A 144,179-nucleotide genomic window follows, 5' to 3' on the forward strand; every position below is an offset into this window, starting at 1 on the left:
GATATAAAATGTATACTGACAATGGCAAGGAAAGCGTTTCTGAAGAAGAGAAATTTGTTAACCTCAAGTATAAATTTAAGTGTCAGGAAGTCGTTTCTGAAAGTATTTGTATGGAGTGTAGCCATGTATGGAAGTGAAAAATGGATGATAAATAGTTTGGACAAGAAGAGAATAGAAGCTTTCGGAATGTGGTGCTACAGAAGAATGCTGAAAATTAGATGGGTAGATCACATAACTAATGTGGAGGTATTGAATAGAATTGGGGAGAAGAGGAGTTTGTGGCACAGTTTGACTAGAACAAGGGATCGGTTGGTAGGACACGTTCTGAGGCATCAAGGGATCACCAATTTAGCACTGGAGGGCAGAGTGGAGGGTAAAAATCGTAGAGGGAGGCAAAGAGATGAATACACTAAGCAGATTCAGAAGGATGTAGGCTGCAGTAGGTACTCGGAGATGAAGAAGCTTGCACAGGATAGAGTAGCATGGAGAGCTGCATCAAACCAGTCTCAGGACTGAAGACCACAACAACAACAACAACAGTTTCCAGAGTTAAGAGTTGTTTGCATGTCTGCAAAGTGTTATTTAGGAGTAGTTTACAGGTGTGTGGGCTGTGTGGCGTGACCCCAAGCATATGTTTTGTATCAGTATGATAAATATACTCCATCCCTAAGTAAATTGTTCCAAAATAAATGAAGTACACTCCTTCCTTACTCTCTCCAGCAACCCGGCACAGGCTGAGTCATTTTCACGCCATTTTTCCACTCCAGACCACACTCTTGGATTATGTCACAGGAGGGATAACAGCACCCTCTGGTGGCTGTACTGTGTACTAGGTGAGTTGGAGTCTAGATCTCGTGGTGGAGACACTGTCTGCAAAATAAAGACTTATGTCCAGCACAGACAGAGTCGTTTTCCCACCATTTTCTCCCACCCCAGACCGCCATCTTGGATTATGTCACAGAATGGATGACAGCACCCTCTGGTGGCAGTACTGTGTACTGTCTTAGTTGTACTCTGGCCCCTATGGCAACCACATTGTTATGCACCATTTCCCCCCACCATTTTGGATTGCATCACAGAACAGACGCCAGTGCTCTCTGGTGGCAGTACTGTGTACTGGGTCCAGACCTTGTGGTGAACACACTGTTTGCCGCCATCTTGGATAATGGTACTTGCATCGTCATCTGACATTATGGCCACCATCCTGGATTATATAATGGAATGGACGACAGTGCACTCTGGTCATGGTGCTGTGTACTTGTCCTGGACAAACACAGTGCAATCATCTTGAATAATGGTACTTGCATCATCAGCTGACGTCATGGACGTCACCTTGGATTACATCACAGATAAGAGCGCTCTCTGCTGGTGGTACTGTGTACTAGGCTAGTTGGAGTCCGGATCTCTTGGTGAATACACTGGACGGCTGTACTGCACAAAATTGTTTAAATAAATAGCGCATGCAAAATAATAAAGCCTTGTGCCTAGCACAGGACAAGTCCTTTTCCCACCATTTCCTATGATGAAGTGGTGGTCGGATGACCTAGGTTAGTGGAGGTAGCCCAAGTGACCTACTTTACTGTCTCTAATTGTTTAAATAAATAGTGCATGTAAAATAATAAAGACTTATGTTCAGCACAGGCCGAGACCTTTTCCCATCGATCCCTAGGAAGAGGTGGTGGTCGGGTGACTTAGGTCAGTGGAGGTAGCCCAAGTGACCTATTTTCCCACCATTTTCTTAGGTGTGTTGCATTGTCCTGATGGAATTTGAACTTCCCACCATTTTCTGTGGGAGGGGGGAGTTTAGATTAGTGGAGGTAGCCCAACTGACCTATCTTCCCGCCAAACTCCGCCATCTTGGACGACGTCATGGTGGCCATCTGGGATAATGACATGCAATGCTGCCAAGTCTACACGCCTCCATCTTGGATGACGTCATCACCGCCATCTTGTATACATCTGGCAACAATGGAGAGTGGGGCAATGCCTTCCTTGTCCTTCTGCTGACATAACTCTTTATATAAAGCGATGCTCATCACATTTGTTATTGTTCCTGTGTCTAAAATCACAGTAGTCGGAGTACTGACTATCTTAGAATGGACCGCAGCTTGCATCACGGATTTACCCACCTGCCTAGACTTTCAGCTCAGCACACAATTCATTGCTTATATCCTGGCTTATATCCCCACAACAAGTTTATATAATCCATAGAGGGGCCTTCACTTACTCCCTGACCACTGCCGGAAAGCACAGGGTACTTGACTTCAGTTTAAAGGTGTAGATGGGCCAGGTTGATTATTGTCTACCATTTTCACCATTCTTACTATTTGATCTTGATGCTATTGCAGCATGTGACCGACTTATCCTTGCATGTTACTGTGCTCAGAATTATTACTGTATTGACTGGCTCTAGCAGCTGGCCCCCAACTCCAATTACGTTGACTTACCTGTTGGTCTGGCCACCTATCGGAATTGTATCTACATATTTTTGACTGCTGGAAGTTGGGATTATTGTTCCCTATGACGTCTCCGCGTCCCTTCCTGTTACCACCTTGTTGGTTGTTGTCATATCCGTTCACATTTGGATTGTGATATGCAACAATATTTTTGGTTGCCTATAACCACCACTGCCATTTTTACTATTGTTGTTACGGTAATCGTTCCTCTTTTAATTCCCATTACAATCACTATTTCTTTTATTATTTCCCACGTGTGGCGGAGAATTGTGTTATTCTTCTTTCAATCTTCCTGTTTAAGATCGAGAGAATCTACAGTGGCTAGAAATGTTTCTAAATCGTCTTCAGAGACGTTTACCAGCTGTTCCCTCGCTGGGATAAGTAGTTTCCGTTTAAGGATACGTAATACTTCTTTTGTGGCCATGGGTTCATCCCAATAACGAGTTTTGCTGATGTAGTTTTCAATGGGTTTATAAATGCTACAGTTTTGAGTTATACAATGTGGGATTGTACACCTCCTGGCTCAATCGTTCTTGGATGTGCGGGCTTCAACATTTGGCTATGAATACATTCTCAAACTGTTCTAGGGTTGGACAGCTATCTGCCGTCTCTATAGCCCACAGTGCCACTTCATAGACATTGTGCAAAGTTACAAACTGTACCTTCTGACGTTCTGTCCAGACTTTGGGCAGGATATGTCTAAAACTCTTGAAAAAAGTAACGGGATGTGTAGTCTTTTTCTCACTGAGAAGGTCTGAAGTTGCCTATGTTTGATAATGCTTTCATGTAATTTGATCTCTGTGTAGTTGGTTTTTGTTCCTCAGCGACAACTACTTTCCTCTCGGGAGCCGGACTGTAGTTCTTCCGATCCAGGAAAGCTATCGGTTTATAACAGCTTCAGTTCCCTTATCTTTTACGATCTTGCATCATATTTTGATCACTATCCTGCACACTATATTCCTTTCGTTCTAGACGTGCATTACGTCCTTTAATTTCATTTTTCCACTATGGAAGTTCCTCATCTAACGTTTGGTTTAATTCGGTTCTTAATCCGGTTGTAGATTCAGCACTACTGAACGTAGCTTCAATTGTGACTCTTTGTATTACCGCTTGTACTTCAGTGGTCACGTGTTCTCTAATCTTAATCAACGTCTTTCTTTGCTAACCACTGACTTATTTCAGTTCCTATTTTCTCAAAATGGTTCAAATGGCTCTGAGCACTATGGGACTTAACTGCTGTGGTCATCAGTCCCCTAGAACTTAGAACTAATTAAACCTAACTAACCTAAGGACATCACACACATCCATGCCCGAGGCAGGATTCGAACCTGCGACCGTAGCAGCAGCGCGGCTCCGGACTGGAGCGCCTAGAACCGCACGACCACCGCGGCCGGCCTATTTTCTCAGTTTGAGCTTTCATGTGCTCTCCTACCTGCTCTGTTTGCTGCAGAGGAAACTAGTTTAATCTGCCTGTGATCTCCTCTGCTTCAGTATCCAGGACATTTAGTGCTTCCTGACACTTTTGTACCTCATTCATCACCTTGATTACTGCATTACATAGCCCACGATAGGTTCCTTCATAGCAGTCACCTCAGTTGATATGGTTCCTGGCTGTTCATCCAGCTTTCGTAATAAAGCTTCATTTAATTGACAGGTGATGTTTTCATTTTGTAATTTTTCTCTAGCCCCCCTAACTTCGCATCACATTCTTTTTCATTCAGAGCTAATCTCTCTTCTCATTCCCTCTCCTCAAGGGCTAACGTTTCATTCATTTGCTTATCGCAATGCTCTATGTGTTGACTTAACTTTGCTAAAAGAGCTTCTTCACGTTCCTTTTCTCTGAGTTCTAATTTCCGAAAAAATAGTGTGTAGAAATCATCACCCTGCATTCGTGCCAGTGGTAGTTTAACTATTATTGGATTTAACGTTGCTTTTCTCAGAAGTTGATGCTACTGATTTAGTATCATCCGCTAACGTATTGGTTTCGGACTCGCTGCTCCGATTGCATTCCTATCATGTTTTCTTGGAAAAAGGGTTCGGATAATTCACTGCTCTTACTGTGTAATCCTCGTAAATTACCTAAAGATTCGGAATCAGACATTTCTATATCCTTTCTCGATTGCTGACGTGATCTAACACGCTTCAAAATGCTAAGATATACAAAATGTGTCATGTAGCGTGTAAATCCATAGTCAGTTGTCGAGTCATCTATCATTTGACTGCGAGCGAGAATAGGTACTTTCACAGGGGAAATGTAACTCAGGCTTACACAGTTATAGTCTATTGCTGTTATACCCTCAAGGTACATACACTACTGGCCATTAAAATGGCTACACAAAGAAGAAATGCAGATGAAAAACGGGTACTCATTGGACAAATATATTATACTAGAACTGATGTGTGATTACATTTTCACACAATTTGGGAGGATAGATCCCGAGAAATCAGTACCCGGAACAACCACCTCTGGCCGTAATAACGGCCTTGATACGCCTGTGCATTAAGTCAACCACAGCTTGGATGGCATGTACAGGTACAGCTGCCCATGCAGCTTCAACACGATACCACAGTTCATCAAGAGCAGTGACTGGCGTATTGTGACGAGCCAGTTGCTTCGGCCACCGTTGACCAGACGTTTTCAATTGGTGAGAGATCTGGAGAATGTGCTAGCCAGGGCAGCAGTCGAACATTTTCTGTATCCCGAAAGGCCCGTACAGGACCTGCAACATGCGGTCGTGCATTATCCTGCTGCAATGTAGGGTTTCGCAGTGATTGAATGGAGGGTAGAGCCACGTGTCGTAACACAGCTGAAATGTAACGGCCACTGTTCAAAGTGCCGTCAATGTGAACAAGAGGTGACTGAGGCGTGTAACCAAAGGCACCCCATACCATCACACCAGGTGATACGCCAGTATGGCGATGACGAATACATGCTTCCAATGTGCGTTCACTGTGATGTCGCCAAACACGGATGCGACCATCATGATGCTGTAAACAGAACCTGGATTAATCCGAAAAAATGACTTTTTGCGATTCATGCACCCAGGTTCGTCGTTGAGTACACCATCGCAGGCGCTCCTGTCTGTGATGCAGCGTCAAGGGTAACCGCAGCCATGGTCTCTGAGCTAATAATCCATGCTGCTGCGAACGTCGTCGAACTGTTCATGCAGATGGTTGTTGTCTTGCAAACGTCCCCATCTGTTGACTTAGGGATCGAGACGTGGCTGAACGATCCGTTACAGCCATGCGCCGGCCGCGGTGGTCTCGCGGTTCTAGGCGCGCAGTCCGGAACCGTGCGACTGCTACGGTCGCAGGTTCGAATCCTGCCTCGGGCATGGATGTGTGTGATGTCCTTAGGTTAGTTAGGTTTAAGTAGTTCTAAGTTCTAGGGGACTGATGACCACAGCAGTTGAGTCCCATAATGCTCAGAGCCACAGAGCCACAGCCATGCGGATAAGATGCCTGTCATCTCGACTGCTAGTGATATGAGGCCGTTGGGATCCAGCACGGCGTTCCGTGTTACCCTCCTGAACCCACCGATTCCATATTCTGCTAACAGTCATTGGATCTCGACCAACGTGAACAGCAATGTCGCGATACGATAAACCGCAATCGCGATAGGCTACAATGCGACCTTTATCAAAGTCGGAAACGTGATGGTACACATTTTTCCTCCTTACACGAAGCATCACAACAATGTTTCACCAGGTAACGCCGGTCAAAAAAATGGCTCTGAGGACTATGGGACTTAACTGCTGTGGTCATCAGTCCCCTAGAACATAGAACTACTTAAACCTAACTAACTAAGGACATCACACACAGCCATTCCCGAGGCAGGATTCGAACCTGCGACCATAGCGGTCGCACGGTTCCAGACTGTAGCGCCTAGAACCGCTCGGCCACGCCGGCCAGCCAACGCCGGTCAACTGCTGCTTGTGTATGCGAAATCGTTTGGAAACTTTCCCCATGTCAGCACGTTGTAGGTGTCACCACTGGCGCCAAGCTTGTGTGAATGCTCTGAAAAGCTAACCATTTGCATATCACAGCATCTTCTTCCTGTCAGTTAAATTTCGCGTCTGTAGCACGTCATCTTCGTGGTGTAGCAATTTTAATAGCCAGTAGTGTACATACAATAAATGAAAATATACCATGGGCTATCACAGTAACTTTCTGCAATATCACCACAATAACCATAAAAACATCCCCTGGTGCCTTACCTCCTTTAAATGCAGTAATAGGTCCTGGTTGTTTGTAATTTAGTCTTGTCCAGTAACATTTAGTTCCTTGTGGTACAACTTCTCTCATCAGTGCAAGGAAGGGTTCTCATTAGTTTTCCATCCAAGCATAAGTCCATGAGCATATGTAAAAAATATGCACAAATTAATTTCAACTACAATACAATACAATAAATCAATGTATTTTCTTTTCTGTTCTTTCTATTGGGCCATGCATTGGGCGCCAATTATCATGAATTATACTTCTATTTTTTGTTTAAAATATTTATACGAAATAGAAAGTATGATATGTTGTTCTTTTATTAAAAATTAATTTATTACTATTTATTAAAAATAAATAGACTTAGCTAAGAAAGATTTTAAAACTCCACTGTTTTACATGCTTGTGCAGCTGCGAAGCAACTTTTCCTTTGTTCTCTTCCAACAAATCAAACAACAAAGATGTGTTATTACTACTTTGTCCAGTGAGGAAAAACCATCTGATTGTTGTAACTTTAGTAGTGGGCAATATATTGTTGTTGTTGTTTTTGTTGTTGTTGAAAAATAAAATTCCTTTCAAGTGAGATGAGACAGAAGAATATACTGAAAGCTCTGTCTCCTGTGCAAAATGTGCTGGTTGGGTAGCAAGTAAGAGCAGTAACACTATAATACTCCACGAAGAAGGTTACACTCAGTGCTGTGTTTCTGAGGGTATTCTCAGGGATGCATCTCCTTTAACTTCTTGAATACTCAGAGGAAGAAAGAGCTACATATTATCATATTAAAGGTTACAAAAATCATACGCAAATTACATTATTAGCAAAAGCAGGCAATGATATTAGATTTCATCTATGTTTGGGTCATTCATAAATTGTACGTTGGTATTCCTTTTAGATGTCCCCACAATTAATCTTACAGCTTTTTCGTAATGTGAGTGGAATGTCGACCTGTACGATATTACTGAATTCGTTTCACATGTGAATGTTAAGAGCCACAGAAATAAATAATAATCAAAAATTCGTCAGATTTTAAAATACCTTTTGTGGACTGCTTTTGTTGTTATGCAGTGATGTTTAATGTCGTTTGTTCACTTCTGTATTTGGTGTTGTAAATGTTAAGGGAAAGTGTGAAATTCTATTAGAGTTTCAGTGTCCAAACTAATCGTACACTTACAAAAATATTAAGTTATTTGAGGGTGATGATGAAAATGACAGAAGTAAAGCAGGTAAGGAAAAGAGTGGAAACGAAAGTGCATGTGCTGAACACATGACATTCACATGGAGCCCTACTTATGTAAATAGTGTTGATTGTGATCATCCTGACTGTTGGACTACAGAACAAAAAGAGGATTTCTGTAAGAAAATGAGTTGTTGATAGTAAAAAACAATAAACTGTGGTACAAAAATTGTAAGAAAGTTGAGAGACTAGGGGCAGAAAGCAGTAAATAAGAAATGAATACTTCACACCAGTGGTCGGCAATGTCGGTGTCATGATTTGGAGAAAGTAAAATAGACCAGATGGCATCTCTCTGAAAGAAAATCTTTTAACACAAAGGATATTCATCGCATAAAGTTGCTTTTAAAATATTATTTAAAGTGAGTGAAAAATCTCTGGAATTTTCCTGTGTTAAAACACTAGTTAATGACAAGTCAGTAACAGCTAATGTTTTCAGAATGGTCTACAGAGTTGCCAAAAGGAGTGAATCATTAAACGATTCTGAGTCAGAAAGTGACGTTCAGAAATCAAATGGAGTGGGCATGGGTCATATTTTTCATTCCAGAAAGGAAGGAAGATTAGGGTTGATATCAAAGTAATTAGAGACTATCTTTATTCCAAGTTTGCTTATGCCAACATATTAAGTCATACTGCAGCAGAAGCGAAAGCCATATTCATCAATAATATAACTGAGTCACATAGCAAAATTCCCTTGGTACTTTTTGGAAGTTCAATAACCAGCCAATTATCTTCATTGATTACTTATGTTCTAAGAATGATACCTGGTACAATGGTTCAAGCTAATATTTACCTTGATTTCCTTAAAATAGAATACATGGCAGCTGAAGGTATGGATGATTTAAACACAAAAGGTTTCCACCAAGAGTTTTTGAATGAAAATTTAATTTATGTTGCTGATGGAGCATCAGTTATATTGGGGTAAAAGGAAGGCACAGCTGCATTGCAGAAACATGCTTTCTAACAAATTTTAAGTTGGCACAGTACCAATCATAAGCTAGAGCTATCTGTTGGTGATAGCAAAAGGAAAGGATTTCCTTAAGAAATCAATCATTCTAGCTCTTTCCTTGATAAGTTGTACACCCTCCATCATCATTTGCCCAAAAATGCCAGAGAACTAAGAAGACATACAGGACAATTTGAAATTCAAATTCTTAAATCTGGCTTAGTCTTGGATCCTCTGTGTGTTGCCTGCAGCGTTAGAAGTGTACAACAATTTGGAGAAATTATGAGACCTATTTCAATTGTTTTATTAATGCTAAGAGTGATATGATCAGAGACGACACTGACAGAAAACTTCATGAAGGACCTCTAAACAAAATAACAAGTATTGACTTCATTTCGAATCTGGGTGTAATGTGTCATGCACTACAGGAGTTGTCTGATGTCAGTTTAGAGCTCCAGGGTCTTGATATCACTCTTTGTATTCTACCAAAAATAAAATAAAATAATAAATAAAAACACAGCTCAGAGTGTTTGAAGAGAGAAAGGTAAACAGAGGTCCATATTATTATAAAGCTCTCAAATCAAAGGAACATTCACAGTTCAAGGAGCTTTGTCTTCAGAAAGGAAATAAAAACAGGTGTAATGCTCTAGCCCTAGTTCCATTGACCCAACTTCATTTTATGAAAGGTTATGCAAACAAAAAGAAGATATTTTTAAGTGATGAAGATGATATTTCTCCATGTGCTAGAGTACTGGGTACTTCTTACTGGTCTGACAATCTTGCAGTAACTATTAGTAAGGAAGAAATAAAACAATAAAAATAATATCAAAGGTTCAGATTAACTAGAAGAAAACAAATGCCCAGCTTCTCTACTGCCTCTGATAAACACAGCTAGCTACATATCAACATCCTTAAGTAAATGTGAGAGGAAATCTTCTCAAATGAACCTAGTTTTAACCCCATGAAGAGCATCACCATATCTCAATATTGTTGGCAAATTGATGTTCATCAAATTAGTAGGACCTCCATTATAGCTGTTCAACCCAACTCTTTATGCAGAAGTCTGTTTCCTGAAAGGAAGACACCAGGCTACAGATAGCAAAAGTAAGGAGTGAAAACAGGAGAAATATGATAGTTACATTCTGATGCCAATCCGAAACCTGTTTCAAACCTCCAAGTTCATCTGTTAGGTACCCCTTTCAACCTTGCTTTTAGATATTATGTGTAAATCTGAAACATTTGCTTACTTTGAGGTAATATTAAAAGTATGTTATAATTTTTACAGCAGTGCTCTGAAAACGTTAGGTATCCACAATGAATCACTCAGAGAACAACCTAACTTTTTTCTAGAAAACAGAAATAGCAAAAAGGCGTAACAAAGTCAGGTGTGAGGGAAGTATGCAAGCATTATGAAGAAACTGGCCCAACCAAAACCGATGAGTGGTCAGTGAATTGGAAAGTAAAATTTTGTCAACTGATCTGACTGAAAGCCCTAAGAGGTTTTGGTCTTACACAAAATCAGCAAGCAAATCGAATCCATATATTCAGTCACAAAGTGACCATACAGGCACCAAAACGGAAGATAACTGATACAGGGCCGAAAACTGAATTCGTTCTTCTGAAAGTTTTCATTGTGGAACATCATGATGCAGTCCTTCCTTTCAACCTTCGTATGGACGTAGAAATGGCAGATATGGGATAACAGTAAAGCAACTACAATCCGTATGGACCAGACAAGATACCTGTAAGATTCTACAAAGACTATGACTATGCGAAAGAACTTGCTCCCGCTCTAGCAGCAGTTTGTCGTAGTTCGCTGGAGCAACGAAGGCTACCTAGTGGCCATTTTCAAGGATTGTACCACAGATGCATATAATTATAAGCCTGTATCGCTGATTTCAATCTGTTGTAGAGTTGTGGAACATGTTTTATGCTCAAGAATTATGACGTTTTTAGAGAATGAAAATCTCCTCTATAACAGAGATCTTGCAAAACTCAGCCCGCTCTGTTCCTCCACAAGATCCATAGCACTAAAGACAGCAGCGCTCATGTTTATGCCGTGTTCCTTGACTTCAGGAAGGCATATGACACCATTCTGCCCTGCTGTCTAGTGAAAAAAATACGAACTTTGCAAGTATCGGACCAGTCTTGTGACTGGATTCAGGGCTTCCTTGCAGATGGAACTCAACACATCGCTCTTAGCAGAACAAAATCTACAAATGCTAAGGTAATTTCCAGAGTACCCTAAGGAAGTGTGATAGGACCATTACTGTTCACAATATATATATAAATGATCTACCAGAAAGCTCTTTAAGAATGTTCACAGATGATGTGGTTGTCCATAAGAAAGTAGCAGTGCTAGAAGACAGAGTCTATTTGAAAATGACCTACAGAATATTGATGAATGGTACAGTCTCTTGAATGTAAATAAATGTAACATATTGCACCTACATAGGAAAATGGGGGGGAGGGGGGTTGGGGTTGTTTGGGTGGACGAGACCATCCAGGGAAGTCATCAATCTCATCGGATAAGGGAAGGATGGGGAAGGAAGTCGGCCGTGCCCTTTCAAAGGAACCATCCTGGCATTTGCCTGGAGTGATTTAGGGAAATCACGGAAAACCTAAATCAGGATGGCCAGACGTGGGATTGAACAGTCGTCCTCCCGAATGCGAGTCCAGTGTGCTAACCACTGCGCCACCTCAGGAAGATAAAGCCACTTTTGTACAACTACAGTATTGGTGAGTAACTGCTGGAAACATATATATAATAAAATATCTACGCATAACCATGCAGAGCGATCTTAAGTGGAATGACAACACAAAACAAATAGTAGGAAGAGCAGACGCCAGACTGAGATTCTTAGGAGCGATCTCAAGGAAGTGGTACTGATCTGCGAAAGAAGTGGGTTACAAGGCGCTTGTTCACCCTATTCTTGAGTACTATTCATCAATATGGGACCCTTAGCAGGTACAACTGATAGAAGAGATAGAAAGATAGAAAAGATCTAGCGAAGAGCGGCGCGTTTCGTCACAGGGTCGTTTAATGGGCGAGCGAGCGTTACAGAGATGTTCAACGATGTACAGTGGCGGTCGCTACAAGAGACACATTGTGCTTTATGGAGAGTTTTAGTTTTGTAATTTCGAGAGTGTACTTTCCAGATAGAGTCGGACAACATATTACTTCCTCCCACATACATCTCGCGAAATGACCACGATGAAAAAATTCGAGAAATGAGAGCTAATACAGAGGCTTACAGAAAATCATTCTGTCCACGCGCCATTCAAGGAAGGAGACATCAGTTAGTGGTAACAGAAGTATTCTCCGCCACATACCGTCTGTTGGCTTGCAGAATTTGATGTAGATAAAGATTCCAAGAGCCAGTAGAAAAACAGTATTGACTGACCAAGAGAGTTGTAGAAACTGCAGCTGCCTTTATCTGTAAGATCGTGGTGTGCCACAAAAGGTGTAAATGGCATCTTCAAAAATTCAGGTGACGAAGTTTCTGATCGAAGGATTAGGTAAGAACTTTCTGAAACTGGCTTCTTAGCGAAGACTCCGAGAAGGAATAAGATGCAGAGGCAGAAATGCATGTAACAGGCATTTGCACTCTACTAGACTGAGCTAGAATAATTTGGCGTGGCAACTATGAACTTTACGGTCGCGCTTGAGAAATCATGGTTTCACGACAGAATCTGAGTAACAAGAGGCAACTTCAAGAGGCCGCCTTCAATTCATGGTTCAGAGTGATCAAATCAGAAGAGGTCTGGCTTCTGGTAGACTTAATGCTACACAGAATCGAGGCAGTGATTAAATCGAATAGATAGCCCATGAAGTACTTAGAAACATCCCGGTATCTTTTGTACCATATAATTTTTAACTTTCTAAAACTGTAGGATGGTAGGTATTTTCTTTGGTTTTTAGTCATATTTAAGTAAATTTTTATATTTTAACTCAAATTTTCAAACAATAGACATTAGGATACACTCCCTGAAAATTTGTAATAAATTGTAATATATAATTCAACTAAAAGAAAGTCCTTAATGAAACAATCAGTGAATCTATGCAAAGTCCTCGATATTAAATGCCATTGCTATGTAGTTTATTTTATTTATTTGTTTATTCATCCACAGACAGATTTCTTTGTATCAATATCATCACCACACATGCACATTATATATATAATGTGCATATGTGTGTGTGTGTGTACATACATGTATAACTTATCGCTGAATTAAATAATACAGCAAGAGCCTGCTTCAAACAAGAGAAATGTATCATAAGACTCCTCTGTTAATACACCTTGGACTGTGTGGAATAAATTACAAACTACAGTGTGTTGTGTTGCTTAAAGCATACTCCATCCTCTTTGTCTACTTTATAATTGGTCAGCCTCGTTATTTATTTGTAATTATTTTATGTTTTGTGAGACCTTTAATGGAGGAAAGACTATTTTTAGTAAATATTCTTTAAGCCATGTTTTCAATTTAAGGAGTGTTTTATGTTTTCCATCTCTTTTGGTAGTTTATATATATCTTGACTCGTTACTAAAACATAGTGATCTCATTCTTTACACTATTCATTCATCTAGGTACAATTGATTGCTGCATCTGGTTTCATGATCAAGTATGGGTCTGTTTTCTGCATATTGCTCAATGTTTTTTCGGTATTAAAACTGAAGTCTGAAATATGTATTCACTTAAAACTGTCAGAATACCTCATTTTATGAATAGCACAATGCAATGGGCACTTTTGTGACTGTTGTTTATTATTCCGATGACTCGTTTTTGAAATTTGAACACATTTTCCCCATTCTGAGCGTTTGCACCCCAGAATACTAAGCCATAAATGATGATAGAATGTATGTGTGCATAGTATGTTGCTTTCAGGCATGAGATAGTACACATTGTGATTGATATTCGTAAGGCAGAGTTTTTTGTACTAATTCTTTTTTTAAGTACTTTGAAACATACATTACATTTTAATTGCTGATGAACACACATACCTAAAAATTTTGTGCCAGCAACACACTCTATGGTTTGTATTGTATTGTATTGGATTTTTTATTTATGCAGAAGTTCATGTTATTAATCTTTTCCACATTACGAATTATTTTGTTATTATTTGACCATTTGCTGCTCACCACAAGTGCTTTTCCAGCTATTACTTTCAACAATTTTGTGTCCTATCTCTAATCATTATATTGTTGTCATTGGCAAACAACACATTTCATCCTTGCTTGACCTACATTGGGAAGTCATCAATGTAATTGAGAAACAGTATTGGGAATAACATATTCCCTTGAGAGACTCCAATGTTCAAATATTCTTGTTCTGAAAAATGTCTCACTGATTGAGGTGGCGGAATGGTTAGCACAGTGGACTAGCATTCGGGAGGACGATGGTTCAAACCTGCCTCCAGTGACCCTGATTTTGGTTTTCTGTGATTTCCCTAAATCGATTAATGCAAGTGCCTGTATGGTTCGTTTGAAAGGGAACAGTCAACTTCCTTCCCCATCCTTCCATAATCTGAAGAGATCAATGTCCTTGCTGTTCCGTCCCCTCCCCCACCCCAATCAACCAACCAAAAATGTTTCATCATATAATTTGACTCACTGAAATTTGGGATATATCTACCTCTGCACTCCATCTTCTAGGTAAGACCTAGACCATTGACTTACCACCCCCCTATTCCCAGTGCTTCAAGTTTATCTAGAAGTATTTCGTGATCAACTGTGTGAAATGCTTTATTGAGTTCTAGGAAAATGCCTGTTACTTATTCTAGTTTATATAGAGGTCCTAAAATTACTTTTGTAAATTTTACTGTAGTAGTTTCTTTTCCTTTTCGGACCCAAAACCATACTGTTCTTTGTACTGAAGTTGGTACTCATCTAAATAATCCAAGTCTGCTCTTCGTAAGAGTTCCTGTTATATTTGAAAAGGAAGGCAATAATACCACTAGTCTGCAATCCTCTGTGCTTTCTATATCACCTTTTCTATGTATGGAAAGAACTTTTGTACAATTTAGGTAACCAAGGAAGCAACCTGATGAGAATGACTCATTTATAGTGTCAGTTAGGGGTGCTCTTATGCTGCTAATGCAGTCATTTAGTAGTCACATTTAAATTCAACTAGACCTATTGACTGTTTACTCTTTAATTCATGTACACTCCTACTATTTGATTAGATGTAGCGTCCTTTTCCTTCCAATAGATATAGATACTGACGAGATCCTTCACGATGTACGACAAGTCGGAAAAACAATAATGAACAATAAATATTTACAATAAAAACAAATATCCTCATTTATCTTCCACAGATCCCAAGTAAAATGGCCTTGTGGATGTGCTGCAACTCAAGAAACAGGTCTTAACACATATTTTCATTTAAAAGGTAAGAAATAACTCGTCTCAAAACATGTAAATGTTAAACAAATTCAGGTTCATGTCATGATTCATGCATTATCAAATGAAAAAAAAATCAATTTACAACACCATTTCGAAAACGAAGCCCTGTACAAGCACTGTTGCCACTACTGTAGAGGTCACTGATGACAGATTGTTCAGCAATAATTAATGTTGACCAAAGAGATACTATTGACAGTCGAGTCAGAGAGGTATAAACTGGTAAACAAAAGTTTCAAATACAAAACAAAAAAGTGCTCCAGAAAGCGCGAATAGTGATGACGAAAGTTTCAAATACAAAACAATGCTCCAGAAGGCGCGAATAGTGACTGATAATTTAAGTCTGGATGAAATGTGGTTTTTTGCAATGTGAGTGCATGTCAGAACTGTGTAATTTCACGTCTATAGCATTAAAATTTCCATAAATGTATGATATCTTCCTGTGTACATTTTATAACCCAAGCTGATTTCCAATTGTATTTGTCAGATCTCTGGTGGTGTGTTTAACCTTGTTATGTTCAAATTGCTCTGGTCTACGTATTCTCTATGTTTAACTGGATATAGATTAAAAACTGGAGAATGTATGTGACAATTGACGTTTGTTTGGTAAAGCGTTTTTACGTACCGCACAATTGATATACGTCTTCAGTATAAGATATTGCAGTGGTGGTAAGTTATTTTTGCGCGGACAGTTTTCCATGTTATCATAGTAATGTAAGAGTTTTTACCGTTTTGCGCATTATTTGAAGGTGAAACATACCTATTCACAGACGTACTCGATACTGGAGTTGTTATGTTGATAAGGATGCATTCGAAATGTGAACTCTTGTCAAAAAAACTTTGTTTCAGAGCTAACTCTTTTTTTTTTTCTCCCAGGACTGACTATGCTGACGTTGGTGTAGTATCTTGAATCATGCTAAGATCCTCATTATGATACCACTTGGATCAAATCCTAACAGTGCCCAAAATGGGTCGGGCAATCAGTCTACGCCAGCACCAGTCAGCAAATCTGGTAGTGCCACCACGAAGACGGCGTCATCTCTAAGGCCAAATTACGCCCTCAAATTTACATTGGCAGGACACACAAAAGCTGTTTCGTCAGTGAAATTTAGTCCGAATGGTGAATGGCTTGCCAGCTCATCTGCTGACAAATTAATAAAAGTTTGGGGAGCGTATGATGGGAAGTTTGAAAAAACTGTTTCCGGTCACAAGCTTGGAATTTCAGATGTTTCATGGTCAAGTGACAGTCGTTTGCTAGTAAGTGCCTCTGATGATAAAACTTTAAAAATTTGGGAATTAAGTTCTGGAAAATGTTTGAAGACTCTTAAGGGACATAGCAATTATGTGTTTTGCTGCAATTTCAATCCACAGTCTAATTTGATAGTTTCTGGCTCATTTGATGAAAGTGTTCGTATTTGGGATGTAAGGACTGGGAAATGTCTGAAAACACTGCCTGCCCATTCTGACCCTGTTAGTGCTGTACATTTCAACAGGGATGGTTCTCTAATTGTATCAAGTAGCTATGATGGCCTCTGTCGCATCTGGGATACAGCCTCAGGACAGTGCTTAAAGACACTAATTGATGATGATAACCCTCCTGTTTCATTTGTCAAATTTTCACCGAATGGTAAATATATTCTTGCTGCAACATTGGACAGTACGCTTAAGCTTTGGGACTATAGCAAAGGAAAATGTCTTAAGACATATGCAGGACATAAAAATGAGAAGTACTGTATATTTGCAAATTTTTCTGTTACTGGTGGTAAATGGATTGTGTCTGGCTCTGAAGATAATATGGTCTACATCTGGAATCTCCAGACAAAAGAAATTGTCCAGAAGCTCCAGGGTCATACAGACATAGTTTTGTGCACAGGTTGCCATCCTACAGAGAACATTATAGCTTCTGCTGCTTTGGAGAATGATAAAACAATAAAACTGTGGAAAAGTGATTCATAGTGTAAAGTCTTCCCATGCTTTATCATCACTTTTGGACATTAAAATGTACTTGTATTATTTTTACAACTAGACAATTAAAAGTTATTGAGAAGATAGCTTGTAGAATTAATGTGTTATTTGTATACCCTTTACTGTGCTGCTCTCCCCCTTTTTCTCTCCTAAACCATTCTTTAAAGTGTACAGCTTATTTACTCTTCATATTGATTCATTAGTTTGTGGATGTAAGCAAATTTGTGTATTGTCACTGTCTTCATTTCCTCATAACTTTTTCTCATACAGAAGTACTCTTCGTTATTTGGTTGTAGAAGATATTATTGACTGTGCAAGTTGCGACACTGAATTATTTCTTCCAATAGGAAAGTTATAGGCTGTGACACTTTCTGTAAGGTTTTGAGTGATTGATTGATTTCGTTATTAATCCATGTAACAATTTACATTGTGTGGATTTCGTCAGCAAAATCATATACAATACAATATACCTACAATTATACACATAAAATTAGTATTTACACACATTTTTTAGGTATCTTAAATTAGTTTTATATCCTTGTGTAATTTCTAATTTTCTTATAGTACTGTACAATTTTTGATTACATATCATAATTATTTCCTCATGTATTACAATGCAGGCTACTTTAATTACACTACATGTTTTAATTCAGATAGTCCGTTACTGCGTAATAACTTTTATTTACTAAAAAAAATTTAGTTTTGTTTTGAACTGTCTGATTGTGTCAATATCTTTTATTTTTTTGGGGTAATTTATTATATAATTTAACAGCATTGTACAACAAGCTCTGCTGAGTTTTAACTTTATTTTTCCTCTCTAGATGCAGATTGAATTGGTTTCTAGTTTCATAGCTGTGTACTACTGAATTTTTCATATAGCAGTCAATATTTTTTTTTACATACATAACACTTTGAAAAATGTATTCACAAGGGACAGTTAGGATTTCCAGCTTTTGGAAATGTTCAAGGCAGTGAGCCCTACTGCCACTCTTGGTTATTATACAAATTGCTCTTTTTTGTAATTTGAAAACTATGTGAATATTTTTACTGTTGACTCCCCGAAATATTATTCCATAGGTAATAACAGAGTGGACATAAGAAAAATATACAGATCTGACACATGTAGTATCACAAACTGCAGTCAGAATTCTCAGAGCATAGCATGCTGTAGCGATTCTGTTACTAAGTGTTTTAATATGTTCTTCCCACTTTAACTGACTGTCAACATGCATACCAAGAAATTTTGTGTAGTCTACACATTCTATAGTTTCATTGTTTAACAAAGTTGTTAAAGTGTGGTTTTTTGCAGACATAGAAGTTAACAGCATTTGTTTTTTTAAGATTTAGTGTTAGTTTATTATTGGATGCCCACTCACGTACACTGTTTAGTGTTTGTTCGGCTTTTTCTTTTAGTGCATCTGGTGATTTGTCACTGATTAGAACATTTGAGTCATCTGCAAACAATATTGTTTGTCCATGCTTGATGCTCTGTGGGAAGTCGTTTATGTAAATGAGGAATAGTACTGGGCCAAGGACACTACCCTGTGGGACACCTATATTTACATAATTTGGGTCTGAAGTATACTTTACAATATAGTTTGAGCAACTTGAAATATGTGAGATTTCAGTTATCTGTCTTCTATTTTTTAGATATGACTGGAACCACTTTTTCACAAGTCCCCTAATTCCAAGTTCATCTAACTTATTTAACAATATGTTGTGGTCTACTGTATCAAACGCTTTAGTTAGATCAAGAAATATACCTGTTGTGTAGTTCCCTTTATCTAATGCTTCTAGAATGTGTTTTGTGAGGTGTGCTGTTGCTGATTCTGCGCTTTTCCCTGATCGAAATCCAAACTGGTCAACAGACAGTAAGTTGTATTTATTTAAATAATTGATTAGCCTATCTTTCATAATAGTTTCTAATATTTTTGCAAAGCATGATAGTAGAAAAATTGGCCTATAATTTTCAATTATTCCTGCATCACCTTTTTTCAAGAGAGGTAGTAATTTCGCATATTTTAAATAGTCTGGAAAGTAGCCCTGCTTGAAAGATTGATTTATAATATCAACTAAAGGTGGAAGTAGTTGCTAATCAATGTGGTTCAAAGGGGTAAGAGGCTTAACATTCTATTATTTATTTTTTGAAAACTTCATGGATAGTAATATTTTGTATTAGATTTTAAGTTATATATTTAAATCATTTTTGTGATCAGCTGTAATGTTACAACACTTATGTTGTACGACACTGGTACATTGAATAAAAGGTACATTTCTAATTAGAACCCTAGTCAGACCTTACGTTTTCAGTCAGTTGCAACATGTAGATTAAGTATGTTGGAAAGAAAAATTGGCATATTGAAAATAACCAATTAATGTTGTATGTACAGGGATTTAGCCTGTGATTTTAGAGAAATTATTTTGCTACCTTCATGGTTCTTCTTTTATCTTGTTGACAGATTTTAGTTTTCAAATTGAAGAGATTTTTGTTGTTGCTTTATGTTTTTATTTCCTTTCTTTCTCCATTTTATGTATTTAAATAACATGTGTTGTTTCTTTTTCATCGTTACACACTTGTTACTGTCAGTATTACTGTTTCTATCCTGTTTATGCTCTATCTACATTCAATTTCCATTGGGATATTTTATGTTTGCGACTATGTTTGTCTTTGTAATTAGCTGTTCATTCTGTAGCCGCTGTCACTTTTAGTGCATGTTTGTTTGCTGCAGAATAAATTGTTCTGCAGTTATGTTCAGTATTTCAGTCTCCTGAAGACAAATACATTACAATTGCAAAGAGTCAAAATGAAAGCTTCAAACACAAGGAGAGAATTTTATTTTTGCTGTAGGTTTGTTGCACGTCTTTATGTTTGTGCGCTTGCTAAGAGCCATGTTCTAGGGGGTTCTGTCTTGTGGAACAATTGTCAGTGAAGAGTTCCTCTTGTATCCCAAGGCGTTGGCCTTCTGCATCATTCTTTGTTCTCTCCTCCTCCAATTCTGCCAGATCTTGTGGACACTGATTTAAAATGTAGGCTGCTACGTACCACTGTAACCTCTTTCTGTTCTTGATCATTTCCCCTGATTGTCAGTTCTGATAAGTACTTATCCATTATCCACAGAGGATATACACGTCCCTCTCTCTCTTTCTCTGGACGCCAATAGCAATCCAGTGTGATTACAACTGGTATCTGGTGGGGTCAGATTTCAGTGTTCGAGAAACCTGAACTCATAGAATCTAAATATGTCTTTAGGAGTTGCTAGATGAGTATCAGTGTAAATTATCCTCTGAAAATCATCAGATATTCAAAATGCTCAGAGTTCAACATTTCTGAAATTGCCCTCTGTAAATTTCCAAAACTTCTTGAGGATGAGGCTAAGCAGAATAAGGTGAGAGCATCTAATTTCTGAATTACTGCAAGTAATGACGTCTGCAAATAAAGGATCTGGCAAAATGACCTCCCATATTTCAAATGGTACTAACAAACAAAAAAGATGCAGGCAAAAAAACTTTTTTGTGAACAACAAATAGATCAATTTTACATTAATTAGTTTTAGAAATTATATCCATAAGTGGTGTCCTCCATTGTTGAGACACTGAAAAAGCCTTTCCCAGAAGTTATCCATAGTTAGTTATGTCATTTCCAATAGAATGGTAGCCACTTCCTGGGTGATACCTCCTTAACTGCTTGCAGGTTTGCGGGGTGATATTTGTACACTTGGACCTGTAAGTGTCCCCTAAGAAAAAAGTCAACAGGTGATCAATCATGTAACCTTGGTGGCCAGGCACCATCTTGTCACGAAGAGAGAACACATCCAAGAAACAAATGCCTCTAAATTTATAGAGAATGTGAAGAAGTGTGAATTGTCACTATGTCTTGTTGGAACCAGACTCGTCCCTCTTCGTGGCCCCCAACGAACTGGTTTAACTTAGGTCAGAGGAAGATCTCTATCCTGTGACAGTAGCGATTTGAATTACCTGTCACCATTACACCATCATCTTCAAAAAAATAGACCTCTCATACCAGATTCACCAGTGACACACCAAGCCATCACATGGTGACTGTGAACGGGTCTTTGTTGAAGTACCTGATGGATTCCTGCTACCAAATAGGGGTAATTTTGTAAGTTTACAGTACATGACAAGTGGAATTGGGCCTCATCAGAAGAAACTGAAACAGCACCAGGGAGAATGTTCTGAAGAATTTCCTCATACACAGCTCTGCGAGTTTCAAAATATCTCTCACTTAATTATTGGGTAACCATCATTTGGTATGGGTGCACGTGAAGATCTTTGTGCAGGATTCTTCTTACACTCCTCTCAAATAATCCCCAGGGCAGCCGCATGTTTAAATGCTGAATGCTTTGGAGATTGCTTACTGGTTGCTCTTAACATGGCCCGCACTTTCTGACGTTGTTACAGTTCGAGGTCGGCCATTAGATTTTCTTTGGTGCAGAACCTGGTGCTCGTGATACCCAAATTCAAATAGTTTTTCTTTTTTTTTGTATCAGAAACAGAATCATGTCAGTCACGTTCAGACCGAATATAAAATGCTTGCTGAGTAGCAATTCTCAGAACCACCATTATGAAAATACTCCTCTACAAAAACACACGATCCTCACCTAGCCAAGTGATTGCACCTACTGAAAATGGCATGTACATTGCTATCGATCAATACACCCCTCTACCTGAGTACCTCCACTACAACTCAAACAGCACCCTCTCCAAATATGGAAGGGATTTTTGCTGGACCCTGCATTTGGAGAACAATGGTATATTGTGTTGACAATCTATCATAGAATTCTTAGCTACAAGAAAAGCCAAGCTAGAGAATATAGTTAGAGACACCCCTAACCAACATAATGTCCAGTCTGAAGCTCATGATACATATCTCATCTGTTCAAAATTAAAAGACAAGGCAAAGAGGGAGAGAGAATATGAAACTCAGAACTGAAGAGTCAGATAATAAATGTACTTAGCATTGGAAGCAAGTTGGGAGGAATTATAGTCAAGTGCCTGGCATTTGTTGCTAATATTGCAGTATTATCAGAAAACCGTGTAAAAAAAGTACCAGTCACCCTCTTAGAAAAGATTGGATTCCAAACAGTATGCAAGACCTCAGTTGAAAATAACCAAATTTATCTCATACAAGTACTAAAGTTACTTGAAACAGAGATAAGACAGTGAAACGTTCAAGAGGTTTAAGAACCTTTGGGAGACTATACAAGGGACTGGATTTGATGAGGTAGCTGTTGAGGATCAAATTGTAGAAGTTGAAAGGGCATACAGATTGATCAAAAATCTACTATACATAGGTAATCTTCAGAAGCGTCAAAATTAAGCACTACAGCACCATCGTCAAAACAATCTCTGTTTGCCAATAAATGCCTCTTGATGAACTATGGCCTGTAGGAGATATAGGTTTCTAAGAAAGAAAGTAGGTGCAAACTGGGGTGAAGTTGGTTAGAAATTGCGAAAAAAAAAAAAAAAAAACCATCGGAATGTGGAAAATATTGGAGATGATGCAGAGATTGCAGACACCTGTACAGAATGAATGAAAATGGATATACAAGTATTTCTGGAAGGAAGAGACATGCTATATGGAAGTTGGTAAAATTTACAAAAGTGTGGTTGGCTAGGGTGAATTTTATTGTGTCTCTTTGTAGAGCCAGTTCACTATTACGTAAATTGCTACAGTTCCTGACAACTATGAGTTAATCTCACTTGTTCGTACATAGTTTGTAGTGCATGCGCACACACACACAAAAAATGTGTCTGTGTTTAACCCTGCTGCTTTCCTAGGTCTTCTTCCTCTCTGCAGTCATATTGCCACTGTAGTCAATTGCTTCTGAAAGTATTACTTTCTACTACTATGCTTGTATCGCATAATATTCTGTAATTAAAGGACCAAACATGTGCAAAAGAGGGTCAGTGATGTTGGTGTAAGGAATGTGGTGATAAATGAAGCAGCCAATTTTGAAAACATCACCATGTACAGTTTGCTGCATCTAGTTATTGTCTTTGCTTTTAGAGATTAGTGTGTGAATAGGAACCCAGTATATAGACAGCCATAAGGAGAGAACCGTTACAGTAGGAATAAGTTGCATCACATTTTCTACTTACAGCTTACAAAAATAGTCCTTGCTATGTATAGTGAGCTTCTATTTTCAAAGGAGTGGGATGTAATGCCTGCACTCGAACAGGAGCTGCTTCCTCACTCACTCAACCAATAAGAAACTGAAAAAGTGCATCATCATGAGAAATCAGTATTCAGACTTAGGAAACAGAGATCTGAAGAAATGGTTCTCATGCTGTAGAAGATAATATAGAACCGATGAAAGGAATTTGGAATGATCTACCTGTTTGTTGAGGTGAAATGAAATAATCACATAGGTTTAGATGTACGTAAAGCAGAGAGAAGACTTACACTCATTGTTAGTATGCTGGGGAAATGCAGTATGACTATAACCCATTCTAAAATATTATTCACATATATGGGACTAACACCAAATACTATTAACTGGGGACACTGAACATATTGAAAGAAGGGCAGCACAAGTAGTGATGTGTTTGTTTAACCCACGGACATGATGAAAATACTGAACTGGCAGATGCTTGAATATAAATGTTAATTATCCTGCGAAAGGCTGCTTACAACGTTACTATGGGTCAGGAATCTACAACTGCTCTACAACCCTTTACATACTGCAGCAGCAGGGACTGTAAAGACAATATTAAGAGTAATTATGACATGTACAAATGTATTCAAGCAGTCATTCTTCCTGTGCTCCATACACAAATGGAATTAGAAGCAGCTCTAATAAGTGGCACAATAGGAAATGGGCTCCGCTCTGCACCCCACAAGTTATTTGTGGCATATTCTTAAGTTATTGATTAACTTAACATAACCTATTATCTTCTCCATAGGGTTTCATTTCATTCCCATTTAGCTTCAGTTCCTTCTGTACCTTATTTTTATTTTGACAAAACATTCAGTGGTGCTTTTTTTTTTTTTTTTTTGGGGGGGGGGCTGTTTGTGGAATATTTTGGAAGATGAATGATGACTTGTAAGTAGCCATAACAAAGTTCCAGTTCCAACTCTGTTAAAAGCCTGCGCAATACTGCCTTTTAAAGCATTTTCTTGAAAGAAAAACACCTGTCTACACTTTTTTTTTTTCCTTTCCCTGAGAGCCATATCCTTGCCGACAGGTATGGGCACCCTTGAAAACTCTGGCAAGTATTAAAGTGGTATTATTTTCAGATGTATCAGGATTAATATTAACCATAAGTATGGCATATGGTAACTTTAAAATATGGTCACACTGATATGGTTATAGTTTTCTATTTTATATTTTAAAAGATTCCAGCTTCTAATAATCTAGTTTTTGCTTAATATTAATTGTATTATTATTATATTGAGTTGTTACTGTTTTTAACCCTGGGGTGATTTTATTAGTAAACTAGTGGAGAAACTTGACGTTGCCAAGGTTTTACTTTATGGGTACAGTTGTGTGTCCACACCTGTACTCGACACCTTCTGGCCTTGTGCTTAATGTTTATGACATCTTATCTTGTGAACTAAGTGTTGTGCAATATTACGTTGTAGGTACATTCAGCGGTGTATGCGGCTAATACTGTCTGCAAAATGGAGTTAGTAGCAACATAGTAATAAATTTAATGTCTGCTTGATTCACGAGTTTTTTACCCATCACGTTCCTTATGAAATATCTCCAACTATGTGACACACAATGATGTAATTTTGCACTTACATTCAGTGGTATATGCACACACAGTCTATAAAAGTGTTGTAATGCAGATAGTAATAAAAAAGTAAAAATTACGTCATGCCACATACAGTGCTTTCGCTGCATGAATGCGGGAAAAGTAGTAAGCAATAAACATGTTTCCTTTCATCATGTTGTAGGGGCTGTCGGTGAGATTTTTCCTTGTCTTTTCTTAAGGTTTGAAATCATGTGCATGTTGCTAAGTGCTCTCATTCCTAGATACTGGATAAATAAAGTCTGAGAACCTACACGTCATGGACTACACTTCTTTTTCACCCATATCCCACCCCTTTGATAAGTAGGTGGTTTTTATACCTATGTTGCCTGACAGTAAGGTATATTTATACCAAGTTTGGTTGAAATGGGTCCAGGGGTTTAGGTGGTGGTGTGAAACACACACACATCCATTTCTATAAGATGTATGGTTGTTGGATAAAAGAAGCTGTAATGTCACCGTAAAAGACCATTTTTGATTTTACAACATTTCTGGTGTTTTGACGCATTTGGAAAAGTACTTTCATGAGACATCCAAATAACAGTAACTCCAAAGCAACATTTACTCTTGCAGAAGCCTTTTGAAACCGTGTTACATGGTGATGCACACATTTTAAGGATGTTTTTGACACACAAAGATTGTTCTACATTACTCTTAAAGTTCAGCATCTTGTGGGGAGGGGGGGTCCCATTTTGGTCAGTCATGGCTCATTTAACTCTGTGGACATGTCGATTAATGGATCAGTTAAAGGCACTTGTTAGCACACGAAACACTGGAACTGACATTCTCAAACACAGTATAGAATGATCAAAAAATAAATCAGTTACACTGTGCATTTAATATAGACATATATAATTTATTTATTTTAATCTGATATAGTTTACATTCAGGTAAATTCATGTGTTGCTACAATAAAATGTATACAAATATTTCAGGTTTAACTTTAACACGTATAAAATAATAGTTTCAATACAATAACTGCTACATTGTATTTCATAGATTCTTTGTATCTGAGTGACACTTTAATGAATATATATGTTCTTCAATGAAATATATATATGCATTCTTTATGATATGAACTTGTACAAAATAGTAAATTAATCAGACTCATTTTCACAATTTATACGTTCCTCTGCTGCCTCCTCCTGCTCCTCCTCCTCCTCTTCTTCCTCTTCCTCTTCTTCTTCTTCCTCCTCTTCATCATCACTTGTAAGATCAGGATCATTAGCTTGTGCCTCACATTTACTGCAATAGCAGATAAATAGATAATGTTCCCTGTATAAAAAGAGAAGTTATTGTTTATCTCAGATTCTGAACTAGCATGTAGATTGCTTAGTGATGGTATATCCTGCAACATTTAATATCTTGGGCTGTCAATTCAGGTATAAATAAAACCTTTTAGAGATTTTTTTGTTCAATCCCCTTAGCAGTGATCAATAATACATAAAATAGATATAGATAATTGGTTCTAAAATTTGCCCCAGTACATGACTAAAATGTTTGGTATGATACTTACTAAAAAAAGACATTTAGGGACCCACTATTTACCGTCTTTGAATCCTCAGTTTTTAGTATAATAATATTGTATTTTGGATAAGGCATAAAAGTTGAGGGACCGGAAAAGTAAGATTGAAGAAGCTGCCAATAACCATGATACACTTAAAGCACACATCCTAGCAATTATGTACTAGGGCATCACCATTTATGTGAAATTAATCTAGGATTTTAATGGGAATGTTACCAACAATACGATTTCATCACTCCTGGAAATTCATTACATTCTTTTCAATGTAGCTAACATGTACAATTATGCAGACTCACAAATATATCAAAAACTTACTGTAGATAATAAAACTACTAAAGAGGTACAATTGTCACAAGAGGCTCTTATAATTCAACCTACAAACTGTAACATTTTCATACTGTCAAGTATCATACAATATAGTCTCCTGGCATGTATTTTCTGTTTCATTTCACTTTAATAATCAAACTGTATTATTCTTATGACTTGTTACTCAATGCTTCCTCTACATGACGAGGGGTTGTTTCCCTTCATAATGTTGTTTTTATTGCACATATAAATGGCAGTCATAGATAAAACCCACAAAGACAGTACGCTTTTTTCAGAGTTAGCTGAATACCATATCTATGTCCCTATGTTCTGAATGGAAGCCTGTGAGCATTCTTTGGAGAGAAAAAATTCCACTTTCTAACAAATAAAATGTTTTGTCTCATGCACCTATGTATTATGCATCTTATCACATGCAATTTTGCTACTCAGTTACACTGATATGTCCACCGGTGCAAAATGGCTATTTTTTTTATTTTTCCACAGTGTTACTTCAAATACTGAACTCCAATTAAAATTGTATCCGTGAACGTCATCATAATATGCAGTAGGGCCTAGTTACAAAATTATAACACCTGTTGGTTTAGAAATGCATATTTTTCACAGAGGATACTTATATTCACCAAATACAGAATTGGCAAAAAGTAAATGCAGCACAATCATATGACAGTTGTTGCTACATAGGCCTGTTAACTGTTCAGGTGTGCAAGTGTAATTTATCTAAGTTTTGCCAGTTGATTTTCAGAAGTAGAACTTTAATTTTTTTTGTTCTTGTCTGTGTATATGAAGTATGGTTTTTTCTGTTTTTTCAGTTCCTTTAGTTGATGATGGTTGAAAACACCAAAACCAGTTGAATTAAAATAATTTATACAGTTGATTGGCAAATAAAAATGTTTTTCTATAAATATTTCATTGCTCTAGCCATAGCCTACATAAATTCTAAATATTTTAGTTTTCTTGAGAGTTTCCTCCTTTCATTATCTTTTATAATATTTTGAGTGTTCTAGTGCTGTAATTCTTTAGCTAAAGTTGCTGATTCTCAGTTTCAGTGTCACACTCTGTTCCTCTGATATGCAGCTCTTCCCTCTTATATTTAGATATTAATCACCATTTACAGAACAACAAATTTTGCAACACAATGGATGATTCTGTATCACTCATTAACTGCTATTAGTAGCAACATGCAGGAATTAATCTCTAGATATAAAAGGCAATGTCCTGACTGACTGACTGACTGACTGACTGCCACCCAGCCCAAATCGCTAGTGAGAGAAACTTGAAATTTGGAGAAGGTGTGGATCTTATACTGTGTCATTTAAGAAGGGATTTTTCAAAAATCCAACCCTAAGGGGTTAAATAGGAGATGAAAGGTTTTTTTGGAAAAATTTTGCTATGAGGCAGTTTTGAAGCTAGAACTATGAAAATTGGTGGTATTTATCTTCTTGGTCAGAAAAAAAATTGGGTGAAAGTTTATATATATATATATATATTGAACCCCTAAGGGGGTGAAATAGGGAATGAGATTTTTTACGAAAATATTTTATTATGAAAGCATTTTTAAAGTTAAATTTATGAAAATCTGAATTTGGCTTCTCAGTTAGAAATAAAAAATATGATTCACTGTTTTTGGAAATTCAACTCCTATGGTGGTGAAATGGGGAGGAAAGTTTTTATGGAAATATTTCATTGTCCAAACATTTTTAAGCAGAATCTATGAAAATTTGTATTTTTGCTCCCTGTTTGAAATAAAACATACACGTAACAGTTGTTAGAAATTCAACCCCTAAGGGGGGTGAAATGTTTTATGAAAATATTTCATTGCGGAGGCATTTTAAAACTCAATCTTTGAAAACAGTGTTTGGTTTCTCTGTTAGAGATGAAGAAATACGTGTCTCAATGTTTATGGAAATTCAACCTAGGGTCACCCAGCCCAAACTGCTAAGTATAGAAACTTGGAAGTTTGGAGAGTGTGTGGATCTTATACTGTAGGCATTGTTTAAGAAGGGCCTGTCTGAAAATTCCACTCTTAAGGGGGGTGAAATTGGGGTGAAAGGCTTTTTTAAAGTACATTGCTACTAAGAAAATTTTGAAGCTAGAACTACAAAAACTTGGATTTGGTCACCCACTTGGCGAAAGTGTTTCAGCATTTTTGGAAATTCAACCACTAGGGAGGTAAAATAGTGGGTGAAAGTTTCTTTGAAAATAAATAATTACTAAAGAACTACTGAAGGTTTTTAAGGTTACATCTATGGCAGTTGGCATTTGACTTCTTGATTAGAAATAAAAAAAAGAGTGTTTATTTCATTGTTTCTGGAATCAACCCATAAGGGAGTGCCATAGGAAAGGAAACCTATTAAGAAAATATTTTGTTACATTAAAAAGAATTTGAAGCTAAATTTATGAACATTGGTATTTCACTTCTCAGTTAGATACAAAGAAATATTTGTTAGGGAATGAAAGTTGCTATGGAAATATCTCCACAAGAATGCAAAAAGCATTACTAACAAAAACTTTGGACTTCAGCAGCCATAATCGCTTTTTGGTCAGAAATACATTCAGAAAAGTCCATGCTTATATGATCTTTATTACAATGAAAAGCTTAGAAGGTGTTGCAATTAGTGGAACAACATAAAAATTCGATTAAATAAAAACAAAAAAAACAAAAAATCTCTGCAGGCCATACAGTCATGTGAGCGAAGCAGTGGGTGCTGACTAGTTCTGATATAATAATTATGCCGCAGTGATGTTTTAAGTAAATAACTTAGTTTGTTGCTACTATATTTTATAATTACAGTTCTAATTATGTTATTCTTTGCCAATCTCATTGTGTTCCTCAGCCAGAAGTCTACCTTCCAATTGCTCTAGTTCATGAATTCTTTCCACCTTACTTACTTCATACTATAAACTAATTTAACTTCAGATGGTGCTTCTAAATTAAATCAAAAGACTGTACCAGAGGCTATTTTCTGGTCACTAAAAAACACACTATTTCCCTTCAGTTGCTAGTTTAATTACTTATGCTAGAAGTCTTACATTAATTCTGTTGCATGTGCTGAGAATGAAGCTGACTTAAGTTTTATCTTTTTTCAGACCCTAACTAGGTGCTATAATCTCATGATTCACCCAAAAAAAAAAAAAAAAAAAATCTTCCTTTGTTGTAGTATTTCTTAAACTTTTTCTTCAGCTGAGTAGGTAAGTCGTAAATGTAACACACAAAATTGAATGACTTACTGTTCATTTACTACATTTCAATTTCTGAAATAGTGTGATTTTCTTATGGGCATTAATACTTGCCGGTAGACAAGAATGAAATACAGCTGTTCACATAACATTGGTGAGGCAAAAATAATGGCAAGTGAAAATTTTCAAGCACATGACTGACAATTCTCATCCTATTGCAAACTTCATTGACTCAAACAAAACAGTAATTCTACACTGCCCAATATGCACAACTTTCCTGCTGTTGGGCATTTATTTTGTTTATGAGGAGTATGATAGCCTGATGTGAAACAATTTTATCATCTATCAGAATTCTGCCGCAGCTTATAAAGTAGTGGGTGTTAATAAAATCATCCAAACTTTTTGCCCTTGCTTTTTTTTCTGGACTGTATGTGCAAGGTTTCAGAAATTAACACTAGCACAGAACCATTATTTGATGTGAGACCACAGAATATCTTAAGAAGAGATTATATTTTAGTTGTTTCAACATATCAAGAGTGAGTTCATTTTTGATGAGGGTAGAGGAAGGAATCAGTTGGGCCTTGTCAAAGACATTCTACGTCTGCTTGCATACTCCGAAAGCAGCTGTATTGTGGGCGGTGGAGGGAATCTTGTGCCACTAATCAGTCATTTTCTTTCCTGTTCCACTTCCCAATAGACTGAGGGTGAAGAAAAGACTGTCTCTGTACAAGTTCCAGTTTTCTTATCTTTGTGGTCCTTATGTGAAATGTACATTGATGGCAGGAGAATCATTCTGCAGTCTGCTTCAAATGCCAGTTCTCTAAATTTTCTCAATAGTGTTCCATGAAACGAACGTTGTTTTCCCCTCCAGGAGTTCCCACTCGAGTTCACAAAGCACCTCTGTAACACTCGCATGTTGATCGAGTCTACTGGTGACAACAACAGCAATCACCAAGTCATTCATCGATATTATAATAAAATGTGTGTTAATCAGTCATGGCATTTCATTTAGCTACATATCCTCATTGGCACCACTGAACCATTTGGGTACAAAAAATTATACAAGTAAAACCAGATGTGGAATACTATGTCTTCATAGAAAAATACTACCCCAATCATCATTTATTGATTGTGCTTGGTCCTAAATGAGACAAAGTTAAGTTTTATCACACAAAGTCATACCATAAAAACAAACTATTAAGAGTATAGCAGTTGACTCTGGGATGAAGCTCTTTTTGTTATCACAATCTCTGTTACCACATAGAAAACATGTTAATTTACCTGAGAATACGATGTCTGGTGTGCCTGCTCCTGTCCAGCACACATTCTTCCAAATAACTAACACATATTTCTTCACCTGGAGCAATATCTTCCAGGGCACACATTGCCAATTCAAAATTGCTGTATGGGAATGTTGGTTGTGCATTAGGTGTGCAGCTATGATTACAAGCACTCTGGAGAGTATAAAGTGCAGATCCTTCATTGTTTAGAAAACCACCACATTCTGCAATTATACAGAATATTACAGCCACACTACACTAAAAGCAAGTAGATTTAAAATGATGTCATACTGTGGTACCAACATTTTCCTGCTTGCATAAGTTTATGCTAGACAATGTGTTGTTATTCTGCTGTTGTCCTCTATTAAAGAACAGAAATGGCAGAAGGAAAAATTGTTTATTACTATTTAATCTGCTCTTCTGTGTTAGTACATAACTTGTAGGAATCTGAGGAAAACATTAAGACAAAACATTACACTTAATCACTTTACATCCAGGGCTTCAGTCTCTTTTACTAAGTATTTAGTCTTAGTTTCATATGTTCAGAATGACAAGTTTTATCTGTTTCTAACACACAGCTCTGCTCTGCTGTTCCTTATATTAGATTTCATCGCATCCACAAGCATATGGCCTTTATGGTTATTAAAGAAACTCAGAACTCATGACATTAATGAACAATATGTTTGCAAGGGTAATTTACCCTGATGAACTGATTATTGTTCTCTAGTGGAAACAGTCATTTCCATCTGAACTAGATAATCCAGGAAATCACTGCACTACAGGGGTACAACATAATAGAGAATTGAAACCACACTTTATACTAGTTTATCCATTCATATGATCATCACATTTTGTAGATCCCATCTCGAAGGTGGTGTGGAATGAGTCAAGGTAGCTATGAAGACAGTAAAGTATCTTTTAAAAGCTTCATTAATGATGCCATGTAGGCCACCCTATTTCAGCCATCATCAGGCAGCAAAATAACTGATGATGGCCAAAGTAGAGAGAATATAAAACACAAACTGGAATTAGCAAGAAAAGCATTTCTCAAGAAGAGAAAATTGTTAATATCAAATATAAATTATATATCAGGAAGGTTTTTCTTAACATGTTGGTCTGGTGTGTAGCCTTGTACGGAAGTGAAACACAGATGATAGTCCAAGCAAGAAGAGAACAGAAGTTTTTGAGATGAGACATAGAAGAATGATGAAGATTAGATTTGTAGGCGCGCACACACACACACACACACACACACACACACACACACACACACACACACACACACCACCTCCCCATGCTGCACCTGTCAGTTTCATCAGGCTCATGACAGTTGGCCACCAGTCAGAGCTGCCGGCAGTAGCGGTCACGAGTGCCTGAGGTGTGCTTCCTTGTGTAAGTGCGTGTGTTTGTTTTCTTTACTGAAGAAGCCTTTTGCCTAAAGCTATAAAGCTTTTGTTGTGCCAGTCTGCAACTCAACTGGTCATCTTTATGATGAGCAGCAATTTATCGTTTCCCTAATACTGTTGATATTCCAACCTGGAGTTTCCATTGTTTGAGAGGAGAAAGGCTGACAGACACATCCTGAGGCATCAAGAAAGAATCCATTTGGTAAATAAAGTGTATGGGGAAAAACTTCAGTAGGACACCAAGAGTGGAAGCATGTTAAAATGGCAGTAGTTATGCAGACATGACAAGACTTGCACAGGATGTACCAGCATGGGAGAGCTGTATGAAACCGGTTTCTGGACTGAAAATTACTGCTGATACAGTAACTGCAACATCAGCATTTCTTTAACCTTTGGCAATGATTTTTGGACACGGAAAATGTCAAGTTGCACCGTGTTCAAAATCCATGTTAAAACTGTACTCTATAACTGGCTGGTTAAGTTAACTCATGGGTCAGTGGAAGATAAGTGCATAAATATTGCAGTAGGACTATGTCTAGGACACTGGTTGAAGGCAGTTTTACCATAAAGAAAGTTGTTCTATCATTCAGTTAAGAAAAATAAAAGGCTTATGTCAGTATTAATTAAATTCGCAGGTACATACTGGCATCATGGGACAAAAATTAAAGGCTGCCCAGAAAGTTCAAAACTTAATGCTTTGTCATCTATTCCTCTGATAAATTATCTGAACAATAGCAATGTGGCAATGACAGTAGCCATTCATTCATCCATCAGTCCATCTTTTATAGACATACTGTGAAGGAGAATCGTCAGGGAAGCAGAATGAATCAGTAATATATTAAAAGTGGCTGCTAGAAGTGGTAAGAATTCCAGAATCTTTGAAGAGATGTCTGCAAGATGAGCTATGATCTTTACGTAGTATCCTACTGCTGAATATTATGTAATGGGTACTCTTTCTTCACTAAACTTCCACAGAAAATAGTCCTTAATATGAAATGTAGGATCTTCATCAAATATCATAGAAACACCAAGTGAGATAAACAATAGCAAATCATTATTACTGGGAAAATAATTGCTTTTTCCATAATAGTATCTTTCAGGCTAACTGACCAGGATACCTGTAAAGATAATGTTAAGCATATGTATAAATATGCTCCTCAGAAGTGATATAAGCAGACTATTATTAATGACAACAGTTAATGCATTTTGCAAGAACAGTTGGTAAGTGATGATTCAGTTAGGTAAAAACCCACATTGACCTTTTTGTTAACAGCCTGACAACTTAAAATCGTATGATAAACAATACCAACTTTTCAAACAATGGAAAATCCAACAAAAAGACTGTCACAAATAGAGCTTTAGGCCTGTAATGCCTTTGTCAAAAATACACACACACACACACACACACATAACTGCAGTCTCAGGCGACTATAGTGTGGCTACAGTTGCTTGAGACTGCAGTCATTTGTGTGTGTGAGTACGGAAGGAAAACGTGTAATAGATAAGAATTGTTATGAACTAACACATGTTCTGATTAAAACTTTATTTAGCATGTTAAAGAACATTGCATTAAGGCGTGTCTTAAGATTTATCATTTGTTGTATTATTTGTAGCATTAATTCATTGGGTACAATGATGCATTAATTCAATGTGTACAATATTGTTCCCAATATGTATGTAATTGTACTGCTTGAAAAAAAAGAAGAAAGAAAGAAAGAAAAAAACTTATGACAAGCATTTGACAATATGTACATGTACTATGAGTTCTCAAACAAATCCCAGAAATACTGTTGTACATATACAGTGTAGTTATTTTTATTTTTTCTTAGAGGTCTTGAAAATGGAGCACTCTCATTTGTTGGCACACATAACAAGAGAAGAAAGAACTCAACAGTTGTATAGTTAAAAAAACCTCATTAGTTCAGACTTCATTAAACCACACTGGCTACTTTTTGGTCCCTTGAAATTTGGTTAAACGACATTCCACTGTACGCAAGATTATGTTCCATGGAATGAAAGTGACTGTGCTGAAGGTTGCAAATGGGAAATATGTCCAGTTGATAGAAAAATGTATTGCAACAATAACTATTAGTAGCAATACACAGCCCTTCAAATTTGTCATTTTACTAAAATGTAGCCAAAATGTTACTCTCAGTTGGAACTTCTTTTAAGGTATCATAAGTGGTCATAGACAGGAGAAAATCAGAGAGCTCCATATTGACGAAGCTATTCCAGTAAAGACACTCACAATGAAGAGTGCTCTGGACATTTGTCTGCCATTGAAGACACTGTTATCATACTGTCACCAATGAGATGAGTTCTAGTCGTCAATCTAGACAGTCACACTTAAACCTCTAGATGTCAGACACTCAGATCAGTACGGAACGTTTTATGTTGATAGTGTGTCAATCAAAACACCGATTTAGTTCATGCTATGTCCTGCCGTCTAGTAGAACATGCATAAACAGTAATTAAAAGTAACACCAGAACTATGGAGGACAGGAAAATCTTATCCGTGAGTGTTTGTATTGTAGATGTCAGTGTGAGTGAGTTGGTAGAGCATGTATGTTGTTGTACGTAAAAGGTCCAGTGTTTTAATCTTACTAATGAAATTTTTTTTAACTGTTGACATGTGAAACAGTTACCAACATTTTTCTGTCGTGTAAAATGACTTTTCAGAGTTAAAAGACCTGTTTGGAGTGTACATCACTGTTCTTTTGGCAATCTGCTTTCGCTTTGTTAGTTGAAAGTAGCAAACCCGTAGAGAATATTTGTATAGTTAGGTGAGGTGTTCTATCAGACATGTGAGACAGAACAGACACTACTCATGATGAAGCAGTTAGTGCATTTGTAGTTTCACAGAATAAACATAAAAAATCAGAACAGTAGAACAAAGAAACAATTGCAGCATACTTCCGCACACGTGATGCCATTGTTTCCTTATTTTTCTGTTCTGACTGCATATTCTATAAAACTACAAATGTAATCTACAGGTTTACTACTTTCAAAGAAAGCAAAAGCAGACAGCCAAGAGGAGATTCCTGTAAATTCCAAACAGCACTTTATGTCGTAAACATGATGTCCCATGTAACACTTTCATGCACAATGCGGTGAGAAAAAGTTGTCATTATGTGGGTTTGAACCCAGGACTTTTGGTACAGTGATCTAATGCTCAACCAACTTCCCCACAGACATTATATACAATACATCCTCACAGATACGGTTTCCACGTGCTCCGTAGTTATGGTGTTACTTTTAATTAACATTTACACACATTCTGTAGGATGACAGTACATAGTATGAACTAAATCAGAGCTTTGGTTCATACTGTATTGACATGCACCATTTGGTACTGACCTGAGTGTCTGAAATCTGGAGATTTGGATATCAGTTAAACTATGAAGCTTTTGTTGATTGCCAGAAGGATCTCTCCCAACCAAGGAACAATATTGTCAAGTGTTAGCCATTCTGCACTAATTTTTGGATACTTTCAAATCCAGATTGGAGAAGAGATAGTCTGACTGAACAGCACATAATTTTGGAAGAAGTGGAGAAAATGCTGCAGGTCATCACTGAATCTTCAGAGTGTGCTCTGTCCTCTCCTGTAGTCCTTGTGAAGGAGGAGGACAGCACGTGGCATTTCTGTATCAACTATTGATGACTAAATAAAATCACAAAAAAATGTGTCTAGATGTCTAATCATTATCACATATTGAGGACATCCCAGATTCTTAAAAGGAAAGAAGTATATACCAGCTGTGGACCTGCACAGACGCTGTTGGCAAATCCAGGGTGACCAGGAAGAGACTACTTCATAACACCTAACGGGCTCTATGATTTCCATGTTAGGCTGTTTGGACTATGTAATGCTCCAAACATCTTAGACAGTACGATGGAAAACTTGCTTTGACACCTTAAATAGATTACATATATTTGCTATTTGGATGACAGTGCCATTTTTTGAAGGTAACTAAAGAACATCTAAGCCATTTGACAACCATGTGAACTGTGATCAGACTACAGGCTTGCACCTGAACCCAAGAAGTACCTCTTTGTCAACAAAGAAATAAAAATTGCGGGGCATCTAGTAAATGATGATGGCGTCAGTTCCGATTCAGAGAAAGTAAGAGCAATCACTGATTTTCTGATTACTTGGCACATTTGTGATGTGAGAAGTTTTCTCATATGTGCTCATACTACTGGTGATTCAAAAAGGACTCTACACCAAGGCACAGCCCCTGCGAGAGCTGTTGCAGGAAGTCATGACATTTTCCTGGAGCAAGGTGCAACAAAGATCTTTCTTCATCCTTAAGGAGGTAGTAACATCTTCTCCAGTCCTAGCATTGTATGACAAGAATCCCAAGACAGAACTCCACACTGATGCTGGCAGTTATGGGATAGGTGCAGTTCTAGTGCAAATTCAGGAAGGTGCTGAAAAGATGATTGCTTATGCTTCCAGAGTACTCATGAAGTCCCAGATGACTTACTCCGCAAAATAAGAAAGAGTTCTTTGCAGTTGTTTGGGCCATCAACAAGTTCCGACTGTGCTTATTTGGCAAACCATTCATCACACTCTATGCTGGTTTGATTATCCTTAACGACCTATTGGACCGACTGGTGAGATGGGCACTGAGGATTCGGGAGTATGTCACAGTGGTATACAAAATTCGATGCAAACTCAAGAACACTGACTGCCTAACAAGGGATCTTTTGGCAGAACACAGCAGCATGGATGACGTTTTAGTCATTGCTGCAATAAAAAAATTCCAGCTGCGCAGCAGAAAGATGGGTTGTTGTGCACTGGACTGTTTAAAGTATTTGTATTATGAGTGTCTTTTCATAACTGACAGTATTGTTTTATTGATGGCAACAAGTAAGGAAATTAATGCAAAAGTGAGAAATATGTGACTTTCAAAGATGACATGAAACATTAACATCCAGCAAGGGTCAGTCCCATCTCCGATACCCATGAGATTGGGCTCTTCATCAAGGTCTAGTGGTAGCTCAAAGGCAGGACCGATTTAAAAAATAATCCAAGAAATTACAGCTGAAAAAATCATTAGTTGAAATAACCAGTATCAGTCAGCCAAAGCAAGAGAGTATCTCAGCGGTTTGTACCCAACAATGAGCAGTAAAACTAGCAATATAAATGAACCTCCACATAAATATGCTGTCCCAGAGCTGTACACAACTCTATGCTTGGCAAATTAAATCTGTAAAAGTCTCAGTTCTGTTTGTATGTTGGTACTTATAATACATGTACTTTCAGTGTTAACTGTTGTAAATCACTGATGACCCTTTCGGACATGGACTTGACTGTGTTTACTATGTCAAAATATGAACGTTTACTATGTCACAATATGAACAATATTTACGATAGAAGATGATCAGCTTACCAACCACTAAAGGAACAAATAATTAGAACACAGTGGCAACACAAACAAATTAATTATAAAATAAAGGTTGGACACGTAGGTTTCAGGTTTTTTTTAATGTCCTTTCAACGGGATAAAGGGGAGGATAGAGAACAAGAGAAGATAGGTTTGTGTGTGCAACACATATCTTGATCAATAATTTCAAAATCTTTTCTTTTTCTCATACAATAATACATTTTCTCAGCCCATTTCTTATCTTTCCCTTTGTCTTCAAAAATAAATTTTCATACTTTCCACTGCTGGTGATTCACCACATTTGTAATTGTGTATTTTCAATAGTTAGAAAATGATCACAATTTAAAAAAATGAAAGGCAAGTCATATATTCTCGTATAAAATCCCATAAAAACATGGGAAAAGGTGCAACCAATTATCGTTTTTCTCTTAAATATCTTTTTCTGACTATATTATCTGTTCTGTTACAAATTTATGTTGAAAACCTGCATTCTGCTGCTTCCTTTACAGTAAAGTTAATATAATGGTAACATTTACAACGATAGTCACAGGTCTAGTTATAAATTGTGAAATATTTATTCACAAACACATTAATTCACCATTTTGTGAAAGACCATATTCCTTTTATTGCTTTTCTATTTTACTATGTACAAGGGTTGAATGGAAAGTAATTTCCCCACCTTCATTAATTGTGTTTGGATGGGAATATTTTAATAAATCAAATGCAGAAATAATCCTTAGAATGTGATCTTCAATTACCAATATTTACTTTTCCACATAATCACCAGACAATTGGATATGTTTCTGCCAACGATGAACAAGTTTGCTGAAGCTATCACGGAAGAAGTTGACACACTGTTTCCGCAACCACAGTCTCACAGTTCTCTCAACATCTCCATCAGAAGCATAATGATGTCCCCGCAGATTGTCTTTCATTATCGGGAATGAATGGAAGTCGGATGGTACTAAATCTGGACTGTATGGAGGATGCCGTACAGTGGTGAGATTCAGTCTCTTAAGTTCTGCTGTGGTGGCACGTGAAGTGTATGGTTTGGCATTGTCATGCTGCAGGAAAACATTTCCCTTTTACTTTTGGACCCTTGTTAGCCATTGTTTCACAGTTCGCAGTGTTGTGATGTCACACTCTGAATTTATTGTCGTTCCATGATCAAGGAAATCAACATAGGTAACACCACCTGCGCCCAAGGACGCTGTGGCCATGATTTTTTGAGGGCTGCGTCTTGAATTTCTTTTTCTGGGTTGAGTGTTTGTGTCGATATTCCATAGACTGAGGTTTTGTCTCTGGGTCGTAATGGAATACCGACGTTTCATCTCCTGTTACAATTGAATGGAGACAGACGTCACCTTCATTCTCGTAATGCGAGAAAAGTTCCTGGCAAATTTCAAGTCTGTGCACTTTCATTTCAGGAGTCAGCATCTGGAGTACCCATTGTACATAGATCTTCCGATAGCCAAGCAAAGCAATAATGTGATCCACACATTCTTGTGAAATGCCAATTGTGCTTGAAATTTCTCTCTGAATGATATGACGATCATCCTGAATCAATCTGTCAACGTTTTGCTTGTGGAACTCAGTGGCTGCTGTCACAGGACGTCAAACTGTTTGTTTGTCATTCAGGTCTGATGTTCCCGCCTCAACATCTTTAAACTTACTTGCCCAATGACGCACAGTACTCACATCAACACAATCACCATTAACTGCTTTCATTTTCTGATGAGTCTCCTTTCGGGTGACACTTTCTGCTGTCAAGAATTCAATGACTGCATGTTGCTTAAATCGCATTGGCCGCCCGCCTGCGCAGGGTTCCATACTTTACACTGAAACAACACAACTGTTCAATGCTAGGGCTTCCCGCCAACTGGAGCTGTAGAGAAGAGACTACGGAACAAGCCAGTACCTGCCACATACCAATGCTGCCAACTTTGAAGAGTTATGAAGGTGGAGACATTACTTTTCAGTCAACCCTCATAATTAAAAACAGAGATAGAAAGAGTAAGTCTGGATTTCTCCTTTCTGTTTTGTTACATTAATAACAACAGAGAAAGCAATTAGTTTGAATCATGTCCTGGCACCAATTTTTTGATCACCTTTACAGCTGTAACATCCTCTCTTACTTTAAACAGTTGGTCTTCCAAGGCAGAGAACACTTCTGGCTGTACCACTGAACTGAAAACATCTGACAAATACAACGAATTTAGGCTTGCCTTTTCAAAACTGTTATTAGCACGATTACTGACTGAAAACTAAGGAGGAGTATTTACAACCGCAATTACGTGTTCTCACTCCTTCCTTATGCAGTAGAAACTACTTCATTGTAATGTTCTCACAGAATATCCGTATCTCTCAGGCCGCGCTTGTCTTTCCAGTCCGACCTTTTAGTATCATACCTCTTCCTTTCATATAAGAAGGCCAAAAGGTTACAACTGAGTTAAAATTTGTCCACCTTTCCCATATTTTACCAGATAAGCACCAGGTATTTCCTGAATACATTAATTATAACATTCTTCCACTGGAAAGAAACAAGGAAAGGCTCACACAAATTACACTGATGTGCAAAATGTAAGGACAAAACTAACTATAGCGCGATGTATCACTGCCAAGTAACACAGATCGATGAAACTTGGACCGTGCGTAGACTGAGTTGCTACAGTTTAGTACACTAGACAACTGAAACAGGTGTGCAATCAGCCTAACAGAAATGACACTTTTATTCTAAGACAACATGTACACTAACATCATTGTGATTTATGTTCGTCCTGTGGACTTTACAAAAGATGGGACATGGTTCTTAATTGGGTATGTGATAACCATGGACAGCAATACATGCTCTGCAACGTACTCCCATGCTGGTCACAAGATTGGTGAGCAGTTCAAACAATGATAGGGAATTCCATTTCTCGACCAGTGTGTTTGACAAGTGCTGGCGGCTGTTGGTTCATATGGGCTTGCTGCAGTACATCTTCCCATTGCGTCCCACATATGCTCAATTGGATTTAAGGTGGGGAAACCGACAGGCGAGTCCATTCACTGAATATCCTCTCCTTCCAAGAGCTGCTCTACCTGCACTGATTGATGCAGTTGTACACTGTCACCCATAAAAATGAAGCCAGGGCCAAAAGCACCCCTGGAGAGATGCATATGGGGAAGAAATACAGTGTCACAATAAAACTGACAGGAGAGTGTACCATGTTCAAAGATATGGAGATCACTATGCCTACGCAACATCATTTCTCTACACACTATAACACCTGGACCACCACAACAATTGTGTTCGACAGTGTTCCTGGGTTCATTAAATGTTACCACTTCTCACCATATGAGGGTACATAATGCATCCAGGTGTTATGATGAGGGCAGGGCATGCATGTGCATACTGATCCCCAAATCTTAGAGAATGACTGTATCATACAGTGCAGGTGGAGCAGCTCTTGGAACTAGAGGATACTTGGCAATTGGACTGGCTTGCTCGTTTCCTGAATTAAATCCCATTAAGCACATGTGGGTGCACTGGGGAGACATACTGTAGCATGTCCAGATGCACCTTTGTAATGTCTAGGGAGTCGTCATAAATAGGAGTGATTTCTGTGTAGTTATTGTCTTTGAATGAAAGTGTCTTTTCTGTTCATCTTAGTGTGTATTTATTTCAGTTACCTTCTGTGCTACACTGTAGCAGTTCTTTCTATGCATGGTTGAAGTTTCATTAATCTATGCTACTTGGAATCATGTGAATGTTACTTCTGTCTTTAAGATTTGCACAGCAGTCTATTTTTTAGAACAGAAATCTTTACAAGAGCAGAGTGGACATTCATTTCAGCCATATACTGCATTGATTTCTAATATTCCAGTGCCAAAAACAGAAATAAGAAAATGAACCTTGGAAATCAGCCAGTTTGAAGATATAATTACCATAATGTGATTTTGCACCACAATTTTTAGTAATTATAAGAAAGGTCTGCAGACATAACACTATTAATCTCTCTGATGGTCTTTTGCAGACAGTAGCCCCTTCATTTTGACTGTCAGAAATTAGTCTTAGAATCTCTCTCTCAAAAATAATTCACACTTTGTCAGTGATACAAGAAAAGTACGTGTACATATACATCTTGGACAGTTTCCAGCCTCTGGCCGGGTCTGTATGGAACATAGGCCTCTCCATCGTCTTCTGTCTTGCCACCATCTCTCCATCTTCACCTTGATCCAGTCTTCGCCTTTCTTCTGGACGCATCCCTCTGATCCAGTCTTCGCCTTTCTTCTGGACGCATTCCTCTACTCCTATCAGCCATTTGTCTCTCGGTCTTCCTCTTGGTCTCTTTCCTTCCAGTTTCATCTCGTGTATCCTCCTTGGTACCCTCTTCTCCTCCATTCTCTTAATGTGTCCATACCATCTCAGTCTTGATTTCTCTCCCCCCTCCTGTAATGGTTCCACCTTCATTAACTCTCTAATCCTATCATTTCTTAACCTGTCTATGTTTGTCACTCCAATACTGTTTCTCAAGAATTTCATCTCACTAGCCTGTACTTTGCTTTTCTCTCTTCCTTTTATAACCCAAGTTTCTGATGCATATGTCAGGATCTGGACATAGTATGACTGGTATATATCCTTTTTACTGATTTGGGGTACATCCTTGCTCCATATCAGGCTTCTGATGCTCTCTGAAATGCTCCTGCTTTTCTCCCCTGCTTGTTTATTTCTCTGTCGTTTTTTCCATCTTTCTGTATCAGGCTTCCTAGGTACTTGAAACTCTCCCCTTTCCTCAATCTTCACCCACCATACCAAAAGTACTAGTACCAAAAGAAAATTTATGTCACATTTGTAGGAACTGAATAGAACAATTCTTGAATCGATTGCAGCACCATTTTGCATGACAATTTAGATATTATAAAGTAATGTGCCTGTGGATATTGCATTCACTGACAGAGTAAGGAAGCTGTGCAAGAGGATTGCTGTTGATTCATGCTTGAAAAATCGAATGGGGCATACAGTAAGGAAACACAGGATACAATGACTGTTGGCAAGATGTAATAATACAACTATGAAACCGAAAACAAATGACAATACATTTTTTTGTTGCTGCTTCAATGAAAGCTCACTTTATTCTTCATTAAGACTGGTCATCGCTTCCTCTTGACAGTAAATGCTTAGTAACCACTGAACGCTTTGTAAAACCCAGTACGCCTATTGTAATTCTTTCTTGGAATTTAAAGTAACGGAAATCAAGTATAAGTCATTTCATTTTGAGTTGTGACAACACACCACATCACATACCAATGAACTGTCAATATTTTGTGAATGGAAAATATGAGAGTGCTGGTTCATTCACTCTAGTTACTTGACCTTGTATTCTGTGGCTTCTTGTTGTCTTAAGAACAAAGGAAACATATAATAGCACCATTTATATTGTATAAAAATGTAGCAACCTGCATCACTGTTTTGAATGGGGTTCTCTGAATGTAAGTGTCGACTAGTGCACTCCATACAACTCACAGTTTGAGAGAACAGCAGTTATTTAGCAGCATCAATAGTGCCACAAGAAAGTCCATATGTCATATTTTCTCAATGCACAGTTTGAAACATCATGTTCTTTTTCATCTTCTGCTACAGTTCTGTGCGACAGAGAAGAAATGAGTGGGAGTGATGACTCTATTGTATCTTGCATGCTCCTTGATGAAGAGAAAGAAAAGAAAAAAAAACTAACATAAAAGATTTTGGGTTTGCAACACCCACAGCAAAAGATATGGTCACTCCCTGCCTCCTCGACAATACAGGCAACATTATTTGCTGGTTGGCTTGGATGGTGTGGCCTAGCACACACATCCTCATTGTAAACACTGCAGAGAATATGAGAATGTGATTTTTTCGACTGCCCTAGTGAATGCACCCTTAAGAAAGGGGAGAGTAACATCTTTTGCAAGTGGTTCTAAGGAATGGAAAAGTGTGTTTGTGCCCATAGGCATATTGATAACTGTAATTTCTAAACATTGTAAAAATTCATTATAATTATAATTGATATTACAAAAACTTACATGGTCTATAAGATTTTTTACTACCTCAAGTTAATGTGTAATGTTAAATCTGACAGTTTGTTGTTGTTTTCAAAGCCTTAATGTTTCTCACCTATCCTGGCACAGCATAGTATCATAGTTTTGATTTCTTATATGAGCAGGCCTGTAAACACAAGCATATTTGGGATCTCCCATAGCCAATAAAACACAGCACTAATAAATTGAAGTGTTGTAGGCTAATAAATATGATGTAGTGCAGGCAATAAAAACCAAGTTCTGAAAGGATCGCTTTCACTACCACAACAATCAAAAGGTATACTAGAGAAGTGAAATTATAGAGCATCAATAATTATGGCACTAAGCAATATCTTAATAAGAAATCTTGAAAGAAATCACCCAATTATAATACTGAGCTGTGTTCTAAAATTATTAAAATTAAAAATGCTTACCATCATCAAGATTTGTATAGAGTTCATCAATGAAAGTATCAAGGTTGTCCCTTTCTTCTTCAGAAATATCCAGCATGCCAGTATTCTTAACCCATTCAGTAAGAGGACTTGTACCAACTCCCTGGCTGTTTGTCCCCACAAGTGCAAACAATGATCGAAAGCCTTCTGGTGTAAACCACTGTGGTGCATGAAAGGACGAACTGATTTCATTATTTAATTTTTGTTCTTAATGACATCTGTGTAAATATGAAACATACAAGGAAAGGAACAACTGTTATTTAGTCAATATACTTCATAATGACACTGCATACATTACCATGTACTTTGAAGGAGAAAGAGGTTTACTCATGGACTTTCCATTTTACACATTGAAATCAAGTTTTACACACATGTACAATACGGAAAGTTCTGGCCGCTAGTCACCATACAGAGGAGGCATTGAGTTGCAGATAGGCACAATGGAAAAGAATACTAGAAATATTTCAGCTTTCAGGCAAGTCATTCTTCAGAAACACACACACACACACACACACACACACACACACACACACACACAGCAACTGCCTCCAGGTGCTAAGGCCCAGCTGCATTCTTTTTCATTGTGCCTGTCTGTGACTTTATGCCTCTTCTTTGTGGGGAGTAACAATCTATCCTTTCCGTATTGTTATTCTCTTCTGGACTTTTAGATTTAAAAATAAAATAATCAAAAGTGCATCTGAATATTATTTGAGGCTACAGAGGAATACCCAATTACTCATTGGCAAATCAAGCAACCTCAACAAGTAGTAAAGCAATCCCAACAAGTAGTAACAAATAAATTTCTAGTTTCCAGCTTACAGATCTGTAAAAATAGTTCCCTAACCCTTTCCCTCCACATTTTTACTCATACCTCTAGTTTCTGTCTAGACTATCTTTTCTGTTATTAATTTACTGATTGCCTATAGCACAACCTAACTACTTCAAAGGTGAATTTTAGTTGTTTGAGGCTTGGAAACACGAATTTGCATTCAACAAACTTACATATAAAATGTTTTTCCACATTTTCCAGCCATTAGACTAGTTTTCATAAGTTTTTCTAAAGGAATGAATCCACAACAATGGGGAGTGCCCAGTGATGTACGCCCATTAACAAATATAATTTTGACAACAACAATCATACAGAATGTAGCTGTGTAAGAAATGAGTGAAGTTTTGTACACTAACGGGAAAAAAGACGCACCATGAAGAATTATCCAAACAGGATGGAAATCAGTAGGTGTGATGTACAAGTACAGACAAACAAATGATTACAGTTTCAGAAAAATTAGGTGATTTATTCAAGAGAATCAACTTCACAAACTGAGCAAGTCAGTAACACATTGGTTCACTTTTCGCCCCTATGCAAACTTGGCTTGGCTCTGATCAATAGAGTTGTTGCAAATCCTCTTGAGGGATACTGTGCCAACTTCTGTCCAATGGGCACATTAGATCATTAAAATCCCGAGCTGGCTGGAGGGCCCTGCTGCCCATAATCCTCCACAGGTCTCATTTGAGGAGAAATCTGGTGACCTTACTGGCCAAAATAGGATTTGACAAGTCTGAAGACAAACAGTAGAATCTCTCACTGTCTGCATTATCTTGCTGAAATGTAAGCCCAGGATGGCTTGCCATGAAGCGCAAGAAAAAGGGGCATAGAATACATTGATGAACTACTGTGCTGTAAGGGTGCTTGAACTACAGGTGACAGTCAGGTCCGTATCCCACTGCTGTATGGGACATCTCCAGATGTGTTCGCTGGTCACTGGAACTCAGTTCAAAATGGGACTCATCACTGAAGACAACTGTACTCTAGTCAATGATATTCCAGGCTGAATGTGTCCAACACTGGCAAATAGGCTTGTTGGCATACAATGGCAAATGGTAGATGGCACAAGGGGTGCTATGAGCTTAGCCCCCCTTTCTGTGAACCACCTATTAATGGACCTTGTGGTCACTGAAGCACAAGTTGCACATACAATCAGTGGTAATGACAAATCCGTGGCTCTGAGTGCCTCTCTGACAACTCCTCAGTCCTCGTACTGTGTTGTCTCTGTAGGTTGATGGCTTCCTTCTTGATGCTGTGTTCGGCTATGGTTCACACATTCCTGCCAAAACTGTAGAATAGTGGCATTTATCCTGTTCAAATGTTGAGCGAATTGCCAATTACTCCAACCAGCTTCTTTGACCCCAATTACATCACGTCCCTCTCAAATCCTGACGTCTGGGTATATTGCTCATGTGTCTATTTGCAAGGTGCAGTTACTGTCCAACTGTGTATATGGAATGAAATTCGCAAAGACTTTATGCCCTGATATCAATATGTCCACTGTTTACTATCCTTGGCTGCTATGCGCTAAAACTGCACTTTAGCATCACGCATTCATCCATCAGCCAACAAAGTACAGAATTTTGCATTTTCCGTTGATATGTTTATAAATAACAATTTGTTGCCGCTTTGCATAGCTCCTTTGTGGTGCATCTTTCTTTTGTCTTATAGTGTATTAGAATCTATTAAAATGGTGACCTATCAAATCTCAATGAAATATTGTAAGTAAAGAAACAACATTTACAATGCACAGGTGAATGTAAACATTTGAAGGAATGTACTCTCAAAAAGGTGTGTTTTGAGGCAACAGTTTGTTGGCTGGCATGTCACAGAAGGGACACCATTCATGTCAGTGTGTTGCGCCATTAACATTAGCATCATGGGCGCTATAGTTTTGACTTTATGCACTAGGAGTGCATAAAGGGATGAGCCGGCCTGCAAGTTAAGTAAGTATATTAATCAAGCCCGCAGGTCACCAAAGACTGCCCATGCCTGTCCTAAAGAATCAAACTCCCATGTACAAGACAGCCTCAAATGTCTTATTACTTTACATATGAGTTAATATGTGAGAAAAAGCTCACAAAGGGTCTGAAATTATTCTTGAAGTTTGCTGAAAGTGGCTAAGTGTTCTCAATATGAAACACTGGATGAATATATTCTGGGTAATTTTCACTCTATTTTAAGCGAAAGCTAGTTTTTTTTACACACCTCAATGTTTATGACATAATCTCTCCTGAACGATATGTCATAGAATGCTATAATTTTGCAGCGACATTCAGTGGTATTGAGGACACTGTTCGCAGACTATGTCACACCTAAAATTGGTAGTAAAGAAATAATAAACTGCTGTATGTCTGATGCTGAAGTTTTACTGCATGAACAGCAAAAATATAGTAAGGGGTAAATTTACTTCTTTCATCACTTTCTGAGCAGTGTCAGTGAGAAAAAGTTTCATAAAGGTTTGAGATTGTGTGCAAAATTTTCTGGAAGCTGCCAAGTGCTCTCACCCTCAAATGTGAGATGAATAAAATCTGGCCATTTTCGTTCCATCAGTTATGCTGCCTGAAGACAAACAAACAGTTTCTAAGTGTAATATTTGCCTTATTGTGTTAAACTTTTAACGTAACAGTATGATCAGAGTATATGAGAACTCTAAATTTGGTCAAAATTATGTGAATTATTGAAAATAAAATTTTCATTGCCCCTGGAAGGCATTAAATACACAAACTGAAACAGTTAAGAAACATTAGCTGTTTCCACTCCAGTGTTGGATATCACCTAAAATAATGATTTTCCACTGTGGCTCCAATACCTGTTAATATCCAGCATGCTCTATTTGTTCCTTTTTCACCTGCTCTGGTGTCACAGGTAGTTCAACACATTTGATCACACAGTACTGACAGAACAGATAAAAAATCTACTCACCAAGCGACAGCAGGACATGCACGTAGGTTACACTTATGCAAGCTTTTGGAGCCAGTGGCTCCTTCTTCCAGCAGAAGGGGAAGGAATAGGGGTGAAGGAAAAGGACTGGAGAGATTTAGCAAAAGGGGCAGATTTCAGAAAAGTCACCCAGAACTGTGGGCCAGGGGAGACTTACCGGATGGGATAAGGAGGAAAGATTGATTGTTGGGGAGAAGGCTCCAGACACGATTTGGAAACCTCTGAACTTTTAAGGTAGAAGACGATGTAATATGCAAGAAAGACATTACTGTTAAAACATCGTGCACAAATTAACATGAGTCAAAAGTTAAGTGCATTGCACATAACAGATGTGGGAAGGGGACAGCAAAAAAAGACAGGTCAGAAAATGAAAGATGTAGAAAACTAACCCACCTCGCCTTAATTTACATTAATTTTTGTCTCTCTGCATTTCTTCACAGTAACTACTCCATTTTAGCTTTCTTCATCTTTCATTTTCTGACCTGTCTATTTTTCACCATCCCCCTCCCACCTTTGTTAAGCACAATGCACTTAACTTTTGAGTCTTATTAATTCATGCACAGTGTTTCAGCAGTAATCTCTGTCTTGCATATTATCCTGTCTTCCACTTTTTAACTCTCAGGTTTTCAAATTTCCTACGGTGCAGCCCCCAACAATCAGTCTTTCCATCTCATCCCGTCTGCTAAGTCTCCCATGATCCGTGGTTCTGGGTGACTTTTCCGAAATCAACCTATTTTCCTAAACCTCTCCAGTCCTTTTCCTTCACCCCTCTTCCTTCCCCTTCTGCTGGAAGAAGGAGCCACTGGCTCCAAAAGCTCACATAAGTGTAACTTTCTTTTATGTGCATAATCTTCCACCGCTTGCTTGTTGAGTAAATTTTTTTATCTATCCAATTACATAGTATTGAGTGAACAATAGATACAACAAGTAGTCAGCTCTGTTTAGAAAAGGTACATACTTACAACTGTCCAAGAGATCGTGCCCTTTTCACACAGTTTTTACTTGTGTGAAGATGGCAAGCAGAAGGAGTATAAATTAGAATGGTACTTTGGAGTGGCTCCTGGAGTATACAGGGAATGAAGGAGAGTTTACTGATGAAAAGTAGTAACAAGAATTCCTTCCTCTATGCAGTGATAAAAGAGTCCCAGTGACTCTGAAGTTGCTGCAGCTGAACACAGTAAAAATAATATACTGTCTATTGCATATAGCGGGTAGCTTTATCATGATGGTGACAGTCTGACAACTGGAATCCACAGTTCTTCAAATAGCTTTCGCAACAAAAGAACTTGGACAGTCACAGTTCTTTTCCATTCTTGCTTTATTTGTGAAATTGTGACTGGAACAAATGTGTACAAGGCAGAAAAAAAATCAGAAGGTGACTTCACTACTATCATCATCATCATCATCATCATCATCTACAGTTTCCAGCTGCTGGCCAGGTCTGTTTGGAACATAAGCTTCTCAATGGTTTTCTATCTTCTCACCATCTCTCTGTCTCCAGCTTGATCCAGTCTTCTCCTTCCTTTTGCAAGCAGTCCATCTCTATTTCAGCTACATGTCCTTGGTCTTCCTCTTGGTCTTTTCTCCATTCTCTTTAATTTATCCTCCTGGTGATCCTTTCTCATCCATTTACTCCCTGTCCACTTCATGGGAGACAGGCAATAGTTGAGGTAACAGACTGTAGAGTGGCAGTACAGTGCCTGTGCTCTGGGATCACTATAGGAGATGTGAAAGTCCTGCAGGAACTCTGAAAAGTGATGGCCAATGGAATTCTCTGATGAAGCTACGATAGGCCCAGCAAGCCAGTACTGGATAATCTCTTTTTTTTTTTTCAGAAACAGAAGACGACTTCACTATCAAAATATACAATATGGTACTCATAACAATGTGAGCCATGAGATTAAAGCATTTCTAGGTGTAACACAGAACATGACTAAATTCAAAGATGAAATTAGGATGGCTATTCTACCAATGATTGGTTAGACAGAATCTCCATTCTTTGAGGGCGTTCTCTCTCATTTCTGATTTTTCCAAACATTCTAGATGCTGTATTTGTTCTCACCAGTCAAATCCCAAGGTACTTATGCACAAGATGCAGAAAAGTGAAGATTGTTAGTGAATATATTGATAATATATATAAAGAATTTTTGCATCACATAGAATGTGGCTACCGATATGAGCACAGAAGATTTCATTTATAGGTTTTGGTTAAAGTTAAAGAAGCCTCTGATTCAGAAAACAGCTGGCATTTTCTCATATTCTATATTATGGTAAGATGAAAATTTGTCCTGATTTGCCGTTTATGTCTCTAATACGAATTCATTTGGCACAAACTCTGCAAGCTTGCACTGGTGATTCAGGCTTTTACATATACACTGGCTGGTTCCATACAATCTCTCAGTTTAGGGAACTGCATAAAACAAAAAGACATATGCAGCAACAATTATGCCACAGACGAAAGATTTTCAAACTGATTTGAAAAAGAAGAAACTTAAGCAGTATGAACTGTGCGCAAATGAGTCTAATGTGTAAATGGCATGTCTATCTTTCCATCCAAAATGTTCATGACAGTGCTATGTACACTCTATTGTTCTCAACACAGTTGATCACTGATTGTGAAAGGAAACAGCCAGTTCAGTTTGAAAAGCAAACAAGGTTTGTGAAAGGATTTAAACTGAGTTCATAAGATCATGAAAAAATAGTTTTTCTGGTTTACTGAAGTTGTCATTACAAACAGCTACAATTTTTTTTATTTGATAGGAAGGAAGAGGAAGCATGTAAGCAATGATATGAACAGAAATTCAAGAAAAAGGAGCAAATTATAACAAGGTGGATTGGTGGTTAGCAGCTTCCACTGTGAGTCATGTAAGGTCAACTTCATCCTGCTGCAAGAAGTAACACATGGGAAGTAATTATAAACAAAACTGGACAAAAACAGTTATTACTGTATGTACCCCATAGCAAACAATAAAATATTAGGATGAGCTCATATTTGTGCCTTTCTTATTTAAAACTACCCGTTCTTTACAGGTGATCAGTAAAACTCTTTCTCAGCCAAAATAAATATCCGCAGAGGAGAACACTCTTGACAGCATAACTAGGAGTGGAAAGCATTAACAAACTGGAGCAAAGGATACCTTCAACTGATTGGCAACAACATCCCAAGCAAAATATTGTAGCAGTACATATCAGTGAGAGACAGGACCAAGGGCCCATCAACAGACTCAATATTGCATTAAATGTCAGGGCTAAGTTTTACATGCATAACACCAATTTACAAGATACACACCTGCTCACAACACGGATCATACAAAGCTTCAGCGAACATCCCTCGCAAGGTTTCCAGTTGCTCTTTATACTCATCACCAAGTAACTTGTGAGCAATTTCCTCTTCATCATTCACTGTGCGATGGCAAAACTGAAAATAAATATTGATATATAATTAAGCTAAAAAAGTATAAAATGTATGTTTCTTTGACTGCAGACACTACAAGTTAATCATTATTAAAGGTCTCATTTTAGCAATGTCAAAAAGACAATTTAAACAATTACTGACAACAAACTGATTTGTGTATGTTTTATTCCTTCATCATAACTGAGGTTTATGTTTCTCATGAAGCAAGTGTTTGATACTTTGATGAGACATATGTTTTTATTTTACCACAGATCTGTCAAACTTCCACACTGAAATCACTGAAAGTTTTGCAAGTAATTCTTGTCTGTTGCCACATTCTTGTATGAAATTAAGATATGACTTTATATAACAGTTGATTAATGAGTGTTGAGAGAATTCTGGGAAAATTTGGTAATACAGTCTCATTTATGACAAAAGAGGCTACATATTTTACTATATACCCCATTCACAATGAATGCTAAATAATAGAAAGACTAGGCATGTCTGCTGTGGTTTCTTAGATCTTTCCTGCACCCACCTACAGTAGTTTGACAAAATAAAAACTAATTCAGGGTCCTAGGAAGTCCTACAGAAACCTCTGCTTGCAACTGAGAATGCAATCCAGTATTGTGTCACCAATTCCCTCTATAACAATAGTAGAAACTCCTCAATAGAGCAACATGTAAAATAAGGGAAAGGCAACCACTCACCTACAGCGGATTGATTTGTGGCACGTAGAAAAACATAACAGAAAGCAATACTCACACTAGCTTTGAGCCTTTACTATTTTTTCTAAAACACACACACACACACACACACACACACACACACACACACACACACACACACACACAGAGAGAGAGAGAGAGAGAGAGAGAGAGAGAGAGAGAGAGAGAGAGAGAGAGAGGGGGGGGCGGGGGGGGGGAAGATGAGGCAGTAGGAAACAGGTTAGTGTTTAAACCAGGGGAGAGATATGCTGGAGAGGATTCCCACCTACTTAGTACAGAGAAAGGTGCTGGAAATGAGTAACCAAATGGTCAATATAGTAAAGCAACTGTTGAAATTGTATGTGTTGTGGTGTACAACATTTTCAGAAAATGGATGGTCAAGTCTGCTGTTTGCCACAGTTTGGCAGTGGCCATTCATATGATGGCCAGATGGTTACTTCTCTCTCTCTCTCTCTCTCTCTCTCTCTCTCTTTCCCCTCCCTGTCTCCTCCTTAATTTCCACCTTCCTCTTCTTTCTCCCCTCCTTCTCTCGATATCTCTTACATGTTCTACTCTCTGTACTCTTTTCACTTTGTTGTGCAGTTGCTGAGTCATCTGCCTCACATTATCCAGCTTTCCCCCCCCCCCCCCCCCCCTCTCCTTGCTTCACACATCCTCCCCTAACCCTCCCCAACTCCTTCTGCCAATCGATTATCAATTATCAGTTTTACCACAAGAGTATGCATTTGGGTGTCTGTGTGGCAGTGTGTGCGAATGTGTGCACTTTTAGCAGATAAAGGGCAAGAGCTTGAAAGCTAGAGTGAATACTGTTTTCTGTTACTTGTTTCTATGCAACATACATCAGAGTTGATGTATAATTATATACACACTATACTGCTTTTACCACTGCACAACTGCCACTTCTGACAAATTTCACAGATTGTGAACATTTTTAAAGAGATCTCACCTGCAAGAAGAGATTTAGAGCACCTTCCTTATCCTTTGCTTGACGCACAGTAGCCACCATTTGAGCAAGAAGCATTATAGATGCTGTCTCTGGAGGATAGTGATACTGCCTGAAGAAGATAAATACTCATTAAAACAAATAATTATCACATGGGTTTTAATAACATGCATATTTAAAAATCAGGTTATTATATCAGCTTGTTCCGTACACAAATAGTATGGATTGTTAACAAAGATTCTAAATGGCACATTGTTATTCTCCATTATTTGACAATTTCACCTCATTTTGTGTGCAGAGACATTTACAACATACATCCTCAAAAACCAACAGGCATCGTGTAAGATGCTACTCATCTCGTGTCCCCTTTTTTTAGGATGGTGCCTAAAACTTACTTTCTCTAAATGTATCTTTCTCCACACAAATAGTATAACACACTTCCAAGTATGTAGGATGATCTTCTCCAATTATTTTATCATCTTGAGAAAATAAAATTTCACTTTTGTATAGCTGCTATTTCCTGAAGTCTATGCAGTTTATTTAGAAGTACTCGAGTAAAGATCTGTTTTCTGCAAGGTATTTGATGATGTTCCCTACCAGGGTATTTGGCACATTACATCCACATCTTTCACAATAAAGTCTTATGAAGTGAGACAACATTATCGTTTGTCGAGAAAAGCAGTGGAATATGAAAAAAATCATAAGGCACCCTCTGTTTTACAGCACCTCAGCTGGGTTCAAATTTGTTTCCTCTTTGTCAAAACTGGAGATATAGTAGTATTATTAACAAAATTTTTCCTTTACTTTACTTAGAAAATGATTATTGTCTGAGAGTTTACTTTGAAACACTTATGCTGCATACATTAATAATATGTCATATAGTGGCTGCACCTTCGCCACTGTATTACTGAAATGTGGTCTCATCATGTAGTTCACATTTCGGAAACTTGTTTACTAATGTGTTTCATGTTCATATGATCATATTAGCACTCACAAATATTTTTCACTGTTAATAAATCAATTATGTTTTGGGGCAACATTTATGACAGGCCTTTGAACAGAAGCAAAATATCTGCCTATGACAGAGTTACTCTCTCAGTGCCTGAAATTTTCAAGGGCCAGAAAGGAACTGAAGCAAAGATATGGGAGAACAGAACTTCCAGTGAATAAGAATGAGGTTTTCCAGTGTCTCCTTGCTGGATCCAGAGAGTCCTCAGTCATTAGTTTCATAAATATCACCATGCCATATTTCAATAAGTGCAGACCTCGTGACAGTCAACTCTGAATGGCAGCTTCTTTCCACTAAAATGACTAATAGGCATTCCGGAGTGATCAAGATATCTGAAAATTGCAATTAGTAGGTTTATCAAAGCAGAAGCTTTGTATTCATGATATAATGAAGTTCTTACATTTAAAATGAATGTGACTAACTTCCTCTTCATGGGTTTAAATAAATTTCTGATCATTAACTTTGTAACAGTCGTATTTCCTCTAGCATTTCAAGTTGAAAATACACTTGTCACAAAGTAGCCCCACCCACAGGGACAAGATAAATTTATATGTGATATTGCAGATAGTGATTTGAGCAATACATGCACAAATGTGGAACAACAGTTACTTTAGCAATGGACTCACTACAGTGACAATGATTAAATTCTGTCAAGATTAATCCTATTTTACATTACTCCTGAAACAATGTTACTTACACGATACTAAGTGCTATTGTTTTGTGCAGCAATATTCAGAAATCTATTTATATTTTAACAAATTCATTTGAGTTTGTTGCAGTCATTTAGTAATTAACTCAGTCTCTTTGTTTTTAGTTCTGCAGTTGCATATTATATAACGACTTTGGAACATCCCTGTTCAAAAATTTTGTTTTTATGGTCTTACAGCAAAATATTTTGATGTACATTTCCTACTGTTCACAGCTATGATTAATAAATGTTTTGCATATTTCTGATTGATCACTAATATTCTCATTTTTGTACTGCAGAGGTATATCATGAGCTCTACCATGTTTATAGACTAACCGATGACATTCTTGATAACACTTTTTTATCTCTAGTGAAATTCTGAAACTGTACTGTGATTCTACTTCTAATAATTATTATGTAACTTAACACATGGTGGAGATGCTGAGTCACAGATAGGCACAACAAAAATCCCTTCCTGGATTTTCCATTGTTTGATATTATATAACTTAATTTCCTTCCACAAGATGCTGTTTGTTATCAAACAAGCTGCTTATCAAAATATTATATTTCTACTTGTGATATAATTGGAAAGAGCTTTCAAAGAAAATGGTGAAGATTAATAGAAAAGTACTATATTTGTAAAGTATCTCTCTTAACTTTGTAAGTATCAGTGCTGCAAGTGGACCCATAACTCTAGACCTTTTTTTCTCTCCAGAAACATTACTCTTATTTGATTTCTACAATCCAAGTATTTTTTCCCCAATTATCTGACAAACCATTAAGGCTACCCATTTTCATCAAAGTGTGCCCCTCACAACTGAGGAACAATGTATAAAGATATAATCTTTAACTGGTACTGTTTTCTTATATTCTGGTTAGAAAGTTATTCTGTCTAGATCTGGTGGTGCATAGATTAGTGCGCAAGTTCATAGCATTTTTGTTTTGCATGTTGGTATTCTGGTTGCTATGTGTTATTAATTATCATTTTTTGTTTGTAGTTCACTGTCGCTGTTTGAGTTTACATATTGTCATTTGGAGATAGTGAGTGGAGCTGTGGACACTAGAAAAATGGAGTGGCAAGTGGAGAAATTGGAAAATTTCCAACATATTCTTCTGTTTGAGTTCAGTAGGGGGGTGACAGCAGCGAAGGCAGCCAGAAAAATTTGCACCGTTGGACAGAGCGCAGCAAGAAAATGGGTTTTTCATTTTAAGAAGGATTATTTTGACATTAGTGACTCTCCACCTTCAGGAAGACCTTCAGGGTTTGATTAAGATCATTTAAACGCTTTAATCCACAATGATCAAAATCAGTGAACTTGAGAACTGGTGAATATAATTAACTGTGACATGCAATGGATAAGGTTCAAAAATCGGTGTATGGGTACAGCATGCTCTAAGACAAAACCACAAAAATCTCAGGAGGTGGCCGTATGTGCATCTCTGCTTGCTTGTCATCAATTGGCTCAAGAACAACACTATCCCGTAACATTACTGGTGATTAGAGATGGTTTCTTTATGCTAATGTAAGACAAAGAAAGGAATGGGAGAAGCTCAAACAAAGCTGCAACTCCCCGTGCAAAGAACTGCACGCATCCACAAAAGCTCTGCATCTAGTGGGACAGCAGTGGTGTGGTATACTACGAACTGCTTCTCTAAAGTGTAACCATCACTGCTGACATTTGTTGTCAACAGCTGAGATGTCTTGCAGATGCAATCAAAGAACAACAACCAGGAAGGCTGCATGAAGTGATGCTACTCCATGGTAATGCCAGCCCACTTTCTGCTAGACTGACACAAAACACTATACAAGAGCTGGGTTGTGAAAGCACATCCAAAATTAACTTCTCCTGCAGAATTCAAAAGTATGAGGCATGCTTAATGTTAGATAAACAACAACAGAAATTCCTGGACAGAAAAATATGTATTACAATGGAAACGCAACCACTTACCTTTATAGGACTGGTTCACTGCTCACAGAAACATGTAATAGAAAACAGTTAACACTAGCTTCAAAGCTCTTGCTCTTTTTGTAGCAAGAGTACACATATTCACAAATACAGACACCAAGATATACACACTCGTGATAGCAACGAGACTAGTCATTACTGCAAGTGTGTAAGTTTGGATGTCTGTGTGGTTGCATGTGTAAATGTGTGTCACATTACTAGAAAAAACAGCAAGAGCTCAAAAGCTAGTGTTAACTATTCTCTATTATGCTCTTCTGCGTACAACACACCAATCTTCTATAGGTAAATGGTTGCCTCTGTCTTATTTTACATAGTAATGTAAAATATGTGACAAAATGACATACTTGTGGTATAGATCATGTTGCAGTGTAGCACTATACTTGGGTATGGGATTTGAATGTGTTAGAGCTCTAAGCCTGGCAGTGCTTTGAGCTATGTCTTCAGTTTGTTGCCTCTTTCCTGTGCATTGAGTAGTGCTATGAAGGTAAGTTCTTTCCTCCACAGTGGTGTGAATGTGGGATAGTACATCCGCCAGGTCCATTCTGCTCACCATCAACATGTTGAATGTATGTAGTGAACTGCACAGAGAAATCTAGATGGTGCAGCTAGTATAGGCATGCTTTTCCTGATTTCTGATGGAAGGTGAACACAACTGGCTTATGGTCTTTAATGGTGAAGTGCCTACCTTCACGCATATGCCTAAGCTTTCTGATTGAAGGGTAGGAACAAATACTAACAAAGAGATAGAGGGGCTCGCCAGTACGTACCTCAGCTCAGTACAGCCGATAGATACACAAAAAACAGAACCAAAAATTTATGTTCCTAGCTTTCGGAACAAATGTTCCTTCATCAGGGAGGAGAGAGGGGAAAGAAAGGGAAGAAGGGAAAGTGGATTCAGTTACTCACAACCCATGTTATGAAGCAACAGGGAAAGGAAAACAGGGAGGGTAGCAAGGATGGGGGCATGGTTGTCAGAGGGAAGCCAAAGATATTCTACTGGAAGTACTGTGCCAGCTTCAAACCAAAGAGGATGCATACAGAAGTAAAGACGTATATAGTATAAAGATAGACACAACTATGTAGGATGAAAAGATGCGTGAAAGGCTAAAGAGGAAAGGGAAAGAGGAGAAGACTGAAGAGTAAATGGGAGTGAGGTTGTTTAACGTAGGTTCAGTCCAGGGGGATGGCGGGATGAAAGGATGTGCTGGAGGATGTGCTGGAGTGCAAGTTCCCATCTCCGCAGTTCAGAGAGACTGGTGTTGGGTGGGATAAGCCAAATGGCACATACAGTGTAGCAGGTTCCTAGGTCCCTAGAATTATGCTGGAGGGCATGCTCCGCTACTGGGTATTGGACATCTCCTAGGTGGACAGTTTGTCTGTGTCCGTTCATGCACTCAGCCAGTTTAGTTGTTGTCATACCAATGTAAAAGGCTGTGCAGTGCAGGCATGTCAGCTGATAAATGACATGTGTAGTTTCACACGTGGCCCTGCCTTGATGTGTATGTTTTACCAGTAGCGGGGCTGGAGTAGGTGGTTGTCGGGGGATGCATGGGGCAGGTTTTGCAGCGGGGTCAGTTACAGGGGTAGGAACCACTGGGTAGAGAAGGTAGTCTGGGAATATTGTAGGGTTTAACAAGGATGTTACGGAGGTTAGGGGGGCGACAAAAGGCAACACTGGGTGGTGTGGGGAAAATTTTGTCAAGGGATGATCTCATTTCAGGGGTTGACTTGAGAAAGTCATATCCCTGGCGGAGTAATTTGTTGATGTATTCGAGGCCAGGATAATATTGGGTGAGAAGGGGGATGCTTCTGTGTGGTCTGGGGGTAGGAACATTGTTGTTGGACGGGGAGGAATGTATTGCTCGGGAGATCTGTTTGTGGACAAGGTCTGCAGGATAGTTGCGGGAGAGGAAAGCACTGGTCAGGTTATTGGTGTAATTGTTGAGGGATTCGTCACTGGAGCAGATACGTTTGCCACGAATACCTAGGCTGTAGGGAAGGGAGCGTTTGATGTGGAATGGATGGCAGCTATCAAAGTGAAGGTACTGTTGTTTTTTTGTGGGTTTGATATGGACAGAGGTGTGGATGTGAGCTTCAACAAGATGTAGGTCAACATCCAGGAAGGTGGCTTGGGTTTTGGAGAAGGACCAGGTGAAATTCAGATTCGAAAAGGAGTTGAGGTTATGGAAGAAATTAAGGAGTGTTTCTTCACCATGAGTCCAGACCACAAAGATGTCATCTATAAACCTATACCAGGCCAGGGGAAGGAGCTGTTGGGTCTTCAGGTAAGCCTCCTCCATGCAGCCCATGAAGAGGTTGCATAGGACGGAGCCATCCTGGTTCCCATGGCCGTTCCCCTGATTTGTTTGTAGGTCTGGCCTTCAAAAGAGAAGTAATTATGGGTGAGGATGAAGTTGGTAAGTGTGATAAGGAACGAGGTTTTTGGAAGATCTTCGGGTGGGCGTTGGGAGAGGTAGTGCTCAAGGGCAGAGAGACCATGGGTATGTGGGATGTTTGTGTAAAGGGATGTAGCATCTATCGTGACAAGAAAGGTTTCAGGTGGGAGAGGAGTGGGAATGGATTTGAGGCATTCTAGGAAGTGGTTTGTGTCTTTGATGTAGGATGGGAGTCTGCAGGTGATAGGTTGGAGGTGTTGGTCTACCAGAGCTGAGATATGTTCCGTTGGGGCTTTGAAGCCTGCTACAATGGGACAGCCAGGATGGTTCTCTTTGTGGATCTTGCGCAATAGGTAGAAGGTAGGGGTACGTGGCTCAGGTGGATTGAGTAAGTCTATGGAAGCCATTGTGTGAATGGCTGAATTGGGACTGGTGATATCTGGTATTTGACTCTACACTACTTCATGTAACCACCAGTCCCAACAGCTCCTATCTCTCTTCAAAGTCCTCCACCTCTCAAACTCTTGCTTGGAGAACACACTCAGGAACATCATCCTAGAAGCCAGCTGCAAACTTGAGTTCCATGCCACACACCACCTGAAAAAACTATCCACAGTGCTAGTGCAACACCTAAGAAGTGGGGTCCCTCTCCCAATCCCTCACAAACACCAACCACAACAGAACCTTCAACAAACCCCCCTCATAGCCAACAAACCTAGCCTAGCCACCCTACTCAATCTCCCCATCCCAGCACATACCCCACACAGACCAAATCTCAACTATAACCACAGTCAAATACCAGATATCACCAGTCCCAATTCAGTTCTAAACCTCTCATCCAGATTCCTCTCTCCTCCAGAGACATCTGTTCTATCAAAAGGCTTAACCTTTAGCCCCACACCTAAATTCAACCACACTTCCCTGGTTAAAGATCTCCTCTCATTCACCCGTAACCTCAACTGTAAATATCACTTCACTACCCAAACACAGCCCCCAAATACTAGACCCAGTGTTGAACCCTGTCTAGAACAGTTCCGACCACCTTCTCAAAGGGATCCTCCTCCCCTCTCCCAAAACCATCCCTTGCAGACATTTCAGGAATTTCTCACATCCAGTGTTGCCTCCCAGTCCTTCTTGAAGAACATCCCAACAACCCCCAACATCACCCCAGCTGAATCCCGTGCCATTAAGGAGCTGAAAACAGACTGCTCTATTGTCATCCTCCCGGCGGATAAAGGCTCCACAACTGTGGTACTTGACCGTGTGGAGTATGTGGCAGAAGGACTGCGTCAACTCTCCGACACCTCAACCTACAAAGCTGTTACCCAGGATCCCATTCCCTCCATCCAGACTGAGCTGCAGAAAATCCTAATAATCCAAGGTCCCTCACAAGGCCGCACAAAGGCTTCCATAGACTTACTCACTCCACCTGAGCCACGTACCCCTAACTTCTACCTATTACCCAAAATCCACAAAGAGAACCATCCTGGCTGTCCCATTGTAGCAGGCTTCAAAGCCCCAACGGAACATATCTCAGCTCTGGTAGACCAACACCTCCAACCTACCACCCGCAGACTCCCATCCTACATCAAAGACACAAACCACTTCCTAGAACACCTCAAATCCATTCCCACTCCTCTCCCACCTGAAACCTTTCTTGTCACCATAGATGCTACATCCCTTTACACAAACATCCCACATATCCATGGTCTCTCTGCCCTTGAGCACTACCTCTCCCAATGCCCACCCGAAGATCTTCCAAAAACCTCGTTCCTTATCACACTTACCAACTTCATCCTCACCCATAATTACTTCTCTTTTGAAGGCCAGACCTACAAACAAATCAGGGGAACAGCGATGGGAACCAGGATGGCTCTGTCCTATGCCAACCTCTTCATGGGCTGCATGGAGGAGGCTTACCTGAAGACCCAACAGCTCCTTCCCCTGGCCTGGTATAGGTTTATAGATGACATCTTTGTGGTCTGGATTCATGGTGAAGAAACACTCCTTAATTTCCCCCATAACCTCAACTCCTTTTCGAATCTGAATTTCACCTGGTCCTTCTCCAAAACCCAAGCCACCTTCCTGGATGTTGACCTACATCTTGTTGAAGCTCACATCCACACCTCTGTCCATATCAAACCCACAAAAAAACAACAGTACCTTCACTTTGATAGCTGCCATCCATTCCACATCAAACGCTCCCTTCCCTACAGCCTAGGTATTCGTGGCAAACGTATCTGCTCCAGTGACGAATCCCTCAACAATTACACCAATAACCTGACCAGTGCTTTCCTCTCCCGCAACTATCCTGCAGACCTTGTCCACAAACAGATCTCCCGAGCAATACATTCCTCCCCATCCAACAACAATGTTCCTACCCCCAGACCACACAGAAGCATCCCCCTTCTCACCCAATATTATCCTGGCCTCGAATACATCAACAAATTACTCCGCCAGGGATATGACTTTCTCAAGTCAACCCCTGAAATGAGATCATCCCTTGACAAAATTTTCCCCACACCACCCAGAGTTGCCTTTTGTCGCCCCCCTAACCTCCGTAACATCCTTGTTAAACCCTACAATATTCCCAGACTACCTTCTCTACCCAGTGGTTCCTACCCCTGTAACTGACCCCGCTGCAAAACCTGCCCCATGCATCCCCCCACAACCACCTACTCCAGCCCCGCTACTGGTAAAACATACACATCAAGGCAGGGCCACGTGTGAAACTACACATGTCATTTATCAGCTGACATGCCTGCACTGCACAGCCTTTTACATTGGTATGACAACAACTAAACTGGCTGAGTGCATGAACGGACACAGACGAACTGTCCACCTAGGAGATGTCCAATACCCGGTAGCGGAGCATGCCCTCCAGCATAATTCTAGGGACCTAGGAACCTGCTACACTGTATGTGCCATTTGGCTTCTCCCACCCAACACCAGTCCCTCTGAACTGCGGAGATGGGAACTTGCACTCCAGCACATCCTCCAGCACATCCTTTCATCCCGCCATCCCCCTGGACTGAACCTACGTTAAACAACCTCACTCCCATTTACTCTTCAGTCTTCTCCTCTTTCCCTTTCCTCTTTAGCCTTTCACGCATCTTTTCATCCTACATAATTGTGTCTATCTTTATACTATATACCTCTTTACTTCTGTATGCATCCTCTTTGGTTTGAAGCTGGCACAGTACTTCCAGTAGAATATCTTTGGCTTCCCTCTGACAACCATGCCTCCATCCTTGCTACCCTCCCTGTTTTCCTTTCCCTGTTGCTTCATAACCTGGGTTGTGAGTAACTGAATCCACTTTCCCTTCTTCCCTTTCTTTCCCCTCTCTCCTCCCTGATGAAGGAACATTTGTTCCGAAAGCTAGGAACATAAATTTTTGGTTCTGTTTTTTGTGTATCTATCGGCTGTACTGAGCTGAGGTAAGTACTGGCCAGCCCCTCTATCTCTTTCTTAGTATTTGTTTCACATCTTTATATGAGATTTTCCATTAATCATTTTGATTGAAGGGTAGCTCACATAGGGCTTGTGGCTGTAAGATAACCAATTTTTTTGTGTTCATGATAATTTTTTTACTGAATGTTAATGTTGTGCACATTGCAATATGACTCCAGTGGCAGTTCATGATGCATCCATCATAAAAGACAGGCGTATCGGGAAGAGGGTGAGCTGATACAACAGCCTCTACAAACCTAGCCTTTACTCTGGAGAAGGATGGTTTCTTTAAATCAGTCAACTGCAGCGAGTCTCCAGGTTTATTTGAACATATCAGGAATTTGTTGAAATTTATTGCCAACAATGCTTGATTGTGCATAAAATGTTCATACAGAATTGTCAATCCCAAGAAATGGTACCATGAAAAAAGATGAAGAGAACCTGTGATCTTTGAATGGAAAATCATGAGAAAGATCTTTGGACCAATCCACGAAGAGAACACAATGAGATGTAGGAAGAACCAGGAACTGTACGACATAATAAAGCAACTGGACCTCATGCAGAAAAAGAAAATGGAGAGAATAAGCCTGACATGGCACATTGACAGGAGACCAGGAATGTGGCATGCTAAAGCTGTGCTTATGGGAAAACTTGATAGAACTCATCCAATAGGAAGACTGAAGAAGCAGTGGGAGGATGAACTGCATATGTACTATCAGCAGTTGGGTGTCCATGAGAAATGAATCCAAAGTGCACAAGATCACCATCTATGGAGGAACAAAGTAAGGTCGGCACATCTTCAGGGCCTGTGATCACCGATACGTATGTATGTAGTATGCATGCAAGAAATGGAGTAATTCATCTACTGTTGCGGCAATCAGAACTGAGAAAAAGCTTCCACTCAGTCTTGAGATGGATGGATTTCATACAAGTTTTTACTTCCATTGCCCCAAAGACACATTTTGATGGGATAATTACTAAGCCATGTTCTCACAGTTGAATGGACAGTTCCTATAGGTGGGCTAGATACCCTGGCACACTGGACATCATTAGAAACAAGTCATTAATGGGGAACTAACAGAACTCGGCCTCTAGTCATCTCATCTATGAAGCATGGAAAGCCAGTCCATGAAGCATTGGAAAGCCTGAGCACCATTGTACAGTACAAATGCCATTTGAAGAAATTTGTACAGTTCAAATGGGGGTGCAAACAGTGGTTTTGAGTATATCATCTGCTGCAATACATATACAATAGAAAGAATAGATGAGGTTTATTAGGGAGAAAATTGACTTGCTTTGAATATGTACAGCAAAATTTCAATAGGTCGCACAGGTTAATGATCAAGTATCATACTGGCGTTGAGCCCGTTGCTCTTCTTAGATGTAATATGGAGTGGCGAGGCCCAGCTACCTAAAGGGGGACTGATTCCAGGTATTAACGTAACAGAGAGCCCTTTGGGGACAGACAATGAGGTAGGGCATGAACTGGTGGTTCTGGCATGGCGACAGTGTGATGTTCTGTTGAGAGTTTTACCAGTGTTTGAGTAGACAATGGACAACTGACTTCAGGAAGTTGACAAAGCAAGTCATCATATGATTAATCAATAGTGATCACTTTGTTTTCAGCATGGTTGGCAGAGTGCAGGAGTCCGTGAGTAAACAACTGTGTTACAGAGTTAAGCAGGAGTCTGTGGTGAAGATATGGGAAGAGGCTGCAAGCTGTGAAGAAATCTGCTTCAGCAGGTTGGTTAATGCTGTCAAGATGCAGCTCCAAATTTTCTGTGATACCAGCAGATAATCTCCTTTGTGGGCAAATGTTTGTTTCTACTGAAAGAGTGTAATCGTTGTGACATGCACGTGGAGTGCTGCATTTGTGGGACTTTGACTTGTTTAGATAGATGTCTACTTTCATTTGCAGAGCTCTATATTTAGGCTTTCTAGCATTCAGTTCTAAATGCTGACTGTATTCTCTCCAAATAAACAAGGTATGTTAACTTTAGCCAGAACTTCCATACTATTAAAAATAGAACACTTTATCACAAATACTTAATGCATGATTTAGGTTTCTGCAATGCCCTGTATTTCAGAATCATAATGGTAACTTATTACTTTGCAATGTAAAAAGCAATTTTCTGCAAGCACATGGTAAGTGAAACCCAACACTACAAATAAAGATTGTTAATTTTTTAGTCAACATCATACTGTTTCTAGATAATGTTTTATTTATCTACATAATAATGTAGGCCAAAGCAGTGAATTAAAATTTGTACCACCACTCAAATTCGAACCCAGGTCCCTTGCTTACTATGCAGCAGCAATGGACTGAGACATGAGTTGTAATTTGCATCACGGTGGGAGATGTAATCTGTGCAGCAGTGTTAGCCGCAGTAGTGTGCTTACATCTGCCTAGTAAGCAGGAGACCCAGGTTCAAATCTCGGTGTTTCTACAAATTTTAATCCATTGCTTTGGTCTACATTACTATCATAGATGAAAATGAGTATCAATATGTCTCAGGAACATCAACTATATATGATTAATAGTTTTATTTATCAAAATACAACCAATTTTGTCTGTTCACAACAAATGTACGGAAAAATGCCTTGTGCAGTGAAGGCTCAGTTGGCACACCCAGATTTGACTTGCACTATAACCTTTTCATTTCTTACAATCTAGCTGAAGAGTTGCCTCTCATCTTCAAGACTTCTAACCTATATATTTAGCTCTTTTGTTAGCCCCATGCATTGTATATTCCTCGTTATTACGATGTCAAAGAAGGCATGTTGTTTATTTTCCACTCTATTCTGTAACCTGTATCCTAGAGTGGATGTTTAGTTGTCTGAATAACATACTGTAGGTCAACAGGCTGCTGAATCATGTCCTCTTTCAAGAAAAAAATTAACTATATTTAACTAAATTCCCACGATAACACTTTTTTGTTGTTAGTAGGTTTAATATGAAATAGGTAATTACCAGAAAGTGGCATAACAAGACTGCCAATATTCTGAAGGAGTACATTAGTGATGACTTGCATCAAGTCTTTTATAAATAATAGAACTATGTTACAACTCATTACACTATCAAAAATATAACTAAAGGTGCTTCAAAGCAGTTTATAAAAGCTTAATACCTGTCTCATTTATGTAGTGTATGACCTTACTGGCATACCCTGTTTCTATATATTAGGTAATTCATAAAGCTTTAGTGCCTTGGCCTGAGCTGGAAAAAAAATATTCTGCATGGCTTTAGGAGGGGGGAGAGACACGGAGTGAGCATTGCTGTGAAACTTCCTGACAGGTTAAAGTTGTGTGCCAATCTGAGACTCAGAGCACTGCCTGGGAAATGCAAAGATAGAAAATCAAGTGTGGTACACCAGTATGAGTCATGGATCTGTCTTTACCGTTTTATTCATCAGTATGTCTTGTAATACTTCATTTCTAAAGCAGCTGTGAAAGAGAAGCTGCCACCCTCTCTTTTGAAAGTTAAAGCACAAATATCAAAATTAATCAGCCAATGAAATATATTAATTGTGAACTGCCAGAGCAGCTAGTCAACTCACGAAAGACTTTGGCTTTTAAAAAGGGCACCAACTTTGGCCATTAGGAAGTTGAATATTGTACAGTCCCATAAATATGGCACCAACTGCCTCAAACATGAAACCCCTCCGCTGCCTTTGGCACTATACAGCCACATTTTGCCACCTGTGGGAGATGCCTACCATTGGCCTGGGCTGGTTAGAGTTGGGAGTGGTTCTTTCAGGTCACCCCCAACTTGTATTGGTATCTGGAGCTTGGAGCGGGCTGGCTCAGCAGAAACCCTTGAAAGGAAAGTCTATAAATCTGCCAGCATGCCATTCTTCTCTCCCAGCTTTTTGCAGTCCTTAACTGAGCAATGTGGCTGTCCATGATCTCTCTCTCTCCACTGCTGCCAATGCATTGACATGAGACCTGCCTCCATGAAGTGAGCCATCCCACCATTAATCTCCCTTGCAATACATGTGCATGTGTTAGTGCATGCATGCATTCTCATTTGCACTGTTTCATTTAATTTTGGAGTGTACCCTGTCCACTGCTAGGTGTTAACTTAAAATACTCAACATGGTTTTGGTTGTCCAACAATGTACTCTTTGCTAAAGTCCATAATAAACTTCTGCTACTTGGTTTTCAATGACAAATATATCTTATTTTGTGTAATGGTGGTAGGGATGAGTTACTTAATCCCTTACATGACATGATCACTATCAGCAAAATTACAGGACATGAACATCTGCAAGTAGTAAAAGAAATCTGCATTGCCCGTATGAGGCATAAATTATTCAGCCAGATCAGTTTCATGTAATTAATTTCACTTACACAACAAGATGTTCACCAGAAGCAGCATCTAATCAACACTTTCACCCCCAATAGTACAGCAATGTTGGTGACCATGACAGTACCACCCCTCTCTCCAAATTTCACAAAAGCTCTTACGCATACCTTAATCGACTAACACTTCTGGAAGAAAGGTTTGGCTAAGCAAATTTCTGTATGATTCTTTTTGCCCCCTCCCTCCTTCCATGGGTGCTAGTTCAGAAAGGTATGCAGAAGAGCTTTGAGAAGTTTTGAAGTTATGAGAGTTACTGAATGAACTGAAGTTGTGAAGATACATCACAGTCCTCTGCAGATAGCTTACTCTGTAACGGCATTCACTGCAGAAGTTGAGGGTCCTGGTTCAAGTTTCAGTTCAGCATACATTTTTAATATACCATTTGTAACAGGAAGTACTTTAGCTTACGTCAATTAGCACTAGTTCCATTACTAAAAGAGGTGTAAAATTTGTCGGAGTGCCTATACTATCCAAATTTTAATGTGAAGAAGAATGCGTGCTTACCAGTCACCCAAGCAGACGTAAAAGAAACTGGGCTTGCATACACTTGAATTAAAAACTGATTGAATTTTTATTATGCAGAACATGTTTCATTAGGTGATGTCATGAAGATAAAGGGTGAGAGAAGAAATAGGGAGAGAAAGAACTGTACAAGTACTGGAGGGCAGGAAAATACTCCACCCACTGAATTGAGAGAAAGAGACGGGGCATAGGAGGGAGGGAGGGAGAGAGAGAGAGAGAGAGAGAGAGAGAGAGAGAGAGAGAGAGAGAGAGAGAGAGAGAGAGAGAGAGGGGGGGGGGGGGGGGGGAGGGAGAAAGTGCAAGAAAGGCTACAATGCAATACCTCCAACATTAGTAATGAAGTGTCATTAATAACCAGGTAAAAAACATAGGTTACAAATGGAAACAAAAAGCGGACAAATGGCAGAAAAAGATGGAAAAGAGAGTATAAGACGAGAAAAGAAAGAAAAGAGGTAAATGTTTACTAACTGAAAGAAAGTAGCATGTAAATACAAAATGACAGGAAAAAATGCTATGGAAGAGAGTAGAAAAAACAAAAGTGCAAGAAAAATTAAGCAAGGTGATAAACTGGATACGAAACTTAACTTACATTTGAGAGAATTGGGAATAAAATTGCTGTCAACATCCAGATTTAGGTTTTACAAGGTTCTTTAAATCATTTAGTCAAACAAAGAGATCATTTCTTTAAAAAGAAAGTGGCTGGTTTTCCTTCTCAGCGTTGTCAGATCTGAGACTGTCATCTGATTCAGATTAAATCAGGGACAGGACATTACTATCATTTCTTTTTTAGGAGTGAGGAAGTGGAAGTACCCTACATTGAAACCTAGAGGATTTTGGGAGCTGTGAGAGTGTTCGATAGTTACTGTAGCAACTACTTGCTGAGTTCAGAAGCATTCAAACTATTGATTTAAGTGGAGCGAGAAACACACACAAGGTGCTGATGGGAATTGTAGAATTAATAGAAATAAAATGACATCAACCAGTACTGAATTTGCTCACTGAGCACAACCAACTTATGCTAGCAGACAACACTGTTTAGTGTATCTATGTCTATGAAAGCCAAAAGTGACATTGAATTAATGACCACTGAAATGATATATCCTCAAACTTGGAATTCCTTTTTCTATTTATGTGGTAGATGCATTAAACAGCTGTGAGGCATTAGGATTTGGTATTGGCAGGTTGCACAATACAGACTTTTCAATAGGGACATTCATGTGACTAAGAACTTTGTGGGGTGACAATGTTCAAGAGTGCCATAGGCCCTCACACACACTGCTTTTTAATGATTATATGACTGGTAATAAGTCACCCTGGAAGGTGAGGGAAGGGATTTTCAAGAAGTTTCAGTACATAACTGAAGGAAATTATACCTGTGGTCTAGCATCTCCTCATTACCAAATTATAGTACAGGATGGTCTAGTGCAATAATACTTCTTTCCTATTTTTAGTAGGGTGTCATGGCTCACGCAGTTATTTATTTGCACATGTGTTCATTAAGACGCAAAAACATTTAAGACTGTATGTCTATTCAGTCAGTGTTTCAGCATCATAATGACAAACAGATTGTATAGTAACTGATCAGTAATGAGTGACATTTGTAAAATTAAGGACAACGGTGTATATACCTCCATGCAAGCCCTAACTTCTCTTATCTCCATGGTCTTTATGGGAAATGAACATTGGCAACGGTAGAATTGTCCTATAGTCAGATTCACATGCTGGTTCTAAATTTTCTCAACAGTGTTCCTCGAGAAGGAAGGCCCTTTTCCCCAGGAATTCCCATTTGAGTTCCTGAAGCATCTCTATAATACTTGTGTGTTGTCAAACCTACCAGTAACAAATCTAGCAGCTCACCTCTTAATTGTTTCAGTGCCTTCTTTTAAATCTGATCTTGTGGTCGAGCAGTAATCAATAATGTCGGACTTTTTTTATGATGGAAACTTGAGTTTAGGCAATTGCAAGCAAATGAATAGGCCTTCACGAAAGAGTTATACCAATATTTTTCTAGTTTTATTCTGCATTAGGCTAATGGAGCTTTGTGGTTTTAATGTTCAATACATATTTTTTATTTTAGATTGTAGTATGTATTGTCCAGTTTTGAGCGTCTTTGCTAGGAACTGTTCATTTTAAAACAATACAGCTTGAAATGTATTTGTTTGATGGTAATAAAATCTTAATATGCTATAGGCACATACAGTATATTGGTAGTGGAAATCTCAAGTTAAAGAACTTTTCAGTCACCCATAAAAAAGTTCTTATGATTTTTCTAAAGTAACTTTTTCTCAACCCACAATAAACATGTAACAGAAAGTGTGGGTTTATTTTGAAGGTCTCCTTTGTGGTTGTAAGAATTTACAACCACTGTGACTGTACAGTGTGAGGCGGATTTTATATAGAGAGTTGTTTAAAAATTCTGGCTGGGAGTATCACCTCTGCCTTAGAGAATTTTCCAAAACAGTCAACTCCAGGTGCAGTGACTTATTCTTTCGTGCTATCCAAGATATGATATCACCTTTCAGTCATGACATGCTCAACTGATCGACTATTGTATGGTATAGCACTTGATCTATAAAAACGGTCCGCCGCGGTAGCTGAGTGGTCAGCGTGATAGACTGTCAATCCTAAGGGCCCGGGTTCGATTCCCGGCTGGGTCGGAGATTTTCTCCACTCAGGGACTGGGTGTTGTGTTGTCCTAATCATCATCATTTCATCCCCATCGACGCGCAGGTCGCCGACGTGGCGTCAAATGGAAAGACCTGCACCAGGCGAACGGCCCACCCGATGGGAGGCCCAAGCCACACGACATTTCCATCTATAAAAACAACTAACCTGAGCCAAGTTAATTTGGTCGTGGTTTCTTCTTTATTTCTGATGTGTAAAATTATGATGTATTTCCAAGCTGCAGATGGTGTTTTGAACCCTCTGCACCATTCATAAATTTGTTGACTGTATCCTCGGTATTGGTTATAGTTGCCAAAACTGTTTTCTAAAGATTCAAGCACATTTTCTTGCCACACATACATCATTGTGTGATTCTGTCCACACCAGGTCTGTTCTGTAAACATCTTGTAGCCCTATGTTTGTAGCTCTCATTCTTCTAAAGAAGGTATTTTGGCATGCAGCAGCCGTCACAGCCTTCATTAGCAGTGGTTTTCTGTTAAGTTTTTTGAAACATAATCTCAAGTTTTTAACACCTACAGAAGGGCAGAGATTAAAATATTGGGTAAATTTGCCACATTTTCTATCAGTTTCAGGTGGAGGTTTTTAACTGATGAGGAATACTTTAACCATGAAAAATTATGAATAGTTCTTCAAACTGTGCATAAAGTAAAATGTTGAGCTGGATTTTCGGATGCCCTGGACAAAAACATTGTTTCTTTCTTGACCTGGGTGACATATTCATTATTCTCTTTTGTCTTCATCGACAAAAATTATATTCCATGACAGCGTGCCACTTTCTGATACAAAGAAACACATTGTCACCAACTTTTACACCCTCACTTCGAGAGAAATAAGCAGCATTTTCTGCTATTGCAAGTTCATCTGCTGACAGCAGTGACCTCGAAGGTATCATTGTACGATGGAGACAATCGGATAATAAACACAGCATTCCAGATAATAACAATAGCATCCTGTTTCCCAACCGTCTGGAGGAAGGTGAGGGCACACAGCAATGCTGCACTCAATTTCACAGCTGTGTATGCTGCTAATCGCACACAACCACTCTTCTGTATTATTCTTTACCAAATCCATATCACCATACCTGCATGTTCTTATAATCACAAAAGAGACCTTCGAAACAAACCCTCACTTTGTGTTATATGTTAAATCCTGGGCTGAAAAAAGTTATTTTGGAAAAATCATAAAATCTTTTTTATGGGTGGCTGAAAAATTCTGAGACTTGAGATTTTCACTACCAGTATATGTGCCTAAAACATTTCATTAAGATTGAGCAAATATATTTCAAGGTATATAGTTTTACATTGGGGTATTCACTAGGAACTGTTCAAAGTCAGACAACCCTTACTACAATCTATAATGAAAATATATATTTATCTAACAACCAAATCGCTCCATACAGCCTAGTGCAAAATAAAACAAGAAAAATATTGGTATAAGTCATATTGTGAGAGGTCTATTGGTTTGCCTGTAATTACAGTCCAAACTTAAGTCTCATAATAAAGTTGTGAAAGGATACGAGGGTGGTTTGAAAAGTTCACGGAATCACAATGAGAGGTCAGCGCTAGCACGAGTTGTTCACATGATTTTCATAGGACTGTTGCGTGTAAACACAGGCCATGTCAGTGCTCTTGGAAGAAAGCTGTGGTGGTGACGTGGCTCTGTTGTTGTTCTCGTGTAGTTATTTGCGAAGGTGGAAAAAAAAATTGAGATTCCAGCAGTGATCAAGTACTTCATAAAGAAAAGTATGAAAACAAGGGACATCATGCCAATTTCCAGAAGACACTGGGTGACCCTGCTCCTTTACATTAAACTGTTCCCAAGTGGACAAATGAATTTAAATTTGGTCAGGAGAGATTAGATGATGACCCTTGCAGTGGTCGGCCAAGATGTGTCACTACTCCAGAAATCATTGCAAAAGTTCACAAAATGGTTATGGAGGATCGTCATTCGAAAGTGCATGAAATTGCTTGCACTTGCCAGATGCCATCTGAAAGGGTATATCACATTTTAACTGAAGAATTAGAAATGAAAAAATTACCTGCAAGATGGGTGCCGCGACTCTTGACGCTGGATCAAAAATGCACGAGAATGGACATATTGGAACAATGTTTGACCCTTTTAGGAGAAACGAACAAGGTTTTTTGCACTGGTTTGTGACCACAGTTGAAACTTGTGTGCACTACTATACCCCAGAGACAAAACAACAGTCAAAGCAGTGGAAACATGCTGATTCTCCACCACCAAAGAAAGCAAAGACAATTCCTTTGACAGGAAAGGTCATGGCATCAGGGTTCTGGGATGCAAAGGGGATTTTGTTTGTAGATTATCTCCCCACTGGGCAAACAATTACTGGAGAATACTATGCTAACCTCTGGTCAAATCGCAACAAAATATACACGAAAAAAGGCCATGTTTAGCAAAGAAGAAATTCATTATCCAAGACAATGCACGCCCGTACACATGTGCTGTTGCCATGGCAAAATTGCATGAACTAAGGTATGAATTGCTGCCACGCCCACCTTATTCACCTGATATGGCTCCATCAGACTTCCATCTCTTCCCAAAACTGAAAATTTTTCTTGGTGGATGAAGATTCACTTCAAACAAAGAATTGGTAGCCACAGTTGACAACTATTTTGCAGGCCTGGAGAAAACTCATTTTCTAAATGAGATCAAGGCACTGGAACATCATTGGACCAAGTGCATTAACCTACAAGGAGACTACATTGAAAAATAAAAAAGTTTCAGTGACGTAAGTACTCTTTTTCTATTCCATTCTGAGAACTTTTCAAACCATTCTCGTAAAAAGGATGGCAGGTCTTTCAGACGCCAGAATGAGAGCGACCCATCGAAGTGACCTATCCCCTGTTTTATTCTTCCACCAATAACCCTTCTCTTTCCCTGAAGAAGGAACTACTAGTTCCAGGAGCTAGGATATTGTACGTACTCTCATACTTGTGTGTCAGTAGTACTGAAATTTCATCTCCATAAGGCAATGTTGGCTCATAATTTTATAGTTGTCTCAAGTGAATTTTCCTTTTGATAAGATTAATTATGTCAAGTTCATGAAGAGATCACACAACAAAGATGTCACTGTCAACCTAAACCAGACTAATGACTGTGACTCCCTAGGCTTGCTTGGTGCAATCTCTTGAAAGTCTCTTCAGGTTTGCTGCCAGATACTAAAATCAACTTGATTCAATATTTCAGCGATCCAACTGTTGACCATCTTCAGGAGAACGCTGCTTCTGCTGCTGAGTCCTGCTGAGAACTGATGTTCCAGTTCAGTGGGACTCAGCAGCAGAAGTAGCATTCTCCTGAAGGTGGTGAAAAGTTAGATTGCTGAAATATTTAATCAAGTTGATTTTAGTACCTGGTAGCAAACCCTAAGAGACTTTCCATACTAATGGCTGTCTCACCAGAAATGTAGAAAGCCTTCACCCTCTCTATACCTCTAGGCAACACGTTGCCAAGGGAGGAACCATTATACTGAAACCCTCTAATCTTCTCAGAGTTTTGTTCTTCGTGAGTTTACTACAATTATTAGTGAAAATTTAATAAAAAGATAAAGAATGATTTCTTTGGATTGCCCACGGAAATTTTGTGCTTAGCACTGATCAGGCACTGTACATGGGGGACAGAGGTAAACAGTGATGCGACATCAATGGTAACCAGTGGGATGTTCAGCTGGAGTAGAGAAGCTACTGATTTTAGGCAGTACTGAAACTGGCAAACCAAGCAGGTTCTTTCTACTGAGGGAAGCAACTGTGTGGTGCAACAGAATATCAACCTGTTCACAAAGCAGTTGTACTGAAACTTCTGCAGCTTTCGATTGTGGAAGGTTCTATTTAAGTTGATGAAAAAATTAAATTTTATTCAAAATTAACCACAAATTACCTGATACTGGTCGTTGATGCCTGAATCCCAACATATGAAAATTTCCAACATATGTTTTGCAGACAATTAATGTATATGCCACAATATCACCAGACGAGAAACAGAAGATTGTGTCTGCTAAAACTTACACAGCACCAATAATTCTATTACTTTACTCTCACTGAAACCAAACTAAATGTTTAAAATTTAGGTTGCTGTCTTGCTCTGTTGCCACAAACTTTCAGACCAAATTAGATAACAAATCTCATCTCATCTATTCATCATCTGAAACATTTGAATTACTATAAAGAAGTGATTAGAAACTGTGTTTTGTGGTAATGCAGAGACAAAATAAATAGAATGTAAGTACTTTTCTAGAGAGGCAAGAAAAGAAAATGGTATGAGAAGAATATAAATCAGAACTTTCATTGAAACTACTGCACCATTAACCATTTACTTACTTCCATGTTTCATTCATAACATCCAAAGGATTTGATGATCCAGGAACAAAGCATAAAATCTGGTGATATTGCTCCCAAGCTTGTTCTTTGCATGCAGTGCTACAATATTTCATCTGCAACAAATGGTCCAAAAATGAGTTTCACAAGTATTAAAAAACACCAAACAAACAGCTGATGTACTTTCCCAACAGTATTAAATACGTACAGCTAACAATTAGTAAAAAGAGAAAACAGGTCATTACTCACATTTCACACGAACTGCTATGCTGATGGTCACACCGAGTAAGATTGTAGGAGGAGAACGATTACCTCAGAGCATGTGGGGCAGTGACAAGGGTGGGAGGGGGGGGGGGGGGGGGGGAGTGGTGGCACTCCGGGTACAGGCTTTTTATTCATTACAGAGTTCTCATGAACATTTCAGTAATAACTGTCTGCAATTCTGCTAGACAATAGATTCAATATTATGAAGCATGACGGGATATTTTGTGGCTTTAGCCATTATTATCTAACTTAGGTTTGTTTAGTTCTCATGCTGTTCACAAGATATTATACTATTTCTTTCGTGTGGTGGCAGTTTCAACTCTGTCCTGCAGTAAAGACTGACATAAGTCTTTGCTGAGCTGTGCTGAAGTGTCATCAACCTGTTCTCTTTCACTTTCTTGTACAGCTACTGAGCTGCAGAAAGTGTCCAGGACCAGCACCCTCGCCCATGTATTACTAAGCCAGTTCACAGCAGAACATGACAGCAGTATATGTACCAATCATCTGTCCCCAATTCCCCTAAAAACACCTCTCCCCCCCCCCCTCTTCCTTCACTGCACAATGGAATCACAACAATAGTTTTTTCATCCATGGACAAAGAAGGCTTGTGATAGTTGAGTAATTATACATTCAGATTTACACACCAGAGTTATTGTAGTGGGCTATTGAACACATCTATGCTATACTGTGAATGTGTACATCTATACTTAATCTATGGATCCAAATACATCAACTGTAAGAAGAAAATATTTTCTGCACAACAAAGAGGGGGGTTGGGAAATTCTAAGTCAAAGATGACCTGTTTCGGAACTGAGACCTTCTTGATCTCCATGGGGTGCAACACAGCAGTGAAGGAGCTATCAACTCTGCAGTCCAGTTATCACGGTTACACAGTAATTTGACAGACTTAAGAGACAAAGACTGCCCTGCTTCAGACATATTCAGTTGTTAAAATTTGATTCTACAGGCCAACTTGAGAGTGTTTAGCTTTCTGACATTCATCTAGTCATATACTGCCCCTGAACTACATGTCACCCAATCAACCTCAAAAGTACAGTCTTCAAAACACATTTTCTTCACGTCTAGTTTTGCCAGTCAACATTAAAAATAGAAAAAATAATAGTATTTAATGAACCTTTTAGCATGATTAGATGTGCACTTTCATATGCAGTTGAATAACGGTTTTCTAAGGTTTATTTCCCATTTTTCCTCCCTGATGAGTATTAATGTATCACTTTTTTGCTCGATAGTATTTTTGCCACACAACAGGATTTTGCAGAACTCTCTATTAGTATTGTCACATAAATAATGTTTGTGTGAATATTTTCTACATGAATTTTGTATCTTGTTGGACACCTTGGATTTAATGTTACGAGGATACAATTTCAGATCATTGAATCAAAACGGTAGCATCCACACGTACTTTGCGTGCACTATGCAAATATGCTGTGTGTTTAGTTGTCAGAGTAATCTAACTTAAAAGCAGAAAGGGTGTAACTATCAGTTGTTTAAGATGAAGATGTATCGCATAGTTCCTATAAGATTCAGTTCTTTAGTTAGTTTTCAAGCTCACTGAGTCATATCTGAAATGGTAATTTTAGAATTTTTGCCCTGCTGGGTCAGCTTCCGAAGGTAACCATGCAAAAGATGCTGTACGTTGTTTAGCTAAATGACAATAAGAACAAAACATATAGGACAAATGTAGAAAAAATCTTTAGATCTGACATGGGGGAGGGGGGGAGGGGGAAGAGGAGGAGGTTGAGGAAACTTGGACCAATGCAGATAGGAAAAATGTAAAACTTAGCTACTCAAAGAAAACGAAATCAGAGCATCAGTGGAGAACATACATAATTCCTCCCCTCAAGCTTTCATATGTTAAAACACTTCTGCTCTATTTCATCTTCACCAGCTTGCCTATTCAACATTTCTCTCTTGTACCCCATCTGCACCAGTTGCCCACATCAGTACCTGTCTTCCATAATATTCTATCAGCCTTGATGAGAAAACAGGGGAATAAAAAACTAAACCATTTCATATGTTCAACATTTTATACTCACTATTCATGCTGATGGTGGCACAGAGTAAGCTGGGGTAGGAAGGGGAAAATCACAGAGCACATCCAGTTGCGATGGGGGAGATGCAAGAGGGGGCTCTCTGGGTATAAGCTTTCTTAGTCAATATTTATCCTGTTCTGGCTCTCTAATTCATAGAGCAAATTTTGTTCTTTATATCTGCTGTCTTCTAAATATTTCTGAAGAATTTACAATGTTCCCTGATATGTTTCACTCACACATTACACGAAAAATTTGTCAAATTTAGAAGCAAATGGTCTGCAATGTTAGTTCTTTTACATCACATCATAAGCATGATCGCAATTTCAAAAATGATTGTTTCTTTAGCATTTTGTCACAGTATAACCATAAAACAATCCTGGCAAAATCATACTGACTCGCTCTCTCTCTTTTTCACTTTCATCTTGCCCCCAACACAAAGTTGGGACTGCAGTTTGGCAGGTGGACTGGGCTGAGGGGTTGTGGTGTTGTGTTGTGTTGAGTTGAATGAGTGATGGAAGAAGAGAGAAGAGAGATGGGGAGTGGGAGGACAGGGGGGAGGGGGGGGGGGGGAGGGTTGGAGATGGATAGCTGACAGCTTGGAGAGAGGCATACAACATAGGAATGCAGGTGGACAGAATAGGAATGCGACAAGTGAGCACTGGAACTGCTGAGTTTGTGCAGCACACAATGATAATGACATGGGGGATTCAATTGAGAGCAGTTGACAGAATGAGAGACTGTACGGAAGAGGGTATGGTGTAGGGGGTTAGTGAAAACTGAGGCCAGGAGGATTACGGCAACAAAGGATGTGCTGCAAGGATAACTCCCATCTATGGAGCTCAGAACAGCAGGCTGAGGAAAGGATCCAGATAGCATGGGTTGTGAAGCAGTCACTGGAATTGTGCACATTGTGTTCAGCCACTAGCTAGTCAGCTCTACTCTTGGCAACAGTTTGGTGATGGACATTCGAGTGGACAGTTGGTGTGTGGCCATGCCTACTTAAATGCTTGTGCAAAAGTTGCAGCAGAGTTGGTATACAACAAGACTGTTTTCACAGGTGGCCCCTGTTTCTGAAGGGATACGGAAGCCTGTGATTATACTGGAATAAGACGTGCTGGTTGGGTGAATTCGGCAGGTCTTACACCTGGGTTCTCCGTAGACTCTCCCATTTGCTTCCTTGGTCTTCCTCAGCCCAATATGCCACCTTCCTGGTCAACCTCCACCTCTCTCACTGTTTAATCTGTATTTCAGTCCATATCAAGCCCACTAACATCAATACTACTTGCATTTTGACAGCAGTCATCTCTTTCATTCCAAAAAAGTCACTCTCTTATTATAGTCTGCACAACAGTGAACAGCACATCAGCTGTGAAGATAATTCTTCTGCCAGAATGCTGAAGGTATCTCCAAATAAAAGGATCTTCCAGAGAGTATGGAACTTCAGCAAGCAGGTACCATACAGTTGTGTGGTACAGTCTGCACAATTACTCTCTACATTTGGGAAGACTTATGGGCTTTTATACTATAATTCATGCCACAGTCTTATTCATGTGGAACATTAGAAATGTAGTTTCTTTTTTTAAATCATGTGCAGAGTCTCTTGATCTAAGATGTGCTCACTGCATGGACTCCTCCATTGAGAGCAGGTACTTAGCAAAGTGGCATAAGAGTCAAGGCATTAGAATTACAGTCAGAACAATAACGGGATCTTTCCTTCAAAAATGCCACAGCCTACTCCATGCCCTCCCTTTGTCTAATCTGAGCTGGAGTTCTGTCATATGACTTCATTATCAAGAGAACACTAACCCAATGTTCCTTCTTGGGGCAGCACTAAACATTGTAGATGGGGCATTAAATGTCAGCTGTGGGAACATAAATAGCCCTATGAATAAAATATCTGTCATAGATTAGCACAAAAAACGAACTTCAATCAGGCTGATGTCAGGAATAAGTGTTGAATAAAATTAATCCCAGATTATTTCCTCTTGAAACTGGATCCACTTTCGCACCAGTGGTGTGTACTTAACAAGGTGGGTGATGGAGCAATGTGCAGTGGCAAGGTGCAATCTTCCACATGGTGCTCCAGCTAAGCATCATTCTGACACATCTGTCAATTGCAAGATCTTCAGGGTGCAAATAGAAAATTTAGCACTGATTTTCATGCTAGTTTTAGTATGGTGAAGGTACTTAGCCATTGTAAAGTTCATTACAGCTGGGATGAAGCAAATGGTACAGTGATAGTTTTCCAAGTAAAAAAATTTATCGAGGGCATGTTAGAAGCATAAACAGTAGCCCAATGTGGCACTTGTTCCAGTGCTGCCAGTTATCAGGCTATGCAACTGCTGGAGAGTGTGGTGTGGGATAAAGAGAGAGCACACTGCTGACACCAAAAAACACGTTCTCTCACCCTCTCTGCAGCGATTTACACACCCGCCTTCTTATTCGCACACCACAAAAGGCAAATTTCATGTATAAAGTCAAGTTCAGCTGCAGTCATCAGTTCACAATCCAATAATGGTCTACATTTTGTGCAAACAAGAATTTTTGTGTATGTGAATGTGTGGTGTCTGTTTTTTGGACATGTCTGAAAGAACAGACACCACATGGCCTCTGCAGCTGTGATACATTGTTATGCACAATGAAGTTGGAGGACGGGAGAAAGGAAAGGAAAGGTGGGAATGGAGGAAATTGACAGGGACTGCAGATAGGTGGTGCTCGGTGGGAATGTGGGTCAGCTGTGAGGCATGCCGAGATAGTTCTTGCAGTTGTGATAACATTCTGTCCCCAATGGCACAGTAATGCACCTGCCTAGTAGGCAGGAGATCTTGGGCTCAAATCATGGTCCTGTACACATTTTTGCTCGTCACTGCTTATTCCACATAACATCTCACATGTCATCTGCACCAGGACATTACACAGAATCAGCAGCAACGAGTGAAAATGTGTACAGGACCAAGATTCAAACCCCTGATCTCCTCCTTACTAGGGAGGTGTGCTAACCACTGTGCCATCTGGGATACAGTGTTATCACAACTGTGTGCACTGTCTCTGCACACCTCACGGCCGACACACATTCCCACAGAGCACCACCTACTCTCAAGTCCCTGTCCATTCCCTCCATTCTTTCTGACATGTCCAAAAGAACAGGCACCATGCATTCATGTAATCGATTTGGCTAGTTGGGCAATGGATCCACCTTCTTCAGTGTGGATGCACAAGTATGTCCGACCTCCTTCGGAAATCTCAGAGTAGTGAGCTTGAGGGAAATGAACAGGGACTGCAGATGCTTGGCACTCAGTGGGAATATGGGTCAGCTGTGAGGCATGCCGAGTCTGTACAGTTGTGATAACACTTGTCCCTGATGGGACAGTAGTTAGTGCACCTGCCCAGTAAGTGCGAGATCCAGGGATCAAATCACGGTCCTGTACACATTTTTGCTTGTTGCTGCTTATTCCACTTAACATCTCGATGCAACTGACATCAGTAATCCCTTCCCTTTCCTTTCCTTTCCCCCCCCCCCTCCACCTTCAGTTTACATATAAAATATTTTTTTGATATTCAAGATCAACTTAAGGAAATTGCTGCTGATGCAAGCAATGAGCATAAGTTATAACTGCTTCCAATAGAATATCTCATTACACACAAATGCTCTCTAGACTTGAACTGCAGTAACTACACATTTTATATCAAATCTCACATAAGCCAGTGTTCACAAGAGGATGAGAATTTAACTACTGAATACCATATTCAAGTATAAACTGTCCTGGCAAAAGCAATGATGCAGATGAACTGAAATAGTAACTACATGTATGCCAATCAGCACTTATATCTTTATTAGCTTAGAAAATGCAAATGTATAACTCTGTGCTTCCTGCTCTGATAGTTTCTTTAGCACTGAATAACACTGGCTTTAAAACCTGTGAACTGTTGAAAATTTCATGCACATAGAAAGCCGTCTAAATTCATAGCCAATTATCTACAGTATATACATATGCATCGTACGCTAGCAAACAGCTGAAAGCCCAATGCAGCACCACTATTGGAAACTGAATGTGTTCCAAGTCAAATCGTACAAGTGGCCCAACTACCAACACCAGAGGACCATGATCTTTTAGCTGCCAAATGATGTATGGTATTCGCCACGGGACTGACAACACTACATTTTGAAAGAGCAGCATTTTAAGTGCAACAACTGAGTATTATACAGAGTGTATCAAAAACAATCATCCAATTTTTTTAAAAAAATCATAACTATTATGTTATTTGAGAGATGTGCATGAAAAATGTACTGTTGGAAAGGGCACTCGAGTTTTAGCTGGTTCCTGCAAGGTGGCAACAATGTGTGCCCACTTCAGTTCTAGTAATAATTGTGAAGGGACAACAGAAAGCGTTTTGTGTTCTACATTTTGCAGTACTAGGTATGATGTGGCTCCTCCTACAGCACAGAGCATTAGATGATGGCATGAACAATTCCAAGAAACAGATTGTTTGTGTAAAGGCAAATTGCCGGGCCATCCCCGAGCATCTGACACACGTCGAACACATCCACAATAGTATCACAAGGAGTCCACAGAAAGCCAATCGCCGTGCAGCTCGACAGCTCAAAATGCCCCCGATGTCCATCTGGAATGTGTTGTGTTGGACAGTTACACATAAAACCATACAAAATTCAGCTACTGCAAACTCTTTGTGAAGGTGAGAAATAACAATCTGTGGAATTCTGTAATTTTGTTCTTGGCTAAATGAAGGATGGCAGTTTTCTTCCATGATTAGTGTTTAGTGACGAGGAAACATTCCGTTTGAATGGAAAGGTTAACCATCATAATGTGAGAATATGGGGTACACAACAACCACATGTAGCTGTACAACATGAAAGAGACTCTCCAAAATTTAATGTTTTTTGTGCAGTTTTGCGGGAAAAGGAATAGGGTCCATTTTTCTTTGCCGAGAACACTGTTACAGGAAGCACATATCTCAATATGCTTGAGAACTTTCTTTTCCCACAGCTGGAGACTGATTCAAACAACTTCATTTACCAACAGGCTGGGGTACTGCCACACTGGCATCTGCAAGTGTGGGAATTTTTAAATCAAAGGATTACCGAACAATGGATCAGCTGCGCTGGACCAAATGATTTAGCCTTACATTACTGGCCTACAAGGTGACTGTACCTGACTGTAAGTAATTATTTCATGTGGGGGTTTATAAAAGACTCTGTTTGTGAGCCTGCATTACCAACAACAATGAATGAACTGAGACATTGCAAACAGCAGCCGTGGAAGCTGTAACTCAAGACATGCTCGTAGTGGTATGTGAACAATTTAAATACCACACTGACATATGTCAAGCATCTCAAGGGGGGCATATTGAACACCTATGAAACAGTATGGAAAAAAAAAACTTTTTGAGTTTCCCATTCATCAAAAAACAATATTCGTTGTATGTGTTAATTAGTTTCACAAATATAGACATGCCATATTGGACGATTCTTTTTTTTTACACCCTGTACTGTTTGTTTCCCCTTCTTTTTTTCAGATATCTGACTATTCCAGTGTGTTTATTGAGGATGACAATGTGTTCCAACAAGCTATCCGCCTGTTCCACGAGAGAACCCATTATTGGACTCAAACAATAAATCAATTTAAACTGGGGTTATGCTTGGACAGAAATACTGTACAAAAATTAGAAATAATGGATTTTCTTTATGTTGTTGAAATAATTTTTTTAACTTTTCCAGTAATAATTTGTTCCAGTGTTTCTTTCCACATCTTTCCTTTGTTGTCCCTGGTTGCCTTATCAATGTTTTAGTTTTGAATTATGTCCTTACACTGGAACAACACAAGTTCTGGCAATATATCTTTCTCCCTGTGAACAAATTTGAAGAGTACAAATTTTTCTGCTTATTTTTATCCATCTTTACAGCACAAATTCCTCAATAATAAATACTTTGTAGCTATGATGTAAGATTAATAACTGATTAATAACTGCAGTCGAACAGTGATAATCTTGTCAATGGCTTACGTAGATCATTTTTTTTTTTTTTTTTGTCTACACAGCAGCTTATGCATAAGACATTGGACAAGCCAAGTTATAAATATACAGCTGCAAGTCATGTCTAGGCATATATATTTAAGGTTACAACAATACACTTCATACATAAGTATTTATATAACACACTTACTTCATAAATTTAAATATTCTTCAATGGATTTAAAGCAGTGATGCTGTAAATATGACTTTAGAGATTTTCCAAAGATATTGACTTCAGCAACAGCTTTTATGTTTTCAGGAAGTTTGTTATAAAGCTTAACTCCCATGTGAAAAGCACCTTTTTGGCACACAGCTGTGCTGATTTGAGTTATATGTAAGTTTCTGTTTTGTCTGGTAAAATGATAATGTATATCACAGTATTTTTGCAGTCTGCAGTCCTTATCTATCACATTTAATTTAAAGGACAAAAGGGTTTCTACAAGGTTTCTACAATGTATACAGATGTTAATGGAGGAATACCAGATTTCTTAAACAGAGGCTTACAAGAGTCTCTACGGTGGCACCCAAACAAGATTCTAATGGCCCTTTTTTGTAGTTCAAATGTGCAGTTAGCTGTTTTAGAGTTTCCCCAGAACGTGACCCCATATCTAAGACGAGAATTAAAGTAGGCATGATATGCATTCATTACTGTTTTCTCACTACAGCATGATTTTAATGAGCAAAGAAGGTAACATGTTTTGCTCGGTTCTGCATTGAGATATTCAATAAGCTTATTCGATCTGACGTTGCTCTGCAGCCAAAGTCCTAAGAACTTGGTTTCAGTATTGTTACCAACTGGTTCATCATTGATAAAGACTGATGGGGTAAACATGTCCTTGTTAGGAACATTGTAGAATTTTAGTGCAATGGTTTTTTTACTGTTTATTACAAGCTGATTACTCTGTGCCTAGCTGCTAAGTTGTTTCGTGACCATGTTTGTTGCCTGCTGTAACTGTTCATTGTTGTCTCCTTTTAGTAGAAGCATGGTGTCATATGCAAATATGATTGTTTTATGTGCATCAGCATTTAAGTTTAGATCATTTATGTACAGAAGGGATCCCATTACTGATTCTAGGGGTACACTACATTTAATTTGTTGATAGTCAGATAAGTGTTCAGTTACAGTATTTAGTTCAATATTTGTGTGCTTGATGCACATTGTCTGCTTACGATTACCCAGGAAGGAACTGATCCATTTGTTGGACAGACCTCGAGTACCATATCTTTTAAGCTTTGATAGCAGAATTTTATGATCCACCATTTAAAAAGCTTTTGACAAATCAATAAATACTCCTCTTGATTCTTGTTTTATGTCCATCAGGTTTAGGATGGAACTGATGCACTTGTAAATAGCACTTGTTGCTGACCTCTTATTTCTGAATCCATGTTGTTCATTACATAGGATGCTGTGTCTATTTATAAATTTCAGAAGTTTGTCATACATAACTTTTTCTAGTATCTCCAGTGCCTGCAGACTTGGAATTTTTTAGTCCTTTTATTGCTTTATCTACTTCATCTTGTGAAATAGAGCTGATGTACAGTGATCCTATACATGTACTTATTTTATATTCAAACATGGAACACGTCAGCCTCAGTTGCAAATAGAAACCAATCTTTACCTAGGTTTCAGCCAAAATAATTTGGCCTTCTTCAGAAGCTATTGACAGTAAACTTTGGCATGCAATAGTTTAGTGTCAATAGCTTCTGAAGAAGGCCAAATTATTTTGACTGAAACCTTGGTAAAGACTGGTTTCTATTTTCAACTAAGGCTGACATATTATATGTTTAATTATCACAGTTGCTGATGGGGCTGCAAGATGTTAAAAATTCTTTATTTTATATTCATTTGCCTGGGTGCTCTTAAAGTTTGACTGTAACAAATTATCAGCAACACCTGTGAAAAATTTGTTAAATGTGTTGGATATTTCTAAGGGATTTGTTAGTTTTTTATTTTTATGTGATAGTGTTATATTTTTGCAGGACTGTATTCTCCATATTCTTTTTTTATAACACTCCACACAGCCTTCGATTTATTAGCAGAATTATAAATGAATTCATCATTATGCATTATTTTTGCTGCATTTATTACTTTATTTGATATTTTGGAGTATTTTTATAGTATGTGCATACTTTAGGTGAGGAATTTTTTTAGTTACATATTTCATGAAGTAGTCTTTTTCTTCTGGCATGAAACCCTTATCCGCCTTGTGATCCAGCTGTTTGTTCTAGAGTTCCCCCGTATGGTTAATGTTTTCAGTGGGAATGCAATTTCAAAGAAATGGGCTAATCAATGAAAGTATTGAATTTTTCATTCACGTCATTCATTTTGTACACTTCTGACCTTTTCTTTCTGTAATAAGTTTTTAAAGTAGCTTACATTATCCTGATTATAACTTCTACATGCGGTTCTGAAATATATGTTGTTAATAATACGGCCTTGTACTTTTATGCTTAATATCTGAGCAAGATGGTCACCAAAACTTGCATTGACAATTTTTAGTGAGATGTTGTGTAAACTCTTCTTGACTAGAAACTGATCTAGAGCCATTTGGCAAGTTCCTGTTAGTTGGGTAGCGGCTTTTACTTCAGCCTTTAAATTATAGGATGTTGCAAGGTTCAAAAGTGTCTCCCTACTTTCACTATTTGTGAGGAAATCAATATTGAAGTCACCACATATTATCATCTCACAACCCATTTTATTTACTTTATTTAGCAATGACTCCATTTTGTTTAAGAAAAGTTCAGAATTTCCAGATGGTGATAAGTAAACTGTAGCAATAACCAGGTTGAACTGAGTAATTTTTACAGCTGCAATTTCATAATCCTTTTCGACATTTGTTCTAGTTAAGTCAGGTAGGGTAATAAAATCTACATAATCCTTTGTGTAGATTGCTACCCCACCCTGCTAGCTGTTGTTCCTGCAGTAGTAAGCAGCCAAAATGAATTTGTTCATTTTCATATTATGGATTAATTCTAGGTTACGCCAGTGCTCAGAAATGCATAACACAGAGAGATTGTTAAGTTCATCTGCTAACAGTACATTCATTTCATCGATCTTATTATGCAGGGATTGCACATTATGGTGATAAATTTTTAGATCAGGTGTATTCACAATTAGGTAATTGGGAATCATATTTACAACATCACATACCTTTAGTTTAAATTAGGAACGTTAGCAGTGTTGTATTTTCATTCTTCTTTCTGGTTCATTTTGCTTTCCTCACTGTTGTTGGAAGGATGTCCAGGAAGCTAATAGACTTTTCTATTCCTTAGAAGTCTTTCTTTAATTATTTCACTAACACAATCATAAACAAATCTTTTCCCTTCAGAGTTCAAATGCATTCCATGCTTCGTGTGTCAGGCATGCCTGTAGCTAATTTAGATCTACACTGAACTTGCTCATTGGCCAACATTAGGTCATACACAACGAAGGAAATTGGTGGACTTGGTTCATTTTCTGAACTAAGGCAAAATCTCTTTCTAGTCAGTGAAGCTTTTATGTAAGCTTCACTGACTACCCCTAAGAATAAAAAGTAATATTTATTCCAGATCTTTCATACCTCACAACTAGTGCATTAAAATCTTATTACCCGTCTTTAATGATTATGAAAAACATCTAATTGATTCAGAGTCTTCTAAAATGACATTTCATTAATGGAACTGTGCAAACACAAAATGAAGTTTACAAATGTTTATGGTAACACAGAATAAACATGTTCAATTCAATATATAATGGTGGGGAATCCATTATCCCTAACAGGTTCAGTTGCTTTTTCCTTTCACTAAATTGTGTAAGCTCTATCTTTTCTTTGACAAAAAGTATCTAAGTTCACATTCAAAATTTGCACAATTTTTTCAACTTTCAGTAAAAACACATTCAGCAGAAAGTTTTTCAAAAGATAATCATTTTATTGGCACAAAAATTTACTGAAGATTCAGGTGCTATGATGTGTGCTTTACAATCAAAATGTAGTAACTTACCTTGCAAACTGAGCACTCAGTATGGGTATCTTTCTTTGTTGGACAACATTCTGGATGTGGTAGAACAATATCATTTTTTGTAGAAAGTCTTCGAACATTCTCTTCAGCACCTTCCAGTGGCCTAGAAGTAACCATAATGACTCTTCATTAAGAGTTAATGTAACTATATATTTTGTGGAGAACGTTTCTTGCTTAGCTCATTTACAGTGTATTTGCTAACAGTATCCTATGCTGATGAACAGCTAATCTTTTCTCTATCCTTCCAACAGAATGATACTGTTCCCAATTTCTTTTGCTGTTACATTCTGATGGATCTAATACTTCCTTTTTTACTTTCGTCATTTTTAATTTTTGGGTTATGCATCCCCTGTCACAATACTGACACATACTGCTAGTTTTCTTCATTTATAGGTTTCTCAACCAATTATGATGTGGCCACCCCACAGACATAACACTGAATAATGCAAAATCATGGTCACATGCAAATATACGAGGTGTATTCGAAAAGTACTGAACCTTCTTCTTTCACATGGAAACCAATGAAGAGTGGGAGACTTTCTTCAATGAAGATGTGGTCAGGGACATTCATGTACAGTTGTGAAATTTTTCCTGCTAGCAGAAAGCATTAGTCGCTGATGACAGCCAATGAGTGAGGACACATATTGAGTACTTGTGGGAGTACAGCAAGTGGTAAAATGGGGACACAGACTGAGCAGAAATATTGCGTCAACTATTGTCAAAAGCTTGGTGATCTCAAAGTGGAAACCACTTGCAAGATTCAACAGGATTTTGAGGATGATGCAATGAGCAACTTACGGATAAAGGAGTACTACAACTGCTTCAAAGATGACCACACACCAGTGGACAGCAAACTGCATTCACACAGATAGTCAACAAGCCCAAATGACATAATTGATCAAGTACAGACTTCAACTATGAAAGACCATCTTATCATAATAAACAAAACTGTGAACAAGATAGGTGTAAGCCTTGGAGCAATATACTTAATTTTGAATGACTATTTGTCCACAAGGAGAATATCTGCAAAATTCATACTGAAACTGCTGACAATGGAGAAAACACAATGCTGTCTGGTAATTATACACAATGCTGTCTGGACAATGCAGACAGTAACCCCAACTTTCTGAACACCACGATCACAGATGGTGAGATTTGGGCTTATGGGTACAACCCAGAAACCAAGATGTAGTCATCATAGAGGAAACATCTGACACCCTCAAGGCCAAAAGGAGGACACCAGGTCCATAGCAATGTTAAGACCATGTTGACCATTTTCTTTGACTCTCATGGGTGGTCCATCCTGTGTGCGCACCCCAAGACCAGACCATCAGAAAGGAATGCTACCAGGAGGGCCTTCATCACCTTTGTTACGCCATGTGATGCAAATCACCAGCTTTGTAAGCAGAACAAACTTAGCAGTTTCATCATGATAACACATCCACCCATTCTGTGCACCCAATTCTGATTTTCCATGCTAAGCACAGCATTTCTGCAATTTGTCAGGCTCCCTTCTTCCCCAACATGGCTCTGCATGACTTTTGGCTATTTCCCAGACTCAAAATGCCCCTGAAGGAATGGGATTTGAGCCAGGAGAAGATATCATGCAGAATATGTTGACCTGCTAATCACCATTCCGAGAGGTGCAGTCCAGAAATTTTTGCGACAACAGAGGGAGCACTAGGAGAAGTGTGTGCATTCTGAAAGAGACTACTTTGAAGGAGATGAGGGTTCTGTACCTACAGATCAATAAATGTACTTCTGCCAACCACAGATTTGATATTTTTTTAACATACTTCACAAGCTGATAGAGAGCTAAAACTTCAAGAAAAACATTAAAATCATTGTTCACAATAGCGGGCAAAGTATTTCAGCAGAAAGAAGAAAATGTTAGAGCTTTAAAGTCATGAAACTGTTTTCTCTCCAGAGATTGATTTGAATACTAAGGAGCCATCAGCCTCCTTTGACTAGGCTACATGCCCACCCAGCCAATTTATAATGGAATATAACAATGGTACAACCTGGAATTTTCCATATACACAATGCTTTACCTTCCCACATCAAACAAATATAAAAATATCTCTTCTTCACTCAATATTATATACAAGGGGTACATGATGTCTGTGCTAAGTAATCCTGTCAATATAACTCAAGATGGGAGAGGAGAACATACATAATGGCATAATAGCTCACATCAAAGCTACTGTAATACATTCCATGGCCCCCAAAGGACCAGCACTGCTTTACATCAATGAGGTATCACTTCAGTGATTTCAATGGCATTATTTATTATTTATTATAAGACAGAAATGCTTGCAATTTCATTGGTGTATCGTCCTTCAGGACAGAAGCTACTGTGTACAATTTCCTCCAAGAACAAAACAGGAAAGTATAAAATTGGGCGCATTGTTATCCCTTCAGCAGATGTAGTTCAGGTTTACAGAATTATGCAATATGGAAGTGATGATTTCTTCTTCTATGTATGACTATGGACTTCATAAGACTACTGCTGATAAACAGATAGCTCCGTAGTCTCGCACTCATCCTGTTTCCCTTCTCATGCAGTGGTATGAACAACTTAGTTCTTCCATTCATCTGGGAAACTATTCTCCTACCACTCTCTCTGGAATGGCTTAGGAATCCTTTACCACCTCTGCTCCACCATACTTGATTATTTCTGGAGCTATCCCATCAGGTCCTGCAGCCTTCCCTATTCTAACATGGTCAACCACCATTTCCACAGTCTCATGTTCCTTTACCTCTGCGTCCATTTCTTGGTCTTTCATAGTGTCGGACAATAATTCCTTCTTTGTGTACTCCCTCTGGATTTTTTAAAAACTTTTCTTCATAGTGTCTTCTCTACAACTCAAGCACCACCGGTTTCTCTGACACTAGCTTACTCTCACCCTTAATTGTCCTTGTTTGCTTCCCATATTCCCCTCTTAGTGCTTGTCTGGTTTTCCAGAAGCTCCTTGTGTTGCCCTGTCCTCAACCATGTTTCCAAATTCCTCCCAAGATTTCCATTTACCTTCCTTCACTACAAGTCCCACTTCATTCCTTCTTTCCCTATACTCCAACCTGTCTTCTCCAAATGAGATTTTATGTACCTTTTCCAGGTTTCTGTCTTATCCTTCACCACCTGCTTCACTTCCGCATTCCACAAACTTGCTCTTTTCTTCCTTGTATCTTCTACTACCACCTTCCCATATACATCTTCTACTGACTGTAGTAAGACTGGTATCAACACAATCCACTTTACTTTAATATTGCCATCTTATTAGTTTTACTTAGCAGCCTTGTCATCACCAATTCTGCATACTGATCCTTTTTCTTTTCCTTCTGAAATTCTTCAGTTTAATCAACTTGAATTCTTTGTTTTAGGTTTAGCTGTTTTCCTGAACCCAGTGTCCATCACCAACAGTCTATGATCTGCATCAAGTGCTACTCCTCATACAACCTTCACATCCATGATGTAATTCTGTATACCCTATGGATATATAAAGTGATCGATAATGCTTTATTTTTTACATTCTGACTCAGAGGTAGTGTTGTGGACTTGTTTGTGAGGGGAAGAAAGGAGTTAGCTAGTTGGTTTTCCATGCAGATTTCTATCAGACACCTACCTCTATTGTTTTGGGTTCTCTCTCCACCATGGCTACCCATGCTACCACATGCTAATCTTTGGTGCTGAGCGAGTCTACCACTGAAATCTCCTCCTATTATTAATTGATGTCTTCTGGCTCTCTCTTTGTCCACATTCTGTTGTAGCTGTGGATAGAATTATTCTTTATCTAGTATATTGGAACCTTTGGGAGAATTCCCAAAGGAGGAAAGACTAGCTAGGTGATAGCCTCAGCCCCTTACTCTTTCACGTCTTCCTAGATGAAATAACAAAAACATGCAAGAGGTGAAGTCAAAGAACAAAGCTTTGAATGTGAAGACTACAACCAGTCTAACTGCAAACATTGCTTTATGCAGGTGATATACTATTGGTGGCTGAAACACCAGAAAACTTCAGTAGGCTGTAGTGGAATAATACAAAACACTGATGAGAAGGGGAATGATAATGAATGCAGATAAAAGCAGAGTAATATGAGTTTCAAAACAGAACAGGCAGGAAGAACAACTCAATATACTCTGTAATGGAAAGCCTCTTGGAAAAGTAGACAGTTTTGAATAGCTTGGAGCCATACTACATAGTTAAGGAAGAACAGAACTAACAAAGCAGTCTCAGAATATTATCAGATGAATCACAGAAGAGTAGGGAAGAAAGGGGTAAGCATGAAAACTAAAATGTAAATTTATAGTGCATTATGGCATCAGTTACAGTGTATGGCATGGAAAGTCTGCCACTAGTAGGATTAATGTCATAGAAATGAAGTTCATGAGGGGAGCAGTAGGGAAGATCAGAAGAGACAGAGTTAGCAATGAAAGAATATGAGAAGAGGCTGGGCAGAAGAAAGCAATGCATCTGGTGGTTGAGGAGCATCGGTTAAGATGATACAGGTGTTTAAGAGAGTGGGAGAGGAAAGAAAAGCTATACAAGTATTTGAAATGTGTGAACAGGGAACTGGATGAGGGAGACACACCCCCCCCCCTCCCAATCCACATGAGAAGACAGGGTCAAGAAACTGGGACAAAGGTGTTGAAAAACAATTACAAAAATGAAAAGATTGTGTGAGACTACAGAGGAATGGAAGAAATGGATGTAATGAAGCAACCCCAATGCTTGGAAGCATAAGGGAATCGAAAACGAAGAAGATAAAGCAACATCATAGCAAACAGAACACCCTTTTATTTGGAACTTTTTCTTGTACAATGGCTGACGTCTTTTTCTTTGTACTTCTTCTTATTTTGATCTTTGAATGAGCAACCAGCCATTCATTCATTAATGTCACAAAAATAAGCACTGAAAATAAAGCTCTTTAAAATAGTTTCATACACAGATACAACAAGTTTCTGCAGTGCAGTTTCTAGTTTCATGTAATATAAAAAATTAGGATGCACTGTAGAGCAAATGATTATACTTTACTTTTTCATCTTGGATAACCTTATCTAGCACAAATTATTTAGTTATTCAAACAATAAAGTGTTAATTCCTACATGTGAATTGTTAGTCTCACCTCATGCAATATCCACATGCAAGATATCCATATGACGCATTCCAAGCAAACTGGCAACAAACTAGGGGTCTTTCCTGAAATAATATATCCCCTTTCTTGAAATGTTTTGTAGCAAACAATCCCTTTCCCTGTAACAAAAACAACATTGAAAATCTGTAGAACTGTAAAATTAAGATACAAAATGGTCAGCATAAATATGTATTTGCTAACTGTTTCATTACTTCCAGATACTTAGACTGTTATGAAACACCCATTTTAATAGTACAGTTCTGTGATGCTATTTGAATACTTTGGATTTAAGTGTTTGATTTTAGTCAGAATGTCATTCAGTCTTGTCTACCGATCGTACACAACGCGCTGTTTACCAATTTTCTGATTTTGACTTTTTGTAGTTGACACTGATGATGGGCATATATTCAACTTACATAGCTTCCACCATTAACATCACACTTAAATTTCTTAAAATTGTTGAAAATATTATTGAATTTTTACCTTCTGTCTTGCAAAATCCCCCATCCCTCTGCCTTTAGCACTTCTTGTGCATCAAAGCTGGAAAAATATAATTTTATGGTACTGCCTGGTTTAAATTTATATATATGAGGGTCACTCCAAAAGAAATTCACACTATTTTTGTAAAAATACAGTTTTCATTCTGCATGTGTGAAAGTTTTACAGTGTGTAAATACATCCTTCCCACTTGTTTTCAAACTTCATTCAACCTGTTCGTGTGATTGGCGTTGTCACAGCATGTCTTCAAGATGGCTGCTACACTTGACGTTCGTCAGAAGCAACGTGCCGTCATAGAATTCCTGTGCTGTGAAATCGAGACAGTGGGAAACACCCACAAGAGGTTGAGAAAGGTGTATGGAGATGCTGCTGTCGATTGCAGTACAGTTAGTCAGTGGGAAAGCAGGTTACGTGATGAAAGCGGGCACGGCAATATTGAGGATTGTCCTCGCAGCGGCAGGCCTCGTACCGCACACACGTCAGACAATGTGCAGAGAGTTAACAAATTGGTGACTGGTGACAGACGCACCACAGTGAACGAATTGTCAAGCTACGTTGGGATAGGGGAAGGAAGTGTTTGTAGAATACTGAAAGTGTTGGCGTTAAAAAAGGTTTGTGCCAGGTGGGTTCCCAGGATGTTGACAGTGGCTCACAAAGAAACAAGAAAAATGGTATGCAGCAAACATTTGGAACAGTACGAGAATGGTGGAGATGAATTTCTTGGAAGAATTGTGACAGTTGACGAAACATGGCTCCATCATTTTTCACCAGAGACGAAGAGGCTATCAATGGAGTGGCATCATGCAAATTCACTCAAGGGAAAAAAGAATAATTCAAAACCACACCTTCTGTTGGAAAAGTTATGGCTATGGTGTTTTTCGATTCCAAAGGACTCTTGCTTGTGGACATCTATGCCAAGTGAAACCACCATAAATTCTGATGCATATGTGACGACTCTGAAGAAACTTCAAGCTCGACTGAGTCGCGTTCGACCACATCGGCAAAAGCACGATGTTTTGCTGTTGCACGACAATGCCTGGCCACATGTCAGTCAAAAAACCATGGAAGTGATCACAAAACTTGGATGGACAACACTGAAACACCGGCCTTACAGTCCTGAACTGGCTCTATGTGACTATCATCTCTTTGTAAAACTGAAAGACTCTCTTCGTGGAACAATGTTTGAAGACTCCCTTGTGCACTCTGCCAAACAGTGGCTCCAAGAGGTTGGTCCAGAATTTTACCATGTGGGTATACAGGCGCTGGTTCCAAGATGGCATAAGGCAGTTGAGGGGGATGGAAATTATATGGAGAAATGAAAATATTGTTCCTAAAGGATTTATCTACACACTGTAAAACTTTCAAACATGTAGAATAAAAGATGGATTAAAAAAAAAAAAAAAAAAATAGCGTGCATTTCTTTTGGAGTGACTGTCGTACATCTTTTCCGTTAGGCAGTCATCTCCAGATACAGTTACAATTGGTGTCAATCTCTTGTGTGGCACTGTTGTAGATTTTCTTAGGAAGAGGATAGTAAAGCTGAGGATCACCGGATGTGGTATTTAATTATTGGTCAAGAATATGGGCCAGTAGAGACTACGTCATTGGAAATAGTATTACCCATATCTTTGTAGAAGGAACCAATCCATCTTTTACCTTATACAACATGGGAAACACACACAAAAATTAAACAAAGTGGTCAGAGACTTCCTAATATTAATCCTTGAACTGTAAAGTAGAAAGTGGCCACTTTTTGAGTTAAGTTTTCTTACACCTGAGATAAAAATCATCCATGCAATCTTTGCCCCTTTCACCATCAACTACACACATTGCTTAAAAATAGATAGTATAATTATTTTTTTAATTCATGGGTGACCGTATTGCAGTTACCATCTACATCTATAATTTGCAAACCACTGATAAGTGCATGGCAGATGGTGCACCATACTGTATCAGTTATAAGGTCTTTTCCTGTTCCATCCATGTATGGAGTGCAGGAAGAATGACTGTTTAAATGCCTCTGTGGATGTTGTAATTTATCTAATCCTGTCTTCACAATCCCTATGGGAGTTATCTGTACAGGTTTGTGTTATATTCCTAGAAGTCATCATTTAAAACCTGTTCTTGAAAAAGTTTGAGTATATCTTCAACTGTCTGCTGGTTCAGTCTCGTTAACATCTCTGTAACATTCTCCCACTGGTCAAACAAACCTGGCCACGCTTGCTGCTCTTCTCTGTATAAGCCTAGTACTCCCTGTTAGTCCCATCTGGTACAGGTTTCACACACTTGAGCAATATTCTAAGATGGGTTGCATGAATGATTTGTGAGCAGCCTGCTTTGTAGACTTGTAGCCTACCAATTAAACCAAAGTTTGCTACATGCTTTATACCCACGACTGAGCCTTTGTGGTCATTGATCATTCCATTTCATGTCCCTAAAAATTGTTCCACACAGATATTCCAACTGAGAGTCATTGATACTGTTGTTACAAGACACTAAATTTTCTCTGTTTTGTGGAGGACAACATTTTACATTTCCAATCATTTAAAGCAGTCTGCCAACTGTGCTCCATGATGAAATCTTATTAAAACCTGACTGACTATTTGAGCTACTGCTTTTCGGACTGTATTTCCTTATAGAGAACTGTATCATCTGCAAAAAAGTCTGAGATTATCAATCATATTTTCTGCAAGGTCATTAATATAAAACACGAACAGCAAGCGACCCAACACACTTCTCTGGGGCACAAGTGAAGTTACTACTACATCCAAGATAATGTGCCAGGTTCTCCTTACAAAATATTTCTCAGTCCAGTCACAAATTTCACTTACTACCCCATATGATCATATTTTTCATAAGTGTAGTTGTGGTACTGAGCCAAATGCTTATCAGAAATTGAGAAATACTATACCTAATTGACTGCTCTGATCCACAACTTTCAGTATGTCATGTGAGAAAGAAAAGACAGATTTCAAATGAAATGGTTTTGAAATCCATGCTGGTTAGCATAGAGGTCATTTTGTTCTACACACCTCATTATGTATGAGCTTGGAATATTTTCTAAGATTCTACAATGAATGGACATCAAGGATGTTTGACAGCAGTTTTGTTGATCATTTCTGCTATTTTTCTTGTAGACTGATGTGACCTGTGCTTTCTTCCAACTTTTGGGCAAAGTTTTTGTTGCAGCAATCTATGATAGATTACAGTTAACAGAGGGACTAACATAGCTACAAAGTGGGAAAAAATCTAATATGGATTCCTCAGGCTCTGGGGGTTTGTTCAGTTTTAATGATTTCAGGTGTTTCTCAATGCCAATGACACTAATATCTACTTCACTTATCTTTTCAGTTGTGTGAAACTGATATTGGGGCAATGCTCTTGGGTGGTGTTTTATAAAGGAAATTTGAAAATTAGGTTAAGCATTTCTGCTTCTGTTTTGCTACTCTCAGTTTCAGTTCCTGTCTCACCCATGAGTGTCTGGACACTAACTTTTGTGTCACCAACAGCATTTACATGTAACCAGAACTTCTTTAGGTTTTGTGAAAGCTTTTTTGACAATGTTCTGCTACAGTAGTCACTGAATGTCTTGTGCTTTGGTTTCTTGATAGCGAAATGAGTTTCATTGGCCATCTCTGTCTATAGCCCTATGCTTTGTTTTAAACCAATTATGCAGTAATCTCCATTTCTTTACAGTGATTGTGTGCCATGGAAGGTCCCTCCCATTATGAACTGTTGTACTGGTACACATCTGTCTGGTGCATGGTCAACTATTCTTTTCAATTTTCTCCATAGTTCCTCTACATGGTCCTGCCCTGAGCTAAAAGTTTCAAATTCTTCATTGAGTTATGACACTACTGTCTGTTTAGTTTTCTGAACACTTAAATCTATGTTTTTAGTAGCCCTTTGTATTTTGGTATTCATTATTTTTAAAACTGCCTCATGGTCACAGATATCAATTTCAATGCAGATATCCTCAAAGAGTCAGGTCTATTTGATACAGTAGTGAGACAATAATTGGCACCTAAAACTTCATATATTATTGAAAATGCAAAGCCACACCTTTAGGATGGTTATGATCCCTCTCCACAGGTTGCTAAAATAATAAATCAAAATTCTTGGTTAAGGCAACAGTCTTCTTAAGTATACTGTAGACAATTTTTACACATGATCTGTAATTCAGGTACTTCCTTACGCTTCCAACTGCATACATGGAGGTGGAATATACTGGAACATCCACCATATTCATCTGATACAAGTTTGTGCAATTGCAACCTGTTTACCAATTTGAAGGAATCTCTTCATGGCACATGCTAAAACATAAGTGAAGACATCATCTGTGCCATAGCTCGATCCTTCCAAGAATTCAACAGAGATGGATGTGCTGACAGTGAATGATGACTTCCATCTTTACGGAGGAAGGTGACACATGAAGAACGATTATATTGAGGGCATGTAATACAATGAACATCTGTCAGTAGCATCTGGCATGAATTATAACCAAGCTGCCATTACTTTTTATCCAACCCATGTATAATCCTCAGTGAGAAGGGGGTAAATGTAATACAACTGAGTTACACCATGTACTAGGTTGCATGCTACACCGTGTGTGCCAACACATATTTAACTACAACATTGTGTATATTGATGCTTTTTATTGTTGTGCAGGGTTACCAGAGGGAATATTCAGGAATGACGGGAATGATCATTTTAGGCAAAGAAAGAAGTCTAGTAAACAAGTTCTAAAATGCTCAACTTAAGACCTGCGAGCATTTTGTCATCTTCATTACTGTGAAACATCTCTTCTGCTGAAGACATGCTCATCACTCTTGAGGTGAGCACTTTAGAGCCCCATATTGACTGGACTTTTATGTTTTGAATGATTATTCCTATCATATCCCTGAATATTCACCATTCCACTTGTGACACCCTGTTTTTGTTTGCCCTGGCCATTTACACAGTTCTGCCTAAATGCAATATAGTATTTAACTTTGGACACAGTTTCTTTGATCATGTACTAGTCATTTTGAAAAAATAGCCCTTAGGAGAAAATATGACATGCAAATCCAGTACATTTTGAATATGAAGATTCTTTTAGAGACTAATTCATGATGGATGGATATCAGCTTTGCTAGCTATTGAGAGAATAAATACTTCGTTGTTTTATCTAGCATTAGCCCAGAAGCTGTCACATGACAAAAGGAAGTGAATAAAATCAAGGTTGAAGTTCAAAAAGACATCAACATTAACTTTATTAGAGAGATAACAAGGAATGGAAGTATGGGCAATACGAGGGATATATAGTTCGTTAAGTTTGTTATTCATATTAGCACAGAAATTTTACAAATCAAATTTCATCTTGTGAGACACTTAACATGTTATCTTGGCTATATTCAAGACATTCTCATTTGTTTCTCATGGATAACATGGACTAATGGCTAAACATTCAGCTGTGAAATTATCAGTGGGTGCCAAACCAACATGGTAAGAAAATTACAACATCAAATGAGAGAGCTATTAAATGTTTTGGGTTTGGCAGTTCTTTAAGGAATGGATATACAACAGCTTGAAATGTAAAAGAACAGAAAATTTAAATAAAGAAAAAAAGACATTTCAAGCATAAAACAGTATATTTTGCCATTATTTTCTTTATGACATTTATACAATAAAATACAGAAAATTACATAGAACTGGTCATAAAAATCATTACCATCAGAAAAAATAATAAAATGAGGGAACACTAATGGCATAGATTACTGATTGTTGTCACTTTTATTGTTTGTTACCACCACCAGTTTCAATTGGACCCATTTCTTCAGTGCTGTGTGTCTACGTGAGCATTCATGGAAGATAGATGCCATAAATTTCAATGGACTGAATATTTCCTCCTTTTTGATAACAGGTTTCACAATGGCACATGGGAACTGTCATAGCCAAGAATGACTTAGCATCACTTTTTATTAAGATTTGTTATGTGTCAAGCATCAACTCTGAGAATCTGGCATATGATTCTGAATGCCAAAACCAGATCCATTGAACTGAAAGCTAATTTATATGCCTTTCATGTTCAACTTTTGAATTTTTTTGTTGATATAAACTTAACCTGCTTCATTTCATGTACAAAAAAATGGATTTCATTTTCAACGTTGTCAAATTATACTGTACCTGCCAGGGGGTACATACAAAACTGTTTCTGGAGGCACATACAATATTTACACTATCCAACTTACTCAATGGGAATAATCATATGTAAAAAAACTTGTGACAAATTACTTGTATTTGCAAACTAACACTAAATATTCTACATCCCAGGATGGCACACTGTAAGGTTGTGATCTCACTCAGTGCATAACAGAATAACAATGTCATTTTTGTTGGCTGCATGAAGCTTTATATCTATATCTGAATAAAATCTGGAAATTAGCTTTCAACCTAAACACACACAAAATATTTTAACAGCAAATAGTTTCAAAACATCAATCAAGCACCAAATCCCACTGTGTACTGTGCTGAGATATGGCAATAAACTTCTCACCTGTATTCAAGTTTTAAAGGAAACTTCTGTACATGTTTTCGTTTACTGCCATCATCCACATATCAGAGCCAAACTGGAAAGACAATGTAATTAAACTTTCTCAGAGTCTATTCTGACCTTTTCACTGAGAAAAATATTTCACAAGCTGTTGCATGTGAAAGAATGGTTGTCTTTGGATGCATGGCAGTCTTTGCAGACTAGTATTGCTGAATCAAAGGACTTATTGTTTAAAGGGAACTTTTACAATCCAGAAAATTACTCTCTATCATCTTATGTACTGTTACTGTCTGTTATTTTTATATTGACAAAAATTGTATAAAACTGATTACCAAACCCTGCCAAAACACATGGGAAGACAAAACATTAATCTTCTGTTTTATCACAAATGAATTTTGATTCTTATGATTTTCACTGGGATTTGAGACAATGGCTTCCTGTTTCAGCCAGTAAAAATTAATGAGTCCATTTTTATTGTAATGAAAGAAGATGGTATAAAATATAATTGTATATTTTTCAGATACTTATGCACCTTACACATTGTTACTCTTTGATATTACACCAATAATTTGTTTATTTTTGGAAAGTGTAATTTGCTTCTCAATGTTCCCATTCTTATCCTACAGTGTTGTTTACACATTTCTGCTGCTGTTTTTGTGTTTCAAATACAGATTTATAAGCAGCAACTTGAAGACAGTCTGATATGGAATGGAGTTGAGGTGTATTGGCTTGTAGTATATGAAACAGAATAAAGCTGCATGCAGTGTAACGAATGTAGCTGTTTATGTGACTCGTATATAACTATTCATAGTCTTGAGATATATTCGTTGATACAAGTTTGTTACTTAAAGCAAAACAAAATACCAAGTAGGTCATAAGGTGGCACAGTGTTAAGGCCTTAGACCTGGAACAAAGGAGGGTTCAAACTTCTGCACAACCATCCACATTTAAGTTTCCTGTGGTTTTTCTGAGATTTTTAAAGTGAATGCTGGGATTGTTCCACTGAAAAGACCACAGTATATTTACTGCTCTTTCCTTGTAGAATGAGCTAAATTTACTCTGATTAAAGCTGCTTGCAATAGCAGCACAATGCGGTCACACACTCACAAGGATTTTATTGACAGGAACTACTTTTTAAATTATCTTGTTCAGTTGTTATTTTGACCTCTTGATCAGCATACTTATGTAATCAGTGAACACATTAAGGTAACTTAAAACCTATTAAATATATGCCAGGTTAATATACACAGTGAATAAATGGAACCTAGCAAATTCTGATGTTCAAAGCCACTATATTTTATGTTCCACCATTTGAGTGCATCTTTACCATATGTTGAGGTAATCATCTTGCTTATGCAGGTTAACCTCCCCCTCCCTTCTCTAAATCTTGTAAAGCAATCTCATTAATAGCACAACACCAACATTCCTTGTAGTATGTTATGATGTACACAGTAAGTCATTTTGGTGGCTCACAGAAAAAGCTAGTAAGATCATTTTTGTCTTGTTTATCTCCCTCCATAACTTCAATACAGTGGTCAAACTGGTTCTATATCTAAACTCAATTTCTGAGACATGGTTCTGTATTCTATTGCAGGCTACTTTATGAAAACTATAAACTACAAGAAATGAAACTGATCTGTAATTAGAAGCACATGTTTGCTTCGTTGTTGTTATCTTTAGTCCAAAGACTGGTTTGATGCAGCCCTCCATGTGAGTCTGTTCTGTGCAAGTCTCTCTATCTCTGCATAACTACTGCAACATGTGTCCAGTTGAACCTACTTATGGTACTTGTCTGGACCAATTACTCAAAGCTTTGTCTCAATATGCAACTGTAATTGGAAATGGTTTGTTCCCACTTTTGTATTGCATTCTTTAAGTGTAAATACAGTGTCCACTAACTGCAAATTTTTAACAGGATCACACCATTAAGTCTGGATAAGATTTTAACTTATTTTTATAGAAACTTTTATAGCAAATGTGTTACAAAAATTATCATCATCTCTGAAATACTAATATGCAAGCATGCCTTTAATACAGATGACTGGTATTAGTGTGTGCAATATTAACCTGAATAACATTAGCATGCATATATGGTTTAATTTTATACCTTGAACCTTCTGACATTGCTTGTTGAAACACATTGAAACTGATGCCCATTAACTTAAATTCATCACCTAACCTTTTGCCATTAGTTTAGTTTATTCTTAACATTTCCCAAGAAAATGTTTGCTTAGCACTTTTTTGTCCCTATTTTCTCTGCTGCTCAGATGAGATTTTGATCTCTTCATAGAAACATTTGAAATGAGTCAATTCTTGACTGCAGTCCATTTTGTTAAGCAAAACAGAGTTATCCTCTCTGGAGCAATTATATTCTGATCTACTATGTTAACCATTTACTCTCCATTTTCTCTGTTTTAACTTACACTTAACCACACCAAACTGCAATCTGTCTTAAGAAGTTAGTTTGAGACTGCCATGAAGACATTTCTAAATGAGTTAATCCTCTTTATCTACAGAGTCAGCTGACTGTACATCTGCAAAGCATTTCTGTAATTTCTAAATATTGTGGGTGTCATTACACTACTTTTGATCTTTCAGTGGTTAACACCAATAATTCTGTTACAACTCATCCTGCATATCTTAAGACTAAATATTGTTACTCTCTGAATTCAGTAGACATTGCATTGATGTTACTGAATGCACTCATACATTTTGTAATGAACATAGTCTGTGGAAGACATATACGAGGTGGTCAGAAATGGCGTGAAAGGTTTGTAAAGGTGTTGCAGGGGAGGTTGAGCCGAGAAATAATTGTTAAGGAAAAAATTAAATATGCTGTTTCATTTTGAAGTTATCTAGCAATGAAATTTAGCTAACCGGGTCATCGCACATGCAAATTCAAGCAGCCTGTTAAAGACAATATCACCAAATACATTCTTTATTTGGTTTCCTCACACTGAACAAATATCCTTTTGCTCATCTATCTTAAATTTATCACTTGCAAAAAAAAGGGCACATTTTAACTGGTAATAAGTATTTCAATAAGTGGTAACTCTCAGATGAACAGGTGCCTATGCATTACTACACTTTAGTGCATGCAGGTGCTTTAATTGGCATGGACAATGACCCGTTTGGCTAACTTTAGTGCTAAATAGCTCCAAAATGGCAAAATATATGAATTTTTTTCTTAACAATTATCTCTCAACACAGCCTTATAAGCTTTTCAAACTGTTTCTGACCACCCTGTATGATACATTCACCAGGCAACTGTCAACTAATTTCCAAAATACTGCATTCAAACATACAAACTAACAATTTCACTAGAGCATTTTTTATCACAAAAAGAGCATCCACAGTAATGTTCCTGCACAACTGACATCCATTTTTCCATTGTGTCACTAGAATATATTGATTTAATCAGCTACCTTACACTCTTGCTCACAGTTTCCGAACTCCAAAGCTGCTGTAGTTGTGGAGGCTAGTTAACTAGCAGTACATATATTGCTTTTCAAACTATCCTTAAAAATATTTAATTCAAATTCTGCAAGCAGATGTGTTTTGGATTCTTTGGTCAAAGCCTGTTTAATTGGTAATCTGGTGCTTTCTGCTAGTGAAACATTAGATTACCAATCAGTCTTTGGCTAAAGACCTCTAAACAGATACCATTAGCCCATGTGTCAAGAAGTGGCAGTGAAAGTCCCCAAGATGACAGATGTCTATTGTAAAGAGAAGCTGCATAGAGCTAGTTTTGCTAAACAAGTGCTCCAAAAATACTGACTAGATCAAAATTATTTGGGTCACTGGAAGTGTCCGATTCCACCAGTCTGCTTTGACTTGTGACCTAATGGTGGTAGTGTGTGTGACGTCACTGCAGTGCGGTGGATATCGTGTTGTCTCCAACAGTGCTCCCTGTTGATTTTAATGTGTGGTACTGGGGCCAGACCTGGCTTGTTTATGTGTGTGGCATTTTTGTTAGGTCTGATTAGTTAGGTACTTGACATCGTTTTTTAATCCCTGTGTGTGTGTGTGTGTGTGTGTGTGTGTGTGGGGGGGGGGGGGGGGCAAGGGTGTGTGTTTTGATCAACTTATATGATTTTTTTCAGAGGCTTTTGTTGGTAAGTAATTTTTGTTTTGGTTTTATTCTGTAATAATTGTGACATATTGTCTGTCTTATGTCTCTGGTATTTCAGTTGTGTTTTAATTGATCTAGCAAATACAGGCGTTTCGGTTCCAGTGGCATTCTGCAAGTTATGTAGGTGCGTGAAGTTTCTTGTTATTTTACTTGTGGACTACCAGTAGGTATCCAGAGCTGTATTTGAGCTATATAGGTCAAGGGAAATGTTCAATTCCACTTTTCATAGTTGTGGGTGTTGGCTTTTTGGTATCAAGGGCTTTGTTTGAGCTATGTAGGTCAAGTGAAGAGTATTATTCCTGTTGGTTTTGTGGTTGTAGTGCTACATTTTAAGTTGAGATTTTTTTTTGGACATGATTTGTTTTGGGATTGTGTGGAATTTGATATTTATTTTCATACATTCATCTTGTCCCCACCCTGCACCCCATATTTCCCACGGTTATCCCATTAGTTTCACTATATTATTGGAGTCAGATGTTCTTATGTCATTTAAATTTTTGTTCAGATTTGTTGGCATATGTACATAGGAACATAATTGGCATTTTGTATATGCTGGAAGTAGGTGTTTCCACCATATTTATGATGTCATGGGTCAAAGCAGACCGATGGAATCTGACACTTCCCTAATGCCAAACATTTTGGTACAGTCCATCTGCTACATTAATAGGAATATATTGGGCACTATGATAGTAAGAATCCTGTGCCCTGCACTTCACTATGGCATGGGCAATGCAGGTGTACATACAAATGACTTGGTACTGAATACTTATTACTGAGAGATACTGCGAAGCACATATGGTTCATTGAGTCCAGTTTTTGCTTCTCTGCAATTTCTCCATATGTCAAGATGGAGACATTTTTCCAGCATTTCCGAAGACTTTGCAAATCTCCCAAATCTGTAACACGTAACTCAGTAAACCCAAACACATACACCTTAACAGCTATTTCATTAGACAGCCAATATCAATGGCAAATTGTGTTGCAATCTAAATGTTAATACAAGTTGAATTTTGCAATTCTGATCAATAGATTGGGCTTAAATCAGTCTGGTGCATTATTCAGTTAAACAACACCTGACACTGAACAGTCCATATCTGCAACAGCGAGAGTACAACTACTGCATGATAGAATTGAAGACAGTGAAGCACAGCACAACTGCCTTTCTCACTGCTGGTAGTACAGCAGTTCTTGTAAGGTAGCCACCATCAATAAATAACATCGAAGTTCATGTCACAACACCACGCTAATCTGAGGCCCCGTTGACTGTACATGTAAAACTACACTCCAATAACATTCTGTGTGTAATGAGAAGCAAAACAATTTTTTGTTGCACTGGTAATATGCACGAAGCACCTCGTGTGCAAAGTTTGCTAATTCCACTTACATGTCACACAAACAACACTGAAAAAAATATCTTCTCAAACACCAGGCAAAAGGCACATGACAACTCAGGGGGAATAGCCAGTACTATATTACTAGAGAACAATGGGACAAAAAGCAGCATCCATCGACCATGTCATATGTACTCTACACAGAGTAATAGGAAAAGGCCTAAAAGGAGGAAATTTTAAGAGGCATTTGATGTAAATTTAACACAATATCCTCCTTTGCGAAAGATATCACTGCTCTGTAAATAAGAATACTACTTTATTTTCTTCTAATTTTTATCCTGCTAGCAATAAAGAAACCCTTTAATATAAAATACTCGAGTGGTTAATGTTTGATATCTTTTTAGGGAGAAAAGCTCAAAAGTACATAAAAAATGAAAAAGCGACTAAAGCAATTCATTTGAAACCTCCAGAATGACAAGCAATTATCATTCTTTGTACAAGTAAAGTGATCATTGAGTTGACCTGCAATTGCAATCACCATGGACATAATGTTTTCAAAACTTCATCCTTCTGGACCAAGACTTCAAATTTATGTGGCTGATGTGACTCAGTGTGGTGATTTAGTGTACTTCTAGAAACATTTGTTTAGCTAATCAGGGTGAAAAAATAAATATTTCACCATATGAAAATAATATCCAGTTTATTCCATTTTCTTTCTCAACATTTGCTTCCTTCCAGAATGAGATTTTCACTCTGCAGCACACACTCCGCTGCAGAGTGAAAGTCTCATTCTGGAAACATCCTCCAGGCTGTGGCTAAGCCATGTCTCCGCAATATCCTTTCTTTCAGGAGCGCTAGTTCTGCAAGGTACACAGGAGAGCTTCTGTAAAGTTTGGAAGGTAGGAGACGAGGTACTGGCAAAAGAAAAGCTGTGAGAATGGGGCGTGAGTCATGCTTGGGTAGCTCAGTTGGTAGAGCACTTGCCCGCGAAAGACAAAGGTCCCGAGTTAGAGTCTCGGTCCGGCACACAGTTTTAATCTGCCAGATAGTTTCATTTGCTTTCTTCTTTGTCAACTATAATTCTCTGCAAATACTCAAAGCAAAGTTTAAAACTATTTATAAATAAAAATGCTGCAGACTGTTACATAAACAGAAACTTAGTCTTAAGTTATCTTTGTAAAAACTTCATGAGGGTCTCCCCTCCCTCCCTCCCCCCCTCCCAAATTACAAAAGTCAAAGTGTGCGAATGTCTTATTACTTTCTCCAAATTAACAGTCTGACACAGCAACAAAATTACCCATCTCCTTTCAAAAACACACACTGAACAACAATCTTGTATCCTATAGTTCAAATGTTCCAGTCAACAAACTATTGAAAACAGTCTGCCATTGATCAATATCTGTGAGTGCACAGTTACAAAGAAGTTTCTGTATTTTGTAAGAATTACAACTCTTAATTTTTATCGCATAACAGCACTCCTCTGTCAGACCCAGCCTTACTATTATATCAATATGTAACTAACCAAAGTGGAGAAAGCTAAACAGTTTTGCTGTTATCGTACATAGTACTTAGTTTACCACTGAGTTACATCCAGGTCATTGATATCATCAATTCTATATCCAAAAACTGAATATGAGCATGCAGTCTACTTTGGCAATTAAAACAAGAGTTGAATGTTAGGAGTCTTAGGTCTGAACGAAATTATTTGGCCAACACATAAAAGTATTAAATCAGTCTGACCATGCAAATTAAATGTAACAGGCTGTAATTCCTTTCTAAACCGAAATTACCCAAGTCACGCACCAATTGTGGGACGCAAAAATTAATAAATAAAAAGACAGCCATTAAATCTCGTAATTTCTAACATTTTTGTGGGAAACTATAGCGTCTTTGAAACCGTAGCCATACGAACAGGAGAGCAGAGCTCACCGCCGGTGTGGCACGCGTTAACAGCGGCTCCCTACGACAGAGACCGGCAAACGTAAAATATTTTATCTTCATACCTTTGGCTCCCCAATTTCTCTCACTTCCACACCCAGTTCCTCTGCTCCGGCGTCTTCCTTTTCTGTAGCCATCGGGAAGTCCTCACTTGAAAACCTATCACAGAAAATTACATTACGTGCGGTACCTTGCTATGGCACGAAGCCGGTACGGCGTATAAAATGCAAGTACGCATTAATCATTACAGTACATTAATGTATATTCTACTAATAACTTTCTATACGCGTATTAAATATTCAATACATTTTGACGCGCAACTAACAGGTAGTTATTTCGACGCAAGTTGTGATCTCCCAAGTAAGAAGTTCGCGTAACAAACGTAAAATGAGAAATGATCAAAATTCAAAGAAGGGGTAGCAAATTAGCTAAAGGCGCTAGAGAATAAAGTAAGAATTGTCTTTCTATCTAAAATTAATAATTGACAAGTCCCCTAACCCCCGCAAGCACTACGTCCAGCTAACTTCTGACAGCGCCGACAGAGCCAGACACTTCTCTGGCTACGAGTCCTCTCCCTCTGGTTGTCAATCTCGATATAGAGTACCTCACTTTCGTTCGAGGTATTGACATCACTCTTGGTTTGACAGTTATGGAAATATTATCTATGTGTATGTCTCAGTTTAGTGTAAAAAATTATCGGTAAGTTTTCAGTTACTTTGTAATCCATTGTGTGATTTCATTTTTAACGATACACACTTCAGCGTTTTATATTGGCAAATGTTGACGTCACGGGTGTCGAACGTACGAAAAGTTCTCAAATATTTCAGTAAAGAAATTTCACTTTGGATGACAGAGAGATTCAGAAAAATTGTAATTTTTTTCCAATACCAGTCCCTAGCACTAAATTGATTCAGCTATGTTACGGTTTTGGGCAAACGCTGCTTCAGTTTTGAAGGCATATTACATGATTGTAAAATCTATTATTATCCTTTTCTAAGAAGCGTGAGGCTGTCAAGATGTGACGATACTGCGTCTATTTGTTTGAGACTACTTTGAATCCTGACAACACAGAAGATCGTTGAATTTATATTCCAGGTGTGTTAAGCGATTATTACTCGCGCAAACAAAGTTGGCACTCGGCGCGGTGGTTGATGGGAGCGACTGTAAATGGAAAATTCCTTTACGGTCGCTCCCATCAGCCACGCGCCGAGTGTCAACTTTGTTTGCTCTTGTAATACATATCCCAGAGCTTATAGACTAGCTATCCGCAATCGTTGTTAAATGGTAACTGGAAACCACTGAAGATCGTTGTTTGTGTACAGCCAACTATGTGGTTGGGTCTCATGACCGAATGAAAGTAAATTTTCTACGCTTTGTTGGTCGATGATGGATTAACCATGGTTACTTTTATTGCTGCTGCTTAAAATATGGATAGGGAAAGGACAACCATGGTTCAAATCGTATTTCTGTATTTGTTCAATCTGTTTGTTTAGTTACGTAATTTATGCCCACATTGGAGTACTATAATCAAACATTATACAACAGAGTCCACAATGAATAAGTTCACATCTTAACAGCCCTTACCCAAAAGATCCTCACTCGGAGTGATCTAGAGGCTCTTTCTTCGGCACATACAACATACGTCTTCTGTTGTGATGTTATGAATGTCAGTCATATGTATTTCTTCTCCAGTTGCAGCATCTCTTCTCTGTGTTCAATCTGATGTTTGTTAATGTTCATTTCATTTATATCCATACGTACTTCTTAAAACCACTTTTTTTTTGTCTTACTGTTCCGAAAGTAGTCAAAAAGTTGTTTCAGGAGCATGGTATTTGGTAGGCGTGAAATGTGACAAAAAATACAACCCTTCTTTCTCGCATTGTATCTACAATGGATTCATTTTCTTGGTAAACCACCGAATTGGGTAATAGTTCCCACTCACAATTTATTTGTTGTTTTTTATTGATAACCATTCTGAGTATTCTTGTAACAACTTTCTGCAGTTTATCGGTTGTTGCTTGAGTGTTTAGTTTAAATAAAGTTTCAGTTGCATACGTTGCCTCCAGTTTAACAGAAGAGGAATAATTCTGAAGTTTAACAGGTATTGAAAGTGATCTTTTTTGTAAGTTGCCCATGTAGTTCTCTGTGCACATTACAATTTTGATGACCTGCTGTCTACTGATGCTGTTTCACTGACATTCTAAGTAATCATCTCAGCAAGACACATAACGTTTTTCACCACCTTAATTTTTTGAGCATTGTGGAGTGTAATGTGGGATGTGACAACTGGGAAGATGGGTATCATTTCTGTTCTCTCAAAAGAAATTTTCCACCCCTCCTTTACCACAAATCGTTCAAGTTCTTCAATCTGAAACTTTGCTTTATCAATACTATTTCCTAACAACAACAAATGATCTGTAAAAGCAAGACAATTAAGTCAAATCTCTCTTCCAATCTTAACAGATAGTGGATATAACTTGCAGTATTCATACATAACATTCTATAGCACGCAATTAAACAGTAATGGAGACAATCCATAACCTTGTCGAATGCTGTTGGAATGTCAAGACGTCCATGGAATTCCTTCCCAAATCTTACTCTAGATATTTCTAAGAGTGATGTCAATGGGGTTGACAAGTTTCTGATGTAAACCAAATTGTGTGAGGATAGACAGGAGAAATGCACAATGGATACTGTCATAAGTTTTTTTTGTATATATATCGACGAAGGTGATCACTAGCTTGTTGCCAGCCACAGTGGTCTCGCGGTTCTAGGCGCTCAGTCCGGAGCCGCGCTACCGCTACGGTCGCAGGTTCGAATCCTGCCTCGGGCATGGATGTGTGTGATGTCTTTAGGTTAGTTAGGTATAAGTAGTTCTAAGTTCTAGGGGACTGATGACCAAAGATGTTAAGTCCCATAGTGCTCAGAGCCGTTTGAACCATTTGAACTAGCTTGTTGCTCCTGATCCTGTGGCGTTTCATTATCCATTTAAGAGTAATAATTTGATGAAGACAGCTTCATCCCAGACGAAAACCTGCTTGATATTCACCTAATTCACCATCAAGCTGCTTATGAATTCTGAAATCAGAACCTTAGAGAAAATTTTGTAAGTGGTATGCAGCAAAGACATACCTCTGTAATTATTTGGATCCAATGTGAGACTTGAGTTTCTCCTGGTATATACAACTTTCAAACAGCTTACGGGTATTCAGCCAGGTAATATTTTCAGCGACCGCCGATATTTCGGCGGGAGTACACCCTCAGGGCAGTTTGGCTTGAAAAGGGTGGGGTGTACTCCCTCCGAAATATCTGTGGTCGGTGAAAATATTACCTTTCTGAGTACCCATAAGTTATTTGAATGTTTGGATCCAGTTTATCTCCTTTCTTGTGTAGTAGATGGTTTATTGCAACATTCCTCTGGCATTTTATCAATATTCAGAATGTCAATAAGATGTTCATGTAAATTCAGAATAGTTTGTAGATTTGCACACTTCCAAAGTTCTACAACTAGTTGATTCTTATTAGATGCATTATAAAGTCAAATTCCAAACAACATTCAGGTCCCACAGTATTTAATAACTATTTTAAGTATTCAGCCAAAATCTTTGAATTGTCATAATTGTTATGTGCCATCTTTCTGTTCGTATTGTCCATCATAAGAGTAAGTGGAGTATATTTCGATTCGTACTGTTTAAATGTGTGGGTGGAATCCCTCATCTTATCGAGACTGAAAGCATCCTTCATAGATTTTAGTGAGTCCTGATGAAATTCCATTTGACCCTTCTAATTTCTTCTTCTTCATTACTTCCTCCCTGGAACTTCCGGTTTTCTTTTGTTGATCACTTACTCAAACTTCATGCTGGTATGGGATTGCCATATCACATTCCCCCAAGCATGTTTCTTCTGTTTCCATAAGGGAGTAACTTCTTCAGCCAAGACTTTTAATCCGTTGAGAATTGCTGGTAGATTGTCACTTAAAGGTGCTCTAGATTTCTTGTAGTAAATTGGATTATTAATAATATAACTAGGATCATAAGTTCTCTTTCTATTTGACTTTTGACGTTTGTTTTTCCTTTCAGGTTTCAGTTTGATTTCGATTTTTGACATGTAGTGATCTGAGTCAATATTGACTTCGTGGAGGACTTTAACATTACAGATTTCCTTATGAAATTTCCGATACATGGCCACATGATCTATCTGAAACTCTCCTATCTTGACATTGGCACATTTCCAAGTCATTAACATATATGGTCTTTTCTTCAACTTTGTTGCCTCCAAAACCAACTCATGTGTAGTACAAAATTCAATTAACTGTCCTCCATTCCTGTTTGTAAGTTTATGTGCTGGCCACCACACCAACACACTTCGAAATTTCTTCTCTCATCCTATCTTTGCATTAACGTCTCCAAGTAGAATTTTAATATTAGTATCTGGTATGGTCATTACCAACTGGTCAAGTTCATCCCAAAATTTTTGCACTCCATCCTTAACAGCTCTATTTTCAATATTAGTTGGAACATGATCGTGTATTGGTATGTAGATTTTGTTTTGCACGTTAATTGTTAGCAGTACCATTCATGTGGAATCAGATGAAAAATCCTCAATGGAATCCAATTTTCTATTGTGTACCAAGGAACCCATCCCAAAATGGGTAAAATTTTCTATTGATCGTTCTTCTGGTGGTCCTTTATAAAGCTGATATCCTCCAGATTCGACTGGAACCTGATTATTATTACATGTCTCTTGAAGGGCTACAATAACTATCTTATGCTGATCTAAGATACCTGTTAGATGTTTCAACTTACCAGCTTTCCATACATAACTGTTGCAAAATAGGAAAAACTTCTTGGCTGCTTCAATTTTAGCGTGAAATATGTTGCTTGCTTGATTGTTTATTCAGTGCATCGCTAGGCGCTTCGACTCGCCTTAGTTTTTTATTCAAATGGTATTTTCACTTGGATGATCTTGTTGTGACTGTCCAAACCATTGGATTGTTTCGATAGAAGACCCCTCTGTTTGTTCGACTGTCTGATCAAAGGTCAAGTGTCTTCCAAAGTCGGTTTATAATTTTAGATGTGATCTAGAAAGGTGATGGATGAAATGTGGAATAAGCCTTCCTACAATCGTCAATTGTTAGCACTTTTGGCTAGCATCTTTGGTGTGTAGTGGAAAAAATGTGTTTTGAGGTATGTGGAGTAAATTTTTACCACAGTATAATATCCGCTCTGTTATGTATACTCATGAAAAAATGCTGTAATTGTGTGTTTTATGGTCATAGTCATATACTCGTGTATCACACTGCATTCCAAAAGCCGGCCGCTGGTGGCCGAGCGGTTCTGGCGCTACAGTCTGGAACCGCGCGACCGCTACGGTCGCAGGTTCGAATCCTGCCTCGGGCATGGATGTGTGTGTTGTCCTTAGGTTAGTTAGGTTTAAATAGTTCTAAGTTCTAGGGGACTTATGACCTCAGCAGTTGAGTCCCATAGTGCTCAGAGCCATTTTTTGCATTCCAAAAATTCGTAATGTTTTGCACTTTTTTCGAAACTTACAAAATAACAAATCGCACCCTATGGGGCACAGCAATCAGTTTAAATCAGTTTAATGAGAGGCACAGTGTAACACATTTACAATAACGTGACCAGAGTAACATCTTCACTTGTAGCCGCTGACAATGATGAGAGCCAAAGTGGGTCACAGGTAGATCCTTCTATGTTATATACCAACTGAGGAATATGCAACATGCTGAGATCTGGTTGGCCTTAAATTTTTTTTTTTTAAGTTTTCCTCATGCTGATGAAAGAACGAGTAACAAAAAATAGAAAGAATGGAATAGGTTGCATTACAACAGATAAAAAAAGTAAAAAAAGTGTTTGAAGATCGTTGAAGATGATGGCTGATGATACAGGAAAAGAAAACTAAAACTAGCGAGCGAAATCTGTCTACCTAAGAACACAGTTTGTCTGGAATAATGAAAGACAAAATGTGTGCTCCTTTACACTATGCAGACAATGACGACATTTAAGATCAAAATGATGGCAAAGAAGAAAATATTAGACCAACTGTTCGAGTTTATTACGTTTTCATAGAGTTCCCTTGCAAGAACACAGATCACTATACAGTTAAAGTGATCAGGAACAAGGTGATGATGGTGACTGTGAAGTGAATTTCCCCATAGGTGACAAAAAAATCCAAACATTTGTATACCCAAATACAGATGGTACAATATGTGTGTCAGAAAAAGTGAAGCAATGGCTTTTATTAAAATATTCCTGGGTATTATGGCATGGTTGGGCGAATTTCTTGTTGGTGGTTTTGAACAAGAAATTCGTCTGACCACAGCACAATAGTGCAGAATACTATAATAAATGTGACACTTACAGTTATTAAAGTTAACATTATAGCAATGGTTGTACCAAAACCTGTTTTTGGGGGTAAACCAAAAGGCAGCAGGGTACCTTAAATGTTATATCAGTCTAAAAATTTTGTCCAATGAATATTGAATTGTAAAAACATTGAAATTATTTTCAAAAATGTTCAATATTAATTTTCTTTAGCACATAATTGTAGCTTGTATTCTGCAGCTGTTGAATAATATAAGTTATGCCAATATGAACGTAAATGCAATTGCAGGCTTTCTCAGCATATTCCAACGATGAACTTTTATCGGGTGATCAGCTGAGTGGTGGTGTCGTCTTGTTGAAATTTTGCAATGAGTTTCGTACCCATCATGGTCAAGCAAGGTGTACACAAGACGATGCCACCACTCGGCTGATCACCCAAGAAGAATTCATCAATATGAATGTAGTTTTTCATGTTTGTTATACTACACCTCAGTATGTGTTACCCTCTGGCCCATACTGGGGCACAATGTAACAGTTTACATTTATACTGAACATTCTCAGTAAATACACCAATTTCAAAGCCTCATGGAGTTCATAAGTTTGAAATAATCGTTAAGGGATCTTTAAAGAAAAATACTTAAAAAGAACCATGGCTTTACAAGCATATTTTTTTTATAAAGTTTAAGAAATTAACTTTTCTGTTAATTTGTGCTCCACCTTCACTTACAGAAAAAGTGAACTACCAAGAATCATTATGGACCCTTAAAGGTAATCATATAGAGAGCCAAAGCATCAGCATCTAATTATTGTAATCTAGAAGAAAATAAAATCACAGTTATGTGGAAAAATAAAGTATTTTGGTTTCTGCTTCCACAGTGGTGTCATCTGGGAGTCACAAATGGATAATATGTTGTGGTAGCATTGAGTGTACTTCAGCATTAAGTAATTATTGGTAAAGTGCTGCAGAATTAACTCCTTGAAACAAGTTTTCTCTGATAGTTTTAGTCCAAAACATGTTGTATACATCGATGGAAATGAGAAACTGAAGAATTTACATACAACATGTACTCAGAATACTATCTTATTCTCTGCAATTATTCCCATAATGTGTCTGTCACTATATGCAGCATTTCTTCTTTAGGTAGTCCAATAAAGTGTAGCAAAACGTGATTTTTACTGTCCACAGCTGAGAAGAATGTATACAGCAGCGACGTGGCTGCAAATGAGGTGATACGGTCCAACCAGCATGTTATGTGCTGTTCTGGAACATCGTCGTGAATGCAGTTATGTCATTATAATAGCTGTGACTGACTTGAAAAATTCGAATGACGTAAACCTGTTAATTTGTCTATGGTAGAGTCGGTGAAAGAAGATACCTGTGAGGTGGTAGTACTATAGCCAGTTTTGAGTTGTGAATTGCAAACAGCTGCAGGCAATAGCAGCTAGCGACTATAGAACTGCAACAACACTGAGTTGCCATAGAGATGTATACGAGATAACATTACGTGATGGGTTGGCGAATATGCCTGAAACAGCCACGCCAAGACCCTGCAACTGTCAGCGATTTTGTCTCACTGATCCAACTATAACCACCTCAGTAAACTGATACTTCTGAAATAATACGACGGATATTCGGAAAGCAAGTTCCGATTGGTCAAGAAATGGAAACCACTGTGAAAATCTAATAAAGGTTTGCAGTGTCTCTAGTATGCCTATCGGTTGCACCACTTCGCTCTTTTCAGTACTGAGCACATGGTGAGCACATAAAGATGCATAGAAAGTAGTGTCTCCCGCCAAGTATGAGGTCCTGGTGAGAGATTTCGCCAGCTGTTATGCAGCCCACATTACAGTGCTGTCATATGGTTCCTACTTCGTGATAATTCTCGGTCGTAGTCTGCAGGGGCAATGAAAATGCTCCTGCAGCGTTTTCGACGGGAAGCGTTTGATCACCCGCTCTACAGCCCGTAATTGGCTCCCTCTGTGTTTCATCTCTGCTCACATTAACTACTGGCTATGAAGACAACATTTTCGCACAGACAATGAACTGTAGATGAGCGTAGAGAATTGGCGGGAAGCAGAGGGGGCTGCCTTCTATGACGAGGGTATTGGAAGATTAAGGAAATGCTGCGACCCGTGAAAGATAATCTTGGCCTGAGAGTACCAGGAATTTACAGCATTCCTTGCGAGTGTGGCAAAAGTTATGTGGGCCAGTCTATAAGAACTGTCGCCGATCGCAGTGTGGAACATCAGCGTCACCTGAAATACAGGTATCTAGAAAAATCAGCGGTGGCTGAGCACAGTTTGTTAAATAAACATAAGATTTTATTCGATGAAACAAGACTACTTGCTCACGCTTCAAACTATTGGGACTCTGTCATCAGGGAAGCAGTTGAAATTAGACTCTGTGAAAATAATTTCTACAGAGATTCCGGTTATGCACTCAGCAATGCATGGAAGCGCGCAATTGATATAGAAAGAGCGCAGAGGGAGACTTCTTACATTCCTCGCAGTTCTCCGCCTGTTGCGATGGATGGCGCTGCAAGCAACGCTGGATAAAGCGCGCAAACAAAATCTATGGATATAGAGGCCGCCACCTCAGTACGCACCGGTTTCACCGTGACGTCATCCAGCCAATGAGAAGCCGTCCACTGCTTATAAAAGCGGAAGCCTTACCGGTCCACGACAGTCAGTTTTACCCCTGACGAAGATGACGGAGGTAGTCATCGAAAGCTTGGGATTTTATCCAAATTTGACGCGGCAAGTAAACCGAGAACTTTTTATGCATGATCTATGTATGCTTTATTCAGTTACAACATCATCAACTGATTTCTTCGACCATTTATTGCTTTTATACAGGATTGAATTTGCATGTGCTTGTACCACTAAAATTTTCGGTATGTAACATAATACAGCTGACAATGAAGTCTATATGGCAAAGCTACATGTTTTGGATGGCCACTATCAGAGACCAGAGAAAATAGTGGATTGGAAGGGAAGGAAGGGAAGGGCTATTTCCCCACTCCCTACCTCACCACCCACAGGCATTCTTCTCAACTGCCTACCGTACTTTGGACTATATCAGACTTGTTAACAATGGAACAATGAAGTTGAGGATAAATAATCTGTTGCAATTCATTGAATGATGACAAATCATGTAGCAACTGATACCTTATTGCAGATTAAAATGGTGTGCCAAACCAGGACACAACCTCAGAACTTTCACCTTTAATGAGCAAATAGAGACCAGATGAGATATTTAGTCAAAACTAAGTTTCATCCTCACAGCCCTTCTTCTGTCAGTTAAATAGGGAGGAGAGAATAGACAGGTGAAAACTGCACATTGGAGGCCTCTATAAGGGAGAGAGCTAGTCTGAAGACGTGACAGAAGAAGAAATAGGAGTCGCCAGTGAACAGATGGGAATCCAGCAATAGAACCAAAATTTAAAAGAGCTTTGGAAGACTTAAGATAAAAAAAGGCAGAAGAGATAGAGAAAATTCCATCAAAATTTCTAAAATCGCTGGGGGAAGTTGCAACAAAAAGAGATGAGACTGGCGATATACCATCAGATTTTCAGAAAAACGTCATCAACATAATTTTGAGAACAGCAAGAGTCAACAAGTGCAAGAGTTATCGCAGAATCAGCTTAACACTCAAGGATCCAAGTTGCTGATCAGAATAATATGCAGAGGAACAAGAAAAAAGATGATGATCTCTTAGATGACGATCATTGTGGCTTTAGGATATGCAAAGACAGCAGAGAGGCAGTTCTGACATTGTGGTTGACGATGCTGGCAAGATTGAAGAAAAATCAAGAGACATTCATAGGATATGTCGACCTGTAGGAAGTGTTTGACAATGTAAAATGGTGCAAGAGGTTCGAAATTCTGCGATAAATAGGGGTATGTAATAGGGAACGACAGGTAATATACAATACTAACGAACTTGGCAAAGCTTTGCAATTGTTAAATATGTCAGGGAATTTTATATATATGCCCTAATCTCATTGTGCTCTCTCTCTCTCTCTCTTTCCATCTCTTCCTCATCCATTTCGCTGCCCATCTCTTCACTCCCCTCTCTATGTCCACTTCCTTTTCTGCTCTGTCCATCTCTTCTTCCACCACCTCCTTGACTTTGAGCTTAATTTTTTGTTACTGCAAACGACACTTCAATTGGGAGTTGAATTCGCTTAAAATGTTTCATATCATTGGTGTGCTGGATATAACAGAGACCTCTCCAGCTACTAGATCTGTGAGGATAGTAGCTTCAATGACAGTGTTTTGCATAGTTTTAATCTGTGAATGGGTAGAATTACAACATCTCAGACGATTTAGATTCTGTAGTATTATTCTAATCATATGCCTATAAGCTATAGAAACAACTTTTCTGTTTTCTGCTAAAACCAACTATGAAGAAGAAAATCCACTAAAACCAACTGTGAAACAGAAAATAAAACTGCACATTGTTGCATACATAGTATCTGTTTAAAATTACATATAAGGATTGAGAATATATTTGAGGGCAACCATTTGTCTAATGGTTTGAATTCCCTGCTATCATAGTTAAATTGATTGTGAAAATGTACATTTTGACAGTACAGCATTTTCTTTCTGGCAGTTAGCTTAACAGAAAACCTACAAATTGTTGTTTAAAAATTATCATATATATATTAAAGATATGTGACCAATGACCTTTCGAATGTTTATTAGAGTATCATGTAAAAAATTGAAGTAAATCAGTCAAGAACATTTCGAGGTTTGTGCTATGTTTACTCTTTATATACTATGTTTCCATATACAATATATATTAAAACAACATGTTACCTATGTCCATCCAACTATCAAAAAAAGACTTGTGTTCATCTGAATGTTTGATTAACATGTAAAAATTTGAGATAAATCGGTAATGAACTTCTCAAGATATTTGCTAACCATGTTTCCTTTTTACATATTATATCTATATTTAAAATATGTAGCTTATATCCAATCAAACGCTCAAAATAGCATCGTGAAAAATTTGAATTAATTGGTCAAGAACATTTTGAGGTCTTTCTTAGCAAATACAAAATACCAAATACTATACTCTACATATATTATGTATGTGTATTTATATATATATTTATATACGATATATATTTAAAAAGTGCAGTTTATGTCTGCCCTAAAGTTAATTAGAGCATCATGTGAAAATGTTAAGCAAATATGTTAAATCTTTTCAATAATTTTAGTAACAAACATTAAACTACTACTTCTCTTGATTTAGAAGTACAGATTATTGAAAAATGTAGCCTATATCTCTCGAAATATTTATCCATATTATGTAGGAAATTTTGGCAAATATCTCAATAAGTTATTGACCGATTTACTTCAAATTACACAAATTATATATATATATATATATATATATATATATATATAGGGTGACCCACCTAACCCTGCCATCTCAGATATCTCTGGAACAACAAGAGATGTTCGAAAACGGTTTTCACCAGCATGAATGTACAGCAGGGGCTTACGAAACCAAATACTATGCGAAATTTTAAACCATAAACAAACAGTGTTTTCAACACAAACTTGTGTGTTTTTAAATGGACACCCCCTATTATTTCGTATGCAATCAATACCATGAAATGTCACAAAAATCATGGTGTTGTATTGTATGTTAACCACGGGCCTAAAACGATGGAGAGGCTCCATCCCCGCAGCAGCCGCAGTAGTCCACAACCCCACAACAACTACCACAGTCCACTTCACCCCTTCGCCGCCCCACACCAAACTGATCTTTCAGGGTTATTCTGTGGTTCAGCCCCTGGTGGACCCCCTCCCCCCTTCCCCAGGAACGTCTCACACCAGATGAATGAAACCCCTATGTTTGCGTGGTAGAGTAATGGTGGTGTATGCGTACGTGGAGAACTTGTTTGCGCAGCAATTGCCGAAATAGTGTAGCTGAGGCAAAATAAGAAGAACCAGCCCGCATTTGCTGAGGCAGATGGAAAACTGCCTAAAAACCATCCACAGACTGGCCGGCTCACCAGACCTCGACACAAGTCCACAGGATGGATTTGTGCTGGGGACCGGACGCTTCTTCCCAATCCAGAAAGCCGTGTGTTAGACCGCATGGCTAACAAGGCGGGCAAATCATGGCACTGGTTGCATCACAAAACGTCAATTACATCTGAGAAATTGAGAAGCGAAGTTGACGCTTGAAATAAATGAAGCGCGCAGCTAGCGCACGTCCTGAGAATCAAGCATGCACCTCATGCTTCCTGTGTCAGGGGTTCACACAATGGGAAGGTATGCACAATCCACAAAAATAAACAAGTAACACTTCTAAAGCAAAGTTACGTTTTGCAAATTGGAAATGTATGTTTATTCTAGAGAAGTGACAACTAGAGCTACAATTAGAGATAACACACTTGAATTCACTTTGCCGAACACATTTACTAGTGCCTTGTCGCCCACAGAAACTGCACTGTTGTGCATTACATCCGGTATAGAAAATACACCCACATCTTGACCAATGAAACTGTGTCACGTCAAACTATGTTCGAAGCGCCCCCCGTTTTCATCAGTACCCGTTTGCAGATGGGTAACAAGAGAGTGTTGCACAGATTGTAGAGTTTCTATAGAGTTTACTGCACATGCTGCAGTAATATGGTATTGCATATCCTCTAATGGTGTCAAGCCGGGGGACTGTGCTGACCATCACACAGTACTTCCCCAACCCATCCACCTATTTGGAAATGTCGCCTCTAGAACGTCTCTGGCAACTTTGCATTGTGTACGGGACATTAATCACGTTGCAACCACATTGATAGAGGAGTTTCCAATCCTAGATCCTCCATGAGGAGCGCTCGTGTGAGTTGAAGAAATGATGCATATCGCTGTCCATTGAATGTTCCACAGTAAAAATAGGGACCTACAATACAGTTAGCAATGATACCGCACCAAACATTGACACGCCTCTGTCGTTGATGAGCAATTTGGCGAATCCAGCGGGGATTTTGCACGGACTAGTAGTGCATGTTCCGCATATTCACATTACAATGACTTGTAAATGAAACCTCCGCCATAAAAAATGTACTGCTTAGGAGTACTCGATTACCTTGCAATTGTTGAAGTGCAAAACGACAGAAAGCAGTGTGGGATTCAAAGTCATTCCTGTACAGTTCTTGCTGCAGTGAGGTATGGAACGGATGAAACCAATGCCAATGCAAGATTCTGCACACACTACTGTGGCTTATTCCTACACCTCGTGCAATTTCTCGTACACCCACCTGAGGATTGTGCGCTACAGCTGCCCGAACAGCAATTTCGTTTCCATTGCCAGTCGCTGGTCTTATACGTCAACTTTTTGTGGGAGCCCAGCATCTTGTTTCCGTGAGTGTCTTGCAGATGTTGCCAATGGTTCGACGTGACTGACACCGCCGATCTGGGTAGCGTTCAACATACAGTGTCACAGCTGCGGCTGCATTTCTGTGATATTTGTCATAAACTAAAATAATATCTACTTTTTCTTCATTATCGAAGGCCAGCATGTCGACTAGATGACGGCAAATGTAACAAGCCACAAGAAAACAGGTTTTAATGTGGCAACGTATGTCAATTACATTACAGTATGGGCCGGCCAGAGTGGCCGAGCGGTTCTAGGCGCTTCAGTCTGGAGCCGCGAGACTGCTACGGTCGCAGGTTCGAATCCTGCCTCGGGTATGGATGTGTGTGATGTCCTTAGGTTAGTTAGGTTTAAGTAGTTCTGAGTTGTAGGGGACTGATGACCTCAGATGTTAAGTCCCTTAGTGCTCAGAGCCATTTGAACCATTACAGTATGAGAGCAGTACAGCAGACGAGATTAGAAGACACTTGTACACTGAAGGTAGAGCGTGCCGTGGTGATATTGGTATGTTTACGGCAGGATACAGGCGCCAGTGCGGGCAACCCCTGCACTGAGCACAGTACTATTACGATGTATTACGTCAGAAACTGTGACGCCGTTGCTATCCTTCAAAAGCCACATACACTCCTGGAAATGGAAAAAAGAACACATTGACACTGGTGTGTCAGACCCACCATACTTGCTCCGGACACTGCGAGAGGGCTGTACAAGCAATGATCACACGCACGGCACAGCGGACACACCAGGAACCGCGGTGTTGGCCATCGAATGGCGCTAGCTGCGCAGCATTTGTGCACCGCCGCCGTCAGTGTCAGCCAGTTTGCCGTGGCATACGGAGCTCCATCGCAGTCTTTAACACTGGTAGCATGCCGCGACAGCGTGGACGTGAACCGCATGTGCAGTTGACGGACTTTGAGCGAGGGCGTATAGTGGGCATGCGGGAGGCCGGGTGGACGTACCGCCGAATTGCTCAACACGTGGGGCGTGAGGTCTCCACAGTACATCGATGTTGTCGCCAGTGGTCGGCGGAAGGTGCACGTGCCCGTCGACCTGGGACCGGACCGCAGCGACGCACGGATGCACGCCAAGACCGTAGGATCCTACGCAGTGCCGTAGGGGACCGCACCGCCACTTCCCAGCAAATTAGGGACACTGTGCTCCTGGGGTATCGGCGAGGACCATTCGCAACCGTCTCCATGAAGCTGGGCTACGGTCCCGCACACCGTTAGGCCGTCTTCCGCTCACGCCCCAATATCGTGCAGCCCGCCTCCAGTGGTGTCACGACAGGCGTGAATGGAGGGACGAATGGAGACGTGACGTCTTCAGCGATGAGAGTCGCTTCTGCCTTGGTGCCAATGATGGTTGTATGCGTGTTTGGCGCCGTGCAGGTGTGCGCCACAATCTGGACTGCATACGACCGAGGCACACAGGGCCAACACCCGGCATCATGGTGTGGGGAGCGATCTCCTACACTGGCCGTACGCCACTGGTGATCGTCGAGGGGACACTGCATAGTGCACGGTACATCCAAACCGTCATCGAACCCATCGTTCTACCATTCCTAGACCGGCAAGGGAACTTGCTGTTCCAACAGGACAATGCACGTCCGCATGTATCCCGTGCCACCCAACGTGCTCTAGAAGGTGTAAGTCAACTACCCTGGCCAGCAAGATCTCCGGATCTGTCCCCCATTGAGCATGTTTGGGACTGGATGAAGCGTTGTCTCATTCGGTCTGCACGTCCAGCACGAACGCTGGTCCAACTGAGGCGCAAGGTGGAAATGGCATGGCAAGCCGTTCCACAGGACTACATCCAGCATCTCTACGATCGTCTCCATGGGAGAATAGCAGCCTGCATTGCTGCGAAAGGTGGATATACACTGTACTAGTGCCGACATTGTGCATGCTCTGTTGCCTGTGTCTATGTGCCTGTGGTTCTGTCAGTGTGATCATGTGATGTATCTGACCCCAGGAATGTGTCAATAAAGTTTCCCCTTCCTGGGACAATGAATTCACGATTGTCTTATTTCAATTTCCAGGAGTGTATTTCAGAACTTACGACGTTCAGAAACGTGAAACTAAGTGTGTTACCACTAATTTTACCTCTAGTTGTCATTTCGCAACAATAAACGTTATGCACAGAAAATCCATCATATTGATACCGCATTATTTGACACATTATAAGAGCTGGATCGGTTCAAGTAAGGTACAGCTCGAGAAGGGGCTACACTATCCCCCTTTGGGAGTGGCATCAGTGAAATATGGGCCAATGGTGTGTTGTCATACATACCATACCATACACTGTTGTTGTTGACTTCAGTCCAGAGACCGGTTTGATGCTGCTCTCCATGCTACTGTATCCTGTGCAAGCTTCTTCATCTCCCAGTACCATTTGCAACCTACATCCTTCTGAATCTGTTTAGTGTATTCATCTTTGGTCTCTCTCTACGATTTTTACCCCTCATGCTGCCCTTCAATACTAAACTGGTGATCCCTTGACGCCTCAGAAAATGTCCTACCAAGCGATCCCTTCTTCTAGTCAAGTCGTACCAAAAATTTCTCTTCTCCCCAATTCTATTCAATATCTGCTCATTAGTTATGTGATCTACCCATCTAATCTTCAGCGTTCTTCTGTAGCACCACATTTCGAATACTTTTATTCTCTTCTTGTCCAGACTATTTATCGTCCACGTTTCACTTCCATGTATGGTTACACTCCATACAAATGCTTTCAGAAACGACTTACCGACGCTTAAATCTATACCCGATGTTAACAAATTTCTCTTCTTCAGAAAAGCTTTCCTTTTCGTTGCCAGTCTAAATTTTATATCCTCTCGACTTCGACTATCATGAGTTATTTTGCTCCCCAAAGAGCAAGACTCATTTACTACTTTAAGTGTCTCATTTCCTAATCTAATTCCCTCAGCATCTTACGATTTAATTCGACTACATTTCATTATCCTCGTTTTGTTTTTGTTGATGTTCATCTTATATCATTTCAAGACACTGTCCATTCCGTTCAACTGCTCTTCCAAGTCCTTTGCTGTCTCTGACAGAATTACAATGTCATCGGCGAACCTCAAAGTTTTTATTTCTTCTCCGTGGATTTTAATTCCTACGCCGAATTTTTCTTTTATTTCCTGTACTGCTTGCTCAATATACAGATTGAATAACATTGGGGATAGGCTACAATCCTGTCTCACTCCCTTCCCAACCACTGCTTCCCTTTCATGCCCCTCGACTCTTATAACTGCCATCTGGTTTCTGTACAAATTGTAAATAGCGTTTCGCTCCCTGTATTTTACCCCTGCCACCTTCAGAATTTGAAAGAGAGTATTCCAGCCAACATTGTCAAAAGCTTTCTTTAAGTCTACAAATGCCAGAAACGTAGGTTTGCCTTTCCTTAATCTATTTTCTAAGATAACTCGTAGGGTCAGTATTGCCTCACTTGTTCCAACATTTCTACGGAATCCAAACTGATCTTCCCCGAGGTCGGTTTCTACCAGTTTTTCCATTCGTCTGTAAAGAATTCGTGTTAGTATTTTGCAGCTGTGGCTTATTAAACTGATAGTTCGGTAATTTTCACATCTGTCAACACCTGCTTTCTTTGCGATTGGAATTATTACATTATTCTTGAAGTCTGAGGGAATTTCGCCTGTCTCATACATCTTGCTCACCAGATGGTAGAGTTTTGTCAGGACTGGCTCTCCCAAGGCTGTCAGTAGTTCTAATGGAAGGCTGTCTACTCCCAGGGCACGCGTTTGCACGCGTTCTATTTAGCGACGAAGCGTCACCAACAGCGGTAACGTAAACCGGAACAATATGCACTATTGGACAACGGAAAATCCATGATGGCTGCGACAAGTGGAACATCAGAGACCTTGGAGGGTTAATGTATGGTGCGGCATTATGGGAGGAAGAATAATTGGTCCCCATTTTATCGATGGCAATCTAAATGGTGCAATGTATGCTGATTTCCTACGTAATGTTCTACCGATGTTACTACACGATGTTTCACTGCATGACAAAATGGCGATGTACTTCCAACTGATGGATGTCCGGCACATAGCTCGCGTGCGGTTGAAGCGGTATTGAATAGCAGGTGGATTGGTCGTCGAAGCACTATACGATGGCCCGCGCGTTCGCCGGATCTAACGTCCCCGGATTTCTTTCTGTGGGGAAAGTTGAAGGATGTTTGCTATCGTGATCCATCGACAACGCCTGACAACATGCGTCAGTGCATTGTCAATGCATGTGCAAACATGATGGAAGGCGCTGTTGAGAGGAATGTCGTTACACGAATTGCCAAATGCATTGAGGTTGAGGGACATCATTTTGAGTATTTATTGCATTAATGTGGTATTTACAGGTAATCACGCTGTAACAGCATGCGTTCTCAGAAATGATAAGTTCACAAAGGTACATGTATCGCATTGGAACAACCGAAATAAAATGTTCAAACGTACCTACGTTCTGTATTTTAATTTAACAAACCTACCTATTACCAACTGTTCGCCTACAATTGTGAGCCATATGTTTGTGACTATTACAGCGCCATCTATCACAAAGCGAAAAAAGTGGTTCAACTAAAACATTCATGTTTCTTTTCGTACTACACGAATAAGTAATAAAAATGAGGGTTCCTATTTTTTAAAAAAACGTAGTTGATATCCGTTTGGCCTATGGCAGCGTCATCTAGTGGGCCAACTGTAGCGCTATCTGGTTTCCCCCTTCAAGCTAGACAAGTTTCCTTCTTTGTAGTTTTTTCGTTTGACGCTTATTTCGTGAGATATGTGGTCCAGTCACGATCAATGGACCGCCCTGTGTACGACATATTTTTAAAACAATATGCAGCATATGTGATGTTGTGACAGGGAGGTGACAGGCACTCTACAAAAGGAACCAACTTAAACAGAACTAGGATCGTACACAGTTTCATCACCAACTTCAACTGACTTCAGTGAAGCCATGAATAAACCATCTGACATAGATATAATTTGCATTTTGTAAACAGACAACCCATGGCACACTTAAACTGTCCAAACTGCAGTCGTTATGATGGCATCATAAGACCACATGGCAATCGATCCAATGTTTCTACAGGTATAGCCTCATTGAACATTATTTCCTGAAACATTTCAGAATTAGTGCTTCATAACACTAAGTGCGCTGGAGAAACCTAAGAAAACAGTCAGTAATGGTCGTTCGACCGCCATCATGATATGAGTGTATGGGTGGTTCCTGGCTAACACTAGACCCACAGGCACAATCTAAAACATCACACAAAATGATTAAACTACACTAGCGTTAGTCAAAACGAATGTAGTGAACCATCCCCTACTCCTGGTGGAACTAATGCCATCAGCGAGCTAATGTATAAATTTCAACCGAATTTAACTCTGAGAGCCACATTCTAGCAGAAACGTCTGTACTCACCAAAGCCTTGAACAGGAATACCCTAACCCCAGAACTTAACGTCCCCCACTGGACTCTGAGTCCAAAGCAAAAATCTTATAATGAGGGCTGTGTTGCCCCATCTTCATCGCCTATTACACAACACACCACTCTCTAAGCTAATCGATAGGACAGCAAAAAGTACAGGATGTAACAACCACAGTGCCTTCAGGACAGAGGAATTTCTAATGCCTTCTGGAAGCTTCTACAGATGATCTCCCACACAAGTCGAATGACTGAGTCTTGAAAATGGCGGGAAAGAGCGTGAAAGTCTTTGTGGCTCGTGCCATCCATGCAAGTTTTAAGGAAGCCAACGAATTTCCCTTGTCCCCACTGTGAAGGAAAATTATCTAAGCATCACCTCAAACTCGCTACAAAGACGCCATTTCACTGTTTTCATGCAAGTGGCTACATAAGGAATTTGGATATGGAAGGGGGGGCCACTGATCTCAGCAATCACACCAGGAAATTAAGTACAATAATTTCTCCATCAGAAATCCTTTCCGAGTTATTGACAAGTGACAGAACGATGCCGATTATACGAAGATTAAATGTCCCCTACAGCTCAAAAACGAAGTTATGAAAGATACATGCAAGTAACATCCACATTACGAAAGGTACACGCAAGCAACATTTACCTTTCATCACTTGGATCCCCACAGAAAAATTTCCACAGAGATTCATTTTTTTAATAAATGAGGAGGGTCAAGAAAATTTGTTAGATTCTTCATCTCTGGTTACAAATAGATATGGAGGTGACTCTAGCGCCAAATCATATGTTTTACATTTCCTTTGCAGTGAACATTGACTTAGCGTAGACTATAACATTACATGAATTGTCAGTTATTATAGGATACAATGGGTGCATCATTCTATCATAACACATAAAGAGCAAACATTATTGACCATCCCAACTGACCTTGAACCACATGATCCTAGTCTCCAATTACTTGACAGTTCAAATGGTTCAAATGGCTCTGAGCACTATGGGACTTAACTTCTGAGGTCATCAGTCCCCTAGAACTTAGAACTACTTAAAGCTAACTAACCTAAGGACATCACACACATCCATGCCGAGGCAGGATTCGAACCTGCGATCGTAGCGGTCGCGCGGTTTCATACTGTGGCACCTAGAACCGTTCGGCCATCCCGGCCGGCCCACTTGACAGTAAATTCAAATACAAGTCACTAGGTTAAAGAATAACGTATTCAATCTTAGGAAGTTAAATAAAGGTAAAATATCAGGCAGCACGTAGCGTGAGAGCATCTTTCTGATGGCTAAGATTCAAGTGTTACATATTGCAGAATCAAACATAAGTTACACATTAAAGTATAAAAATAAAGTATTCAACAGAAAAGAGTTATGTGATGGTAAAATATCAGGCAGCATACACCGTGCAAGCATCTTTTCTGATGACTATGATTCTACTGTCACAGAGACCTCAGTAATTAATGCAACTGATATATCTATAAGCAGTCTACACACAAAGAGGACTGTTTAAGTTAGCCCGAGACCACAGACATATCACCCAATTATGTCTTATACCTAACCATTATATGAATGACAAATTAGTAGCAATTATTATGGGCAAGGACCAAATGAGATACAAATTAGATCACATAGAACAACACAATAACTGACTGAGAGGAAGAAAGAGAATGGTTTTAGCACGGTGGAAGGTACACGTCATTAGGACAGTTCTTTATGCACTTTCATCCATGAACGAGCACCAAATGGAAACACATTAAACTTGAATACAAAGAAGAAGGACACAAAGCACGCAATGTATAAATATTTAAATCAACCAAACAATAGCAAAAATCTTGCTCATGAAAAAGTACACTGGACTGCACAAAGTGTTTCATTGAAGTGAAACCGGGATGGACACAAATGCAGATTACATTGGATTTACAAAGTAGTAAAGGTAAACATGACCATCTTGGTACTCAGTTGTAGCAAAGTCAATGGTAATGCTAAATAATGCTTATTGAAAAAATTTTCTCTTTCGCAACACTTCATCCTACTACTGAAGCATCGTGCACAACATTAGATCGTAGTACTTCACTGCATGCACTTGTTACATAAAGAATGATTTGAAGAACTATGGAGATGATAGGGGTGTAAACTGTATGAGATGTAGACTTCACAGATGTGTCTCTTATGAACTCAGAGATTACCAAGTCCAGATGCTCAACATCGCCTTTTAAGTTTACACCACTGGCAAATTTTACTCTTTCTCACCGATTCCGTCAACAGCTCATCTCCAAAATACCCTCACATCAATGGAGGGTATATGTCTCTTACAGATAGCTTGTTCAATGTTCATGCCTCACACAAAGAGCACACTGGTTTTATAAACAGCGTTTAGTTCATCAATGATCACTTGATTATGTTTATGGCGGAGGCTCTCAGAAAGTTCCAACACAGCAGAATTCCCACTGATAAAGGTATACGTTTCTATATTTACAGTTTATATCTTTCGTCTAATGCAGTATTAACTGTCATTGCTGAAAGAAATCCTGTCCGTTCACTTACAGAACTCAGGGCACATGACACACAGAATGGCAATAACGTTGATTGTTCGTTATTTCTCGACACAGCATCTTGTTCACAGAACACAACAAATAATGTGTGGGTTAATGTCTAGGGCGAACTTCTACACACCAAGTCGCAGGATTTCGCCAGTGATTGGATGATAATCTCAAAATTGTCCATTGCTTACAGATGATTAATAATCTCAAAACTGTCCATTGCTTACAGATGACCAAAAGTTAAATAATGTTTCACATTGATACTTAGAACATGTTCACGGCCAGACTTTTATATGGACCCAAGAAAATTTCTCTGTCCACCATTCTGCAGAGGTAGCATTACCTGGGCTACCTCTGTGTTTGTCAGCGTGCTGTAGTCTCAAAGGGCAACCAGTTACAACTGTTGGGCTGAAGTCATCAGCACAGGGCGTCTTGGAAGAGAGGTTTCTGCTGATGCCTCATTTTTCCACAAAGTGCTTTGGTGGCTCGGTCCTGTGTAGGCAGACAGCCAGTGTCATGAGGAGTTAGTCCACTACAGGGGCGGGGAGGCAGCTGTCCGTTGTGTATTGTTCCCGTGGCGTGCCATCCCTATAACTGGCCCATTGACAACGTACTCGGCTGCCTTGGTTCGTTGGGGGCAGAGGTCTGGTAGCTCGAACAGGGCTAGGTTCAAATGGCTCTGAGCACTATGGGACTTAACTTCTGTGGTCATCAGTCCCCTAGAACTTAGAACTACTTAAACCTAACTAACCTAAGGACATCACACACATCCATGCCCGAGGCAGGATTCGAACCTGCGACCGTAGCAGTCCCGCGGTTCCGGACTGCGCGCCTAGAACCACTAGACCACCGCGGCCGGCAATGTCCTGCTAGGCTGGTAAGTCAGGCATGTAGGGTGACCCTAGTCATCCTCGGGAGGAGGCAGGATTCCTGGTTTGCTGAGGATCCATTCCCGGATGTGGGGGCCACACATCCACTTCTCTGTGTCGCGTTGGCATACTATGGAATAAGTTTAGAAAAATGCCTTACCATCAAGATATCCAAGTGTGAATCAGCCCCCAAAAATACGCCGATACGACTCATCCATAAAGCTTTTTTCTCTGAAATCTCACTAAAGATTCGCGTTACATCGAAGGAAGAGCAGATTAATCTAATTTCTCTAGTGCACCTTACATGAATAAGGCACAATTAATTTGGATCAATCACTTCTTTTGTAATCAAGAATTGTATAATGGCAGCAGAAACAATTTTTATTACCATACAAATTGCCGTGATGGATGTGGCCATATCCATAATAGCCAGTCTTTATAATATATTTACACAATTTGCACTGGCATACACAGAGACGTCGACGTTCAGTACGGAATCTGAGATACTGAAAACTTGTTATTCTGCTTTCATTGCATCCCCTTTGGAGAAAAAGAGGTCGAGTTCTGACGAAGCTGTACAGTGCGTAGTCATCCTAGGGATTGCATGCAAAGCCATGATTGCCTCTCTTTGGTGGCAGCATCAGTAGTCACTTCGACTTTTTAATAAAAAGAGATACTGTGTGCACTGCCTTATTACCACTTGCTTCCCCTCCATACGCTGTTTCCCAGTGGCCTTGGGCGTTGCACGTTATCAACTGTGGAAATACCAGCCAACTACGAGCCTTGAACTTTTATTGTGTCCGTCTTACAAATCTCTGAGGAAAGTTGTTCTCTTTGTACAACAGTTGTCTATTGAAAGCATTGCACTCTTTTATATCTGCAACCTTCATACCTTACTGAATAAATGTTGGTTCAACAACAGAGTATGTGCTCGCTTTAACTTCCCGGCAGATTAAAACGTGTGTCAGAGCAGGACTCGAAAATGGGACCTTTGCCATTCCTGGACTAGTCCTCTACCAACTGAGCTATCCCAACACAACTCAGAGCTTTCCTTCCACCAGTACCAAACGGGTCATGAGTCGTGCTCGGATAGCTAAGTCGGCAGAGCACTTACCAGCGAAAGGAGTTCGATTTTTGGTCCGGCACTGTTTCAATCTGCGAAGAAATTACACACATTTCTGCCAAACCACGCAGGCGGAAAAATTTAAAGACGGAGGAGAAAAGCAAAGAACGGAAAGTGTTTACTTGCGGTCGCCTCCAGCGCGTTTGGTGAAAACACCTCTGACAAAGTGATTGGCGTGCTCTTCGCCCACCAACTTTTTTTAAAATTATATTTCCCTTTCTTTCTTGGCGTTTCAGGACACTGTCTTCGGAATTAATTACAGAATCATAGACACTGAATCTTAATACAGGCTAGGACTAGACTGGAAGACCACCGGAAGACATATTCATGTTGCATTGTCGCCAACCTTCGTACAAATATAGAGCCCTTGTCAAATGACAAAGGCTGTTCTCCAGAATGAGATTTTCACTCTGCAGCGGAGTGTGCGCTGATATGAAACTTCCTGACAGATTAAAACTGTGTGCCCGACCGAGACTCGAACTCGGGACCTTTGCCTTTCGCGGGCAAGTGCTCTACCATCTGAGCTACCGAAGCACGACTCACGGCCGGTACTCACAGCTTTACTTCTGCCAGTATCTCGTCTCCTACCTTCCAAACTTTACAGAAGCTCTCCTGCGAACCTTGCGAAACTCGCAGGAGAGCTTCTGTAAAGTTTGGAAGGTAGGAGACGAGATACTGGCAGAAGTAAAGCTGTGAGTACCGGCCGTGAGTCGTGCTTCGGTAGCTCAGATGGTAGAGCACTTGCCCGCGAAAGGCAAAGGTCCCGAGTTCGAGTCTCGGTCGGGCACACAGTTTTAATCTGTCAGGAAGTTTCAAAGGCTGTTCTGTTTGCTGGCATAAATATTTTAAAAGGACTATTTTTGGAGAACCACCCGATCTCTAAACTGTAATAACTCAGGATAATGGCAGAGTCTGCCAAATATGATTAATGCTAATGACGAGCCTTGTATTTGACTACCGGAATTTGCTGCGACCTCCTCATGACGTGCAACCAGCATGGAACGCCGTGTCCAGGGGTACTCTTTGCACGTTACGAGTGACTACTCTCGGTACTAATCTCTGTGCTCTAGAGGGCAAACGTCATCTTCACAGACAAAAATTCGGAAATTGTTCAGGAGTATTTTGGTATAAGGGAGTCGAGGTCTCAGGTGGCTACTTGGGCAGTAAGTACATTTCGTTTTTTCGTTTGAATTCTTACCTCCATTTGTCTTTGCATCTGTTCTGCACAGAAAACACACTGCCTGAAAAAGAAGTGGGGCACCCAGAATGGGAGGAGGAAAAGAAGTGAAACTTCACAGCCTGAGAGGGTACGTAACGTTATTTCAGTGATTACAAAATTTAGTCAGATTTACATGAACTTGGCAGTATAATCCCACTTACCGATACGACGATACATAGCCGTAGAAATGGATGCAAGCACTGATTTGGTTGGGAAGGATGTCATAAAGCTGTTGTACCCTCTCGTGAAGCAAGCTAGCCCAGAACTGTTGTAACTGGTCTTTCATACTTGGATACTGGCTCTGGGATGGAGTTGACACCCGAGTGGATCCCACGTATGTTACACTGGTGACGGATCTGGAGATCTCGCTGGTCACATGAGTATCTCTGCACCACGCAGACAGTTCACAGAGACACGTCCCACGTGTGGACAAGCATTGTTCTGTCGAAAAATGGCCCTGTAGCACTGTCAGATGCGAGGTAACACATGAGCCTGCGGGATGCCCCTCATGTACCGTCATTCTGTGAGAGTTCCCTCAGTCACTACCTTCCGTGATCTGAAGCCATACCCGATAGTAAGACAATGTTCCATGAGCGTACTGACCTCCAAAGCCATGAACGCGGTGCACTCACCAGCTAACGCCATTGTGGCACTGAACTCTCTCCCGTGTGCTTCTTTTCAGGGGTGTATCCGGCGCTGACTTCATTTTTATGGACGACCGTGTGCGGCCACATCAAACACCAGAAGTGGAACTCTTAGAACGAGAGAATGTTCGGCGAATGAACCGCCCTGCCTGTTCCCCCGATTTAAATCCCATCGAGTACGTATGGGATGCGAGTGGGAGAAGTATGTCCGCGTGCACCAGCGACCATCCAGCAGTCGTCAACCGCCTGGTGGAGGAATGGAACGCGCTACCACGAGAACTCCGTACCGACCTTGTGGCCAGCATGGGAGCACATTGTAGGGCACGCACTGCCATCTGCGGCGGTCACACTCTATTCAGAATGGTGTCCCGCCTTTCTATATTACTTGGCAGTGACACACTGTTCGAATGTTACTTTCATCTTCAAGTCTTGCACTCCGTTGTAGTAATCTGGATGTGGATGTCAAATGGCTACTGCGCTAATGACGATAATTATGCTGGTATAAGTCTCATTTCCTCGTGAGTTACTGAGTTTCACTACAGCAGGATGAAAAGATGTCTACAATGGCCGCCTTTAAAAATGCTCCTGTGCCCTTCAACGAATTCTTCTAACTTCATGATGCTTGAAGTAATATTTAATGTGTGTAACAACAATTTTAAAAAATGGTGCCAGTTGTTTCATACCCTTATATAGTCGGCCGTCGTCCTACGTCACATTGTTTGTATTCTCGATGTTTTCATTCGTATATACAATCTTGGGACATCCTTCTCATGGATCATCTTGAAGGGAAATACAACCAAATTTCAATTCAGCTGCCCATATCATGATTCATTTAAGCAAAGCACACACAGTACGACCATTTAAAAATCTCGTATGAACAAAACTATTCCGTAGGACTGAAGTTTTAATTGCGCTATAATGCATTGTGTGCTATGTAAAAAATTTCATTGTTATATACCATCCAAAAAGTGCCGAGACATATTTTATTCCTGGAATATAAGAACGTCAGCTTTGTAACGGCGTTGGCAGCTTGGACTAACGACTGTAAACGAGGGAAGTGCATTCGACCAGTCGTTTGTGAGCAGGCAATGTTAAGAAGTAGACCTGCGGTCGTAAGTATATAAACATTGTTGTGTCACAATCGCAGTGAAGCAATACCTCTAAATAAAGTGTTCAAGGCATTATCCAGAATGTTTTGAAGAAAAGAAAAATGTGTGCGAAGCTTTTCCCGCACATCTTCACTCCCGAACAGAAACAACGATGCTTGGACGCTAGCTGCGACTTGATTGAAACGCAAATTCGGATAGTTCTTTTCTGAAACAAATTTTCAAGCATGAGGAGACTTAGTGCTATCAATACGAACCGACCACCAAAAACAAAATTTAATAAATGTAAAGGAAGGTTCAACGCTTTGACGACGTAATCGCCATTCAACCCACTGTGTCGCGTTAATTGAACAACATTCCAAAGAAATACTTTTCTGAGAGTTTCACATGGTTGTATGAATACTCTGTGAGTTGTATCCAAGTGAGAGGAGACTCTGTAGAACACCTTAAACATTAAAACCACCATCTTAAGCCGCGCGGGGTGGCGGTGCGGTCTACGCCGCCTTCCGAGGTTCGTGCCCCCCCCCCCCCCCCCCCCCCCCGGCGGAGGTTGGAGTCCTCCCTCGGGCACGGGTATATGGGTATGTGTGTTATCCTTCGCTAAGTTAGGGTTAAGTAGAGCGTAAGTCTAGAGACCGATGACTTCAGCAGTTTGGTCCCATGGTCCTTACTCCAAATTTCCATCATCTTAAATTTTCTCTGCTTTTTACTATTTGTCTCGATATTTTTCGTGTGACAGGGTACAAGCCATACCCGTGTCAGACAGAGAACTTTACACTTTGCCCCCGTGAAGTTCCATAAATATACACTAAAACTCACTTATTCCTGTGGTTACCAGGCAGCTACGGATGCAACAAGTCTTATGTTCCGTCACAGTGCAGCTTTTCTGAGAAGCGAAAGCGACATATCCCAGGACGGAGCCAACCTCCAAACCACTGATCGTGTCCAGTAGGTACAACAAAAGTATAACCCTTACCAGTCATGACTTGAGGAGTACAATACGATCCGACAAGTCATTTTTCATCTTACGAGTGTAGGATTCCGTGGCAGTAATAATACTTTTCCGGGTATTCTGCGTTGTCACGTTTCTCAGACCAAAGTTTCGACCACTAAGCAAAAGCATAAATATACCAACCTGACGAAGGCCATTTGCAACAACTACCGAAATTTTGGTCTAGGAAACAAACTGACAACGCTTTCACACACCCAGAAAAGTTTTCTTGGGCATTCATTTCTAACGTCTAGTCGGATTTATGTGCGATTGACCCCGAGACAAACTTATGTGCCAAACTAAGAGGGGCATTTCGCAAATAATGCACACTATTTTTTTATTTGCAAGTTTTCTTTTTTCCTTGTCTGTTTACAGTCCTTCAGTATAGTCTCCCTGCTTCTCTATTGCTGAATCTCAACGTCTCGGAAGCTCAATCCAGAACAACAATTCTGTTTATTTGTTGAATGGCCCGGGTAATGGTGGTAGAAAGCTCCTCCAGAGAAAGATAATGACGTCTACACATAGGGCACTTCAATTTCGGGAACGAGTCGAAGTCTGACGGACTGATGTCTGGATTCTAAGGGGGGATGCGGCAACACTTCCCATCAGTATTCCCTCAGTTTTTGGACAACAATATTGCTGATATGCGGGCGAACATTGTCGTGGAGAATGAGTGGCCCAGTCTCGAGCAACTAAGGTCGGGTTTTGTACATTTTTCTGCTCAACTTTTGAAGGAAGCTACCATAATACACTTGCTCCACATACGAAGGTTGGAACTTAAATAGTGGCCACTATTTATTCACAACCGATACAAAAGAGTTACATGTTTGCACCTGTTACTGTCATTCAAAGTAGTCACCAGCGTTGTGTAGAACCCGTTGCCAGCGATGTGGAAGGCGTAGTATATTGTTAGCAGAGCCTGTTCTGTTGATGGTGCGAATGGAGCGGTCTAAAGTTATGGTGATTCTCGTGTACGACTGTGATGGTGTTATCCTAACGCATTACGTTCCTCCACGGCACACCCTCAATGCACAGTATTACTGCTCGTTTTTGGAGTATCACCTGCGACCAGCTTTGCGAAAGAAGCGGCGACACTTTCTGCGCAACCCACCCATCATTTTGCACGACAATGCGTGGGCGCATACAGAGCAAGCTGTGGCTGCTCTGTTCGGTCGATGGGACTGGGAAGTACTGTACCATCCACCATACTCCCCGGACTTCAGTCCTTGTGACTTTGATTTGATTCCGAAGATGAAGGAACTATTTCGTGGCATTCGCTTCAGAACTGTTCCAGGGATTCGACAGGCAGTAGACCGCTCCATCCGCACCATCAACAGAACAGGCTCTGCCAACGGTATACTACGCCTTTCACATCGCTCGCAACGGGTTCTACACAACACTGGTGACTACTTTGGAGGACAGTAACAGGCGCAAACATGTAACTCTTTTGTATCGGTGGTGAATAAATAGTTGCCAATATTTAAGTTCCAACCCTCGTAGGACGCTTACCGAGCGAGCTGGCGCGGTGGTTAGCGCACTGCACTCGCATTCGGGAGGACGACAGTTCAAAACCGCTTCCGACCATCCTAATTTAGGTTTTCCGTGATTTCCCTAAATCGCTTCAGGCAAATGCCGGAATGGTTGCTTTGAACGGGCACCGTCGACTTCCTTCCCCAACCCGATGGAACCGATGACCTCGATGTTTGGTCCTCTCCCCCAAATCAACCACCAACCACCAACATTGGACGCTATCTGCCATGATGATTCTTTGGTGATCATAAGCAAAAGTCATAATTTGCTTGCGCTTTTATGGAGCGCATCGAAATTTTCTTGGACGTGCAGAATCTGAGCTCTCCACTCATTGGGCTGGGATTTCAGCTCCGTTTCAAAGTTTCTGAGCCACGCTTAATCAATTGCGACAATTCGACACAAGAATCCTTGACCTTCACAGTCGAATAGTTGTTTGAGAAAGGTTGCAATGTCCAGGCGTTTCTGCTTCTCTTCAGCTGTCAAACAGTGTGGGACCCATCTCGCAGAAATTTTTCTGTTCTGCAAATCATTTGTCAGAATACCGAATACTGATGTTGGGGGAATTCCTGTGGGAGACTTCCTCACAACTCGCATTGCGATCTTCTTCAAAAGCAACTACCACAAGTTTCACACTTCTTTTATCTGTTGACGTTTTTGGCCTTCCGAGTCTTGTATTATCGTCTATGCTCATAAGACCCCTCACGAAAACTATTAACCCAACGAGAAACTGTGCTGCGGTCCATTGTAAACCCACCACAAACCTCCTTAACGCACTGTGGATTTCTATCTTGTTTTTAAGTTTCGATCTGATGTACGACCTCTGGTCTTCAACAGTCACAGTATCTGATACCCCTGCAGGATCCATTCTAGCTCTCACCAATGTTATGTTAGAGTACATAGCGGATAAATAAAAACACGTGCTTCTACAGCAAGCTCCAAACTACATATGATGTAATTTTTACTGTTGTTGCATCAATCAATCCACAGTAATACCGACCTGTGCGTTATTTATGTCCTTCGAAACTACTGCACTTAATTTGGGCCATACTTTGATGGCATTCTAGCGGTATTATTGTATTTCTCGTAGAACCAATGATCATGTGGACATTTCAACTGATTAAAATGCGTCCTTTAGTAAGTTTTGTTGCTTAATATATGTATCGCAGATGAGCTTCAACACCTCCCTAAGTCAGCAAACTTAGCCAGCGTGACAGAACATGACTGGCCATCTCTTCGATCTTAGACCAAAGAAATCGGTACAAATTTTTCTCCTATTCATCGTTGATGATGTTAAGCACCGAACTTCTCAATTAATAGTACGATGGCGGCCTGTATTTTTTCTTAAGTAATGCTTATTCATTTCACGAATAATCTCACGTGTGCGAGATGCCCAGAGACACACTGGTAGGTTTCCTTCCAGACCTTCTGTTATTTTTACAGTCCTCCATGCAAACGCCCCATAATGCATAGCGTGTACAGGGAAAAGAGTTGAACGTGGTGAAATGATTTGGCTTGTGTTCAGGAGTTCTGGCTGTGCAACGGCTGTGGCGAACTCAACAATAGCTGCGCTGCAGAGAGGAGGGGGAAGAGGGAAGGAGAGAGGAGTGGGGGCTGGACCCTTTCAACTAGCCATCGTCCAATTGCTTGATTGCCGCTTCTTTAAGTGACCATCACTTCGCACGGGCGTTCGTTCCCTCGGCAGCTGAATCACTGCAGACGTTTCTCCCGCTTTGGCTATCAGCGTTTCGCAGAAACAGGGCAAACAGCCACGCGGCAGCCTTCGAAAAATCCTGCATCTGTGTATGCAGTTACGCTCATCGAATTGTTGTTGAGTACATGGCAAAGAAGTATATTTTTTCCTTATACAGGATGTTTCACAATTCACGGTACACACTTCTAGAGGTTGTAGAGGGGACTTACTAGATCAAGTCTTACACAAGAACCCATGTCCGGAAACGGTTCGTTTCCACGTTACAGGGAAAACAAGAGCTACTCAGTCGCGCGCTAGACTTACGCAGTTCGCCTGTTACGGAAGGCGCACATTCACAAATGGTACGATGACGAGATGTAACGTGATGTCCTCTGTTTTCATGTATCTTGTTCTCACGCTGCCCGGTGATGCATCAGTTGACGTTACGGTGATTAGTACTGCAGTAACAAGATGCCTGAGATGTTGTTAATTTACGGCGAAGCTCACCGTAATGAAAGAAAAGCTCAAAGTCTGTACTACGAGCACTTTCCAAATCGTGTGACTCCATCTCAACCCATGATTGCCAGAGTAGAACGGCGGCTGTAGGAAATCGGGATATTCACAGGCGATAGAGCAAGTTGTGGTGCTCCAAGAAGGGGCGGGGAGCTGTCGTATGGAAGAGGAAGTGCCTCATCAAGTTGAAGAGAACCCGTCGGCGAGTACTCGAGCCACTGTACGTGACTTGCACGTGTCTCACTCATCTGTCTTGAGTGTCCTGGATGAACAGCAACTCCGTTCGTATCACCCTCAGGAGGTACACGCCATGCTCCCGGCGGATTTTGTGCCACGCGTCAGTTCCTGTACTTGGTTTTTACACCGTTGTGTGGATTTTCCTCAGTTTCCAAGGCGAATTTTGCTCACCGACGAAGCACATTTCAACAAGGAAAGTGGTTTGAACGCTCAAAATAGCCGTACTTGGGGTAAAGAGAACCCAAAGCCACATGTAAACGAAGATTTCAGCACACCTTTGGCATCAATATCTGTGCCGCTATCTGCGATAGTCGTATGATTGGATCGTACGGCCTTCCTCTCCACTTAACGGGTGCCAGGTACTTGATATTTCTTCAAGTGCTAGTGGAGTTTTTGGGAGATGTGCCATTGGACATTTGGCACGAATTGTGATGCCAGCATGATGGCACGGCAGTACATTTTGCAGTTCCTTCCCGAAGCCACCTGAACGTAGTCTACGGTGACAGGTGGCTCTGTCGAGGTGAACCACATGCTTCTCCACCAAGATCGACACATATAACGCCTTTAGAGATTTGCTTGTGGAGCCACATAAAGAGTCTTGTTTACGAGACCCCTGTCCAGTCGGAGGAATGTCTGGTTGAACAGATTATGGCTGTGGCAGAAGTGATTAACTATACACCACGCATGTTGGTCGGAGTTTATGAGAACTTACTATGTAGCTATACCATGTGTATCGTACTTGGTGGTCGTCATATCACAATAAATAGGAGTGAAATCTGTACACTTTGTTTTCCTTGTAACATGGAAACGAACCGTTTCCGGACATGAGTTCCTATGTAGAACTTCTTCTACTAAGTCTCCTAAACAACCTCGATAAGTGCGTAACATGAATTGTCATTCGGGAGGACGACGGTTCAATCCCGTCTCCGGCCATCCAGATTTAGGTTTTCCGTGATTTCCCTAAATCGTTTCAGGCAAATGCCGGGATGGTTCCTTTGAAAGGGCACGGCCGATTTCCTTCCCAATCCTTCCCCAACCCGAGCTTGCGCTCCGTCTCTAATGACCTCGTTGTCGACGGGACGTTAAACACTAACCACCACCACCACCATGAATTGTGAAACATCCTATATGCAGTGTACAAAATCATAAGATGTAATATTCCTTGAACTGTCGACATAGGAGACGAGTTAGTGACGTCACTTACTGCTATTTCACGTTGCGGAGCCATTTCGTCATGTGAGACACAAATTTTGGCAATGTGCCACGTGAAGTTGAACCAGTAGGAAGCAAGAACGCTCCCTACGTGAGAAGCAGAAAGCAAGGCTCCTTACTGTATGTGTTGGTTACAGGAGAGGCCCATATTAGGTGGGTTTTACGTTATACGTTACACTCTACGAATATATATTGTTTCTGAGCACGAGCACATTTAATGTGTCGAGAACGAATCGGTGTGGTACGATTTGCTGAAATAAAATGGTGGTTAAGGAATTTTCGAATTTAGTTACTTCGCGTTACAGCTCTCGTGTAATGAGAGTGAGCCGATTTAAGGCAACGACCCATCTAAGTTTCATGAAAAAGTATCATTCTTGTTAGGATTTTTTATAATTAGATGTCAATTAACAACATCTCGGTGATTAAAGCTTTTAGTAGGTAGGTAGTAGCAGAGTCTTAGTATGTGTAGCTGGGTGAGATCACGTTATGTAACTGAGGACGCAATGGTAGAGGATTTGCGCCCTGCTGTATACAATTTTGTTTTTTGTTTTTTGTTTTTCATCTTCGCGTTTTCTAAGAGGTTGCGCGACTTTCCTGTGAAATTAGTAGAAATAATTTCTTTAATATTTGATACTAGCTTAGCACCCGCTGCTTTCCTCAAGCAGACTGTGTGGACTACTGACATTTTTTTGTGTTTTTATTTAATAGAAATTTTGTGTTGTTCACAAATTGAAACACCTTCTAAGCGTTTCACGCTAATTTGGACCATATGACTATGGAATTTTCTGTGTTCAAATGTGTGTGAAATCTGATGGGACTTAACTGCTAAGGTCATCAGTCCCTAAGCTTACACACTACTTAACCTAAATTATCTTAAGGACAAACACACACACCCATGCCCGAGGGAGGACTCGAACCTCCGCCGGGACTAGCCGCATTGTCTATTCATAAATTTAGCTTTAATTTTTTTTAATGTAACGAAATATTTTCTTAAAGATTTTCATCCTGTATTGCACTCTCTATTTCCAAAAATACTGGATCACGTATTCTTTTATTTCTGAGAAGTCAAATACCAGTTGTCATAGATGTAGCCTTAAAAATCCTTTAGTGGTTCTTTAGTTATTATTTATTTTCAAAAAAATTTTCAGCCAAGTTTTACCCCCTTAGTGGTTGAATTTCCAAAACTGGTGAAACATGTATTTTTAATTTTCTGACTGAGAAAAGAAATACCAGTTTTTGTAGTTCTAGCTTCAAAATTCTTTAAATAGTGACACCCTCCCCTATATCACCTCCTTAGAAGTGAAATTTTGGATAATTCCTTCTTAAACGATGCCTACAGTAAAAAAAATCCACATCGTCTCCGAACTTCAAGTTTCTACACTTAGCGGTCTGGGCTGGGCGGTGATGAGTCAGAGAACCAGCCTGACCGTATTGCAGTCCCTTAGGGGTTGAATTTCCAAAAAATAGTAAAACATGTGTTTTTCATCTGTAACCGAGAGGCCAAATACCAGTTTCCAAAGATTTAGCTTTAAAAATGCTTTCACAATGAAATATTTTCATAAAACCTTTCATCCCATTTTTCACCTCCTTAGGGGTTGAATTTCAACAAACGGTGATTTGGATATATTTTATTTCCAATAGAGAAGCCAAATTCTAATGTTCATAAATATAGCTTCAAAATGCTTGCGCAATGAAATATTTCCATAAAAACTTTATCCCCCTTTCGCTCCTATAGGAGGTGAATTTCCAAAAACAGTGACGTGTGTGTTTTATTTATAACACAGAAATCAAATAAAAATTTTCATAAATTTAGCTTCAAAATGCTTGCGCAACGAAATATTTCCATAAAATCTTTCATCCTCCATTTCACATCCATAAGGGTTGAATTTCCAAAGACAGTGAAACATGTATTTTTAATTTCTAACTGAGAAGCCAAATTAAAATTTTTACGGAAGTAACTTTAAAAATGCTTTAATAATAAAATATTTTCCTAAAAAAGTCTCATCCACTATTTCACACCCTTAGGGGTTCATTTTCCAAAACACTGAAACACGTATATTTTTATTTGTAACTGAGAAGTCAAATGCCAATGTTTACAGATTCATCTTTAAAAATACTTTGGTAATTTTTTACTAATGACACTCCGTCTGCAGGCCACGAGTGGCCTACCGGGTCCATCCGACCGCCGTGTCATCCTCAGAGGAGGATGCAGATAAGAGGGGCGTGGGGAGAGCACACCGCTCTCCCGTCGCTGTGATGGTATTCTTGACCGAAGCCGCTACTATTCGGTCGAGTAGCCCCTCAATTAGCATCACGATGCTGAGTGCACCGCGAAAAATGGCAACAGCGCATGGCGCCCTGGATGGTCACCCATCCAAGTGCCGACCACGCCCGACAGCGCTTAACTTCGGTGATCTCACGGGAACCTTTACTAATGACACATTTTCAAAAAAATCTTTCACCCACTATTACATCCCCGTAGGTCAAATTTCCAAAAATGTTGAAAAATGAGAAACCGAACACCAATTTTCGTTAGCCTAGCTTCAAAATTGCATTAATAGCGACATTTCTTTAAGAAAAACTTTTGTCCCCTATTTCACCCCCTTAGGTTCGGAATTCTGAAAAATCCTTTCTTAAACGACGCCTACTGTATAAGATCCACACCTTCTTCAAATTGAAAGTTTCTAGCGGTTTGAGTCAGTCAGTTAGTCAGTCAGTTAAGACATTGCCTATTATATATAGAGATTACGTAAACAGAACTGCACTCACTATCAGGAGAGAGTTTTTTCGATTAGGCGACCTTTTATAAACTGATATCCTTACTGAGCGGACAAGTATCTTTCATTTTTGTCCTATTACATGATTGACGTTTTTATTTATGTGTACCACAGACGGAACAAAATGGTCAAGTTTTAATAAATGTAAGAATTCTGAGTGCGCCCATTTTCGTGAACAAACCGTATAGATTGCGACTGTGCGACTGGTCCCGGCGGAGGTTCGAGTCCTCCCTCGGGCATGGGTGTGTGTGTTTGTCCTTACGATAATTTAGGTTAAGTAGTGTGTATGCTTAGGGACTGATGACCATAGCAGTTAAGTCCCATCAGATTTCACACACATTTGAACATTTTTTTCATTTTTAGATTGCGACTTCCGAGTCAAATAAAGCTGACACCTGCAGCTGGAGAGCGCGTTAACCAGCTCGTCCAGTGTGCCGACTGCACTGTCTCATCAGCTGTCTCGTCCCGTGTGCTGACAGCTTGACACTCCGTGAACAGTGCATACTATCGAAATGAAGTTTACGGCAAATTTTAGTGATAAGAGAGGCTTATTATAGTGTGGCTAATTTTCTTTGCTTTTGAATCTTTCTGGGTATTGAAAAATTTATGTTTATGGAACAGTATTCTTTTTAACCGCAGTTGTAAGCTCTTCCAAATATGAGTACAGTGATAAAACGCTCATTAATGTCGACATTGAAACTTTTCGCAAGAGTGGCTGAGAAATGTGCTGAAACTGAGGAGAAAACTACCTCCTCCATAAATATGGAAAGCGAAGAGCTTGCAATAGAAGAGATTTGTTTCACAGTATCGGAGATGAAGAAGTCTCATAGTTCTTAAGTTATGCGTTTCAGACCACAAGTTTACTAGGTATTTTTGCTTCGAATGATCGTTCCTGTCGTATCCCTGAATAATGACGATTCTTCCTCAGACACTCTGTATAGAAACGTCTTGTAATGAGTTAGGTATTAACAGTCCGTCGTCAAGGTTTAGATGCGAGTAACTACGTGTTTTAACGAGATGGATACATAGAGTATTTAATACATGTGTCGCATATTCCGCGTGGAGGTAGTATTGGTCAGTAATAGAAGAAACGTTCCTTTCATTATACGTCCGAAAACCGATACCTGTTGAGATACGGTCCAATATGCCCCCTCATTCCCACCTGTCACTAGAAGCAGTACTGCATGCAGCTGGCACGTGTCCTCTTGGCAGTGAATCACTCACTCGTTCAAATACACCGGGCTCCATTCGATGTGTTGGTCACTCGCTCCTGTAACATCAGCACGTTGTCGATGGGCTTTGAATGCACCGATGCCTGCAAAAGTCCCCATGGTCAGAAACACAACGAATTCCGGTCCGGTGAACGGGGAGACCACGCACAGTAGTGAGATAATCTGTTTGGTAAAGTATACAGCTTTACGAGCCCGTCATCGACAGCTCCTGACCACTCATTACTACTAAAGCGACCTTGACTTCTAACCTCCATGAATGCTCGATGATTTGCATCTGAAAACATGTGCGTATTCTGATAATTTACTATGCCATCTCTTGTGAATCCTACATCATCCGCAGGACTCCCGTCCATGAATTACGTGAGCTCGAAACAAGTCCGCCAAAATCTGACCGAGACTCATTTAAAGGAGTGAGAGGGCTACGAAAATCTCACGTCAACTTTTTAATTTAAGAAATACACATTATTACAACGGATAACATATTGTTTTATAAGATAAGTCCTGAGCATAGACAATATCAAAGTGACCACCAGTCTTTTATCGCCTCCCTCAACTGAACTGAATGTCTTACAGG

General features: G+C 39.4%; 2 protein-coding genes across 5 annotated transcripts; one reads left to right on the top strand and one right to left on the bottom strand.

The window, feature by feature from the left end:
• The first annotated feature begins 15,463 nt into the window (after positions 1-15,463).
• LOC124604936 (WD repeat-containing protein 5) lies at positions 15,464-17,301 on the top strand. 2 transcript variants are annotated; one of them, XM_047136520.1, is made up of 2 exons: positions 15,464-15,619; positions 16,127-17,301. In XM_047136520.1, the coding sequence occupies exon 2, from the start codon at positions 16,181-16,183 to the stop codon at positions 17,204-17,206; it is 1,026 nt and encodes a 341-aa protein (XP_046992476.1). In that variant the 5' UTR covers positions 15,464-15,619; positions 16,127-16,180; the 3' UTR covers positions 17,207-17,301. The 2 variants fall into 2 exon arrangements, with proteins under 2 accessions (XP_046992476.1, XP_046992477.1); XM_047136521.1 differs by lacking the exon at positions 15,464-15,619 and adding an exon at positions 15,752-15,919.
• Positions 17,302-25,867: 8,566 nt separating this feature from the next.
• On the bottom strand, positions 25,868-107,332 carry LOC124604962 (histone-lysine N-trimethyltransferase SMYD5). Of its 3 annotated transcripts, none has more exons than XM_047136523.1 (10): positions 107,053-107,238; positions 106,812-106,905; positions 92,307-92,434; positions 87,166-87,286; positions 74,840-74,952; positions 53,425-53,533; positions 51,646-51,774; positions 44,570-44,747; positions 31,302-31,524; positions 25,868-26,266 (listed from the first exon to the last, which is right to left on the bottom strand). In XM_047136523.1, coding segments are annotated over exons 1-10 (1,275 nt in total). In that variant the 5' UTR covers positions 107,055-107,238; the 3' UTR covers positions 25,868-26,088. The 3 variants fall into 3 exon arrangements, with proteins under 3 accessions (XP_046992479.1, XP_046992480.1, XP_046992481.1); XM_047136524.1 differs by lacking the exon at positions 107,053-107,238 and adding an exon at positions 107,245-107,332 and having other exon boundaries at positions 25,869-26,266; XM_047136525.1 differs by having other exon boundaries at positions 25,869-26,266; positions 107,072-107,238.
• Between the last annotated feature and the right edge of the window lie 36,847 nt (positions 107,333-144,179).

Source organism: Schistocerca americana, chromosome 1 (genome assembly GCF_021461395.2).
Source record: "Schistocerca americana isolate TAMUIC-IGC-003095 chromosome 1, iqSchAmer2.1, whole genome shotgun sequence".
NCBI classification, from domain to species: Eukaryota; Metazoa; Arthropoda; class Insecta; order Orthoptera; family Acrididae; genus Schistocerca; species Schistocerca americana.

Excerpts from the sequence above, each read along its gene's own strand:
- LOC124604962 (XM_047136523.1), bottom strand. Across the intron at positions 74,953-87,165 it reads CTGAGTGCTCAGTTTGCAAG|ATGAAATATTGTAGCACTGC; the intron begins GTAAGTTACTAC and ends CATTTGTTGCAG. Across the intron at positions 51,775-53,424 it reads CTCTAAATCTCTTCTTGCAG|TTTTGCCATCGCACAGTGAA; the intron begins GTGAGATCTCTT and ends ATTTATTTTCAG.
- LOC124604936 (XM_047136520.1), top strand. The coding sequence starts at position 16,181 with ATGATACCACTTGGATCAAATCCTAACAGTGCCCAAAATGGGTCGGGC.